The 120025-nt window shown below is 40.7% G+C and overlaps 1 protein-coding gene across 3 annotated transcripts; it reads left to right on the top strand.

The window, feature by feature from the left end:
• Positions 1 to 25365: 25365 nt before the first annotated feature.
• Positions 25366 to 107282, top strand: LOC113428880 (sodium- and chloride-dependent betaine transporter-like). Of its 3 annotated transcripts, none has more exons than XM_087968574.1 (15): positions 25366 to 25460; positions 52254 to 52465; positions 59432 to 59566; positions 63928 to 64068; positions 70325 to 70403; positions 72610 to 72742; positions 79271 to 79405; positions 83806 to 83909; positions 85077 to 85201; positions 85692 to 85804; positions 86683 to 86820; positions 88974 to 89076; positions 95264 to 95364; positions 99758 to 99928; positions 105946 to 107282. In XM_087968574.1, the coding sequence occupies exons 1-15, from the start codon at positions 25420 to 25422 to the stop codon at positions 106093 to 106095; spliced, it is 1881 nt and encodes a 626-aa protein (XP_087824700.1). In that variant the 5' UTR covers positions 25366 to 25419; the 3' UTR covers positions 106096 to 107282. The 3 variants fall into 3 exon arrangements, with proteins under 3 accessions (XP_087824700.1, XP_087824701.1, XP_087824702.1); XM_087968575.1 differs by lacking the exon at positions 25366 to 25460 and adding an exon at positions 41831 to 41951; XM_087968576.1 differs by lacking the exon at positions 25366 to 25460 and adding an exon at positions 50153 to 50282.
• The last annotated feature ends 12743 nt before the right edge of the window (positions 107283 to 120025 follow it).

Here is a 120025-nt window from a genome sequence, read left to right as displayed (position 1 = left end):
TGTCAAACTCAAGGCCTGAGGGCCAGATTTGGCCTGTGGGGTCCTTAGATCTGGCCTGTAGGGCGGCCCTAGAAAGAGCAAAGGACCGGCCCGCGGTGCCTTTGCCAGCAAAAACGGAGCTTGGGAGGGTCGCATGTGGCCCTCCCAGGCTCCATTTACAGCTGCGACAGCCTCCTGCTGCCTCTACCAATGAAAATGGAGCTCGGGAGTGGGGCTGCATGAGCTTTGTTTTCACTGGCAGAGGGTGGCAGGAAGCCATCGCAGTTGGAAATGAAGCTCTGGAACCCGTTTTCACTGGCAGAGCACTTGGGCCACCACAGACGCCCCCAACACGAATGACGTAAAGCTGGCCATGCCCACCCACCCCTCAAGGTCAAACACAACCCTGATACAGCCCTCAATGAAATCGAGTTTGGCACCCCTGGGCTAATTCATTCCTATCCTTGGTTTCCTCCTATAACAGTCGCATTCATCTTCCGCAAATGCAGCAGGCAGCAGGATTAGCCTGGGCACTGAGCCTCACAAATCATGGCACATGCCTTGAAACGGGGCCTCTCATTGGCTGCTTCCCCCCCCCCTTGTACTGAATTCAAATGAAGGAATTTGCAGTCTCAGCTTACTCAGGGTTTCATCCCTTTGAATGAGCAACCTGAGACCGTTTAAGGAATACCAAATTAATTAAGAATGGCAGACCCAATGCAGAGTGGAGCAATTCCCTAAAATCACAAAGGAAAGGAGATAAGAGGCAACTACATAGTCAGCCTGAACTATTTGGCTGCTTCAAAGCAAGTTGTCCCCTTGGAGAACTGTTGTGTCCTCTAGAACCTGCCTCCTTCATCCCAAAAGAGTAGTGGGGAAGCAGATGCTTTCTGAGATTCAGCCCAGATGTTTGTAACTGATTATCAGACAGAATCAGAACACAGCATTTGCACTGCCAGAGTCCACGGTGGTTGGGTGAGTTATCACAAATCTGAATAAATAACAATACCCAATGGTGGGATTCAAATTGTTTTACCACCGGTTCAGTGGGCGTGGCTTGGTGGGCACGCTTTGCGTGCGCATGGGCGCTTTGCACGCATGAAGAAGGTTTTCTACTGACCTTCTCCTGCAAATCTGCACTCTCCCTGTGTGTTTAACAGCTGATGTGCGGCAATCGGCTGTGCCGCATGAAACAGCTGAGCTTCAAAATCAGGAAATAAAGGTCAGTATAGAGCCAGGGCAGGTGGGAGGGCCCTGCAGCTGATCGCTGGAGCAAACCAGTTTGCTCACACATGATCCTCAGAGCTACAGGTTCAGCTGAACCGGGCCAACCGGTACAATACCAAACAAACATTAATCTATGTTTATGAAGTGCCCACATTTCTCAGGAGCCAGAAAAGAGCTTAGAAGAGAAAGTGTCTTAGAATGACATCAGAAAATGAGTAATTGGTTTGTATTTGAAGAGGAAAAGTTAATTCTCTCCACCACAAGATGTCCCTAGTACATTAGTTTCTCCTAGTGATCAATAGGCAAAAACAATTTAGATGAACTTGGAGTGAAGTTATTGTGTATGCAGAGTCTTCAGCAGCAGCAGGATTTATGTTCTGGAGTCCAAAATAGCCTCTGAATAGCAAACATAATTCTTATGACCCTTACCTCAAAGCATCATTTTAACATAATAAGAATTCATTTGGAGTCCTTCATATCGAGTCAATCAACTCAGCGGATTGAAGGATGGTACGTAGGGTAATACAGCTTCGTTGTGACAAAAATCATGAATTCTTCTATTTTCTTGGCTATATTTCACCTTTACAGCGAAGAAATTATGAGGGCTGCGCAACGCAATTGAGAGAGATGCTTTACAAAGATTTCTAGCTCATGGAGCCCACTTTCTACAAAGTACTGACAGTTGCATTAATTGGAATGCATCTGTCTCTCTGTGTGTGTGTGTGTGTGTGTATGTGCATCCTTCATCCTGCTGGTGTTCCAAGTGGAGGTATCACTATGCATACCCACAGAATAGAATATAATTCTTTATTGACCAAGTGTGATTGGACACACAAGGAATTTGTCTTGATACTCTCAGTGTACATAAATACTCTCAGTGTACATAAAACAAAAGATACATTCATCAAGAGTCAAGAATCATAAGGTACAACACTTAATGATAGTGTACAATAAACAGCACTTAATGATCATAGGGTACAATAAGAAGTCAAATCATACTAGGAAACAGCAAATATAAATCGTAAGGATACAAGCAACAAAGTTACAGCCATACAGTCACAAGTGGGAGGGGATGGGTGACAAAGAATGATGAGAAGATTGGCAGTAATAGTAGTGCAGACTTTGTAATAGTTGAACAGTGTTGAGGGAATTATTTGTTTAGCAGAGTGATGGCTTTCAGGCAGCTATGCATCTGCTGTAATGATTTAAGGAGAAGCATTCGGTTATACTAACACATATTGTGAAGCACCTTTTTCAAATGCATTATATACAGTGCTAGTATCCATACTTGTACAAATGGAAGCTAGCAACAAATTTTGTGGAGCAGTATAACTCCCAACAGTAGTCGCTTTTTCAGTGTTCTGGTCAGCCTGCATGGCTTCTCCAAAATCTATAGTATATGTTGAGATCAAGTGAATTAATTCCATTACTTAATCCTATCTTTTACAGAATCTTACATCCCATAGAATATATCCTATATCCCACAGTTATAGGATTCGATCCCATTCTATATGTTCTATCAGTTTGGTCACCACGTTATAAAAAGATGTTGAGACTCTAGAACAGGGGTGTCCAACTTTGGCAACTTTAAGACTTGTGGACTTCAACTCCCAGAATTCCTCAGCCATCTTTGCTGTCTGAGGAATTCTGGGAGTTGAAGTCCACAAGTCTTAAAGTTGCCAAGGTTGGACACCCCTGCTCTAGAACAACCAAGATGATTAGGGGACTGGAGGCAGGAACTGGGCATGGCTAGTCTAGTGAAGAGAAGGAATAGGGGAGACATGATAGCAGTGTTCCAATATTTGAGGGGCTGCCACAGAGAGGAAGGGGTCAAGCTGTTTTCCAAAGCACCTGAAGGCCAGACTAGGAATAATGGATGGAAATTGATCAAAGAGAGATTCAACGTGGAAAGAAGAAGAAATTTTCTGACAATGAGAGCAATCAACCAAGGGAAAAGAAGTTGCCTTCAGAAGTTGTGGGAGCTTCATCCCTGGAAGCTTTCAAGAAGAGGCTGGACTGCCATCTGTCAGAAATGATGTATGGTCTGCTTGGTCAGGGCATTGGACTAGATGACCTAAAAGTCTCTTCCAACTCTGTTCATCTGTACCTGTATCTATCTCCTTTTTCTCTTTTTTCAGCTGAATACGTCCGGTTTTGAGCACTCTTTCTCTCCTGCTTCCCCAAATTCTTAAAAACTTTTCTACTGCAGAATAGAAAATGACTAAGAATAAATCATCTATTCTTATCTTCTTGAAATATAGCAACAGGGAATTAATACTCTACCTACCCAAATGGCCTTTGCAGTGAGGGAACATACTACCTGGAAAGGCTATAATCTCCAAGGGATTGGTTTTTACTTCAAATAAAGAGTTTCTCTCCAGTAAAAACCTGCAGGAAAATTCTAGGGCTTGTAGGCATTGAAGGAGGAGATCTGTGCTAGTCTAATATGGATAAAAATCTGATAATACTTTTTCCCACCAGCAGACACTTTTGTGCTCCGCAGCCCACTTTATTAAATGCATCAAGTTGATAAACTGAGGTAAGCTTTAAATTGGGGTGAGGTGAGTAAAAGAGAGTGTGGATATTTGTGAGGCAGATTACAAATACCTTAATAATGTATTTTTAAAACCACTGCATTTGTTGAGATCTTTTGAGATAATCCAAAACCTTTTGATGTATGTCATATTTCTCAACCTTAGGAACTTGAAGATGTATGGACTTCAACTCCCAGAATTCCCCAGGCAGCTGGTTGGGGAATTCTGGAAGTTGAAGTCCATACATCTTCAAGTTCCTAAGGTTGAGAACAGTGATGTATGTGATCTCAATTGTGCTGTTAAAGTCTGTCATGGAGTGTTCCAGGGAGATTGTACTGCTCCAAAGTTATTTTGTCCTTTTTTGGGGGGAATCCTGATTGTTGTAATGACGAGGTAGTCGAGTTGTTTAATCATGAACAACTGAATTATTGGAGTATAGTCTTGCATTTATATACATTTTTAGTTATCCTCCATCATTGGTTAACTTTGGTTACTGCTTAACTTTCGTTACTGTTTAGTACAGTAATCCATACAATTAATTATCTCTAGTTAAAGTCTAACATATGTCTACTTCCCCTCTCTAATCCTCCTTTATCCATAGATTAGTGACTTCGTTTGCCTGAGTTGTATTTGCTTGGAAACATTCTTTATCTGAGGTTTACCATCCGAGATTGGAACATTCCTGCAATTACAACTCTATACCTGATGTCAAACTTGCATCCATTAATTCTTTTGTGCAAAATTTGTCTTGTTCATCTTATGTCAGATTAGCCTCTGCATCTGATGAAATGAGTTGCAGCTGACAAAAGCTTGTGCGTTTTAATAAAATTAGTTGTTTGAAAAGGTGCTACCAAACTCTCTGATTTTTAGGGCTGTAGGGCATACTGGGAAACTGAATTTTTAAAAAGTAAGCATTAGCCCACAACTTCCAGACTGTTGCCAAAAAAATGACATGGATGTGTTTGATGAGGTAATTCCCCGTTAGGAGAATGAGCGCATACAGGGAGACATATTTGAGAGAAGTGTTTGAATAACACACACACAGAACACAGATACACTGTACAGTAAATGTAGGTTTTTACTTCCAGAAACGTTAAGCAAAGTCCAAACAAGCAATCCAAAGTCATTCACAGGTAAATCAGTCAGTTTTCAATCCAGGGATAATCCAATAACAAAGTCCAGTGTCAAAAACAGTTCAGTATCAGACTTACATCAAATCCAGTAATATCAGTCAATTAGAAAAAATGGAGGAATAGCAATACTTTCCAACAGAAGGAAACAGAGATACACTCAAACTCTCTTCTGAGACTAAGACTAAGACAAACCAGGTTTTTGGCTCCATCTTATGGCCGTTTGAGAAACCACACCTAATTACAGTTTTGCATTTTCTTAAAGATACAGTTTTAAAATGTTTATCCTGGTTTATATATTTCTAACCCAAATACCTGTTAGGTGACTTATATTCCTAACAGTGTTCATCAAGTTGACAGGAGTTGACCTTGATTTACCCACTTTAAAATCAATTCAGAATGCCACGAGTAAGATACAAGCTGTAATTTGGCAGCTGTGTGCTGACCCCCAAATCAAAATGTAGAAACGAATGCAGGAAGTATAGCATCTTAATTCGGTTAATTAAAAAGTGGCAGTTCTTCTTTCTGAGGTTCTAACCTTTATAAGAAGCTACTCTACCTATGCTGTAGATAAAGTCCATCGGTGTTACACACATTGGGCAAGAAATGGTATTGTCACTTGCGCCAGCCCTGCAAATTTGTCCCTACCATTGCGTTACATGATGGGGGCACTCAACAATTATTTTCTATCCAATCTCCTGGTGTGTGTGTCCATAGACACATATACAGGTGCATGAAATGATGTTCACTGTAGTAGCAATACAATTTATTAAGGATCAGAGAGTTTTAATGTATGCATGTACAGTGCTAAACAATGCTGCATGATTTGCATGCAGTAGATCCCCAGCTAGTCTAGGCACAGTTAAAAAGAAGTGAAGGCATGCAGACTTGCTGATAGTTAATGTGGACAATAATGAACTAGGGAGAAGTATAGCACATCTTCCAATGCTTCAGTTTTCAGACCAAGCCCTCTTTCTGACAAATCATGCAAAGCAATAGCAATAGCACTTAGACTTATATACCTCTTCAAAGTACTTTACAGCCCTCTCTAAATGGTTTACAGAGTTAGCATATTGCCCTCCAACAATCTGGGTCCTCATTTTACTGACCTCAGAAGAATGGAAGACTGAGTCAACCTTGATCTGGTGAGACTTGAACTCTTAGCAGTGAGCTGAATTAGCCTGAAATTCTCCATTCTAACCACTGCGCCACCACGGCTCCTCAAATCTTAATATAATAGCAATAGCTCTCAGACTTATATACCGCTTCACAGTGCTTTACAGCCCACTCTAAGTGGTTTACAGAGTCAGCCTATTGCCTCCCCAACAATCTGGGTTCTCATTTTACCGAGTCAACCTTGAGTTGGTGAGGATCGAACTCCTGGCAGTGGGCTGAATTATTCTGCAATTCTGCATTCTAACCACCGTGCCAATGGTGGGTTTCCAAATTTTTTCCTACCAGTTTGGAGAGAGCGCTTCGCTTTGCGCGCATAAGCAAATCGCTACAGTTGTTAAGTGAATTGTGTGGTTGCTAAGCAAATTTGCCTTCCTCCATTGACTTTGCTTGTTGCAGGGAGGGGAGGATAAGGGAGAGACATGGTCTACTTGGGAGGAGAGGGCCTTGATCCTCTTCATGGGCTGCAGCTGTGACAACTGGATAAGAGGACGGACATGCATACGGGAGACTGCTGGAAACCAATAGTAGAAATATCTCTTTATTGTTCCTCTCTGGGTTTGGCGTCCTTCCCAGTGAGTGTTCTGATATCTGTGGATGTCTTCAAGCCCTTATCTTGCTTGGTTTGTGTTGTTTTTTACTCTTTATAATTTAAATGGCATTTCCTCCTTCTTGTAACTGCTTGTGTGGGAGACTTTTGTCTCCAGTCAAGGATATTTGGAGCTTGGAAGCAAAGTGAAGGAATAAAAAGGGCTTTACCTGTTTTTTTTCTGTGTTTATTTTGTATCCCACCCTGGGGTCATCACAGGTGCTGTAGGCATGGCTTGGTGGGCATGGTGTGGCTTGGTGGGTATGGTTTGGTGGGCGTGGCAGGGGAAAGATACTGTAAAATCTCCATTCCCTCCCCACTCCTGGGGGAAGGTTACTGCAAAATCCCATTACCTCCCCAGTGCACTAACCTGCTTTCCAGCTCCTTTCTCCCATGCAGGGCAACAAAAGAAGACCCAGCCGATCAGCTGAGACTCAGGAGGCAGAGAATAGATGGGGGTGGGGCCAGTCAGAAGTGGCATTTGCCGGTTCTCCGAACTATTCAAAATTTCCACTTCCGGTTCTCCAGGACTGATCAGAACCTGCTGAATACCACCTCTGCTGCATCCAGCCCACGGGCTGGAAGTTTGACACCCCTGGTCTATAGTTATTGCACCTGACTGTGCATTTTTGTCTCAACTTAGTAACTCTTCCTTAGTTTGTTCCTCTTCCTTCCACCAAACGGCTTCATTTCAAGCTGATCATTACAAGGACACAATACAGTATATTTCATGTGTTCCTTTGAATGTGCTTGCATTTTTATTTTCCTATTCATTTTTTTCCAAATATAACCAGGAATCTGTGGGGGCTTTTTCCTTTGTTATTGCACTTTCATAAGTCCTGGGGGTTCTTTTGTCTAAAGGGCAAGGTAAGAATATTACACAAAATAAAAATAAATAGCACAAGAGGCTTGAAGGCAGTCAGAACCCTTTTCTTCTCCCAGCCTTTCAACAGCAAATAATTCAGCATACACAATTTAATTTGGGAAAAGTGAATGTTTTAACAATCTCCCTTTGCAGAGGGATAGCATTATTCTTTTCTCCACCTCCTTTTTAGAAAGGGGTTTCTTATTGAACAAATGAAAAGCAGAGAAAATTGTGATAAGTCTATTCTAAGCCTTAGCAAATGGGTTTGTGGAGAATTGATGCTTTGATTTTTTGTTTGTACTTAGTAGTAAATGAAGCTGCTTCTTGAAGGGTGTGTCAAATTACTGTCAACTTATAGGAATTTGGATTCTCTTGCAATGTTTCTTAGAAATTGTTATGGAAAAAAAAAAACCTTGCTTGTGCTTGTCTCCCCACTTATAAAGTCATCAAACGGGAGCATCCAAGATGTAGAAAGGGTGTGTAATGATGATGACCCCTTTATGATAGCAAAGCCTTTCCTTTTTCATATGCATTGCAGGGAAAGAGCTGTTATCATTTGATGGTGGTCACCATCTTTATTTTTTGACCCATTGTGGTCATCCCTATGAATACATTTATTGATAGTTGGATCAAAAGTTGTACTGGTGGGATTCAAATTTTTTTACTACCAGTTCTGTGGGCATGGCTTAGTGGGCGTGGCTTGGTGGGCATGGCTTGGCTTGGTGGGCGTGGCTTGGTGGGCATGGCTTGGCTTGGCTTGGTGGGCATGGCTTGGTGGGTGTGGCAGAGGAAGGATACTGTAAAATCTCCATTCCCACCCCACCCCAGGGGAAGAATACTGCAAACTCCCCATTCTCTCCCCACCCCACTAACCTGCTTTCCAGCTCTGTTCTCCTGTGCAGGGCAACAAAAGAAGACCCAGTCAATCAGCCTGGACTTGGGAAGCAGAGAATAGTTGGGTGCGGGGCCAGTAAGAGGTGGTATTCCGAACTACTCAAAATTTCTGCTACCGGTTCTCCGAACTACTCAAAATTTCTGCTACTGGTTCTCCAGAACTGGTCAGAACCTGCTGAATACAATCTCTGACTGTAAGTATCTCTCAGGATCTGCATTTTTCAAAATTTCTCATGCAAGTTAAAAAAAAAAACAGATGTAAACATTGAAAACATGTACATTGTGGAAAATCATAAACAAAACCATGCATGTTAATTAAACCAACGTACCAGAAAATGTTATCTTAGAAATGTCTTATAAAATAACAGGAAGAAGGCTACCAAATTATCACAAAGGTGTTTTTTTTTTCAAAAGGCAATTGGAGTTTGTTTTTCCTTGATGACATTTTACTTCTCATTCAAGAAGCTTCTTTAGGGTCTGACCAAATGCTGGAGAATGGAAGGATTTAAGGAAGCAAAATGTCTTCAAGGAAAAACAAAGAAACTCCAGTTGCCTTTTGAAACATGATTGACTGAAACATTACCTGGATGACTGAGAATCTCCACAGACAAGGCTACAAAATGTGTTATTTGGAGAAACAGACTGTGTTTTATGTGAACTCTAAAAAATGGCTAGCTAGTGGATGCTTAGAATTAAATAATGGAGAACAAAAGGGGCATCAACCTAAAAAACTAATCTAGGTTTCCTAATAATTTCCACAGTAGCTGGGCATTAAGAAGAGACCCAGCTAGCTCCTCCTTGATTCACAGGGACATAAAAAGAAGAGGATGAAAACCACAATCTGATCTGCAGCTTGAAGCCAAATTCTTTTCCACAGCTTGTATCAATAAACCATCAATAAACCAATCATCCTGCTGAGTTGATCTCCAGATGTGCTCCACCTTGCAGACTGATGTTTGGGAAAGCTCACCCATTTGTACTCTTAAATTTTCAAGAAATTGTGTCATATCTTTTTCTCCATTTGCAACGGGCTAAGAAGGAAGGTAAGAACATGGAACCATTGTCCTGTAGGTCATCATATTAGGTTATTCGTCTTGTCAAGGGAACTGAAAGTTGGGTCAGATAAATGTTGAGCATCTGAGCTCTTCTTATATTGTGAGGTAAAAGGGAGAGAGAAAACTGGTGCAAGAATAAATAAATTTTGTCTAACAGGAATACAACTTATAATCAGGGGTGGGATTCAAATTTCTTAACAACTGGTCCTGTGGGCATGGCCTAATTTGTGGGTGTGGTCATGTGACTGGCTGGGCATGGCTTGTATGTACATATTGTAAATATATATGTAAAGTTTGATTTTTTTTATTTTTTTTTTCAGCATTAAATGCCTATTAATGTCAAAGTGGTTTTTTTTTTTCCAATTCCTTGCTTAGGTCTCTTAGCTGTCAGTATAGGAAGAGGAGGAAAAAAACCCAAATCCTTTCCCTTTTCTCTCTCTTTCGCTGCTTAGAAATCTTCTTTGGGAACAGTGTTATTATTTTTTTTAATAGTTTAAATTCCAGGGTACCTTATTTGTTGCTTTTGCTGTTTGACCCGGTCAACCAAAACTTTCTCTTTTTATCTTCCTCTTGCACATTCTTTTCCAGTCAAGTTCTTCTTTGTGGTGGCCATTTCTGACCACTGCTGCAACCACCTTCGGAAAAGAGAGTAATGGCCAGCTGAGGAGGAGAGATGTGGCTCTCCTCAACCCTGCAGGCAGTCTCCCCCTTCTTCACCACCTCTATGGGGTGGCTTAGCCCCAAAACCAGCCGGCTCAGGGTGCTCCAGCGGCAAGCACGGATCGAAACCACGCAGAGTCGCTGTTTCGGTCTGTCGCTGAAGAAGCTCAAACCGGAAGTCCCGGATAATAAAATGAATATTAAAGTTCAAAGACAGTACGTGTTTAGGTCAATTCATCATCTTTGCATGAATCCCAATGTGGTCTGTAAAACATCTTCTCCACTGGACAGCCCTGACTATAAACCTAACAGGTCTACTGTCTACATATGTATTTATGCCCTGAAAAAAAAATAAGATAATCTTTTGTTAGAGTCTCAGGATATGGTTTGTACAATGTCAGGATAAGTAGTGTCTTTAAGTACCAAGTCCTAGCTGAGGCACATAATTGGCAATTGAATAGAACATGTACAATGTCTTCTATTTCTGATGCTCCACATTCTCCCAAATGAGAATTCAAAAGCTATATCTGGAATTAGGACAATACTTTGTTAGACTTATTCTCCCGCACTATAAATTACTTGACAAAATCTTTATCAGTTGAAGATAGCTGAATAGATAACATTAAAGCTGGAAGCTCCAATATGGCCTTTTGCCTTTGCTCTAGGAAAAGAAGGAAGTTACCTGGATAATCTTTTTAAAGGACTTTCAGAAAGAGACATAATACCACAAAATCAGGTGGGAAGGATAATAAACTGGACTAAGCTGTTTTGAGAAGAAAGAGATAGAAGGGGAGTATTGCCAATTGGCACAAAGTGAATAGAAGTAGAAAGGTGGAATCAACAAAATTGCTAAGCTAGCAGTTTATTGTTCAAATGTTTGAATTACCATTTATTGACAAAGAAAAAGAGTCTGAGAATATGTAACATAGAAAAATCCCATTTACTGAGATTAATCTTACAAACATGCCTGATATAAGTAGCCAAGGACAGAAATGAAATTGGAGACATTTCACATAGTTTACAGAGGCACTGACATGCCCCTGATGGAGACTGACTCTGAGGGGGAGGAGGAACAGCCCAAGGAGTGGAAGTGTGGCTCTGGAGGTTGTGGAGGAGGCTGGGGAAGGGCAGAGGCCGGCTGAGCAGTCAGAGGAAGACCCAGACCCATCCCCTCTCCATCCTAGGGCATGCAGGGAGGAGAGGATAAGAGAGAGATGTGGTCTACTCGGGAGGAGAGGGCCTTGATCCTCTTCATGGGCTGCAGGTGTGAGAACTGCATAAGAGTTTGGACCTGCGTACTGGCAAACGCTGGAAACAAAGCATGTTTTATTTTGGTCTGAAGTTATTTTGGTTGGCGTCCTTCCAACAGACTGTGCCTTGTTATATTCTTGAATTTGTTAAATACTTCTCCTGTTCTGTTGTGGAAATTTTTTCATTGTAATTTGTTTGATTTTTTATTTCACCTCTATCTGCTCATTAAATTTGGACTGTATTGCTTTCTTTTGAAGACTATTTTTGAGTACGTTTTATCTCCAACTGAGTATTATTGAACAATGGGGCCAAATTGGAGGCATTAAAGGACATTTATTTACATTTAGGATTTTGTTATGTTTGTGGTACACTCTGGGTCATCACAGGCACTTAGGTGAGATCGGTGGTGTAGAAATATAATAATGCATACACAATAAATTTCATGCAAATGAGAAATTTTGGGAGTGGAAGTCCATACAAGTTGCCAAGTTGAAAAACACTGCTATATGGTAGCAGAATATTAAATATCTGAGGCATGCCTCATTTTGTGGTATGCATCTAATACATAACTACATACTTAATATATCAAATGTGAATATAATTTGTGGCTATTTTAAAAGAAACAGAATTGAATCATCAGACTTTCATTTATGTGCTGCCAGTGTACAATTAATGTGTTTACCAGAAATGTGATCTGAGTTAATAGGAATATAAGCAAGCTTATGAAGTCACCCCATTCAATCCATTCAATGCATTATTATTCATGCAGTCTCTATCAACCTGGTGCCTTCTGGAAGTGTACAGATTACAAATATGGGATTTTCAGCTAGCAACACCCTGAAGAATTGTGGGAAATGAAGTCCTAAGGTATTTCAGAGGGACCACAAAATCTACCTTGACTGACAGAAAATCTCCAGGATTTCAGACATTACATTTTCCACCTTTCCCTAGGAGCGTCCAAATTAAATCTGAGATGTTCTGTGTGCAACGTACATATTCTATTACTGTTGTTCCGTCTTCTCAGATTCTTCCTTTTCACTCATGCACATTTGTAATATTTCTTATTTTGAAAAACTGGGTCCATCCATTAGTTGAGTGCTTGCAATTCTCTTTTTTAAAAAAAAATATTAGTTGTGAATTATTTTAGTAAATCATACATTTTGACCAATTCTTTGGTTTAAATATGAGTGCATATACAATATCCAGGAACTGATTAATGAGAGGAACTTGCTTCCAGACATAATTGTCCTCACTGTTGGGAAGAAGAAACTTCCTAACAGTGAGGACAAAAAGCCAGTGGAACCACTTGCCATCAGAAGTTGTGGGTGTTTCGTCACTGGAGGTTTTTAAGAAGAGACCGGACAGTCACTTGTTTGAAATGGTATAGGATCTTCTGTTTTAACAATGGTTGGACTAGAAGACCTCCAAGGTCTCTTTCAGCTCTATTCTGATTGATTGGTTAGTTGATCGTAAAATTGGGTTCAATTTTTCCAAGGATGACTCCTGATACATGCAACATTTGATTTTGGACTGTGTAAGATCCTGCTATATATAACCAGGGGTGGGATTCAAATTTTTAACAACCAGTTCTGTGGGCGTGGCTTAGTTTATGGTCGTGGCTTGGTGGTCATGTTATTGGCTGGGCATGGCCAACTCAATATCACTCACATCGAGGCACGCATCTCCTCGCCTGGCCTCTCATGACTGTGGGGATGCTGCAACAGTCGTAAGTGTGAAAAAGGGCCATAAGTCACTTTTTCAGTGCCATTGTAACTTTGAATGGTCACTCCACACAAGCAAAGTACCAGCAAAGGAGGGGAAAAAACTCCAGAGACGTTCCTGAGACAGGAAATCTAGAATGTAATAAGGGTTAATGGAGAGGCAGTTTCTGTAAGCAACACCAGAATGTTTCCTTCCTGCCTTCCTTACAGGATTAGGCCAGTAATTTCTTCTAACAACCAGTTCTCCGAACTGCTTAGAATGTTAACAACCGGTTCTAGCGAATAGGTGCAAACTGATAGAATCCCACCCCTGGCTATAACCCATCAGGCCAGAGGTGGCATTCAGCAGGTTCTGACCAGTTCTGGAGAACCAGTAGCAGAAATTTTGAGTAGTTCAGAGAACTGGTAAATACCACTTCTGACTTGCCCTGCCCCCATCTATTCTCTGCCTCCCAAGTCCCAGCTGATTGGCTGGGTCTTCTTTTGTTGCCCTGCACAGGAGAACGGAGCTGGAAAGCAGGTTAATGGGTTGGGGAGGGAATGGGATTTTGCAGTATTCTTCCCCTGCCATGCCCACAAAACAGGTAGTAAAATTTTTTTGAATCCCATCACTGCATCAGGCTCTGTCCTTGAGGAGTGAGGTTCCCTCTCTACACAATGCGTCCCTTTCCTATTTTTGTCTGGCAAGCTTGGAGAGCTCTGAACCGATAGAAATGTCTCAGAAGGAGAATCCTTGCAAGAGAATTCATGAAGCACTAACATTATTTAATTATGGACTGAAAATGTTTGCATCCTGCCTCTCAAGAAATTCTTTCTCTTGCTAAGTTCCAGGCATGTCTCTGCATCAGATCCTTTCATCACCACTATTTTATACACAAAGCAAGGGAATGCTCTGTAAATGAAATCATTAAAAGTGTTTGTGCAATAACGACTGTTTTGGAAACACAACTACCTTTGAAAAGCAGACTTCTACCTTCCATTCAAAGCAAAGATCTCTTTCTAGCAGAAGTGATTTCAAGTATTTTTGTTTCTCTCACCTTGTATTTCCTCTTTCCACTTCTCCTTCAGGAAAGTTAGACTCATTTCAGGATTTGAAGTGGAGGGATACCAAGGTTGAAGCATGAAATGGGTCATAAGAAAAGGCAATGGAGAGAGTGGGAAAAAGGAAGCATAAGTCAGGTTAACTTCTTACAAACTGAAAATCATAATTTTTAAAAAATTAAAAATGGTCCTAATCTCCTTCCCCAACCTAATGCCTTCTGGATGTGTTGTTGTTTTGATTGATACTTTGTCTTTGTCTGCTGGTGAGCACTCAGTGCACCTTGTTGTTGTTAGTTGCGAAGTCATGTTTGACTCATCACGACCCCATGGTATGTTCCTCCAGGCGTTCCTGTCCTCTACCATTCCCTGGAATCCATTTAAGCTCAGCCAACTGCTTCAGTGACTCAATCCAGCCACCTCATTCTCTGTTGTCCCCTTCTTCTATTACCCTCAATCTTTCCCAGCAATAGCTCTTCTCCAGTGAGTCCTTTCTTCTCATTAGGTGGGCCAAACATTTAAAATATAAAAAAGTCAAATGCGGTGTATGATAAAAATAAATATTTAAATGTATCTTTATGGATTCCCTAAAGACCAAGAGTGGGCAAGGAATGGTCTTCATATCATGGGAGCTATGCAGCAGAAGAATCTTTTCTGATGGCCAGAAAGATGAAGGGCCCAGTGACAGGATCTTCTTCCAGAAGCTCTTGCAATGGGAATGCTATCCCATCTGAGTACTTCTGTTGGCAATCCAGTTCCAATGGCATTGACTCTTCAGCATCTCTTGGACTGAAAGAAGGAAGTGGTAGGGTATTGATACAGACTTGTGGATTGTCACTATGCCTGGTTATCAGCAGAAAAAACAATTACTATGAACCTGCCTTCAATTGAGGACCTGTATACTGCACAAATCAAAAAGAGGGCTGTGAAAATATCTGCAGACCCTTCACATCCCGGACATAAACTGTTTCAACTCCTACCCTCAAAATGATGCTATAGAGCACTGCACACCAGAACATCTAGACATAAGAACAGTTTTTCCCCGAATGTCATCACTCTACTAAACAAATATTTCCCTCAACACTGTCCAACTATTTACAAAGTCTGCACTACTATTACTACTAACCTTCTCATCACTCCTTATCACCCATCCCTCCCACTTATGACTGTATGACTGTAACTTCGTCGCTTGTATCCTTACGATTTATATGGACTGTTTCCTAGTATGATTTGATTGCTTATTGTACCCTATGACTATTAGTAAGTGTTGTACCATGATTCTTGACTCTTGATGAATGTATCTTTTGTTTTATGTATACTGAGAGTATTTGCACCAAGACAAATTCCTTGTGTGTCCAATCACACTTGGCCAATAAAGAATTCTATTCTATTCTATTCTATTCTATTCTATTCTATTCTATTCTATTCTATTCTATTCTATTCTATTCTATTCTATTCCATTCCATTCCATTCCATTCCATTCCATTCTATTCTATTCTATTCTATTCTATTCTATTCTATTCTATTCTATTCTATGAGATTGCTACACTTAGATTAGTTTCTTCTGCCTTTTTCCCCAGGCACATAGCTGAAAAATAGTTGAAATTGAACAGGTTAAAATATTTCTAAATAGAAACAGATAAAGTCTTGACATGTAACACACCAGATGTAGCTATGGTTGAACACATGAAAATGGTTTATAATTGTTGTGGCAATAGCAAGGGATAGTAGAATAAAAGACAAAGAATTGAAGATTACAAAGTATAAAAATCTGAAAAACAAAGTTGAAATATTATGGCTTAAACTGGCTGTGATGGTTATCAGCATACTGAGTGCCATACCAAAAAGCCTTGGAAAGCCTAGAAAAATCTGCATACTTACAAAATTTCCATTTGTCAGTTGCAAAAGGTTACACTGTTTTGATCCAAACATATAACCCCCCCCCCAATACATTATGACATCCTAAGTTCTTGGAAAGAACTCAGTGGGAATGAAGGCCAACAGGCAGCTGGGATTTCACATTGTTGTCTATAATAAGAGATTTTAAAAAATATTATTGATAGAATTATATTATTTACATAATAATTTATTGAGCTTATATGTTGCCCAACTCCCCATAATTCTGGGAAGCCCAAAATAATCAAACAAGGCAATTAACAGTAAAATCAATGAAATTTGAAAGATAAAAGATAGCAATGGGACAAACCAGATGGAATGAAGCGAGGAGTCTTTCTCTCTCTTGCCAAAGGCTCTTAACTGGTCTTCTAAATGACGGCAGAATAAAGTTATCTGGATCTGCTACATGCACTGAACTTGTGATTCTTCTTCTGATAGGATGTTGTTAGCTAGGAGCTGGGCTTTATCCTTTGAGGCCTTTGAACTCTGGTGCTGGAGAAGACTCCTGCGAGTCCCTTGGACTGCAAGGCGATCCAACCGGTCAGTCCTAGAGGAGATCAACCCTGACTGCTCTTTAGAAGGCCAGATCCTGAAGATGAAACTCAAATACTTTGACCACCTAATGAGAAGGAAGGACTCACCGGAGAAGAGCCTAATGCTGGGGAAGATTGAAGGCAAAAGAAGAAGAAGGGGATGACAGAGAATGAGGTGGCTGAAGAGAGTCACTGAAGCTGTAGGCATGAGCTTAAATGGACTCCGGAGGATGGTAGGGGACAGGAAGGTCTGGAGGACCGTTGTCCATGGGGCTGCAATGGGTCGGACATGACTTTATGATTAACAACAACAAGGCTTTATTTATTTCTATAATGCTGTGATTCTCAACCTTGCCAACTTTAAAATATGTGGACTTCAACTCCCAGAATTCCTCAGCCAGCATGCTTGAAGTCCACACATTTGAAAATTGCCAAGATTGAGAAACATTTCTCAATAAGTAATAAGTAATAAGTAATAAGTAATAAGTTTCTTCCAAATAAAACTCCTTAGCAGTAAAATCTACTTCCCTAATAATTATACAAACAATGTTTCAATCTCCAATAATCTGGGGGCAAAGCTACTTAGAGTATTAAGAATCAATGCTAACAAATTGAATTGTGTTGGCAAATAATTGGCAACCAGTGCAAATATTTTAGTATCATATTTATGTTTTCTTTGTATTATATATCTATTGGTAGCCTAGCTGCTGAACTTTTGACCAACTGCAATTTCTCAAATCTTTATAAGGGTACCCCAAGATAGAATATGTTACATTAATCAAGGTGATATGCAACCAGGCAATAAACATAGGTAAGGTAAAGGTTCCCCTCGCACACACAGTACATGCTAGTCATTACCAGCTCTAGGGGGCAGTGCTCATCTCCATTACAAAGCCAAAGAGCCAGAGGTGTCCAAAGATGTCTCCATGGTCATGTGGCTGGCATGACTAAACACAGAAGGTGCAGGGAACGCTGTTACCTTCCCACCAAAGTGGTCCCTATTTTTCTACTTGCATTTTTACATGCTTTCAAACTGCTAGATTGGCAGAAGCTGAGACAAGTAACGGGAGCTCACTCTGTTATGCGGTGCTAGGGATTCAAACCGCCGAACTGCCAACCTTTCTGATTGACAAGCTCAGCATCTTAGCCACTGAGCTACTGCATCCCTTAGGACAGTGGTCCCCAACCTTTTTGTACCAGGGACCAGTTTCACGCAGAAACACTTTTTCAAGGACCGGGAGGAGTCCGAGTTTGGTGGTTTGCTTGCAGACGTTTCATTACCTGACTAGGTAACATCTGATGTTGTTACCTAGTCGGGTAATAAAACATCTGCCAGCAAACCACCAAGTTCAGGAGCACCAATGCCTCCTCATTGCAACCTGAGTGACAGATATTCTCTTCTATTGGACATTTAAAATGGAGGGTTTCAGCTGCAGATTCAGGAACTGCGCTGGGCTGAGGAGCGCCTTCAAAACTGAGCGCTGGGCGGCGGCGGCCCACGGCTGTCTCCGCAGCTCAGGACAAGTCCCTGCAGGACGGCTGAGAAGCCCCGCCTCTCGCCCCTGCCTCCTCAGCCTCATCCCTCAGGTGTCTGCCTCCCTCCCTCAGCCTCATCCCTCAGGTGTCTGCCTCGCCTCTCTCAGTCGCTCTCTCGCTCCTCCACTAGCCCAGGAAGAAACTGCTTCAAAGAAGCCGGCAGGGTGGCTTTTCCTGTCAGCACAGCTCCTCCGAAGTGCCCGTTCACCCCCACCCAGCCTCCCATGATTCAATCCAGTGCTCCGTTCTGCCTGCCTGCCTGCCTGCCTTCGTTTCTGGTTGTTTCAGAGCAGCTTCAGCTGAGAAAAAGAGGCAAATAATTAGTATTCTCAGCTGAAGCTGCTCCGAAACAACCAGAAATGAAGGCAGGCAGGCAAGCAGGCAGAACGGAGCACTGGATTGAACCTGGATTGATTGGCGGCGGGGTGGGGGTGAACGGGCGCTTCTGGGGAGCTGCGCCAACAGGAAAAGCCACCCTGCCGGCTTCTTTGAAGCAGTTTCTTCCTGGGCTAGTGGAGGAGCGAGAGAGCGACTGAGAGAGGAATGAGGCGGGAGGAAACCGAAGCTACTGAGCCGGAGAGCAGGACAGGCTTTGGTTGCTTCCTCCCTCCCCTTCTTTCATTTGTGTCCTTGATCCCTGATCCCAGCAGCATTCACCGAAGGCGAAGAAAGCCGCCATTTTTATTTTATTTTTTATTTTTATTTTCTTTGCGGCCCGGTGCAAAGTGATCCACGGCCCGGTACCGGTCCGCGGCCCGGTGGTTGGGGACCCCTGCCTTAGGACAAACATACAACTGCCAAATCCAGACAGCTTAGGAAGGAACTTATCTGGTCTACTAGAATCAATTGTATAAAAGTGTTCCTTGATACAATTGCCGTCCGTGATCCCAGCAACATCTCAGGGACCCAGGTTTTGAAGCTGCTGTTTTTGTTGTAGTGCAAACACCATCCAAAACAAAGTGAACCTCAACTTTTGAGTGCACTTTCCTATTTATATAACCACTTCTCACTTGCCTAGATTTAATTTCAGATTGTTCTCTCTCATTCAAACTGTTGTAGGGAACATTCCAGGTTATTGATTACTTTCTACAAATTGGATACTAAGGAGCAATAGAGCCAGGTATCATCAGCATACTGATGACACTCTGCTCTAAGACTCTGTCAGTGGTTTCAGTACAGAAGTTTCATTTCAGGAAGGACAAAATGGAATCCTGTAGGCAAGACCTAAGCGGATAATGGACAAAGCAAGCTGAGCAGCAGGAGAGGGCACATAGACTAATGTGTTCAGGGATAGCTTTCCTCAGAAAGAGTTACTCCTCCAGCCAACTGGGCATCTTCAACATCCTGTTGGTGCTTCCTTGTGCTAAGTATGCTGTCTGCCACACTGCAAATTACCGTAGGCCAAGCTGAGAGGTGTGCTGTCCTAGAAAAGAAATTAACACCTGGTTCTGATCAGATCAACTAGATAACGTCTGTTAGATGGAGCAACCAAGAAGCCCTTTCAACAGACTACTTTCAAGCACAAGGCAAATATTTATTTATTAATGACTCAGTAGGAGGTGTTTACAATTGGATAATAGCATGAAAAACAAAAACTGGAAACAAAACACAAGAAACAAATTTAGCAACAAATTCAAAACCCAATTCATTCTGACTTATTTATTTATGTAACTGTCCTTCTCGTGACACTGATCCTGGGTGGTGCACAAATTATTAAAAACAAAGAACTTGATACAACTTGAAAAAACTTGTTTGATTGACTTAGGGTGGAGATGTATAGTTGGATACCCCTGGCATATTGGCAATCTCTGGTCTTTCCCAATAAATGGCAACACCCAGTGGTTTCATAGCAATATTAAATAAGAGCAGGAAGAGAATAGGATTCTGATTATTGGTTTTGGCCTAGAGCTCTTCCAGGATCAGCTGGAAATGTCCCTGGAGGAAAAAGGAGATCCAATGCAGCACAATGCCTCCCACTTGTAAACACTGAAACCGGTCCAGAAGGATATCATAAATCAATATTACCAGAAGCCATTGAAAGTTTAAGGAAGCCCTGGCGATGCAGTGATTAGAATGCAGTATTGCAGACGAACTCACTCCTGATGGGCTCAAGGTTAACTCAGCCTTCCATCTTTCCAAGATCAGTAAAATGAGGACCCAGATTGTTGGAGGCAATATGCTGACAGTGTATATTGCCCAGAAAGTCCTGTAAAACTATGGGGTGATATATCGCGAAGCACGTGATCACCAAACCGATTGTTAAACTGGCAGCATCCCACTACTGGTTGTATCATTATTCCTGCCTATGGGGATGATCAGTATATTAACCCAGTCATCAGTGGAAAGAAGTCTAGGTAATCCATTCATTTTTAGGACCCTCAACAATCTTCCTTAAAAAGACTGTTACAGATTGGACAAAAATTGTCTAGTATCATTGGATCCAAGAAGGCTTCTTGAGGAGGGGATGATCTATGACATCTTTAAAAATTAGAAGGAATGTGTCCTCCCACAAAAAATACATTTGCCATTGCCTGAATCCAGTCATATGTTCATTCCCAGGAGGTGTTAATCAACTAGAAAAGGCATGGATCTAATATACAAGAGGTTGCACTCACACCACCAAGAATCTTGTCTACTTCCTCAGCATCAACAAGTTCAATCTCTTCCCATAGAAATGGACTATACTAGGCCTCTTGTCACTTCCAAGAGACCTGCATAACCAGAATGAACCTGTGTGATTATATCCAATAGATGCCTGAAGGAGTTTTCACATTCTCTCTGTAGAGCAGGGCTGTCAAACTCCTGGCCCAAGGGCCGGATGCATTATGTGCTGGCCATGTCCATGCCCAGTTTAGTGAAGGGGAAAAAAAGTCCCAATACATCACATAATGCCACCATGATGATATGAGTTTGACACACCTGCTGTAGAAATTCCTTCTGTTCATTCTTCCCCATGAAAGATGACAACATTTCTCCTACGCAAGGGTCAATATGAGCAGTTACGTTGTACTGGCAAAAAATTCTTCAGTGTGAAATTGAGTTAGACTCTTGTCAGTGTCAGGCAGCATCTGGAGGTTCTAATCAACCAATTAAGATCACAGAGCAAAGCTTGTTAATATGCAGATAGCATTTTTTAGGGAACGCACTATGCCCCTCTCCACTCTGTAAGAAATAGGGAAAAAGGAAAAAAAATAGGTCAGGCACAGGACATGAACAGTGATGATGTATAAGTCAACGGCAAACACATGGCTCAGAAAGATGCTACAATGTCTGTAAATGAGGGCATTGTTCTCAAAGTTACTTTAGATCACAAAGTTACTTTTTTGTCACTGTTGTAACTGTAAAATGGTCGCTGTCCAAGGCAGTTGCTAATCAAGGACTACCTGTATCTCCCCCATTCCAGATCATGCTGCCACTCTTCCAGAGGGAATAGAAGCAAGTCTAATGTTTGATCACTGCTATCAGATCCAGGGTTGTCATGGTGGGTATGAACTCCCAAGCCCCTTGGTAATCTACAGTAAAGGAAGGCAGGTGTCATGCCCCTGGTGGAAACTGACTCTGAGGGAAAGGAGGATCAGCCAACAGAGTGGAAGTGTGGCTCTGGAGGTTGTGGAGGAGGCTGGGGAAGGGCAGAGGCTGGCTGGGCAGTCAGAGGAAGACCCAGACCCATCCCCTCTCCATCCTAGGGCATGCAGGGAGGAGAGGATAAGGGAGAGATGTGGTCTACTCGGGAGGAGAAGGCCTTGATCTTCATCATAGGCTGCAGCTGTGACATCTCAATAAAAGGACGGACATGCATACGGGTGAGCGCTGGAAACAAAGTGTAGAAATATCTCTAATTTATGGTTCCTCTCTGAGTTTGGTGTCCTTCCCAGTGTGTGTTCTGTTATCTGTGGACGTCCTTCAACCCTTATCTTGCCTAGTTTGTGTTGTTTTTTCCCCCCTTCTTGTAACTGCTTGTGTGGGAGTTTTTTTGTCTTCCATCAAGGCTATTTGGAGCTTTGAAGCAAAGCGAAGGAATAAAAGAGGCTTCACTGGGTTTTTGTGACTGTGTTTATTTTTATCCCCACCCTGGGTCATCACAGCAGGTTGAAGTTCTTCCAGCACTAGAATTCACTGCCAATCCATCCATGGCTTCATGTAGCATTCAAGCATTGGATCTGAAGTCATGTTGATGATATTTCCCTGCATGTGGCTCCAGTGATGCAGGATTAAGTTGAAATTGCTTGTCAGAAACACCAACTCTCAATCTGATATAATCAATGTAGAGTTAATTTTGTCTCCCCATCTACACACAGGAAGGACCTTTGGGTTTGAATGAAGAGTTCATGTTGTTATTAGTTACATTCTTGATCCTTTTCCAAATACTTATTGTCACTTTAAATGTACATCAATTGTGTACATTTAAATGTACACTAATTAAAATGAAATTTCATTGCATACAGCTCTCAGAGGATTACCACCTCCAGTATACATTACATAAGCATGACAAAAATATAAATAAATAAATACAAAATTATGCATATACCCACATATATTATATGGCACAGAGAAACAACAGTCTAGCTCAGAGAAGAACGAGTCTTGTGAGCTTACCAGACGGATGGCATAGGGAACAAAAGTGTTACAGAAGCTGGTAGTCCTGCTAGAAATACTCTGAAACCTCCTCCCACAGGGGAGCAACAGAAACAGACCGTAAAGTGTGTGTGTGTGTGTGTGTGTGTGTGTGTGTGTGTGTGTGCTCTCTATCAATTCTTTGAGCTTTAAGCACATAGTGCTTATGGCGCTTATGTGGGTGGAATTTCCCTTTTTGCAAAACAGTCACTGCCAGCATGGAATTTCCCTTTTGCAATACAGATGGTAAAGAAAAATAAGTATTTTCATCATTATTCCAGAACACTACCTACATATTTGAAAAGTTAGACACCTCCCCAATTCAGTGTCTATTATTTTATACTCTCTTAGACTGAACAGTAGTTGGCACTGAATAGCAATGCATGCAGGTTACAGATTCAGGGCGGGGAGGGCTTTGGGATAACTTGATATTGCCCACTCCTGATTACAAACTGTTATTTATTTATTTTATTTGTCAAGCAAGTATTAGATAACAGGTATAAGTATAAACATGGTTATGAATACATGAAATGGATATGAATAAAAAAGAAACAATAGGACAGGGACGGTAGGCACATTGGTGCGCTTATGCACACCCCCCTACAGACCTCTTAGGAAAGGGGTGAGGTCAATAGTAGACAGTCTAAGGTTAAAGTTTTTGGGGTTTGGGGAAAAAATCACAGAGTCAGGTAGAGTATTCCAGACATTGACCACTCTGTTGCTGAAGTCGTATTTCCTGCAATCAAGTTTGGTTTACCTTGAGTTTGTATTTATTGTGTGCTCTTATATTGTTGTGGTTGAAGCTGAATGTTGTGGTGAAGCTGTTATTGTTCATCCCTAATAAAAGCACCAATACAGATTTCCCAAGGGGTCCCTTCTTTTTGCATCTGTCTGCTGTGAGAGCTGAACATTTATTCCTGTTCTCTGCTTTCTATTAACTCGATATTGATCCATAGGTGAACCTTTTTTCTATCATATGACTGCTAAATTTACTCAAGCTTTAGGGAAGGGAATTGATGCCTGATGGGCATAGCAATAGCCATTTCCCACTAAGACTCACGTGGTCTTCGTAGTATAACCCAGCCGTTGTTGAGGTGATGCAAAGCCTGTCCTCATTATTTTTATTTTGGCATGATAATAATTGGATAACTCTAGACTATGTTGTAAGTCGCTAGAGAGAAAATGATCAAAGTATTAAGGCAAGCATCTTGAAATTGAAGCTGAGTCTTCATGAGCCATTTGCCAGCTAGCTAGGCCAGCAAAGGCAACCTCTCAATGAAGGTCTTGTATCCATTCAACTCTCTCATTGTTCTTTTGAGTTGTCTTATCAGCAGTGTAGCGGACTATGCATATAAATATTGGTCAAATCCAAAACTTGCTGCTTCAGTGTTTCATGTATTCTGAGGTACTACAGATAACTGCTTGAGACACCATGGTATTCCTAGTCTTTTTCTGAGTTTTACTTTTTAATATGCAAGGCTATCTTTTCAGCTGCATCCTTCGGTCTTCATCAGTGGTGGGATTCAAATAATTTAACAATGGGTTCATCAAGGTCAGGTTCGCTGTTGTGGGAGGCGTGGCCCAACCCTATCCTCCCCACCCCACTAACCTGCTTTTCAGCTCCGTTCTCCTCTGCAGGGCAACAAAAGAAGACCCAGCCAATCAGCTGGGACTCTGGAGGCAGAGAAGAGATGGGGGTGGAGCCAGTCAGAGGTGGTATTTGCTGGCTCTTTGAACTGCTCAAAATTTCCGCTACCGGTTCTCCAGAACTGGTCAGAACCTGCTGAATATCACCTCTGAGTTTATCCCGTAAACTCCACTGAAGATGTTGCCTAATCTGGTAATGAAACATTCGGAAACCAAACCTTCACCCTCACTATTCCTATTGCTAGCACTATTTCCTAATGTATAATGGCTAGAATAGATTGAGGTTGGCATCCAAGCAATACCTGTCCCACCCTACCTAGACATAGTGAGGCAACAGCAGGTGCTAAAAGGCAGCCACCAGTATTGTTCTGTCTGTTCCTACTGAACTCTTCCTTTGACGGATAGAACTGAATGTACTGATGACTTGCTTTAGCCTTTAAACTGATGTGCTGTCCCCACACATAGTAGAGAGTGCCAGCCTCCAAGAGTCAATTAGCAGTTGGATCATGTCTATATCTAGAATGGAAATAGGGGATTTAATTTGTTCTCTCCCTCGGGGACTGTAACATCCTGTTCTCCTCTGAATCTTGAAGAGGCAGAAGTGATCTTGCCTTGCTCTATTGCCACCAGTGACCATTAGAGAAGGACTGACAGCTTAAATTTATATTGCAGAGGTATTTCTTTGGGAGCTCTGATTTCCAAGAAAGCTTGCTAGTGGCAGGATGAACATATGAAATCCTGTGTATTTTTGATACACGCAGAAACTTACATAGCAAGGTTACATTAGGTGACTCTGGTACATTTAAAATATCAGAATCTAAATCTAACGCAGATCTCACATGTCTTGGATTGCCTACTCTATCCCAGAAATTCCCAGAGGCAATGTTACATTGTTTGATTGCCAAAATGTAATCTCATGCCTGTGCCCCTTCGATAGGGAGTACGTCACATGGTTTTACTAGAGTTCAAATGCAGAAATTAACAACGGGAGTTGGGCTTTGCAAGCCTGGATTATGGCATAAGGACAGTCAGGAGAAAACCAAGCCAAATCTCATCATTTCTGAATAGACCGTAAGTATGCTGTGTTTGCAAAGCTTCAAAGAAGGATTGGGGGGTTGGTGAGATACCTTATTATACCAAATGCTAGATGGGTACACGAGGAAGAGTTGCATTATTTATATGTGATCTTTATCACAGGTCAGAGAAATGTGGAGTCACATTCTCAGGTATCATTGAAGTGTAATACTTGGTATTCTTAGCCAGTAGTTTTGCTGCTGGGATCCATTATTCAACCTCTGAAAGGACACACAATGTTTTATTGGCCATTTTTTTTTTATGGAACTCTGAATTTGTGCATTGAGTAAAGGACAACCTGGCTGTGTCTGGGAGCAGTAGAAAGGATCTCTAGTTGACTGCTGGAAATCTTGTTTTTTTTTCTCTCCCTAGAATAATAGGATGATTTCAAATTAAAACAGAATTTGATACAGGCTATAGCCCTTGGGATCTTTGTTATTCAGATAATGGTGTGGAAAATGGCCATTGTAGTCAATCTCTTGTAAATGAAGGATGTAAAAATCACATTTGTAATGGTCTAGAGCTGCAAAACAGTTGTCTCAGTGGGCCACTTAAATCTTTGTTGCAGTTTATACGTATATTGCAGTCTTCTTCAACAAGGCACACTCCATATATTTCGGTCATAATCCGTTACTGCTTTTATTCTTTTAAGTAGATTGTTTTTTCATCGTTTAGATCAGGGGTGTCAAACCCAATTTCATTGAGGGCCACATCAAGGTTGTGTTTGACTTTGGCGGGCATGTGTGAGCATGGCCTGTGTGGGCGTGGCCTGTGTGGGTGGCCAGCTTGATGTCACTTGTGTTGAGGGCACCTACGGTGGCCAAGTGCTTAGACAGGACTTCCCTCAGACCTTCCCTCACTCTCATTATAATCTCCTTCCTTCCTTCCTTCCTTCCTTCCTTCCTTCCTTCCTTCCTTCCTTCCTTCCTTCCTTCCTTCCTTCCTCCTTCCTTCCTCCCTCCCTCTCTCCCTCCCTCCCTCCTCCTTCCTTCCTTCCTTCCTTCCTTCCTTCCTTCCTTTTCTTTATTTTTCCTTCCCTCTTCATTCTTCTTTCTCCTTCATTCTCCTCGTTCCTTATTTTTCCTTCCTTGCTCTCTTCCTATCTTTCCTTCTTTTTCTTCGGCTTTTCTCTTTCCCTTTCTCTTTTCCTGTCCCTTCTTGTATGCTCAGATGGAAAAGGGGAAACATTTATCCTTTTGTTTTGTTTTTAGTTTGTTTTGCTAGCCCTCTGTGCCCCTGCGCCCAGCTCCATTTTAGCTGGCAGAGGACTGCAGGAGGCCATCTTGGCTGAAAACGGGGGCCAGGAGGACTGTACGTGGCCATCCCGAGCTCTGTTTTTGCTGGCAGAGGCACCGCGGGCCAGTCCTTTGCTATTTGCAGAGCGGCCCTGCGGGCCAGATCTAAGCATCCCACAGGCCAGATCCATCTTGTGGACCTTGAGTTTGACACCCCTGGTTTGGATGGCATGAACTCTCATGTCTCTTACAAGCTGCCTCTCAATTAAATTTTAATCAATATATAAATTATTGATACCAAGTAGTCTTAATAAGCTATATGTGGCTTTTGTTGTATATGAGTTAGCTATGTTTGGTATTTACATCCAGTGTAAATGGCCATATACATATTTAAATTTAAATTCCATGTTGTCCACTTTGATATTTTTAAGACCAGTACAGTAGTACCTTGGTACTCAATGCCCTGAAACTCATTGAATTTAGTACTTAACAGCATTTTGATGTGAAAATTTTGTCCCGGTACTCATTGTTTGTTTGGTACTCAACACACAAGCTGGAACTTGTTGGTGTTGGCTGCCTTGTAGCTCACTACATTATTCCTTATGAGAAAATCATTTTTACTACTTATCGTGCCTGCTGGAACCAATTAACGATGAGTGCTGAGGTATATGTTTGTATTTCCCGTTATTAAATACTGCATAATATATGAGAATATATAAGAGTATATAACTCAGCTTTCATGCATGATGGCTTCTAAGTTTCCAATGGAACTTCTGATGCAGTTTGGTTATTGCTGGAACATGCATGAACTTCCTTGATGCTATTATAATATTATTATTATAACTTTCTTCTTTAAAAATCTGCACATGCTATATTAAGGATACAAACAGAAATTATATCATGTTGACTGGATGAAAAACTGTAGCTAATTTTTCTTTATTTTCTCATGAACAATTTTCCTTAGAATATCACCAACACAATCAATTTGCATTTGTATTTCACATTAGAGCATTTTCTGTTGAATATGCTTTGTATCTTTTTCGTATCCCTGACTTAGCATTTTTATTGTAAATGGATATACTTTGAATATTGTGTTCCATAAAGGCTCATTAGAATTTCTCTCCAGCAATATCACAGCTTTACAATGTAGCAAGGCGGAATGAGACTGGCACTATTATGGCCCCTTTTTAATCGAGGGGTCATAATAAGGGGGACAGCGTCATCACACTTGTCATGATGATGTAATTTTAATTATTTGTGTGATGATGTCATGGTGCAGCGTACATCACAGTACTTGGTAACAGATACTTGTGTGGCTTGGTGTGCATGGCATGGGAAGGATACTGCAAAATTTCCCTCCCCATCCCACTAACCTGCTTTCTAGCTCCGTTCTCCTATGCAGGGGAACCAAAGAAGACCCAGCCAATCAGCTGGGACTTGGGAGGCAGAGAATAGATGGGGGAGGGGTCAGTCAGAGGTGGGATTTGCCGGTTCTCCAAACCACTCAAAATTTCCGCTACCGGCTCTCCAGAATTGGTCAGAACCTGCTGAATACCACCTCTGCCACACACATATCAATGGCAGCACTCTATGGTAGGAGTCCCGACTCAATCTGTACTGCAGCAGTGCTAAGCAACCTTCCCTGCTATAGTTAAATTGAGGCAGTGACTTGTGAGCCTAACGTTTGTTGGTGATTGATGACTAAGTTAGTACTATTTAAACTCAATTTTGTGACTGCCCAACTGCCTGGGTGGGTTTCATGAGTCCAGAGGAGAAATATGACATTAGAAGCATTTTCTTCATCTCTTTGAATTTGCTTCTTTCTAAAACCAGAAAGTTTCCTCCAAAAAAGAAAAAGATATGGTGAAATTTACAAGCTCCATCTCCCCAGTATGGATCCAAACGGAAGTGTGATTTTGTATCAGTCCTGTAATTTATGTAGATTTACCCAGATCAGCAGTTTCAATAGAAGAGCATTTTTCAACAGAAAATAAGTGGGCAGGAAAGAGAAAGAGGTCAGCTAATGCTGTTGCAGGTCTCTGAAATATTCAGGGGGATGACCTATTATTATCTGATATCATCATCATCATCATCATCATCATCATCATCATCATCATCATCTCCCCCATAATGACCCCATAATCCCTTGCGGGATGGAATTTGGGCAACTGAATGGAACTAAATGTTTGCTGGCTAGATGCCCTTCCTGTCACCAGTATGCAGTTATATTTAGCAGATATATTCTCATCGTACCCAGAGAGAAAAATACCTGCTGCTACCTAGGATCGAACTCATAGCTTTCTGATTGTGAGGTGAGAGCTCCTCCTCTAGGTCACTGCACCCACTCATATTATTATTTGGTAGTTGGACAGAAATTGTGTATTTTGTTTAAAAGAGGACATATGACTCAGTGGTGGGATTCAACATTTTTTACTACCGGTTCTGTGGGTGTGGCTTGATGGGCGTGGCATGGCTTGGTGGGTGTGGCAGGGAAGGATACTGTAAAATCTCCATTCCCTCCCCACCCCACTAACCTGCTTTCCAGCTCCATTCTCCTGTGCAGGGCAACAAAAGAAGCCCCAGCCAATCAGCTGGGACTTGGGAAGCAGAGAAGAGATGGGGGCGGGGCAAGTCAGAGGTGGTATTTGCAGGTTCTCCAGAACTGGTCAGAACCTGCTGAATACCACCTCTGATATGCCTTAAGCCTGCTATTTTTTTGGTAAGGAAAGAAAATTCCTGAAGATGGGGTTGTCTTAAGGAGGTCTGAAATTCTATTTTGCCACACTGTCAGTCTGTTTTATTAGCTATAATAGAACAATTATTACAGGATTAAAGTTATATAACTTAAGGATTAGTGATAGTTGGAAGACACAGAAGAACAGTTAAAAGGAAATCAAAGTATCGGCCAGACCATTAATTCATTATGGAGCGTTATCTCCTCTCCACTTAAGGACTGATGAGATGCCATACATGTCAATCTGTTCAGATAAGACGTTTAGATAGGACTCAGGAATTCATTTCCTGTGCTTTATAGTAGGCTTACTGGAGGGAGTAAATAAAGCTTTGAATCTTCATGGTAAATAAAATGTCTGTTTGGATTCCAGACTGCCTACTCTCTCTGGGCAGGAGTTAAAAGATCCAGAGACATTTGCAGGAAACCTTGCTGTGTCTGGTTAAGGGGACTTCCTGAAATGGATTTCTAACTTTCCATGGAACAGCCAGCTTTGTCCTCATTATATTTTCATTAGGGTTTGATTTTGAAGGGCCAACTTCCATTGACAAGCCAGAAAAAAGGGGCTGGAAGTCAGATTATGGAACCTTGGATGGCTATCTACAAATGGCATAGCACATCACTTTTGATCACGTGGCTGGTATCATGTGCTTCTTCGAAGCTGATTAAGCAAAAAAAAACCAAAACCAATTTAAAAAGTGAATAACCTTTCTAGGTTAGCAATTCTTGCAATAGTATTGACACACAGGGCTTCACAATGCTTCAATAAAAGTTTAATATTTAAAAGCAGGATGGGAAAAAAAAAATCTCTAGGATATATCCAAGGAAAGAACCATAGTTCATTGGTCCAGTCTCTGATGCCTTTTGGTTTGTTGGTACATTTTATTATGCCCTTGTATAATATACAGTCACAAAATAGATCTATATATCAGAAGGTAAATTCGGTGAGAGGCTATTCCCCCGCTTCTCTTCTTCCTTCTAGGATATTGTCTGCCATTCTACTCTCTCATTATGGAGAGAGAGTAGGGCACATTTCTAAGGAAAGCAGTGGGCTTCAAAAATTTTAGCAAAGGGTTCTCTGTCTGGTTGCTGGGTGTGTGTGGCTATGGTGTGCGTGGCCTAGTCAGCCTCCTGCACCACGGGGGGAGGTGTTTTTACCCTCCCGGGGCTCTGGAGGCTTTCCCCAAGGGCAAAAACGACCTCCCCAGCAGTGGTGGTATTTTATTGGTTCAGCCTGGTTCTGCTGAGCTGGTAGCACCGCTGAGCAGCGGAGACTGAACTGGTTCTCTCCAACACTCTGCTGTTGGGGCCACCCACCTGCCTGGGCTTCCATACTCATCTTTATCCTCTGAATTTGAAGCGCAGCTGCTTTGCATGGCACAGATGAATGCTGTGTGGCAACTGCTGAAGCGACCAGGAGAGTGCAGGCTTGCAGGTAGTGAGTCGAAACGCCTCTGTGCCTGCGCAAACTGCATGTTTGGCATGCGTGCACATGCAAAGTATGTGCGCATGTGCAAAGCGCGCCCATTAAGCCATGCCCACTGAATTGGTGATAAATTTTTTTGAAATGCACCACTGCTCCTGGGCGCCAGAGGCTCTCTGGAAATAAAAAACGGGCCCATTTCTGGCCTTCCTGAACTTCTGGGAGGCTGGTTTTTCACCCTCCTCGAGCCTCCTGCACCCTGCACTTACTTGCATGCATGGGGACTCCTGGGTGTGTGGGGCCAGCCAGGGATGGGATTTGGAGGTTCTCCGAACTGCATAGAATCTTAGCTAGGGGCTCTCCTGAACCCCTGCAAACCCCCAGCAGCCCACCTCTGGTTACATCTATTTGCCAATGTTATTTTCTTAGAAGGTCTATGTTGCCCTACATAGAATAGGATAGGATAGGATAGGATAGGATAGGATAGGATAGGATAGGATAGGACAGAACAGAACAGAACAGAACAGAACAGAATTATTTATTAGCCAAGTGTGATTGGACACACAAGGAATTTGTCTTGGTGCAAATACTCTCAGTGTACATAAAAGAAAAGATACATTTGTCAAGAGTCAAGAATCGTAGGTACAACACTTAATGATAGTCATAGGGTACAATAAGCAATCAACTCATACTAGGAAACAGTCAATATAAATCGTAAGGATACAAGCAACAAGGTTACAGTCATACAGTCATAAGTGGGAGGGGATGGGTGATAAGGAGTGATGAGAAGATTAACAGTACTAGTAGTTCAGATTTTGTAAATAGTTGGACAGTGTTGAGGGAATTATTTGTTTAGCAGAGTGATGGCTTTCAGGAAAAAACTGTTCTTGTGTCTAGTTGTTCTGGTGTGCAGAGCTCTATAGGGTTGTTCTGAGGGAAGGAGTTGAAACAGTTTATGTCCGGGATGTGAGGGGTCTGTAAATATTTTCACAGCCCTCTTTTTGACTCGTGCAGTATACAGGTCCTCAATTGAAGGCAGGTGGGTAGTAATTGTTTTTTCTGGAATCCTAATTATCCTCTGAAGTCTGTGTCTGTCCTGTTGGGTTGCAGAACCAAACCAGACAGTTATAGAGGTGCAGATGATAGACTCAATAATTCCTCTGTAGAACTGTATCAGCAGCTCCTTGGGCAGTTTTAGCTTTCTGAGTTGACACAGAAAGAACATTCTTTGTTGTGCTTTTTTGATGACATTTTTGATGTTAGGTGTCCATTTTAGGTCATGTGATATAGTAGAACCTAGAAATTTGAAGGTCTCTACTGTTGATACTGTGTTGTCTAGTATTGTAAGAGGTGGTAGTAAGGGAGAGTTTCTTCCAAAGTCTACTACCATTTCTATGGTTTTGAGTGTGTTCAGTTCCAGATTGTTCTGTTACACCACGAGGCAAGTTGTGCAACCTCCTGTCTGTATGTGGATTCGTCGTTGTCTCAAATGAGACCAATCACTGTTGTGTCATCAGCAAACTTCAGTATTTTAACAGATGGATCGTTTGAGATGCAGTCATTGGTATATAGGAAGAAGTGGAGAAAGCACACAGCCTTGGGGCCCCCCTGTACTAATTGTACAGGTATCAGATGTGATTCTGCCTAGCTTCACCTGCTGCTTCCTGTCTGTTAGGAAGCTAATGATCCACTTACAAGTGTGTTTAGGTACCTCTAGTTGGTTTAATTTACTTAGAAGAATGTCTGGAGTGATGGTATTGAATGCTGAACTGAAGTCTACAAAGAGGACCCTTGCGTAGGTATTTGGAGATTCAAGGTATTGTAGGATGTAATGCAGAGCCATATTAACAGCATCATCTGTCGATCTATTTGCTCGGTATGCAAACTGCATGGGATCTAACAGTGGATCTGTGATGGTTTTCAGGTGGGACAGCACATTGGACCAAGAGGCATTATTATAAAACCTCAGAGTGCTAGCGATTGGTGTTTTGCTTTGGGGCAGGCTTGCTTCCCGTTAACTTTTTAAAAAAACATTCAAATGTTTATTTTTAATTAGAGTCAGAGCAGATAACAAACTGATAGATGCCAATGAAGTTGTCCTCCACCATCTTGGTGCTTATGAATCCCAAAGTGCTCACCTTTCTTGAACTGCAGATTTCAAAGGGATTTCTTGCAGAATATAATAGATATTGTCCTAGAAATTTATCTGAGCATGGAGAACATGCTATGTGGCTTTTCTGGTCCTAGCCAATGGAAATGAAAATGGTGGCATTCATAATACAGCAGCTGGTTTTTGTTACTCTATTTTTGTCTTTCCGGTCACATGGATAGCTACCCAATCCCGTTTATCCTTGTTTTTATTTTTATTTTAAAAACTTTAACTTTCGATGACATTGCAAAGGTTTTCCAATACTGGAAGCTACGACTGCAAGAAATTGCTTGGCAAACCATATGGGTGGGGTGTAAAATGTACACAATAAATAATAGGATTATTGTGCATGCTGATGACAGTACCTTTAGATTGCCAGATTTTTTTTTTAGAAAATCTGTTTACTGAGCTTAAACAACTTTGGATTGTTGCCTATAAGTGATGGGCTGGGACATTTAAATTTTGATTCTAATTTTGGTATGGCATGGTGGCTAGACTCTTGTCTTTGGGTCATTGAGAAAATTTCAAATATATGCACTGCAAATATATGTCCTGATTTCCTTGAAGGAATCTTATACTGTATATATAGAGGTCCATATTTAATGTATTTCTTGCAATCTATCTCAGTAGACTGGTAACTATAAGAGCAAAAGCAAGATTTTAAATGAAGATTAATTAATTAAATAAAAAGTCACTATGAGATATTTATTTTTCCATTGAGATTAATAGGATTTAGAAAGTTTGGTTGAGTATGTGCTTTGTTTTCATTATAAACCAGAACACTTTTTCATTGTCTATGGTATATTATTAAAATCAGTCTTGGCCAGAAAATTAGTTATATTTATTCCCTTCTGAGGTCTGTTTTTTAATTAAGAATGTTTGCCCAATAATCTGTTAACATATTGATTAAACATATTACATTTGTGCACTTTGGAATAAAAATTATCTAAAATGTGTACATAATTTGATATAATGCATATATTTGTACTGTCTCAGAAATCATTTATACAAACTGCTTGAATTAGTCAATACATATTGAAGGTTTACCCTAATGCCAGGTTCATTAAAAGGTTTTCTTCTTATAGATTACAACTCTAGTTATAATCTAACTATAAATGCATGAAAATAATGCATTGATTGATTAAACCTCAGGCCATAGATAGATACTAAACAATAATAGATACTGTAGAATAATGTTTCATAAATATGCAATCACCTAACAACTTCATCATAAATTGATAAATTGAAATGGTCGAGAAGGTGCAACAAATTAATATGAACTGAATGCTTAACTGCCCATAATATTGATTTGAGTTGATACATTTTTCTTCTTAGGAAAATGCTATAGTTACATCTTTAGTAGTTGCATTTTTGTATTTAAAAAAGTTTAAAGCAGTTTCCTCCCACTGTGCACCATGCAGAGAAATAAGATGACAATTCTAAGAGGTCCCAGCTCCAAATGCTCAGAGTTATAATCCCAACCAAATGGGAAAGCATGAGATTAACAAGATTACCTTGATTGATTGATTGATTGATTGACTGTATGCCCTCAAGTCATGGTTGACTCTTAGTGATTGCATAGATCAGGGGTATCAAATTCAATTTCATTATGGGCTGCATCAAGGTTGTGTTTGACCTTGGAGGCGGGGTGGGTGTGGCCAGGATGGGCGTGGCCAGCTCAACATCATTCATGTCGGGGCCACCCCTCCCAGGCTCTGTTTTCGGCTGTGATGGCATCCTGTAGCGCTCTGCCAGCAAAAACGGAGCACGGGAGGGGTGCCTTCAACATGAGTGATGTCAAGCTGGCGAAGGCACTGTAGACCAGTCATTTGCTGTTTCCAGGGTGGGTCTTCAACAATTCTAATACCTTCCCCCGACCCCATCACCACTGTAATTGTAACCACTATAACTTTCCTGCTGGTTGTTCTCTTCTTGTCTTTTCTTCCACCTTTCCCAACATTCCAGCCTTCTCCAGAAAGCTGGGTCTTTGCATAATTGTCCAAAGTAGGATAATTTGAGCCTGGTCATTTGTGCATTAAGTGAAAACTTTTGGTCTGATTTATTTGATTTAATCATTTGTTTGTTTTCCTGGTTATCCATGGCACTGTCCATCAATCAACCTGCTGTCTTGCTTCTTCAAAGTCTAACTTAGGCTTCAATCGGGAATACCATGGCTTATACCATAATGCTTGTTAATATCTAGTTTTATATAGCATTTGTGGTATAGATAGAAGAGAAGCCACTAGTATATAAAATGAGACCCACCCCATTCCCTACTAGCACTGATGATGTTACCTATTTTGGTAATGAAACATCTGCAAGAAAACAAACAAACTCAGAGAATGCCAAGGATCCCAGATTTGTAGCATAGTCTCATACATGCTTCTTTGAAAATAAAAATACTGCTGAACCTACTGGGAAGTGTGTTTGGAGTATATATTTTGGTTGATGTGGTTCTTTCACTAGGGTAAAAACTGACTCAGGTGTATCTATAGAATTGAAAATGCTTTTATGGCTCCAAGTGACCTTGGTTCAAATCCATAGCATTCTATAGCTAGCATATTTGATGGTATAAAGATAAAAAGCAAAACAGCAAAGATTTCCTTGGCCTCTTTTCAGAAAACCCTCCCTTCCTATAACCCCTGACCAATATTAGTAGGCAGGGCTTGGGTGGAATGGATTGTTTGCCATGACAATTTATGCCCACTTCCCAACTTAGATTGCTCTATCAATCCTTTAATATATCCCATGAGATAAAGAAATACAACCTTTGGGGAGTTTGACCTTTTGATACAAAAATCTTTTAAATATCTTGTGCAATTTCTCAGCTGTCATTATCTGTCTTGCTCTGATGCGCTTGACTCAGGATAAAGCTGATATGATTTCTTCATTTTTCTGTCATCTCCCAGGCATCCTTGAGGGGTGGGGGAAGGATAGGTGGTACTGTTTCGCCCCTAAGAGAGAATCCTTCTATTGAGTCCCCGTTGGAGAATTTTCCCCCTCCCCTGGAGAAATGTAATGAAACTATCCATTCATTTTTTGTTTGTTTGTTGAATTCATACTCTGATTGTGTGTTTTATGAACACCCAAGCCAGCTTGCGCTAAATAACTATAAAAAATAGGTTTAGCAACGGAGACATCTTCAAAGGGGTCCCACCTACTCCTCTAAATAACCGGAGAGTTTCAAAAATAACTCTACAATTTAATTTGTGCTGGTAGGCAAATGGAAGCCAGCGTAGATCTTTCAAGATAAATGTGTTGTAATCCATGTATTTTGCAATGATTAACATCCTGCTTATTTTACACCAATTTTTTTTCTGGACAGTTTTGAAAAGTAGCTTCCTTTAAAGCACTTTGCAGAAGTCAAGACATATGAAATCTTGTTACATGTCATACGAAGTTGAGGCTGGTATAATAGATGTAGTAGTTGTGCACAGATGCTTCTTGCTGCTTGAATTGTTGAAGATTGAAGAGCACTTTCAAATCATGAACATGATTTTTCGTCAGAAATGGAACCTCATCAACAGGCAACTTTTCAGTCCTTAAGGCCCGCTACCTCCCTGCCCACACATTCAAAGGAGAATTTCAGAAGGCAATTCATCACCAGCTTTTATTTTAATTATTTTAAACAACGCTAAAATGTTACAAAAGCTACATCTAATGAACATTCATCTTTGTCCTAACTACTGAACCTTCAGAAGTCTTTGATACTTCATTAAATAATTTTTAACTTTAAAAAAATGTTATGCCACCTCTCAGATAAACTTTTCAGGCATGTAACAAAGAAATTAAACACACAGTGATAAGATACCTCAATGTATTATAGTGTGATTTTACCAGCGAGTGGATAGGTGATCCAAAAACCTTTCCTCTCTGGCTTTGAAGGGGAAAAACTTTCAACACACACACACACCTGTCTGGGTCCCATGAGACATCCTTCCACAGTTCACAAACTTGCAGGACAAAATAGATTTATATTTAAAAACTTGGGAAAATTAAAACCCTCGGTGGTCTCCAGGGAAAAAAATTGTACAAATGGAGAGCTACACTAAGAAGCTTCTCTCTCTCTAACTACTTCTTATCACAGATTAGTATTAATTTAGATATCTGGGATTGATGAGTTCTCTACTTCCTATCTTAATTTTTTTTTAAAGGAAGAAGAAATGGTAGTAAAGATATTTCTGAAACTTAGTTTGAGGTATTGTCTTATTCACAACTAGCTCGATACCCGTGCTTTGCTACGAAACTATGTGGTTGGGCTTAGTTTTTGGGGAGGAAAATAAGGGGAAAAAAATACTGCCTCTGCCTACCAGCATCCATCTGTATTCATCTGGCTAGCATCCTGTCAGTGTGTGAGAGAGTTGATAGCTGTTTGGAAACTGAAACAGTATTTGATGTCTGAGCAAGGAGACAGCAAGGAGTCTGGACATGGCTTAGCTCAACTGTTCTGCTCTCAAGCTGGTTGCTGCTGTGAAACTAAAACTGAAACTCCTCTCCACTGCTTGTGTTTTGCATTTGGAACAGTTTTCTTTTCAGGTGGGGAGGGGGAGTAGAACTCCTTAGCATCAGAGCGTGTTAATAATAATATATGAAATACTAAAGCTCTGATGGTCATTTCGAAAAATCCTTTCTTAGTGAGCACCTAGAAGCCAAGAGGAACGTATTTGCCAAATTTCAAGTTTGGAGGCTTTACAGTATATACACTGCTCAAAAAAATAAAGGGAACACAAAAATAAGACATCCTAGATCTGAATGAATGAAATATTCTTATTAAACACATTGTTCATTACATAGTTGAATGTGCTGACAACAAAATCACACAAAAATTATCAATGGAAATCAAATTTAGCAACCCATGGAAGTCTGGATTTGGGGTTACACTAAAAATTAAAGTGGAAAAAAACACTACAGGCTGATCCAACTTTGATGTAATGTCCTTAAAACAAGTCAAAATGAGGCTCAGTAGTGTGTGTGTGGCCTCCATGTGCCTGTATGATCTCCCTATAATGCCTGGGCATGCTCCTGATGAGGTGGTGGATGGTCTCCTGAGGGATCTCCTCCCACACCTGGACTAAAGCATCCCCCAACTCCTGGACAGTCTGTGGTGCAACGTGGTGTTGGTGGATGGAGTGAGACATGATGTCCCAGATGTGCTCAATTGGATTCAGGTCTGGGGAACAAGTGGGCCAGTCCATAGCATCAATGCCTTCATCTTGCAGGAACTGCTGACACACTCCAGCCACATGAAGTCTAGCATTGTCTTGCATTAGGAGAGACCCAGGGCCAACCGCACCAGCATATGGTCTCACAAGGGGTCTGAGGATCTCATCTCTGTACCTAATGGCAGTCAGGCTACCTCTGGTGAGCACATGGAGGGCTGTGTGGCCCCCTAAAGATGTGCCACCCCACATCATTACTGATCCACTGCCAAACTGGTCATGCTGGAGTATGTTGCAGGCAGAAGAACGTTCTCCACGGCGTCTCCAGACCCTGTCATGTCTGTCACATGTGCTCACTGTGAACCTGCTTTCATCTGTGAAGAGCACAGGGCGCCAGTGGCGAATTTGCCAATCTTGGTGTTCTCTGGCAAATGCCAAACGTCCTGCACGGTGTTGGGCTGTAAGCACAACCCCCACCTGTGGACGTTGGGCCCTCATACCACCCTCATGGAGTCTGTTTCTGACCGTTTGAGCAGCCACATTCACATTTGTGGCCCATTGGAGGTCATTTTGCAGGGCTCTGGCAGTGCTCCTCCTGTCCCTCCTTGCACAAAGGCGGAGATAGGGGTCCTGATGCTGGGTTGTTGCCCTCCTATGGCCTCCTCCACATCTCCTGATGTACTGGCCTGTCTCCTGGTAGCGCCTCCATGCTCTGGACACTACGCTGACAGACACAGCAAACCTTCTTGCCACAGCTCGCATTGATGTGCCATCCTGGATGAGCTGTACTACCTGAGCCACTTGTGTGGGTTGTAGACTCCATCTCATGCTACCACTAGAGTGAAAGCACCACCAGCATTCAAAAGTGACCAAACCATCAGCCAGAAAGCATAGGAACTGAGAAGCGGTCTGTGGTCACCACCTGCAGAACCACTCCTTTATTGGGGATGTCTTGCTAACTGCCTATGCTTTCCACCTCTTGTCTATTCCATTTGCACAACAGCATGTGAAATTGATTGTCAATCAGTGTTGCTACCTAAGTGGACAGTTTGATTTCACAGAAGTGAGATTGACTTGGAGTTACATTGTGTTGTTTAAGTGTTCCCTTCATTTTTTTGAGCAGTGTATATAAGATTTCCTGTTTAGTTTTCAGTTAACAATATGTAGATATCTGCTAGAAAATTATTCACTTTAGTGATATGTTTGACATAGAGGTGAAGGACCTTTATTGGAGAAAGTTTTTTGGACAACTTTGGACCTTTATTGGACAACTTTTCTCCTTGCGTGCTTCAAGGAAGCTGAGGTATTTCCTGGTATATCTCATGAAAACTGGATATCATTATTGACTATCTTCCACACCTCTTGGACTTGTCTCTTCCACCAACACCAGCTAACTGTGTGATCTTCTGTGCATGGGCAAAATAACCACCATTGTAGAGAGAACTGGCTTTGAGAAGACAGTACTGAGGTGGGCTACATTATACAGCAGGGCTGTCAAACTCCTGGCCCATGGGCCAGCCATCCATGCCCAATTTAGCAAAGGGGAAAAAAAAAGAACCCCCAGCAGTCACGTGACACCCCTGTTACAAAGCATTGTGTAAAGAGGCTCCTTATCTGTGACCTTGTGGGATTTAGTCTTTCTGCATTATATAAACATATGAACAATGGTTGCAGGAATTGGGTATGTCTAGTTTAATGAAAAGAAGGACTAGGGGTGATATGTCTTCCAATATCTAGTCTTCCAATATCTAAGGAGCAGGGGTGGGCTTCAAAAATTTTAGCAAAAGGTTCTCTGCCCAGTTGCTGGGTGGGCATGGCCATGGTAGGCGTGGCCTAGTTGGCTCCTGCACCATGGTGTGTGTGTGTGTGGGGGGCGTTTTTGTGAGCTTTTGCATTCCTTGTGACTCTGGGAGGGTGAAAATTGCCTCCCTGGGTTCTGGAGGCTCTCTGGAAGCCGGAAACGGGCCCATTTCTGGCCTTCCCATTTTTCACCCTCCCTGAGCCTCCACGTGCGTCCAAAACAGGCCAGATGGGGACTCCTGGGAGGAGCGGGGCAGGTAGGGCCAGCAGGATTGGGATTTGGGGGTTCTCTGAACTGCACAGAATCTTAGCTAGGGGCTCTCCCGAACCCCTGTGAACCCCCAGCAGCCCACCCCTGCTAAGGGGCTGCCATGAAGAAGGCGGGGGGGGTGTCAACCTATTCTTCAAAGAACAAGAAGGAAACTAAACAAGGAGAGGCCTGAGCTAGAAATAAGAAGAAATTTCCTGACAGTTAGAACAATTAATCAGTGGAACAACTTGTCTCCAGAAATTGTGGATGCTTCATCACTGGAGGTTTTTAAGTAGAGATTGGATAACCGCTTGTCTGAAATGGTACAGGTTTCCTGCTTGAGCAGGTATTCTGATCCCAAACTGGTTCCAAGAGAGCAAACACAAGACAAAGGCAGCAGCACAACCTTTTAATGTTTCATCTATGAATCCTGTTTCTTCACAGATAAAAGGTTGCTTCCAACTAATTAGCTCCGACAAGAAAGAGCCTTGCCAAGTTTTTGCAAGGCTGCCAAAAAACAACAGATAAGAAATAGTTTACAACACAAGAGACTTCAAATACCAACTGTAATGTCCACGAGGCTGAGCTTCAAAACGTCTTTGCTTCCTGCAAAGAACGTTCGCTTCACAGCTGCCTTTTATCTTCTTGAAGGGGGGGCCATTACCTTGCAGCCTTACTCCCAAGTCGGCCCTACTGTTGTAGCTGCTCTTTCCTGCAAGCAATCCTGCATGCACATGCACTTGGCACAGGCTCCTTGGGAACCTCCTCATCGCTGCTGCCAGTCCCCATAATCTCTGAAGGCAGCAGTCCACTCCCTAATGGTCCTGGCCCCTCATCTGTGTCCTCGCTCTCCTCAGCCATCTGCACCTGCTGCCGGCTAACCACAAGAGCAGAGGTTTGGCCTAGAAGACCTCCAAGGGTCCCTTCCAACTCTGTTATTCTGTTAAATATTAGAACCCACCTGGTGCTTCAGAATAACTCTGTTATTCTGTTAAATATTAGAACCCACCTGGTGCTTCTTGCCATTCTCTGAACATTGCCCGGGCAGGAGAAAACAACAACAGAAGACAGCTAGGTTGTTCAATGCGAGAAACTCTCTTCAGCTGTCCTGTCAATGAGGACCGTCTGCCAATAGCCCTGGGCTGTGCTTCCTTCAAAGGGCTATTGTAGGGCTAATATCCACGCCTGAAATTCTTGAAGGGAACAAGGCAGGGAATACAAATGAAATCCATAACGCAATGTTCCAGATGCAGGAGAAAAAGAAAAAAAAAGTGGGGGGCAAGCAGACACACACACTCACACACAAACAGACACATTTATTATCACAGGGCTGTATTTGTGGTCTTGAACCCCAGCCTCGTCTCCTTCCACCCCGTTCCCAATACCTTAAAGAAGTTAATTCTTTTGTGTTTTGTCTGCCAGCCAACCTGCCTCTTAGCAGGTCCCGTCTCCACCCACCCTCTTGCATAACTTCATAAAGGGGAGAAATATGATGAGATTGGAGCTGTGGGTGACTCCTCTTCCTCGCCCCTCCCTCCCTTTGCAACAAAACGTCCAAACAAGCGCACACATGCTTTTCTCCAGACCTCCACCCACCCCAGATCTCTCTGGGGATCATTTGTTTGAAATCACTTGTAGTGTAGGGGAGGGAAAGGAGGAGGGGAGAGGGAGGAGCGGACTCCCTGTTTGCTCAAACAACGCTTTTTCTGCACATGGCTCTGAACCTCCCCTGTTAATTTCTCATTCTAGTCCACAGCTGATTTCTAGGGGAACAAGTTAAGAGCAGAGGTGAGTGACTTTTCAGTTTGCCTTTTCCATGTTTGCTAACCTGACGGAACTTAAACATCTGGGCGTGCGAGGGAACGCGAGCTGTAGTGTAAAGCCACCTTTAATTCCCCACCAATCATTAGTTTACTCAGTGGGGAAAAGCCAGGTCTTCCCGGGGGATTTACTCTCGGGTTTGTTTCGTTAGCGGCTTCAGCTGAAGAAAAGGAGTTGATTTAAAGGGTAGCTAAGCTTCCAAGAAACTTTTTTTTCCCCTTCTGATTGTATCTTTCCACCTAGAAAGTGAGAGGAGCCAAAGAGACAAGACAAGATCCTGGAGACATGGGAATTGGGATGTGTGTGTGTGGGGGGGAAGAGACTAATGGGTGTTTTGCAGCTCTGCACAGAGCAGCATTGTAGGAGAGGCTGAGCTGTCAGCAGTGGCAAGGATTCAGGAGAAAGAGGCAGGAAGAAGCTGGCTCCTTCTGGAAAGGAGAGCTAGGCTGGGATGTGGGCAAGCAATGCTCAAGAAAGTCCAGGTGGACAAATAAAGCAACAGAGACCACACGGATAAGTGGGATTGGAGTTCCCAAAAACTTTAACCTTAGACTGTCTACTATTGACCTCACCCCTTTCCTAAGAGGTCTGTAGGGGCGTGCATAAGTGCACCAACGTGTCTACCATCCCTGTCCTATTGTTTATTTTTATTTCTCTTATATGTATCCATTTCATGCATTCACAACTATGTTTATACTTATACCTATTATCTTGTAAGCGATTGACAAATTAAATAAACAAACAAACAAACAAACAAACAAACAAATAAATAAACAAACAAATCAAATAAATAAATAAATCTGGGCTGGGAACTGGTTTGTCTTAGATTGAGAAATCATGTTGTCTTTCTCTGTGCCCTGCCACACTTGACAGATGTGTTTGGTTTCTTCCCAAAACCCCTAAAACTTTAACTTTAGACTGTCTACTGTTGACCTCACCTCATTCCTAAGAGGTCTTTAAGGGGCGTGCATAAGCGCACCAACGTGACTACCATCCCTGTCCTAATGTTCCTTTTTATTCGTATCCATTTCATGTATTAATAATCATGTTTACACTTATATCTGTTAACTAATACAAGCTCGACAAAATGAAATAAAAATAAATACAAATAAAGCAGGTTTTAAACTCGATGACCATATTCCAAACTCAACAGAGCTAGGAGGAAGCAAGGAATGCTTCCACTCCATGCATCAAAGTCTGTGGGATGCCCACTTGACTTTCTAGCGTTGGCCAAGGGAGATGATCTTCCATCCGGCATAACTTAAGAGAAGCTGCTCAGCGTAGATGATGTCCCTCAGGAGAAAGACTGACTGAGCCACCAATGAGTTATAACCAGGGAGCTGTTAATGCTGTTCCTGAGGCAGCTGCTTCTTTTGGCTAATGGTTGGGCTAGCTCTAGTTGGCTCTGACTGGCCTCATGTCCAAAAGGACCTATTTAGGATGGAAAGATTGAATCAGATGTTTGATACCAGTGTCAACAACTTTTAACAGCTGTATTGTTCTGGTGTGATGGGAAATACTGTTATTATTGCACATGTTTCAAGGATACAAGAAGAATTTCTTACATTTAAGATCTAGGAGAGGACAAGTGAAGATAGATTACTTCTGGTCTAGTGGATTACTTCTGATTTTTTTTCTCTTGAATGTAGGATTCTTTTAAATAACAGAGATGAATTATCATTCCATATATTTGTGTGTGTATTTAGGTGTGTATTCCCCAACCCCAAAGTAGTATTTTTAAAAATTATTGAGATGGTAGCACATGTAGCTCAATTTTACTGCAAAACATACTTTGAAAAACATTTTTGTAATTTTCTTGGGAGAGGGAGGTGACGCAGAACTGCATCGCAAAAGTTAGCAAAATACCAACTTTTAAATCTGTGCATAAGTATCCTGAATCTACATAGTGTCTTCCAGATGTATTTGATTATAATTGCCACATTTCCCAGTAAACACAACCAACATCTGGAAGACTCTAGGGACAGAGGAGATTTTTTTGAGAAGGCATGGATCAAATGAGTTTTCAGTTCATACAGACAACTGTTTATGAATAACATATGGCTGGAGTACATGGGGGGGAACATAACAGCCTTGGAAATGTTGGGGAATTGTCCCTTCCCATTGGTTCTGCTTTCAAGGGAATGCAAGTTGACACCTCAAATTCTGGACTGTATGATCCAAAGCTAAGAATAACTGAATATACCCTTGGAACTGAACTCTTTGTATGCTGCTGGAGCAATTTTATCCTGCAACAAGTTAGCTTATATGCTTTGGATCCACCAGGATTTGTCATTTAGAAACCGAAATCTGCTTATTTGCTAGATTCAATGGGAACTGGTAGTGAGAATACAGAGAAATATGTTATAAATCTTTCAGCGCTTAGGCTAATCACACTATTACAAATTCCAGCCTTTGACTTATCTTTAAAAAGGTGTGTTACGCAGGATATTTGTTTTTTTCTGGAATAATTTGAACGCTGAATATATGCTTGTCAGAATAACCTAGTCTTACTCAACCTCAGCCACTTTAAGATCTTCCCCATCCTGGCTAGGGAATTCTGGGAGTTGAAGTCTACATAAAGTTGCTGGGGTTGAGAAACACTGAACCAACCCATTAGAGAATTATGGCACTAGGTTCTTAAATATGTAGTCCTATACATGCCCATTCAGAAGTAATTCAATGGAACGGTCTGTGACTATGGTTCAACTGAAGATTTCATCTGGCGAAGTATCTTTTTCCATAAGTGTCTCATCTCCGTGCATTTCTATGCAGATGTCTGCTTAATAAGCTTCCATATACTTTATTGCTGCAGATTTATATATTTACTGGACTGCCTATGTCAAGGGTCTTCAAACTTGGCAAGTTTAAGACTTGTGGACTTCGACTCCCAGAATTCCTGAGCTAACATGACTGGTGGAGGAATTCTGGGAGTTGAAGTCCACAAGTCTTAAAGTTGTCAAGTTTGAAGACCCCCGGCCTATGTCCTAGGACTGTAGATAGCTCACAACACTCCATAAAAACATGGTTAAAAACAAAAGTCCCTTTCCCAATGCTTTAGCCTCCAGAAGGCTAAAAGGTAGGGATTCCTGGATTTCATATAGGAAGATGCTCCAAAGTCCGGGCAGTGGGGCAGCCACCAAGAAGGCAAGCTTCTGAGATCCCATCAGCAACATTTAAGGGAGGGGACCTGGAGCACATCCATTCTAAACTAAAAGGATGGACAGATACCCTCAAGGACAAGCAGTCCCACACATAATCTGGCTCTGTGCCATGTAGGTAGGGCTGTAAAGTTGGTAACCAGATCTTTGAACCGCATCCAGAAAGCAACTGGGAGCTGATGCGTCTCATTCAGCAGTGGTGTTCCTTGGATGAACACCAGAGCATTCAAAACTGCCTTTTGGAACAGTTGCAACATCTGGATGTCCAAGGACAAACCATCTAGAGTGCATTGTACAAAGGCAAACAGAAGGTGACAAAAGCATGAATGGCTATGGACAAGATGTGCTAGTAAATTTGCAAGAGATACTTTAAATAATTTTGTGACTACTTTAAACAATAAACCACTCCCTACATGGCCTGGGTCCAGGGTATCTGAGCAGCTCTCTCTCCAGTGGTGGGATTCAAAAATGTTTACTACCAGTTCTGTGGGCGTGGCAGGGGAAGATTTCTGCAAAATCTCCATTCCCTCCCCACCCTACTAACCTGCTTTCCAGCTCTACTCTCCTGTGCAGGGCAAGAAAAGAAGACCCAGACAATCAGCTGGAAATTGGGAGGCAGAGAATAGGTGGGGGCAGGGCCAGTCAGAGGCGGTATTTGCTGGCTTTCCGAACTACTCAAAATTTCCGCTACCGGTTCTCCAGAACTGGTCAGAACCTGCTGAATAGTACCTCTGCATCTCTCCCTTGATGGGACAGCCTCCCCTACTTGTGCCAGTGGAACCTTTTGGATCTCCCACCAAACTAATAATTTTAAATCCCGCGAACCACTAATGTGAATTTTGATTGACAGTGGCTTGCTGACGTTGGTGAGAAAGTTGGTCCCAAATTCCAGAGCTGCAGTAGTCACAAGACGGGCCTTTGGTCATCCTGGAGTTCTGCAGAAAAAGCAGAAGCAGCAGAGACCCTGGGAAAATCCCCCCAAAAGACTGCAGGAAAATTGCTCACCCCATTTCCTACTGATCGATCATTCTTTATTTGGGATCGCAGGATACTATTTCCAGATCTGTTCTCAGGGAGAGAGAGAGGGAGGGAGGGAGAGGGAGAGAGAGAGAGAGAGAGAGAGAGAGAGAGAGAGAGAGAGAGAGAGACTTTTGACTTCATGCAAGGAAAGCAGCAGAAGCAGCAGAAAGTCTGTCTTTGTCTCCCCCAAACACTGCCAGAAATGAGTCTTTATGGGACTTGTCACACCGGCACAGCCTCTTGGAGCAGGATGCCTTACAGGGTCCCAAAGACTCAGTTGTGGCAGAGTTTGGGGGAGAGAAAGAAAGACTTTTGCTGCTTTCCTTGCATGCAACCAAAAGCAGAAGAAGAAAGAAGCGGAAAGAAGCAGCCCGGTGGCCAGGTTCCCCCCTCCGTCCTTTCCCCCCTCCCCTCATTACCTTGTGTTGGTCGCAATGCAAGTGACACAAGACTTGTGTTTCCATGGGCCATGTGAGTAGCGCTGCCTTGTGTTCCCACGCAGCCTGGATTAATTGCTTTTGAGGGGTGCTTTGGGAGTGACATTTCTCTGTGGACCACCAGTGGTCCCCGGCCCACTGGTTGGTGACCAATGACCTAGAGTCACCTTATAGGGGAGATGGACGGCATAAAAATTTATAAATAAATAAATGGAAAATCACTTTAATCTATGTAAGTTCTTACAGACACTTTGTAAATGAAAAGCAAAGTTGCTACAATCCTCCAGCTTTCTGCTGTATGTTCCTCAGACTTGGACTTTACTACTGGAGTTGTGCCAGAGCCAGGACTGGCAGTCCTGATCTAAACATTGCCTCTCTGGCTTCCAGAGAAATCCAAGTGGGTATTAGCTTGGCTGGGTGTCATTTGTGATAAGCTATAAAAGGATTGATGCCTTATCATGTTGATTCTCTTATCTGTCCGTGTATCATTAACTAATGACAACTGTTCCGGTTTTCTTGAATGGACCATCTATGGAAATTCTGCGTAGTCATTTGTGCCCATCATTGAGCACATTGGCCTCACTTTCCTTGCTGCTAAATCAAAATTTCAAGGATCTCTACCAGCTTATTTTTAAGCAAAATTAAAAGGAACAAAGACCCCCACCACCACCAACCATCCCCATCTTGTCTGTATGTCTACACTGTAGACCAGGGGTGCCAAACACAAGACCTGTGGGCCAGATCCAGCTCACAGGGTGAAATATGCCGCAGGTTATGAAACACAGGACCAGCCCATGGATCCTCTGTGTTAGCTTGCTTTGCCCCGCAAGCTCCATTTTGCTGGAAGACGCTTTCTTCTAGCCATTGCAGTACAACTGCCTTTCTCTCCCCTTGGGATGGGTTGGCCATGCCCATGACTGCACCAGGCCCATGGGGTCAAATGTAGCCCTTATGTGACCCTCAATCACCAAATTGATAGACGAATGTCAGTGGAAGATTTTGCAAGTCTCATGCCCTGGGAATGGAGTTGTTGATTTTAATTTGACTTTCATTGCCAAGGGACTGAGGGCAAAAGTGGATGAAGCCTTTTCCAAGTAATTAATTCAAATCATACACACATATCAGTGGTGGGATTCAGTTTTTTTTTACTACCGGTTTTGTGGGTGTGGCTTGGTGGGCATGGCAGGGGAAGGTTACTGCAAAATCCACATTTCCTCCCCACCCCACTAACCTGCTTTTCAGCTCCGTTCTCCTGTGCAGCAACAAAGAAGACCCAGCCAATCAGCTGGGACTCGGGAGGCAGAGAATAGGTGGGGCGGGGCCAGTCAGAGCGGTATTTGCTGGTTCTCCGAACTACTCAAAATTTCTGCTACTGGTTCTCCAGAACCTGTCTGAACTGGCTGAATACCACCTCTGATAGGAATGCTGCAGAGATCATAACTGAAAAAATGGTCATGTCTACTTTTTTTCAGTGCTGCAAGTTTGAACAGTCACTAAATGAACTGTTGCAAAGAGGATTACCTGTACTAACTCAAAGTCTAGTGAAATACAGTATAAATGCATTTTATGGAATCAAATTTCAGTCTAGGCTCCTGGAAAACAGAATATGTCAATTTTCTATGTCTAGAAATATAAGGCCTGGATTTTCATTAGGTTCCCCCCCTGTAATTTGGAAAATAGGGTAGTTGGGAAATATCCAGTTATGAAGCCTGGTACCTACCATCCTTTCTTGCTTCCTAGTCCACAAGACACTTTCTTCTACCTTTGCTCAATTTTTTTCCTACTGGATGGGTTCATTTCCCGGACAGGCATGTGGGGGTTGTGCCTTTTTATCATTTTCTCACCAAATTGATGAGGCTGGATTTTGGAAGACGTGATTTATGTTGATTTTAATTTGTTTTAATTAGACCAGATGATATGACTAAAGTCTACAGTGATATGACGAAGAGTTTCAGCTTTGGACATGACTTAGATGTTGGATTTTGGCTCCTCCTGAGAGCTTAGTCAGCTTTTTCTGGTTCTGGGCCAAATGATTTGAAAGAAGGTCCTTTATTTTGCAGAACTGGAGCTTGTGGATGATCTGTTTTCCTGTTTTGGGGAAATATAAACCATGCAACATTGTTCAGGAACTTTGCAGTCCCTGACTGCTTGGTATTCATTCTTATGTTTGTGAAATCTCTTTTCCATTATCCTCATTTAGAATACAGAATAACAGAGTTGGAAGGGACCTTGGAGGTCTTCTAGTCCAACCCCCTGCTCAAGCAGGAGACCCTATACCATTCTGGACCAATGGATGTCCGATATCTTCTCAAAAACCTCCAGTGATGGAGCACTGATTAATTCCAGTGATTAATTCTTCTCATTGTCAGGAAATTTCTCCTTAGTTCTAGGTTGGATTTCTCTTTGATAGGTTTCCATTCATTACTTCTTGTCCTGCCCAGTAGTGAGATTCCAATTTTTTTTTTTTAGTACTGCTTCTGTGGGCGTGGCTTGGTGGGCATGGCAGGGGAGGATAATGTAAAATCTCCAGTCAGAGGTGGTATTTGCCGGTTCTCCGAACTATTCAAAATTTCCACTACCCGTTCTCCAGAACTGCTGAATACCACCTCTGGTCCTGCCCTCAGGTGCTTTGGAGACCCCTCTTCTCTGTGATAGCACCTCAATTATTGGAAGATTGTTATCATGTCACCCCAGTCCTTCTCTTCGCTAGACTAGACATACCTGGTTCCTGCAAACGTTCGTAATATGCTTTAGCCTCCAGCCCACTAATCATATTTGTTGCTCTTCTCTACACTCTTTCTAGAGTGTAACCATCTTTTATCTATTGACCAAAACTAGATGCAGTATTCCAAATGTGACCTTCTTAAAACAGTATAAAGAGGTACGAATGTGACCTTGATACTATCTCTCTGTTGATGCAGCCTAGGACGGCATTTGCTTTTTTTGCCAATTTGATTATTTCCCTTTCATTCCCTCTATTTAACATCATTTATGAAGATTTTGAAGAGTACTGGGCCTAAGACAGAACTTTGGAGTACCCCTCTATATGCTTCCCCCCATGTAGATGTAGTTCCATTGAGGACTACATCAATGAGTTATCAATCCATCTGGTGGTGATGCTGCCTATTGCATATCTTCCAATCTTACTAAGAAGTAGGTTGTCGTCTACTTTATCAAATGCCTTACTGAAGCCCAAGTATACTACGTCCATGGCATTTCGCTGGCCCACTAATTTAATCATTTTGTCAAAATACGGTTTGTCTGGCATTTCACCATGGAAAGTTGGGGAAAAGTCATAAGTCAAAATGCTCTTCTCACTACAAGAAGCCAAACTAATGTATTCCCAGAAGATGCGGAATGGACTCTTATCTGAGCACCTCCAGTGAAAAAAATTCTTTCAAGTGAAAAATTTCACTTCTCTGCAGAATTGCGAAATTATTAGCACTGTTAGGAATTTCTTCCAGTAGAATCTGCCCCTCTGCATTTGTGGCTCTGCATCTCGGATTTCAGTTTCTGCAATAGGGCCAAGAAATCTATGCCAGCATGGTAAAGGGAAGGCAGTCTTCAGCTCTGTCACTTTATAGCACATCAAACTTCCCAAGTGGATAATCTAGGGTGATTTGGAGATAAACCTGGAGATCATAAAGTTAGGGACAGCAATCTATTGACTTCCAGTTGGTCGGGTGAGTCTGCTACTTGAGCGTTTAATGAGAAAGATCATGTTACCATCGTCTCAAAATAAATAATAATTAAAACAGTAATAGTGTTACAGTAATGTACTGTAGATTTGCTTTGTTTCATCCTTAATATGCCGATGAACTGATGCTAATCTCAATAATTTCAGTGTGGGGAGGAAAATAACTCCATTGTGCTGAATGATTTGCATTTGTAGTAACAATTTGGAGTGACAGCTGCTCCACTGAGGTTCTTTTAGAAAACAATGTTTTTCAATCTGTTGAGCACTGAAGTAATAAGCTGGAGGAGGAATCTGCTCTGAATGAATCTTCAGCCTAGCTGGTTGGTCAGATGCCATGTCTCAAAGAAAGATCTCTAAAGTTCTTGACAAAAGGAGCAGGGTGAGATGACTGAGGAACAAGAAGGCTGATTTGCACAGCAAGTGCAAATTTGTTGACGGAAAAAGTAAATGTGCAAAAGAGTTGGTGGTAGATCAAAACTATTTCAGCCATATTGAAAGTGGTTTCCACTGATCAGTGGAAGATGCAAATTAGGAAAGAGAATTTGTCTTGGAAAGCTGAAATTGGAATGGAAGGGGAAATGAGTGAGCTAAAAAGAAAGAAATGGAAAAAGGTGGCGTGTTGAGAGAGAGAGTTAAAATAACTCTCTTGAACCTGTTATCCTTCGGTATATAATTTTATAGGATGATGAAATGCAAAGAGGGTCAGGGGGCCAAACATACCTCTGGTAGGGACTGTATTCCAGAGAACGAGCGCTCATGTTGCAAAAGATATCCGGGTTATCCCCCATGAGAATGAGATTGTCTAGAGACTTTCTCTGGATGTTTGGGTTGGATGAGGAAAGTAACATTTGTCAAGACTGTTTCTGACATATGCTACATTATATGCTTATATGTGATAAATAATGTTTTCAACTGACCATGGAAACCCGTTGCTAATGCAATAAGTTCAGAATAGGTATTAATCACCATAGTAAGTTCTGGACCTGCCCTAGCCCCACAGTCATTTCACAAAGACAATTTCTACTCTCAGATTCTCTAGCTAGAAAGCCAGGCTGGCTGGGGGATTATGGAAACTGAATTGCAACGCAGAACCGAGCCAAAGAAAATTGCACGACCAATTAAGCAGAAGGAATCCGACGCTTTAAGCAATCGTGGTTTTTGGCTGATATATAAAGCCAGTTGTCTAATTTGTTAGCGTTATATTTTTACGCTCAGAAAGAGGAGTTTGGGGGATTTTTAGTAAAGGAATTAAAGGATCCACCTGGGTGTGTGTCTCAATGAAATAATCTGAAGGGCCTGGAGACCAGAATCTTGATTGAAGGAAAGGGAGGTACCCAGGGGTGGGCTTAAATTTTTTTAGCAAAGAGTTCTCTGCCTGGTTGCTGGGTGGGTGTGGCCAAGGTGGGTGTGGCCTAGTCGGCCTCCTGCACCACAGTGGGGGGGGGGCAGACGTTTTGCCCTCCTCGAGCTCTGAAGGCTTCCCTTGAGCCCCCAGGAGGGCGAAAACGGCTTCCCTGGACTCTGGAGGCTCTCTGGAAAGTGGAAACAGGCCCATTTCTGCCCTTCCCAAACTTCCGGGAGGCCCGCTTTTCAGCTTCCCCGAGCCTCTGCACGCACCTTGCACTTACCTGCATCCAAAACGGGCTGAATGGGGATTCCTGGGGGGGGGTAGAGTGGGATGGGGCCAGCCAGGTGAATCTTAGCTAGGGGCTCTCCCGAACCCCTGTGAACCCCCAGCAGCCCACCCCTGGAGGTACCATTTGCTAGTCTAAGACATGCAGCGAAGTGCTTTGTACCATTTCTGTTCATTTTCAAGTAACAAATTCATGGGTTTTCTTTTTGGTTACTTTCAGGTATCCAGGATACATGTTCAGGATGTTAAACAAGCACCTTATGATGCCACCATCTTGTATCACGTTGTGATCTTCTTTTCTCTCAATCTTTCCTAAACTTTCAGGGCCATGGGGAACAAAAAGAGTTGGGATGTGGAGCTCAATGGGACTGTGATTGTGCCAGAGACAAAGGCAAAACCACGGAAGGGGGAGGATGAGCTAGAAGAAAGAGGCCAGTGGACCAACAAAGTAGAATATGTGCTTTCTGTGGCTGGAGAGATCATCGGTCTGGGAAACGTTTGGCGATTTCCTTATCTCTGCTACAAGAATGGAGGTGGTAAGTATCCAATATCCCTAATTCGTCAGTGTCATGTAATTGCTTGTGACCATTGCTTATTAGGCAACAGCTTTGAAACAAACGTGAAGTTGCAAATTAGCACACCATGTGCAATATAGAGATTAAAACATAAAACTGGCTATAAACATTTACAATGTAAAATGAACAACTCATAATAAAATCATTGGGTGATGGAGCAACCTGTGAATCGTCAGATAACATCTCATCATCATATTTGATGTGACAGATTGTTTGCACATTGTTTGTGCTGGCAATGCAAAATGTTACGAGCCGCATATTTGTCCCTATCAGTAGGAAAATCACAAATCTGTACAGCCTCCCATATGTTAGACTTTCTGCTTTAAAATCGTGCCAAAATCCTTGGTCTAGGGAAGAAATAGAACGGACATGGAATGGGAATGGAAAATGACCATGTCTATTGAATGGTCATAAATATTCCTATTTATATTTATGACTATTAGATAGTAGCAGCTGTTGTCTGGAGTTTTACGTGTCTACTATACTTGGCAAGAGTCTATAATGAGCAGCATTAGTGTAGCATTTAAGGAAATGAAAAGAAACAGGGAGATGCAAGCCATGAAATTTCAATGAGTAAGGGTGAACTTACCCCTAGCCCATTGCTCCTGGTCCAATCTAACTTGTGGAAGAATTTGGAGGAGGAAGTGCTAGGTATGGTTCTTGAACTTCTGGAGGAACAATCTTCTTCTTTCTTTATTATATATATAAAAACAAACTTGTATGTGTGTGTGTGTGTGTGTTTGTGTGTGTGTGTTCCAGCATAAGTCTGGAATGTCTCAAGCAATTTCAACCAAACTTGGTACACAGATTATTTACCCTCTGGAAACAAATACTGTGGGTATAAGACACCCCTAAAATCCCTCGGTGTGTGTGTGTGTATGTGTGTGTGGGGGGCCTTAAAATGGCTTCTACTGTACAGCACAGTGGACTTGCCATGGTAATGGCTTCACAGTACTCCACAAGAGGGCTACCTCTCAGCCCTCCAAGGAAATGTCAGGCGATTGGCCAAGTGCAATCAAACGCTACAAAAATGAAACACCAGCATTGACAAGAAACTCCCGAGGAGAGGAATAGAAGACTTGCGACACTGCACGAGAGACAGTATAACAGCATGAGTCCCGACTACAAGATTTTCCTGTCTAATACAGGATTGGGATAAATAAATACCCAGGCTACGCTTGGTTATTGGCTAATAGGATATGTAAGTCTAACAAACATAAACAGCCTTTGTGGCTGTTATGGCACATTTTCACAGTACAAGGACTTCCCTTTATACAGGTAGTCCTTGACTTATGACTACAATTGAGCCCAACATTTCTGTTGTTCAGTGAGGCATTTGTTTAGTGAATTTTGCCCCATTTTATGACCTTCCTTCCTTCAGTTGTTAAGAGGCAGATGATAAGTTAGTAATCCGGTTGTTAAGAGAAGCCGGATTCCCCATTGACTTGTCAGAAGGTCGCAAAAGGGGATCACGTGACTTTGGGATACATCAATGGTCATAAATCTGAACCAGTTGCCAAGCATCTGAATTTTGATCAGGTGATCATGGGGATGCTGGAAAGGTCATAACGGTGGGAAAACAGTCATAAGTCACTTTTTTCAATGCCATTGTAACTTTGAATGATCACTAAATGAATTGTTGTAAGTCAAGGGCTATCTGTATATGTGTATCTCACATTATAGTGCATATAGAAAAAGGGTGGGGCTTGCATTACAATATTGTGTTCCTTCATCTTTTGATCCCCTTAGTTCCACTGCAGATACCAAAGTGAATGAATATGATAAATGAGCATACCACCCCGTAAGAATTAATTTAAAATATTGATATGCATGGAGAATCTACAGAGAGTGGTAGAGTCATCACGATTTTTAACAGCTCAACATATCTTGTTTAATAGGGATTCCTCACATTTCTATAGCTACATTCAGAGGTGGTATTCAGCAGGTTCTGACCAATTCTGGAGAACCGATATTGGAAATTTTGAGTAATTTGGAGAACTGGCAAATACTGCCTCTGAATGGCCCCGCCCCCATCTATTCTCTGCCTCTCGAGTCCCAGCTGATTGGCCGGGTCTTCTTTTGTTGCCCTGCACAGGAGAACGGAGCTGGAAAGCAGGTTAGTGGGGTGGGGAGGGAATGGAGATTTTGCAGTATCCTTCCGCTGCCATGCCCACCAAGCCACACTCACCAAGCTACACCATGGCCACCAAGCCACGCCCACAGAACTGGTAGTAAAAATTTTTGAATCCCACCACTGGCTATATTTTACTTGTAATCCCAGTGTAGACTGTTGACTAAATAATGGGACAGGAAATCACATTTTCCCAGTGATAACATATTGTGCTTGAGAAACTGGGAACAGGCTATCCGTCAGCAGAAGCTCTTGATGAAGTTCTGGTAACCAAAGGCTAATATTGCACACTTGATGTACTAGAAACTGATGTTTTGGAATGACCCATATTTTTATAACATACAGTGGATGATGCATTATTCCATGTATCTCATTGGGTTCAGTGTGGTTGCAAAATAAGGTACTGTCCTTTTATTTTTGGTCTCAAGTTCCAGTTATCCGGATTTAAATTGGTGCTGAGAAAATAGTTGAGGATGTCAGAGATCTAATGTTTTTAACATGACTAGCATTCAGGCCAGAGAGAAATGCTCCTTGCTGAGGCCTTGTAGTTAATTGTCCATCTTGGGAATGCATCTCACTCAGAGTTATTGTTGTCAGGACTAGACAAACAACCATAGAAAATAAAATCAGGCTTTTTTTTTCTAGGAAACAGAATGTGAGTATTGCAAACAGATGGACTATTGCAACAGTCCAGAAAACACGGGTCAGTGTGGAGTACAAAGCATATTTCCTTTTCCTTTTTTTTCTTTTTTCTTTTCAAAAAATGGATGGAGTTTATAACCTTATGGGTTGGCCACCGAGACAATTCCTTTGAGCAAATTAGAACAGATAGCTTGCAAGACACAAAGTGTGAGGGAGAAAATTCTTGCATTCCAAAACTCCAAGCTCCACAAATACTCTTGGAAAAGTCTGAGGATTCAAAGTTCCTGTTCATTTAAAGGCCCCCAAACTTTGAGTCTCAGATATTCATAAATTAAGTACTATTGTGGTGTTGCGTATTCCCTCTAACTCTTTTATTCATTTACCATGTCCACAAATTCTTAAGAGTATCTTATGTTCAGAACAGAAACTGGACTTTAGCTTCTTATTAGTGCCTTCCTTGCTAATTCAGTTCTGATATTCATGTAGGCCCTGATACACAATCAGAGCTTAAACCAGGTGTTTTCCAGATTTCCTATATCAAGTGAGTGATTTAATAATAGGGAAAAGTACCAAATTAAAGTATGAAAGAAGGCCCATTTTTTTTCTTTATATCTGAGTGGATTTGCACATTGTCTATGGAAAGATTAGAATCATGAAACACCCTGAAAATAAATTTGCTGATTTTGATTCACAGATCTCTGCCTTGGCCAAAAACCCAGGATCAAGTTGCGAAATATCTCTCTCTCTTTTTTAAAAAAAAACAGCACTTTAATGGTTGCTGCTTTTGTATTTCAATTAAGGAAGAGAGTGGGGAATTCTTAAATCAATGAATGACTACACTACTAAAAATCCATTGCTGATGAGCCCTCTTTGTCTTATATGATCCTACTTTCAATCAACTTTTATGGGCTTGGGAAGCAATTTGCACAGAGGTTGTACTGATAAGATAACAAATGAAAAAAGTAAGTTTGGCATAGACAAAAAGGGTTGTTTCAGCATTCTCAAGTCCAAAGATCCATTGAGTTCATTTGCATTCTACATACCTCACATGGTACACCTAGTCCTCGACTTATAACAATTCATGCAGTAACCATTCAAAGTTACAACAGCCCCGTAAAAGTGATTTATGACAGTTTTCACACTGTTCCGACCTAGGCTTCCCCAACAGCACGGAGCCAAGTCGTCATCCCGATAAACCTCTTTTATTTAATTTACAATGAATTTCTTCTCCAACAAAGTCCCGGCCAACAGTCTTTCAATAGTTCTCAATTACAGACCTTTATCAGGCTTGGAGAGTGGCTAGGCCGATATCTTTCAGATGCCGCAATACTTGGCAAGCATGCTGGAATGAACTGATAGTTTCGCCAAGCCCCACTCCCCTTTTACTCCTCTTTTATACTCTAGGGGAGGGGCCATTCACTGTCCACCTCTGCCTTTACTCCTGTTCTGACCCAACCTGGTTCCAAAAGAGCAAACACAAGACAAAGGCAGAAGCCCCCACCTTTTAAGGTTTAATCCACGAATTCTGTTTCTTCACAGATAAAAGGCTGCTTCCAACTAATTAGCTCCGACAGGAAAGAGCCTTGCCAAGTTGTTTGTCAAGGCTGCCAAAAACCCAGAGATAAGAACTATTTTCCAAGAGTTTTCAAATACTAACTATGATGTCCACGAGGCTGAATCTCAGAACTTCTTTGCTGTCTGCAAAGAACGCTTTTCCAAACCTGACTTTTATCCTCTTGAAGGAGGGGCCATTATCTTACTCCCGAGTCACCTGTGCTGCTGTAATTGTTCTTTCCTCCGAGTAATCCTTCATGCATGTGCACTTGGTAGAGGCTCCTCAGAAACCTCCTCATCACTGTTGCCAGCCCCCACAATCTCTGAAGGCAACAGTCCACTCCCTAATGGTCCTGGCCCCTCATCTGAGTCCTCGCTCTCCTCAGCTGTCCTGTACCTGCTGCCGGCTAACCACAACAACTCCCAAGTCGGCCCTTGTTCCTCAGCTGTTCCCTTCTTCTGGCAACATGCGCACACTGGGAACAGGCTCCAGCTGTTCTTCTGCCTCACTGGTGTCTGACTCTGAAGGCAGCTGATAACTGTCAGGCGGCCCTGGCCCCATCTCTGCCTCCGATGCAGAGCACTCACCAGAACCTTCCCCAGACTCCAGGACTGGCCCATGTTCTTCCCCAACCTCCTCACTGTCAGAGCTCCCCTGGCCGCTGTCGGGGCCTCAACACACATTTACAGCCATTACAGCATCCCCATGGTCAGGGGATCAAAATTTGGACATTTGGCCAGTGACTCATAGTTATGATGGCTGCAGTGTCTCAGGGTCATGTGATACCTTTTGCTTTTGTGACCTTCTGACAAGCAAAGTCAATGGGGAAGCCAGATGCACTTAACAATCATGTTAGTGACATAGCCTCTGCAGTGATTCACTTAACAACTGTGGCAAAGAAATGTCCTAAAATGGAGCAAGGTTCACTGAACAAATGTCTCACATAACAACAGAAATTTTGGGATCAGTCGTCGTCGTAAGTTGAGGGTTACCTGGACTCAAATTAGATGTTTTAATGTTTTTTGTATTTGAAAGGTTTTTATTCTTTTTATTCTTTTGAAATGTTTTTAAGATTTTAATTGTAATACATGTTTTTGAATTGTGAGCTGCCCAAAGTCGCTTGCTCAGATCGGTGGGTATAGGGAGAAAAAAACAAATAAACAAGCAAACAAACAAATAAATAAATCTCTGATCATCTCAAAAAATCTGCCAGGATATTAATGAGGCTGATTTTTTTTTACTTTTGTTTAGCTTGTGGTTTATAACTAAATAAACCATGTATTACAAAGACATTGCTAAGAGTCATCTGGCCTGGTTCCCAGGGAATCACACTTTGGCTAAAATGCTTGCAGCTTTGGAATTTCCTCTATCTATACAACTCTTAATATTAGGACCACCATTTCTGCACTGCTAAATTCCAGATGCCACTGAACAGTAGCAAAGAGATCGAGAAAGCATTGACTTTTTCAAGGCCACATATGTTAGTCATACACAATAACCATTCAACGTCTTCTCGATTCTATAACAGAGCCTTCCTTAGCTGGTTGGATTACAATCTTTAACTTTTCTTACAGTTTCTATGTTCTCACCATTGTCTTCTTTCTCAAGCGGTTTTCATTAGGATCTGATTTAATGATAAACAGCAAGTGATTCTTCAGAAGTTGGTGAACGATAACTACCAATATTCCTAGGAGGTATGACCTGCTTGGAAAGAACAATATTGCAAGTCAGCAAAAGCTGGAATGCCTTGGGTTGTTGCTTACTCTTGGCCTCACACAAGAATTTGTGTCACAGTTTTGCCACCTAGAGTTACCTCAAATAGTGACAATGGGCAGTGTATAGATTTAATTAATAAACAAGGGTGTGCAGTGCTTCAGATGCAATTCCCAAAAAGGGATTTGGAAAGAATCTTGCAGAACATGTCCTAGTTGCACAACTCTGGGAAAAAAGCAGGGTGCTTCAAAAAGCTGCAAAGAAGTGCTACATGTCTATGGAGATTCTCAATCATCCAAGTCATGGTTGTCCCAAAGGTGCTTTTCAAAAGGCAACTGCCTTTTGAAACTTACCTTTTCAAAAGCACCTTTGGGACATTTGTAGTCCACCTGCTCTTAAATACCTTTTGGGAAAGAAATTCACAGTGCTGCAAAACTTTAGTGGATAATATGCATAATTACCCTAATGTGAAATGCTCTTTTTAAAAAATATATGGAGATGGTTATTCCAAAGGTGCTTTTTCCCCCACAAGAGGCAACTGGACTTTCTGGTTTTTGTTTGAAGACATTTGCTTCTCATCCAAGAAGCTTCTTCAGCTCTGACTGGATGGGGTGGGGGAATGGAAGGGTTTATACTCCTTTGCAGACAGCTGATCATTTGCATTCTCTTAGCAAGTAGTTGAGGCCACTTGGAGGTTTATATGTCTCATCAGAGTCACCTGAGTGGTGCAAATAGGTGTGGACCCTTCTTGGAACTGTTGAAAGGACTGTGTTGTAGATTGGAGATAGATGGTGTGGTTCTTTTTTTTTTTCTCTTTTCTTCTTGATAGCACATTTAACAATCACATTTGTTCCACCAACATTTCCTCCCTTTCTGTTACCAACAGGGGCCTTCTTAATTCCATATGCCATCTTTCTCTTTATCTGCGGCATTCCAGTCTTCCTCTTGGAGACAGCCTTGGGACAATATACCAGTCAAGGAGGAATCACTGCCTGGAGAAAGATCTGTCCTATCTTTGAAGGTACGTTGGTGGTACATCAGAAATCCTGGTAACTTTCCATCAAGAACTCGGTGTACCTTGATCTGATTCCCTCTGAGTTTCCTAGCCACAGGGCATGGCCGAGGGCCAAATGCTGACAGGGCACCTGTTTCATCCTATCCTTAAAGATAAAAGGGTGAGTCATTCTGAGATTCTCTGTTGGAAGTAGAATTACTATTGTGCAACCAAAGAGAGAGCTAAAGAAATGACCATACTGGGGGGGACTGGGACAAGGCATGCCGTAGAGTTGGAACCCATCCAGGATGCTGGAGAAAACAAAGGGCATATACTTGGAAAAGGAGTCTGGAATCAAAACAAAAAGATATGCCAGTGGTTAGTTTTAAACATGTCCAGTGATGGGATTTAGATGAAAGTAGCAGCAAAGCAAATTATGGACTGGGTTGGGTAAATTTATGAAGGAATCTCTTTCAAGAAGCAGCTGGAAATTGAAAACTTTGAATAGAGGTTAATTCTCTGTTGCAAGAGTTAGACTTTATTTATGTTAATTATGCACTCAGATCTTTTCTTTCTGGCCAGCCAGCAAATCAGTGTCTTCCCCCTGGCCAGTAGAGAAAACTCTTGGCTCCGTTCAGATCATGGACTAGCTTAACACGTTTTAGCATAGTGGGTTGCACCACCCCAAAGTATATAGTTAGTTTTCAAATCAATGTCTCAGTCAGCCTCAGTCAATTGTGTTGGTGGGTTGTTCAGAAACAGCCAACCTACATAATTTCAATCTGCAGATGGGAAGTGTCAATTATAGTCATTTATCATGAACCTAAGTTTCCTGCATGGGGCTTTGCAGATGTGTTTCCAACAAGGAAACAGCTTGGAAGATGGGCTGAAGAAAATAGGAATAACATTGAATGCACTAGAGCAGAGGTCTCCAAATATGGCAACTTTAAAAACTTGTGGACTTCAACTCCCAGAATTCCATAGCCGCAAGTTCTTTGTCTTCATCTCTAATATAGGAGGACATTTTGAACCATGTTATAAATAGATGTTTGGAGATCAAGGGCCATTTTAATTTTACTCTTGTGTACAGAGAAGTGGAAGAAAGATGGATTGCACAGTTAGAGATGTCCCTTCATTTTGATGAGTAATGTGTAGTAACTGATGGTATACCACACATCATACAGCCAGCCATTTGTACTGCTAGGACACAGAACTGAGTACTGGGCTCCTCCTACACTTTGTCCACCAACTTACTCTTCCTGGATCAGGTAGAGCAGGGGTGTCAAACTTGCGTTGTCACAGCGATGTCACATGACGTATCGGGACTTTTCCCCCCTTCGCTAAACCAGGAGTGGGCATGGCCAACACATGATGCATCTGGCCCATGGGTCAGGAGTTTGACGGCCCTGAAGTAGAGCTTTTCAGCTGTTCCTTCTCCATTGTCCTATTTATGCTACTCAACCAATTCAGCATTCCTTAAGCTTTCTGCTGTTTTTCCAGATGTGACGAAGGACTACAACCAGTGCTGAATATGATTCAAAGGCCAATCCCAATTGGCTGCTGGAAACGGAATGGGAAGGTGCCAGAGGTGGTATTCAACAGGTTCCAACCAGTTCTGGAGAACTGGTAGTAGAAATTTTAAGTAGTTCGGAGAACCGGCAAATACCACCTCTGACTGGAGATTTTACAGTATCCTTCTCCTGTCATGCCCATCAAGCCATGCCCACAGAACAGGTAGTAAAAAAATTTGAATCCCACCACTGGAAGGTGCTCATTGGGTTTAATCTCATGCAGCAAAATGAGAAGGGTTGGCAGAAGTACAACAGAGGTCATCCGCGTTAGAATGTATCTAATGAGAGCAACCGTAAGGAAGTCAGCCAACAGAATATGACAAAGTTTATAAATTGTACATTGGCTTATATGCTTTGCTCTCCAAACAACTTTAGAAAAGAAATCTGAAAAGCAAGGATTTTTTTTTTCCAAATGCATATTGATAGTTTTTAAAATCTTTTATTTATATGAAAGCATAAATTCTGACAGTTATCTCACACACACACACAAATTTATAGTGCCAAACTGAAAGTGGTACTTCTGACTATGGTCATTGAAAAATGCCCTGATGGAAACCTTGTTGCCACATTGCAGATATTTTTTAACCAAGCTGGGCCAGCCTAAACATTTGGAGTGGTGTCGAAAGAAGAATCAATAAGGCAGCTTATAAATTAGGGTGGGGCAAGGAATAAGCATACAAGGTCCCTAACCCCTGCACCCTAAACTGCAGACCTAAAGTTAAGGTGGGTTAAGTTGATCGTACAATGAAACAGTGTGAAAGTCCAATCCATCCATCCATCCATCCATCAGAATCGAGCTGGAAGGGACCTTAGAAGTCTTCTAGTCCAGCCCCTTGCTAAAGCATGAGGTCCTAACAGATAACAGATAATCAGAGTTGGAAGGGACCTTGTAGGTCATCTAGTCCAACCCCCCACCCAAGTGGGAGACGCTACACCATTTCTGACAGATGGGAGTCCAATCTCTTCTTGAAAGTCTCAGGTGATGACCCTCCCACAACTTCCGAGGGCAGCTTCTGTTCCATTGGTTGATTGTTCTCACTGTCAGAAAGTTTCTCCTTATTTCCAGGTTAAACCTCTAAAGCAGTGATCCCCAACCTTTTTGACGCTGCGGCCTGGTACCGGCATCAGCTGGGCGCCGCGGCCCGGTACCGGCATCAGCTGGGTGCCGCCATCTTTTTTTGACGAAAAAGTGCTTCCGCTGACCTCACCGGAAGCACGTTTTCATCAAAAAAGATGGTGGTAGCGCCGCCATCTTTTTTGATGAAAACGCGCTTCCGGTGAGCTTTCTACCGGAAAAGCTCACCGGAAGCACTTTTTCATGAAAAAAAGATGGCGGCGCCCAGCAAGCCAGCGGCCTGGTAGGAGTTGTTCTGCGGACCGGTACCAGTCCGCGGACCGGTGGTTGGGGACCCCTGCTCTAAAGTACAGTACTTAATGCTATAGTTTACACTGCATAGATCCAATCTACTATTTTTCTCCAAAGTTTTCCATTTTGCCTCATATATATTGTTAGCATCCAGAAACAACCAGCAAAGAAGTTAAATCATCCCACAGGCTTTCCATTGTGCATATTCCAAACAAGGGCTATGTTTGGGCTATGATGCATGACCAATCTAAAAGCCAAATTGCATGTGATGATAAATACATATTTCATCAACAATTCTCAATCTAACAATTTCATTTGAGATGTAGATCAAGGGCACTGTACCGTTTTTAAAATAAAACTCTGTGCTGAGTTTTGCTTCCAAAAATGTATAGCAAGGAAGCTGTCAAAACCAATATTGGATTTCTCCTCCTCTTCCTCCTCCTTCAACTCCTATGCCTGACTTTGGAGGGGAGGTTGGAAGAATCCTATTGTCTCGTGCAGGGAAGGGATTCAATTTTTTTAACAACCGGTTCTGTGGTCGTGGCTTAGGTGGTGGGCGTGGCTTGGTGGTCATGTGACTGGTGGACATGGCTTGACCATGTTATTGGCTGGGCGCGGCCAACTCAATAGCACACACATCGAGGCACGCATCTCCTCGCCTGGCCTCTCATGACTGTGGGGATGCTGCAACAGTCGTAAGTGTGAAAAAGGGTCATAAGTCACTTTTTTCACTGCCATTGTAACTTTGAATGGTCACTCCACACAAGCAAAGTACCAGCAAAGGAGGGGGAAAAAACTCCAGAGATGTTCCTGAGACAGGAAGTCTAGTCCTGCCAAGAATGTAATAAGGGTTAACGGAGAGGCAGTTTCTGTAAGCAACACCAGAATGTTTCCTTCCTGCCTTCCTTACAGGATTAGGCCAGTAATTTCTTCTAACAACCGGTTCTCCGAACTGCTTAGAATGTTAACAACTGGTTCTAGCGAATAGGTGCGAACTGGTAGAATCCCACCCCTGGTCTCTTGGATGTTGTCCAAAGGATATCAATTTTAGCTGGCATATTATTGCAAAACTAGCTAGAATTGCTAATAGTTCAGGCCTATCAAACTGGCGGCCCACGGGCCAGATATGCCCTGGCAGGCCACGCCCAACCCAGCTCTGCAAAGGCAAAAAACATCGCGATACGTCATGATACGGCCCACAATTTGATCAGTTTGACACCCCTTTAATAGTTGGTTCACTGTGAACATGTGAACCAAAAAAGTGTTAATTGAACAAGCCACACTTTGATTACCCATGGATTGGTATTTTATGTAAACAGCTTCTGTACTGTTCTGTCATTAAGAGTGATGGAGACTCCATCTGCACTCTAACCAATACTCATTGAATCAAAGTCAATTGCCCAATTCCCATTTCCTGATTTAACGCTTACCTGTCTTTTATCTTCTTTCAGGAATTGGATATGCTTCACAAGTGATTGAATCTTATCTGAATATTTATTACATTGTCATTCTGTCTTGGGCCCTATTTTACCTCTTTAACTCCTTCTCAGCTGTATTACCCTGGTCCAATTGCAATAATTACTGGAACTCAGGTAGGTGCATAAATACCCATGCCTGCAATTGTCTGCTGCAAATAACAACACTAATAATAGTACATCTACTGGCTTTGAGTGACAAAACAGCATGGACTTATGATATGTGCAGCGGTGTTTTTAGGTCAGTGATTCTCAACTTTGGCAACTTTAAGCTGTGTGGACTTCATCTCTCAGAATTCCCCAGTCAGCAAGGCCAGCTGGGAAATTCTGAGAGCTGATGTCCACACTTTTTAAAATTGTTAAGTTTAGGAATCACTGCTTTAGGTGGATGGCATGTCATGTTTTCTTTCTCTGACTCAGTAAATGCGTTACATATGTGGTGGGATGTGAACTTCTTGAAATTGAACAACCTTGGCATTGCTTTCACTTAGAAAACAAATTCCTTATGTAAAAAAGACCATTTAAAATGGTAAAACTTCTTGTTTTGGTTGGTGGGGGTGCTGATGCAGCTCCTCATTGAGGGAAGGTTGCAAGATTATAAGTGGATTGCAACCCCCAGATTTGTGTTTGTGTTGTTTGGATAGGAAGCAGAGAGAGGCTACATCTCCATCTCTTCTTTCCCACTTAGCCAGCCATGTTGTAGATGAGTATTCCCTAACTTTTCACACCTCCAATGAATTGGAATAAAAATCCCATCCCATTAAAAATAATGCAGTCCAACCAGGAGTATCTTTGGGTAGACTGAGGCTCAAGAGGGAGCAGATGATGAAAGGATCATCATGCCAACATCATGTAAGCTCTACTTCTTTGTACGTGCATTGTGATATACGAAAGTGATGAAACTTACGTCACAATGGTATGGGCATGCTTCTATCGGTGGTGGTATTCTACCGGTTCCGCCCGGTTCTCCTGAGCCGGTAGTGCCGATGAGCAACAGTGACCAAAGCAGTTCCCTCCGCCGCTCTGCTGTTGGGCCCACCCGCCCGCCTGGGCTCCCATACTCACCTTTATTCCCTGCTTTTGAAGCGCAGCTGCTTTGCGTGGCACAAGCAGAGTGCTGCGTGGCAGCTGCTGAAGCGACAGGGAGAGTGCAGGATTGCAGGAGATGAGTTGGAATGCCTCTGCACCTATGCAAATGCCTCTGCGCTTGCGCAAAGTGCACCTCTGCGCCTGCGCAAAGTACGCATTTGGCACATGTGCACGCAAATTGCATGCACGCACACAAAGCGCACCCACCAAGCCACATCCACCAAACCAGTGGTAAAAATCTTTGAATCCCATCACTGGCTTCTATCATTTTCACACTTCTGATCTCAGCATATCTGGACGGTAGGTTAGTGGGGTTGGTTTCTGCACTTGAGTCAGAAGTACTGAAGTGCTTCCTGGTTAACAAGTTTAGCCAGGGACTTCATTTGCTTTGGGAATGCCCAGTTGGGAGCCCCTTTCATGTTCCTGGCAGGAGCTGGAGTGAAGGACAAGAGCTCAATCCCACCCAATGGCAGCTCTCGGGTCTCGAACGTGGGCTTGCTAACCTCCTGCTCATCATTCCAACCACTTGAGCTACCATGCTTCTTTAGTGGAGATGGCTGAAAACTGTTTTCCCATCAATAATTTCAAGCTCTTCTCTACAATCTTAGCATACCTCTCTGGTTCCTTGGGTTGCAGACCATTTTTTAAAAAGTTGGTCTCAACCTTTGGCCTCAAGAATGAGGGCATAAACTGAGTCTTCCCCATAGTATTAGATGCAGCAAAATTCCTTGCCTACCTCTTACATGCTATCCATATCTTTAATTAGGCAGAATTCTATTTGTTTTATTTTGGGGAAATGGATAAAGCAAGACAGCTCAATATCAGCTGTCCATCTCATGATTCAGGTTGACCTCTGAATGTTTTTTCATGTTCTGATATACTCTGCTTTGCATATTCACTTTACCTCCTTTTTCTGGGGGACGGGGAATGTAGAATATGAGTATTATTCTCCATCTTCTGTCAGTCAATCCTTGAAGGTACATCAGACGAAATAAATGTCATTAGGTCTGCAATATTTTTAATGTTAATCTACATTAACAGAATCCTAGAAGATTGAATGCATTCCCACCACCTCATCTTAGGTCTGAGACATTTACTCACATTACATTCTTACCCTGAACTCAGACCTCTTTTGTTTGACCATTATCTTTGCCTCCTGTCTCTCAAGGCCATTCCCTTACCCTCTATAACTTCCTATAACCAGACGTTTATGTCCCACTGAAGACACAGCCTTCTACTTCTGTTTTGTAGGCAGCCTTTTCTGTACACATACCTAGGAGACAGCAATGCAACTAGATAATTTTAAACCCTGGAATTAGTGTTGCATCAGAGGATTGTCTTTCCAGAGAGGAATGGGACAACTTGCTGCGGCCAATTCGTCATGCCCAATTCACCATGCCCAATTCACCATGCCCAATTCACCATGCCCAATTCACCATGCCCAATTCACCACAAGACAATTCACCACAGCCAACTTGCTGTGGGACAATTTAACAATTCTATTTTTTTTAAAATAAATAAAAACTTACTTTAACTTTTACCATTCACATTTAATTCTGTTCCTCCTTTTGCATCCTTCCTGTAATGATTCTGTTCCACCATTTCTTTGATATTACTGTATTTCTTGTCCTGCAGCAAGTTGGCCGCAGTAAGTTGGCCATAATGAGTTGGCCATGATGAGTTGGCCACATCAAGTTACCCATGGCGAGTTGGCTACAGCGAATTCTCATAGACCCTCCCAGAGATGGTAACAATGGACACTACTTCCTTTGAAACATAATTATGCAATCTTGCTGTATTTGGGGATCCTTTAGCTGATTTTACCAAAGGGAAACTAAAACTTCTAAGTCCTCCACTGATGGGACTACTAGAAATTAAGCTGAGTCCTAGCAAAGAAAGAAATTTACAGGATGGTGTGCAACATTATGTATTCCCCTATGTTTCTGTTGGGTCCCCTAGGCAGTAATAAACCTCACATAATGTTTATCAGGTGCAACTTCCTCACAATGTAGTACTTTGACATCCAAACCTCCTTTTTGGCTACTCCTGTCTTCCTGCTGTCTTACTCTCCCAAGTTTCTTAAAGGCAGAGGGTACATTTCTCTTCCTTATAATATCGCATGACCCACTCAGCTTTTACATAACACAGTGTTTTGTCCAAATTGGGAGATGTCTTGTTTGGACTGGCCATCTTTCAGCATCAACTTCTCACTGTTTTTGTTCAACTTTACCTCCTGTGAAGCTTTTCTGATTTGACTGGTCAACCTGGGGTTCATACAGCACTGTCAAAGGTTGCCCATCCTTCCTGCTTAACTAAATAATAAAGATTAAATAATAAATAAGGAGATGTAATCAAGATAGCAGCCATGATTGTGCACTTCGAGGCCTGTTCCTTTCTTCTTTGTGGACATCCCTATCTCTTAGGAAAGTGGGAAGCATTCTACCCCTCATCCATCAAACAGTTTGTAAATATGAAACTCATTTATTTTAAAACATTTATAAAGGGATATAAATCTACTACTGTATCTCTTTTATCTCTAGTACCTATATTTTAAAATCTTTCACACATCAAACACATTTACATTTCTAACCCTTAGCACCACTACCCTAGCCCGCATACTTTAAACATTCCTCTCATGTCTTTTTCACTCTTTTCCATTCATCTGCTCTCCTAAGATAGCATCTGGCTTTGATCTTCTGAGCCAGCCACATTCTTCTGGTCTCTTTTCCATGTATTGGCATCCTGTGTGTGTGTGTGTGTGTGTGTGTGTGTGTGTGTGTGTGTGTGTGTGTTGTTTGTTTGTTGTTGTTGTTGTTGATGATGATGTAAGGAAGGCTTGCATCATGACCATTTCACCATCTTATCTTCGCGATACCAGAGCTTCCGTGCAACACTTTTATGTGTTATTCAATGGTGTATAATTGCTAATGTTCCATAATCAAGTTTTCCTAACTTTTTCCTTATAATTTTGCTGTAAGTAGTCTATCTTTCAGATTCTGTTGAATCTCTCAAACATGTTTGCTTGATAATAATAAATTGACACTCTCTTCTGTAATTTTATTCTTTGCTAAACATTTTCATAAGTAAATTGCCTCCCATTATTAGAGAAGAACTCCTTCCCTGCTAAAAACAACAGAACAATATTCAGTCATTCCTGCTGAAAGCATGTAAAAATGTGATACCAAAGCTACTTCTGGCCACTTAATCAATCAACATTATAGCACAATGGTAACCCACTGGAATCCTATCAAAGAGTCCTATTATGTCAATAACTACATTCTTTGAAGATGGACCTGGAAGTCGCTTAGATGAAATGGTGTAACCCATCCATTCAATTTCCTCAGGTGTCATGCAGCAAACCTCTCCTACCCATGACAGTAGAAACTGCTGCTGAACTACATAACCAAAAGTTACCTTTACAGGTAAACATACCTGAATTTTACTTTTTCAAGGCATTGAGTTTAAAAAGAGCCAGTATGATCTAGTGATTAAGGCACCAGGCCCAGCAGACTGTGAGTTCTACTGCTAGTCATGAAAGCTGTTTCCCTCAGCCCAACACACCTCCTAGTTTTGCAATAGTGGTGAATATCTGTAGCTCAGATGTAGGATGTGGGTGAAGGTTTGTTTTCTGAGCTTGTGGGTTGGTTTCGGAATGTTTCATTACCAGGCTAGGTAACATCTTCCGTGGACTTTAGTTTCTCCTAAACTCCACTGAAGATGTTACAAGACTGGTAACGAAACGTTCAGAAATCAATTCACAAACTCAGAGAACAAACCTTCACCCTCATACCTCATATTGTGGCCGTTGTGAGATAAATAGGAGGAGGAAGGAGTATTGTGTATATTCATTGCCTTAAGTTACTTGTTAAGTAATAAAGGTTGGATGAAAATATAATAAACAAAATAAAAAACTAAATGCCAAACTGTCAACATGTTGAACACAGGCAGACTCCAGCAACATACAAACTGCTGATCCGATGTCAGTTCCCTCTCTTTTATGTGGTGCATCATTTTCTATCCAAGAGAAATAAAACCAGTATTATTCTTTCATAAAAATAGTAACATTTGGTTCTGTAAGAACATGCATTTGCCTGACTAAATCAATTACTACAACTTGTTTATTAGAAGCAACTTCCTTGCAACACAGCATATTGACACCCAAACTAAACCTTTCCCCTTTTGGCTACTCAGTCCTTCCTCCCAGTTTACACTTCCAAGCCCCTTAAAGGCAAGCCACCTATTCTGTGCATCATGACCTTTCTCCTGCTTTTTCTTCGCTACATTAGTCACACTTTTTCCACAATATCCTCTCATCCTCTTATTTATCTAACGCTCCTAGATGCTTTGGTGGTGCTCTCTGTCTCTAAATGTTTTTACAAACTGCTCTCTGGGGCAGCTGCATACATGAAAAGGGGTGTGGGGGACAGAATGTACACAGAGAGGCAAATGTGAAGAGGAAGGAAGGGGTTTGGGTCTGCAATCCTAAATTACAACAGTCAGCATGACTTGATAACAATCTGCATTCCAGAGACATCTGGGTTTCATATATGTTTGTTTGGGAGCCCCAGACAGGAGGAATCCAATAAAAGGAAGGATGGATGTTTTAATAAAGCCTCAGGGTCTTTCTCAGGGTCAGTTTTCTTGGAGCAGAAACATTTACGTTGCTAAAAGCAACTCAGAAAAGTTGAATTGAATTGAGAACTTTATTTGGCCAAGTGTGATTAGACACACAAGGAATTTATCTCCGGTACAAAAACACTTAGTGTGTATGCAAAGCAACAGAATAATAATAATACGGCCAATAAAAAGGGGAGTAAAGAAGATAATAAGGCTATTACAGTCACGGTATATGGGTTAATAGACATTAGGCGGCACTGAGAGAATTAGGTGTTCAGTTGAGTGATGGCACGAGGGGAAAAAACTGTCTCTGTGTTTGGTTGTTTTGTCTTGCAATCCCCTACGATGCCATCCTGAAGGAAGGAGTTGAAACAGTTTATGTCCAGGATGCGAGGGGTCTGCAGATACCTTATCAGCTCTCCTTCTGGCCCAGGCAACATACAGGTCTTCTATGGAAAATAGGCTGGTTGCAATTGTTTCCCCCCCCCCTGCAGTCTTAACTATCTGTTGGAGTCTGTACCTGTCCTATTTAGTTGCTGTACCACACCAGACAGTTTGGATCCTGAATAGATGTTCTAAGCACATGGAGATTTGTACCGATTATGGAGTTGGAGCAGCTGATCTTCAGTATCCCTTCTTACTCTTAAACATCTCTTTCTTCTGGCAGAATACTGTGTGGATGTTCTGAATGTCTCCGATTCTGGGAATAACACTAATGCCACCTCTCCAGTTATCGAGTTTTGGGAGTACGTATTTCAATTGTTCGGGTTATTTATTTCCTTTCCTTAAATGTCTTCCCTGAGATTTAGAGGGGATAGCTGTAGATCTGGCCTTGCTGAAGTTCAAAGGGAATTATATACTGCATATAGGTGGTATTCAGCAGGTTCTGACCAGTTCTGGAGAACCGGTAGCGGAAATTTTGAGTAGTTCAGAGAACTGGCAAAAACACCTCTGACTGGAGATTTTATAGTATCCTTCCCCTGCTATGCCCACCAAGCCAAACCCACAGAACCAGTAGCAAAAAAAATTGAATCCTACCACTGGTATATGCCTGGATATACATGCATAGTATATCCAGGGACGCGGTGGATCAGTGGCTAAGATGCTGAGCTTGTCGATCAGAAAGGTCGGCAGTTTGGCAGTTTGAATCCCTAGCACCGCGTAACGGAGTGAGCTTCCGTTACTTATCTCAGCTTCTGCCAACCTAGCAGTTCGAAAGCATGTAAAAATGCAAGTAGAAAAATAGGGACCACTTTGGTGGGAAGGTAACAGCGTTCCATGCGCCTTCAGTGTTTAGTCATGCCGGCCACATGACCAAGGAGACATCTTTGGACAGCGCTGGCTCTTCAGCTTTGTAATGGAGATCACCACTGCCCTCTAGAGCCAGGAACGACTAGCATGTATGTGCGAGGGGAAGCTTTACCTTTACTTATAGTATATCCACCATCCCAGGGGTGTCTGTGAGAGATGGTTAAAAAATATCAATATGGCAGCACTGCATTCTACATCATCTGCAATTGACAGTTGCTTTTTCCCACTTCCTAACCAGTTTTTTTTTACTGTCCTAAACATCTGGACAGCATCTTCCCAGAAATAAAGCTTCTAAAATAATGTGAGGCATGTAAATTGTTAGTAGACTTTAATGTATTTATTTGTCACCTTTTTATCTTATGTTTCCTCCTGAGTTCAGATATCACTGCAGTTCCAGTATGATGGCTGGACAAGGAGGCTGTTTTGAGAATAGCAGAGAGAAAAATCCAAATATCTAGATTAATAAGAGAAGGTAAATAAATAGCAGGAAAGCAACCCGATGGTGACCTGATAATAGTGGCAGCCTCTAAATGAAATAGTTCATAGGATTAGGGCTTTCTGCACTTGCAGTTTTTATTGCAAAAAGTATCTACAGTATATTATAAACATTGACCAGTTTTTTCTGTTGAATCGTAGTGCCAAATTATGTTGTATAAATATTAAGCTGTTTTTCCCCACCCCCCACTGTCTCTTTGAGGAAGAACGTACATGTGATCAACTCAAACCTAATTAAGTTATTGATTAATTTCTGGGGAAAGTGCCTAATCTTATGAAGGCAAGTGAGAAATACATGCCGTTGTCTATCCATAAGCTTATCAGTATCGTCAACATATTTTCTCTCTCCCTCAACACTCTGTCACCAATAAAGGCAGTACAGTTTGTAGCCTTTAGTCTGGATAGCAAGGACAACCAGTAGTATCATTTTTCCGGTAAGACAGAGTAATGGTCTGTGAGAATGACCTTGGAGACAGGAGGAAGAGCCACAGCTTTGTCAATAATCATGCATAAGGTATCTCAGCCCACACAAGAACAGTTGGCATGGAAACATCTTGGAAGGAACCCTTTTCTGGAAAGTCAAAGAGCGAGAAGTGCTTTCAAACTTGCAAGATTCTGTTACTATAGCTTAAAATAAGAGTAGTGTTAATAATGGTTTTGGGCTTGAGGACTTTGAAGGGCTAACACAGGGGTATCAGACTCAAGGCCCGGAGGCTGGATCTGGCCCAGGGGATGCTTAAACCTGGTCCATGGAGCCATCCTAGAAACAGTAAAGGGCTGGCCCGCAGTGCCTCTACCAGTGAAAACAGAGTTCGGGAGGGCTGCCTTCCTGAGTTCTGTTTTTGTTGGCAGAGGGTTGTAGGCAGCTGTCGCAGCTGAAAATGCAGCTTGGGAGCCCATTTTTGCTGGCAGAGCACTTGGGCCACCACAGGCCTGACACAAGTGACATCGAACTTCCCCCCAAACTCAATGAAATCGAGTTTGACACCCCTGGGTTAACAGATACTGTTGGGTCTATCCTGCAATGGCCAAGTTAAACTAAAGACCGTTAGTGAGGAAAAGCTGTCAAGGAAGCAGGTATGAAGGGTTAATAGGAGCTGGCAGAAAGATGGCTCACCTCCTCCATCTTTTCATCTGTCCTCTTAGGAGACGAACGCTGAAAATAACAGAAGGTCTTCACAACCTGGGCACTGTGCGCTGGGAGTTGGCCCTCTGCCTCTTGCTGGCCTGGATCATCTGCTATTTCTGCATCTGGAAAGGAGTCAAGTCCACTGGCAAAGTAGGAGTTACCCTGTGCTTGGTTAACGCTTAAATTGCTTTGCTCTATCCTGTCAGTCTTTTTGCATCGGAGAGTAGCAGGATAAAAGTATACATGTCTATGTGGAGTGGGAATATTAGAAATAATTTGGTCCATTTTAGTGGGCCTTTAAGACCTGAGAAAAAGGTCAAATTAGAGCCCCAGCTGTAATTCTTTAGAAATAACTTTCCAAAAAGAAATCATCACAACCAACCTATTTCAATTTTGTACCTTCAGATGTTTCAGATTACAAATTCCATCACAGCCAATAGTGTAGTACAGGAACAATAGTGTGATAGGTACTGTAATCCTACATATGTGAAAGACTCCAAGTTGGAAAAATTGATCTAGTCTAGTCCATAGTTGGCTTACATTGCCCGATCAAAATCTGTAGCTAAGACCTACATTAATTTCAAAAGTTGCATTCACTTGTGAGAATTTTTACAATAGGAAGTGACAATGGATACTACGTAGGAAAATTTATGGAGGGTAGGTATACCAGCATTTGAAGTATCAATAATTTTGTTCAGTTTTTGTAAACTTCCTGTAGAACCATCTTATTCTAGGTTTCACTAGTTGTTGGAAATTAGAGGCAGAAGAGTTCTCCTGCTTCTGGATTTCCCAGAACCATTGAAGTAGCCAATATTAGAAACTATTGTTGATGATACGTCTAGTCCATTTGTGAGACTGGGTTTGAGGAACATTGTTAACAATAATTTCTTTCTTTCCTGTTGGGACCCTTTTTAGAGGGAAAATAGTTTAAGAAGGGAAAATAGTTCTTGTTGGGAAACTATTGTTTAATCTTTAGACTATCAACCTTGGTGTTCTATGGAACATCAGAGGTTAATTCATACTTTTGAATGTTGCCTAAGTTAATAATGGGCTAGATGAGGAAAACAAGCTGACATTACCTCTGGATAAGAGAGAGGTGTTATACATAAATAGGAAACTGGATCTGAACTTGTTGGCTTTGGCAATATTTGTTCATGCTTTGACTGCATGGGGATCAAATGGGTCTATCCTTGAAAAGTATGTGGAAGTTGCAGTTGCTGTAAAATGCAAAGCTACACTGCTAACCAATCCCTAATGGCATTGGTTGCCAAATCCTAGGCATAATTAAAATTGTTGGTATTAATTTTTAAAGCTATGAACGGTTAGGAGCACATTTGCAGTTAGGAAAGTATCTGATTATTAAAAGACTCTCCTTTTTGACAGTACTCCCATCATTGCTAGAGGCCTATCATTTTGGCAAGCAGGAGATACAGTAGTGGTGTAGGGTTTCCTGCGTAGGCAGGGGGTTGGACTAGAAGATCTCCAAGGTCCCTTCCAAGTTCCAACTCTGTTATTCTATTCTATTCTATTCTATTCTATTCTATTCTATTCTATTCTATTCTATTCTATTCTATTCTATTCTATTCTATTCTTCTCTTGCATTTGCCCCCCTGATTATGACACACATTTCTTGGAAGTTGCATTGGGTCTCCACTTTCCCAGTTTAAAAACAGCCCCTGTAAAGACACATCTCTTTCCCAACTGTTAATTATTACATTATTATTCATATTCATCTGTGTTTTTAAATTTTTAATATTTGATTTCATTTAACATTTTTTGTTAGACACATTGGTATTTGCCAGGATAGAAATGAGAAATATAAATCAGACAAAGCAAATTCAAGAGCTTAACTGATATTCCTTAACTGAAAGCCAAAACACATAAGTATATTCCCACTTGGCTACTTACATTATAGGATCCAGTGGTAATAAAAAGTGTCTGTTTGATTAAATTAGCATTGCATTAAAGTTACACTGAATTAAGAAAATGCAAATGAATACTATTCAGGGAAAAGAACACACTTTTATTGATTCCAGGAGAACACAGAGATCAGTATTTGGATTTCAAAATGTACTTGTATCATGTACTGCTGTTACAACATTGAACATTTCACCATTCTGTCAGTTCCATCCTGCTCTTGTTGTAGGCCGGGAAACCCAAGCTGCTACACAACCATAATTTAAAGTAGGTTGTGCTATTTCTTTTGGAAAGACAAAGAGAGATCTTCACATGGCAACATTCATTCATTCATTCATTCATTCATTCATTCATTTGTTTATTATTTGAAATGTGCCATATTTACAAATTTACCTGATGGTAAAGACTGCAACGACGACACCATTAAAGCCAACATCTTTAACACATTCTTCGGCTCAGTATTTGTAAACAGCAATGGATCATGCCCAGTATTTCCTAGCCGTACCACAGATAACAATAATGATCTAATACATATCGATTTCACAGAAGACAATGTTGAAAAATCACTACGCAATCTAAAACCATCTCTATCTATTGGACCGGATGGAATATGTGCCTACTTCTTAAGAAAGCTATCCACTGCCATAGCCAAACCTCTAAGCATAATCTTTGAAAAATATTTCAGGACCAGCTCCTTGCCTAACCTATGGTCACAAGCCACAGTCATCCCCATCTTCAAAAAGGGAGACCCAAGCCTAGTTGAAAATTACAGGCCAATCTCCTTATGCTGCGTCACCTGTAAAGTCATGGAATCTATTATTAACCAATCCATCATCCTCCACTTAGAGACAAATAACCTACTCTCCAATAAACAATTTGGTTTCAGAAAAAAACTATCCTGTAATCTACAACTCTTACACTGCAAAAACATATGGACGACACAACTCGACCAGGGCAAAGCAATAGACGCAATCTACATAGACTTCTGTAAAGCCTTTGATTCAGTGGTACACGACAAACTACTCCTAAAAATAAAATCCTATGGTATCTCTGGACAACTGAATAACTGGATAGAAGCATTCCTGTCAAACAGACAACAAATGGTCAAAATCGGGAGCGTCCTATCAAATCCAGTACCTGTCAATAGTGGTGTCCCCCAAGGCAGTGTTCTAGGACCAACTCTCTTCATACTCTACATAAACGACCTCTGTGATCATATCAAGAGCAATTGCGTTCTCTTCGCTGATGATGTAAAGCTGTTCAATACCACAGACAATACTGCTACCCTACAAAAAGATCTTGACTATGTATCAGAATGGTCAAACAAATGGCAACTTCAAATCTCAACAAATAAATGCTCTGTCTTACATATTGGCAAAAAAAATCAGAAAATAAAATACAAGCTGAATAGTCAAGAACTTGTTGATGACCCAAGCTCTGTAAAGGACCTTGGAATACTCACCTCTAATGATCTAAGTGCTAGAGCCCACTGCAACTACATAGCCAAAAAGGCATTAAGAGTTGTTAACCTAATCCTACGTAGCTTTTTCTCTGGTAATATCACACTACTAACCAGAGCATACAAAACATTTGCTAGACCAATACTCGAATACAGTTCATCAGTCTGAAACCCACATTACGTATCTGATATTAGCACAATTGAGAAAGTCCAGAAATATTTCACAAGAAGAGTTCTCCACTCCTCTACTTGTTGTAGAATACCTTATGCCACCAGACTTGAAATTCTAGAACTAGAAAACCTTGAATTACGCCGTCTTCGGTCTGACTTAAGCATGGTATATAAAATCATACATTGCAATGTCCTACCTGTCAGTGAATACTTCAGCTTCAACCATAACAACACAAGAGCACACAATAGATACAAACTCAAAGTAAACCGCACCAAACTTGATTGCAGGAAATACGACTTCAGCAATAGAGTGGTCAATGTCTGGAATACTCTACCCGACTCTGTAGTTTCTTCCCCAAACCCCAAAAACTTTAACCTTAGACTGTCTACTATTGACCTCACCCCTTTCCTAAGAGGTCTGTAGGGGGCGTGCTATAAGCGCACCAACGTGCCTACCGTCCCTGTCCTATTGTTTCTCTTATTCTTTTATTTTTCTTATATGTACCCATTTCATGTATTCACAACTATGTATACACTTATACTTATTATCTTGTAAACAATTGGCAAATCAAATAAATAAATAAATAAATATGCACTGAAGTACTGCTATTAATTCCTTTTATTCCTTCCTTCTTCTTATGCAAATCTGCAAATGCCCTTTGAGCAGAGACCAGAGTCAAAGTGGGTGGAGAGGAAAGGGCTGATGAAGCACATTGCTTGACAAGTGTCTGAATTCTTTTTCTTTTTTCTTTTAACATCCCTTTAATCCCTTTATGGATTAAAAGTGGAGTTGGGGTGACTGAATGGAGCTAAGAGTTTACTGGCCGGATGTTCTTCCTGACTCCTATGCAGAGTTCACAGCAGATATTTTTTCTTTGCGCCTTAATAGAGAAACATTTTCCACTGCCTAAGTTTGAACTCTGAACCTCACCTCTGAGGCAAGTGTCTTCATCTCTTGCCCACACAAGCTGCCACCAACTTGCCAAGAGACAACTATGCATGGCTAACTCACCATGGGATTACTTGCTGCAAGACAAGAGTTATACTAATATCAAAGAAATGGGGGGCTAGTATCATTAAAGAAAGGATGCAAAAGGAGGAACTGAATTGTTCAATTGTCCCATGGGAAGTTGTCCTGCAATGGATTGGCCATGGTGAGTTGTCTTGCAGCAAGTTGACAGTGGTGAGTTGGCTGTGGTGAGTTGGCCACGACAAGTTGGCCACGGCGCATTGGCCTCAGCAAGTTGTCCCATTCTGCTCATAGAAACATGGCAAGCAATAGAAGAAGGAATAATAAATGTTCTAAAAAGCTATGCCAACAAATTTGGAAGATGACATATTGGCTAACAGATTGAAAGAGGTCAATCTACATTCCAATATCAAAAAAGGGAGACTTAACAGAGTGTTAATAATATTCTTAATATCACATATTAGAAAATAATAGGATAATCCAAAACAGATTCAAGCCTTACATGGAAAAAGAGATGACAGATGTTGAAAGTGGCTTTAGAAAAGACAGAATAATGTGGCTTGTTATTTCTAATGCAACTGGATAACTGAGAAAGCCAAAGAATACAAAAAAAAAAGCCATTGTGTGCTTCACTGATTATAAAAAGGCCATTAATTGTGTGGATCACATTCAGTTGTGTGTAAAAAAAAAACCAGAACCATTGTCCTCATGAGAAACCTATACACAAGTCAGGAAGACACAGTATGAACAGAATATGGTAAGATGGACTGATTCCAAGTTACTAAAGGTGTGAGGCAAGTCTGCATATTCTCCCTTTAATTATTCAACCTATATTCTGAATATTTATGAAAGGAAGTGGACTTGGGAAAAAATGAGCATGGTTTTAAAATTGCGGGAAGAAATATCAATAATCTGGCCTACTCTATGCTGATGACATTGCTTTAATAGCCAAAAATGCAGATGCCCTGCACCCTCTAGTAATAAAGTAAAGCAGCACAATGAGAAAAGGGAGTAAAATTAAATACACAAAGGAGACCAAACTATTGACAACAGATAGAATAACCAGCCTGAAAACTGACAATGAAGATATTAAAGTGGTGTCAAGTTCGAAGCGCACTTATGCTGTTGCAACCATTATTGCTTCTCAACTTGCCAAAGAACCAGGGGGGAGGCAAGGGTGAGATGGATGCAGGCTCCAGACTTCAAGAAGACAAGCTATGAGAGCCAAGGGCACTTTGGCAGGTGTTTGCCAAGACCAGAGACTTTTTCTCATAACAATAAAATGACACTCAATTAGACAATGTGACCTGCACTAATAGGGGGGAGGGAGAAATCTATACTGTCATTATGTGGGTTTGCATGGGAATTAGATAGATCTGGTTTTCCCTTCATCAGTGCCAAAATGATGTACTCAATAAAGTTTTGCATTCAGAGATTGGAAGGTCTCGACTGTGCTTGCTTTGGTTGGGTTCGTCAGTTGGAACGTTGACAAGTGGTGAATAATATCTGCCTTTTAGGATCAACCTGCTAAGGGTAATGTGATATTGCAGAGTAACTGAATCCAAATCATATGCATGACATGGGGTGAGGCAGTGGTGGGATTCAACCAGTGTAACAACCAGTTCGGTAAGCGTGCGATTTGCGTGAAGCGTTTGAAAACCGCCCATTTTCAGCTCTAAAACTCACCTTCTACCGCAGCCCCGGTGAATACAACAGCTGATTTTTGCGGCAATCCACCGTGCCACGCAAATCCGCTGAGCTGCAAAACATGGGAATATAGGACAGACTAGGGAAGGGGCGGGTGGGAGAAGCCAACTGATCACCGGAACTACCAGTAGCAGCCCACCCCTGGGGCTAGGATTTCTCCCCCCCCCCAATTCAAGGGATAAGAGTTTTCTTTTTTAATTGATGCTATCTGTATTTTAGGTCTTTCCCTACATTTTTTTTTGCATCCATCCAGCAGTGTGGGTGGTTGGCATTTTTTCTTCTGAAGTTGTGGTCAGGCCCCTTGAGCTGAAGCAATGGGTTGAAAGTCCTCATATAGATTTGGGGTCAGAGGTTGTCTGCCCTGGTCAGGGTCTGTTAATAGCTCTGAAGATCAGGGGTCTTGGTTATTCACTAGTTTTAATGATCTCTGAAGCTTCTTCTGTTCTATTCCCAGGTAGTCTACTTCACTGCCACTTTCCCTTACCTAATGTTGATCGTGCTGCTAATTCGAGGAGTCACACTCCCTGGGGCTTTAGATGGAATTATATTCTACTTAAACCCAGACATTTCCAGATTGGCTGATCCTCAGGTGAGTTGTAACTTCTATTGCATTTCAATAGGCAGATCGTGCACATTTCAAATGGACTTGGCAAATGTGCTTCCAACTTTTCATGGACACAGTGCTCCTGTACAATCCCAAAAGTGTTACTGCAGCTTTATTAAATCACATCATTAAAGCTAAGTGACTTTTAAAGTAGAGGCATTTTTCAGGCTTGTACAACGACCTGGAAAAATATGTGGTTGCTTTAAAGAAATGATGACCTTTTATTGGCCAGATCAAAATGATTTTTGTTGTCCTCAGAGCTCTATGAAATAAGAGCAGATGAATTTCAGAGGATCAGAGCTCCTATCTAACTAATATAAGGAGCATGGACTCATCTGCATTTAGTTATTGTCATTTATTTAGTGTTACTCCTTTCTCTCAAAGTTTTGCATCATCTACAAACTTATGCAAACATTCACACAGGATAATTTGTATTGATTTTTTTTGTCTGACGTGTGTATTTTGTGCCTATCCTGTATACATATTTTCCTAAGATACATCGGTTTTGCATACAATTTTTCCAAGTATTCATTTTTAAAATTTGATGTTTAAACAGAAGAATCTTTCAAGAGAATTCTAGCAGACCCCTGTGGATGATTGCATGCTCATTCCTGTTACAACAAATTATTTTCTGGATGATTGCACCATTTGCTTGAAAAGAAATCTTTGAAGGATTTATTTGACATGCTTATTCTTAACTGCTTACCTGAGGGATTGTCAGTAATATAACATCTTAAGCATGACCTAATAAATCCAGTCAAACAAAATGCACATAAAAGCATAAAATACCATCTATCACTTTCCCTTTTGGGTTGGTCCTCTAAGGTGCACTGGCTTAAACACCTGTTGTCCCTAGCCATTGTTGTGCTGGTAGCTGGAGATGATGAGCATTATGGTCTGATGCATCTGGAAATTGCTACGTTGGAGAAAATTGCAACACATACATTAAGAACTCTCCCATGGTAGCACGCTGAATAACTTGGAAACATTCAACCTGGGCACTAGCAATTCTTCAATATATGTTTTGTAATCTTCGAAGCCATCCAACAGTCACAGTGTACCATGGAAGTCTAATGAAAAAAATCCAAACAAATAAATGAGGTTACTAGGCACATCATCACAGAAAAGGTATTTCAAAGCCACCACCATAGTTGCCCACCTAACAGCCCATATAAAACAGAAGAGAGCTGGCCTGGAGAATCCTTCAGAGACATTGTGCAATAAGGAGAGAGGGATGGAAGTAGGAATCTCTGAACAGGGCTTGTTACTAGAGGCAGAGAACTTGCGGTCCTGGAGGTATGGCTGAATTCCAATTTCTAGCAAACCCAGCTAGCATGAACAGTGTTTCCACGTGCTGTATTTTAGAGCACCTCTCCAACCTGGATGTACATATCCTGTTGGACTACTGTGCTTGTTATTGCTCATCTGTGCTGTGTGTTGCTAGACCTTAGACAAAAGCAGTTTTAGTTACTTAGGGCAGGGGCATCAAACTGGCAGCCCACGGGCCTGATGCATCACATGCAGGCCACGCCCATCCCAGCTCCAGAAAGGGGAAAACTGTTGCGAAACATCAATTGACGGCAACATGATGCAGTGAGTTGAACACCTGTGACTTAGGGAAAACCTAATTTTTGAAAGACAAAGTCCAAGCTGTCAGCGTTCCAATGAAACTCTCCAACTCATTCAGCACTCAGAAACAAAGTTTACCCAAGTAAGAATTTATTAGAGAAGTCATATTGGCACATCTGGGAAAACCGAATCTGAGAGTTCCGGGTTTTCCCTTCATAATTGAAAATCAAAACCCATCCCCTGCACCCACCAGTTCATCACATGGTCCAATCACACATTGTCCCAACTGGAGACATTCCTCTAACCACTCCTTTCCAGGTGCAGGATAACTTGTCCTTGACTTTAGAAGAAGAATGTTGTTATGTCTAAACTTCCACCTCTCTGAAATCCCCCCTCCCAAATTCCCAGGGACCAAGATGTGGCAGCGTGGAAGCTTCTAAGTAAAATATGGCTTCCAAAGCTGACACAAGCATACCATTGTAAAGGCAAAGGACCTTTCCTAAAAAGCAGTTCCAGCTTTACTGAAGGATGCACACAGGTATGGACATACTTGTCACTGCCAGTTAAGGCACAGCGCTGCTGTTTCTTCTATTAAATATTCAACATCTGACAGATGGTTTTGCCATGTCCTAATTGAAACTGATTAGGCAAGAGAAAGATAATGTTTCTTCCAATTTACTGGGAACTGGTTCAAGTTTCTCATGTCAAATATCAAAATTTCCCCCAAGGGACTGGTGTTCCTAGCAAGAGAAACCCAGCAAAAGATTTCTTAGGGTGCAGACAGAACTCTATGTCTTTAAATTTACTTTGCTACAATTTACTTTAAATTGGATGCAATTTGTGTTTCACTGCTCATTTTGAATTGAGGAAGGTTCAGCTGATCATGTTTTTATCCCTTATTATCAAGAAAACTTTTACTTTCTTTTTGAGTCACATAATGAGTTTGGGGTGACTTTTTGACTCATGCCAAAAGATAATTAACCACAAGCAGAAGATGCCTCCCATCTCCCTAGAGTTAACCTATTGGAGAGTTGGGCAGCATATACATTTATTAAATTTATAAATATTAAAACAAATAAAATAATAAAATACTTATAAATCTAGATCAAGCTAAAAGTTAAAAAAAAAAGTCTACCAACCAACCAACCAAAACCAGTACACACATTCAAATGAAGTAGTCCTCAAATATATAAATGGTTGCTTGTTATTATTATATATACAACAGTGTGAAACCATTGCTGCCAGTTCTTTAGCTGGTATTGCTTTCATATGTATCAAGTTCTTTCCAAGAACCTAGGATGTTGTGATGTATTGGTGTAGAATATATGTGGATCCAAGCAATGTGGCCTTTTGCAATTGACAGATGGAAATTTTGTCAATGCATAGATTTTCTAAGTGCCATCCAAGACTTTTTGGTAGGGCATCAGTCTGCCAAATATTATTATTACCCGTTAAATTTATATTTAATTCTTAGAGATATCATAAGGCAGTTTACAAAAATAATATTTGTAATATCAATACAAATTAATATTTGTAAATGTTAAAACAATAACAAAAGTGTTAGTTTTGCTGGTTTTATTTTTGTTATTGTTGGGTATTTTATCATCTCACACATTCACTTGCTGGACTTCTGACACTGGAATGACACAGCTAAACCTAGAAAATATAATATTGATTGAGTACAAAGGAAAGTTTACATTAGAGAGGCAGCCTTTTGGATATTCTAGTTTCAGACTATTCAGAGCCTCTGTTGGATATTTCAAGAATGTGTGTGTTCATGAGAATGCAGTTATTTATTTCTTCTGCAATTCAATATTTTCCATGTGATGTGTTGGACTTCAGCTCCCATATTTTCTGGACAATGTGAAAAATGGCTACTTCAATTATGGAAGTCCTGTAGCTTTTCAACCCACCAGTTTGGAAAAGGTTGTTGCCTTTGTGTTGTCTCCTGCACCATCCTTAGACTTTGCACTACTACAAGGAGTACAAAGGCTAAAAACTTATTGTATTAAAGATAAAAAAATCTGAGTGAGAGAAATTTATTCAGGATCTTTTGTGGAGACTTCCAAAGTAAGTTATTTTCACATTGATATAAAAGGCTTTAGATTTTGATTTATACATGTACAACATTTGTGAATTTTTCAGTGATACACCCTTTGATTTGATCAGTCGTTCCATCACTTCCAACTCTTCATGGTCCAATATAACTGCTTCTCTGAGTTCTTGTAAGTTCCTGCTTGTGTCATCAGTGATAGGAGCAATCTTCTGTTGACTTCTTTTCTCCATTGACTTTTCCATTGAATTTTTCTAAGTCTTGGGATCTTCACTACAGTAGTTACTCTTGCCTTTGCATTGCATATGCACAATTTTTAAGCTTTAGCTTCATTATTAATGATTCTAGTGAGCAGTCTGGTTTTATTTCATCTAATATTGAATTATTTGTTCTCTTCAAAGACAGTCCAAAGTATTCTCAACAGATTTTCCAGCACCAGGATTCAAAGGCATCAATTTTCATACATTAAGTCTTTCTTATGGTTCCACTTTCACATCCATATGGTACTTCTAGAAAAGCACATGAATTCAGCAATATGTATTTTTTTCAGTGTGATGCATCTATATTTTAATATGTAATGTAGGACATTCTTCTCTATTTTGTGGATACAGCTACAATATGTGTGAATTTTTCAACCAAGGACCTCTGTTACCACTTCAACTTTTTCTCCAACTATTTTCTTGGGGTTGGCATTGCCTGTTAACATGTTCCTCTTGATGATCTACTTCCCGACTGTAAAATCATTGTCCTTTTCTTGTTTCAGGTATGGATGGATGCAGGCACTCAGATCTTCTTTTCATATGCCATATGCCAAGGATGCTTGACAGCTCTTGGCAGCTACAACAAATATAACAACAATTGTTACAGGTAAAACACCACTTTTAATTTCTGCAGACTTTTAGAGTTTTGTAGTATCAGTCATTGTGAGTTGACCACCTGTGTTTGTAAGCCATTGGATTCTTTAATATATATTTCCCTGTAGTCTGATAATTCTTCTGGAATGCAGGATCTTCCAGGGATGGTTCAAATCATTGCAGTTCATCTTCTGTACTGCTGCCTGCTTCATATAACAACTCACTTCTGTAAATATAGATATATAGACACATAAACATGCGCGCACGCACACACACAAAGAGAGAGAGATATCTATATTTATCTCTAATCTATGTGTGTAATATCCTTTAATATATTTTATATGTTCTGTAAAGATATTCTAACAACAAGACATGATTTTATGTTTGCATTCCTTGCATGGATTTCTTCTAGTTCAATTATCAATATTTCTAAGAAAATATACGTTAAGGACACATATGTGTGTGTGTGTCTATGGACTTTCCCTGACTCTCATATGCTTACATACAAATGCACACACATGGAACTTCCTTATATTGAATCATATTTTTCCATTTAGCTTAAAATATCTACTTTAATCTAATTGGAAGCTCAAGTTTTTTTTTGTGTGGAGATATTGTGGACTAAATTGGAGTCTTCATTGTTACAATACTTTACAATGAAGACCAGCAAGTTATCTGACATGTAGACTTTTTGTTCAAATAATGGTATAACAACTTACTCAAATAATACTTTCCAAAAACAATAAAGGGGAGTAAAGCCAAAAAAAATAACAATAATTAAGAATGAACAAATAAACATGTAAATAGAGGTAAAACAACTGTGACAAAAGAAAGCAAAGGTAGTACCAATAGTCATAGGTGCTTTGGGAGTAATCCCAAAACAACTGGAACAACTCTTGAACATGATCAGCTACCACTTGAGACTTTCAAGAAGAGATTGGACTGCCATTTGTCAGAAATGGTGTAAGGTCTCCTGCTTGGGTGGGGGGTTGGATTAGATGACTTACAAGGTCCCTTCCAACTCTGATTATCTGTTATCTGTTAAAAAGCATTGACAAATTCACCATCAGTCAATTGTGAAAGGTAGCTTTACTTGGAACAGCTTGCATACTCTGTCAATATCTTTAACACCATCCAATGACAACAATTTCTGTCTCTCTCTCTCTGGAATGTTCCACAGAGATTCCTTCATGCTTTGTTTCCTGAACAGTGCCACAAGCTTTGTGGCGGGCTTTGCCATCTTCTCTGTCTTGGGCTTCATGGCACAGGAACAAGGTATCCCCATTTCAAAAGTGGCTGAATCAGGTAAGGAGCTGATGGCTGCATAAGGAGATAGCTAAATATAAATTATGGTCTGCATTTTAGGAATAGGGAGCCATAGGAATTGGGAGCTGGCTGGGGAATTCTGGGAGTTGAAATCCTCCAGGCTTAAAGTTGCCAAGGTTGGAGACCCTTGCTCTACAAGATGGATAGAGAAACTCACATGTGTCTGATTTTGTTGATGTTCTCCATGCTTATCTGGTTTTGTCTCCCATACCCAGAAGGGACTAGATTAGAAAACACAGGTAGCCGCTGATAACTGTGTATTTGTCTATCTTAATCCAGTAAGCATGTTTGATGATGCAGAAGCTGAAAACTGGCGTTCTTTGCATGAATTCCCAATTCAACTCCAATCATCATGTCCAGTGGGATAAAGTTTTAACAGGAACTGTGATCTGATAACTGTTGAAGGGATACTGGTGCCTTACCTTAAGCTAATAGAACATTGCTTTGCTTCTTTTTGTTTGATTGATAGGTCCTGGCCTAGCATTTATTGCTTATCCCAAAGCAGTAACCATGATGCCTGTATCCCAGCTGTGGGCCTGTTTGTTCTTCCTTATGTTGATCTTCTTGGGGCTGGACAGTCAAGTACGATTATTTTTTTTAAAAACAGTGACACTCTAATGTATTCTTAACTCCATTTAATTTGTAGAATGTAGAATATTTGTTTACCTTTGTATGTAATGTATCTTGCAGAAGAAATACAGTTTCATTTTTTGGAAAGAAAGGAGCCCCATGAATAAATGATGCCCAGCATTAATTGATTATACAACTTGGGAGAGCAGGATCTGATACAACTAATCTGATGCATTTGATCTGATGCAACTAAGATGCACAGATTGTTTGTAATACAAATGCAGATGTAAGCTCTCTTGTCATGGATTCTTTCACCTTTTCTTCTGCAAAATCAAATGTTTTTTCTCAAGTCACTTTTAAGAAAGAAGTAAGAAGTTAGCAATGGATTTACTCATATATCCATGTATAATACACATGGCCACCAGGTGCATAATGATACCAGTGGATGGTTTTGTGTTGACCATTGATCCTTTTAGCTAAATGTTGTTCTTGAGGCTCTTGGATTGTCCAGCAGAGTTCTTTATACAGACTCTGAATTTTAACAGATTTTTTATAGAAAAATCCTAAGTATTAGAAGCCCTCCATAGGCAAAACTTACAGTTTCTGCTACCATAGAGTTCATACGAACTGTTCAGGGATCATGTGCATGTAGGAAGAATTCTTAAAACTCATCTGGGTATGAGTGTGTTGTGAATGATGGGAAAATCTCTGACATGTAGCAATAAATCACAAGCCTAATGCAGGATGTGTTGAGAAATGCCCATGTGCTAAAATTGCTACAGGAAGCTGAGAGCTAGCAAAGAAAGAAAAGGAAAGAGAAGGAGAAAGTTAAACAGATTGAGAGCCAGCAGCTTTCTGACAACTGTCTTCTGACATACTTTCTTCTCTAGTTTGTCTGTGTTGAGAGCTTAGTGACTGCCATTGTTGACTTGTTCCCGGAAGTCTTCCGTAAGAAAGGACGTAGGGAGCTGCTGATCCTGGGCATTGCTGTGATCTGCTATCTCATTGGCTTGCTGCTGGTCACAGAGGTGAGAAGTGGAGGTCAGTGGGGAGGAAAATGGACAACTGCAAACAACATGCTATTACTGTGATACTAGCAACTATCCTGCAACACTTCAGCCCATATGATTAAGCTACTCAAATCATCATGAGGTCACAAAATGCATTCTATTTACATATGTTCTCTTCTCTTCCCTTCCCCCAGCATTCTTCCCTGTTTTCAGGCAACTATTCCAAGAAATTACTATCCCATGTTGTGCTTTCTTTTAAAAGTGATGCTACTTCAGATGTTCTTGGGTTGTAATTGCCCAAGGCAACATAGCCAGTATTTAGGAATACTGACTCTTGCAATCCAACATCTAGAAGGTCACACATAATATGCCGTCTTTCTTTTATCACCTTTCCTCCAAGTTCTAAAAATGAAAATTTTAGAAAGGTGAGGAGGAAAGGTGATAAAAGAAAGATGGTATAAAAGAAAGTCCATTCTGTCCATCTATGAAGGATATGAACTGTTTCAAAACTTGATTGATAAGAAAGGAAGAAAGAAAGAAAGAGAGAGAAAGAAAGAAGGAAGAGAAAGAAAGAAAGAAAGAAAGAAAGAAAGAAAGAAAGAAAGAAAGAAAGAAAGAAAGAAAGAAAGAGGAAGGAGGGAGGGAGGGAGGAAAGATATACTCTTGCTAATAGATATGCATACAATGTATGGAAGCATCACATGTGCACAGTTACAGTTTGAACTTGTTCAACACATGAACAGGATTTTTTTAAAAAAATATGGCATTCTTGTCTCCCCAGTTAATCCCCCCAATTAATCAAACTGAATGGTTAATTCCTTTCTGATTGCTACTCAAGTAACAAGTGTGCTACTTTGCTTCCTTCTTAGGTACTTACTGAAGATAGTACAGTGGGTTTAAGTTGCAGAATGTCTATATCAGTATATTGTGGTATTGTAATTATCAGTATTATTGTGGTATTATTTTTAATTGAAACTTGGAAATGGAACTTTAATGATCAATTGTTCATAACCAAATAGAGAAGATCCTTGTGCAGGTAATGAGATTCATTATCCTGGACATGAAGGAATGTTTTAATGAAGGAGTAATAGTGGGTATGGAGACAGCTACAAAGATATGAGATCTATTATCCTGATTTCTTACTCTTATGCTAGGTTATATAGGAGAAAGAGCTAAAGGGGATGCCATGAAGCCATGATAACAGGAGAAGAAGAGAAAAAGAGAAGTGGAGAGGAGAGGAAAGCTGCCCCATAAGTTTTAAGTGTGTAAATGGATGCTAATAGCATCTGTTATAAAATCAACAGAAACATGACATTAATCCTAAGGAAGCAATCATTAATAATTCAATAGGCTAAATAATTATCCTCAGCTCTCTATCACACAGCTGCACCAACCAATTAAGCTTCAAAAATACCAAGAATGCTTACTGAATTTGTGTGAGACCAAGGAGGGGCATCACTTATCCACAGGAGAAAGCGAAGTGGCATAGAGAAGAAAGCAAGAAGATTGAGATAGCTTTTCAACCCTGGACAGCTCCAAAAGGCCTTTGTCTACTCGCTGTCATTGGTTACAATTCAACCCTCTGACCTGAGAGTAGGACCTGAAGTCCATCAGAATCTTGAAAGGGGTGGGAATGACAGGTTTTCAAACACTGCATTTGAAAAATAATCTTGAACCAGTACAGCTTTCTAATGGGATTATGTCTCCTTCAATCAAAAGTTATAACACCCACTATTTTTTTTCCTGGACTGTTAATTCATCATTTCCTCAGAGATATTTGCTCAGTCAACACCAGCTCTGAGTTCTGGAAGGGTTTTGGCAGCTGGTTTTCCTCAGTATGCTGTAGGCCAATTGCACTTCCAGCCAGAATGCTTTGTTTCCTTGTTGCTGGTGTCTCAGCTCAAATTCCAACTCAGAACTATAGACCTGGAGACAATCAGAATGGCAACCACAAAGCTTTGCCATTTGTGTCCTCCAAATCTGGCTAACGTTTCCTAAATGTTAATTTGGGCTGGAGAGGACAGAAATTTGTATCCACGGGGATACTGCAATGGTTCTAAGTGTGATAAATGTTTTTCCCCAGTGCTGCCATAACTTAAAGTAGTCGTTAAATGAATGGTTTAATGTTTGTTGCTTTGGGTTCTGACCCTTTTGCTTTGTGGTTCTTGTAGGGCGGGATGTACATATTCCAGCTGTTTGATTATTATGCAGCCAGTGGAACGTGCCTTCTCTTTCTTGCCATCTTTGAAGTCATCTGCATTGCGTGGGTTTACGGTATGTAAGGCCTCCAATTACATGCAGGCAATGTTTCATGCCCAGGGCTCCTTTTGAGAATGAAGACATGTTTGACACAGTAGAACTAGATGTGTCAAGACTGCATGGCTCAATTGCATGCCTGGGAATTCTGAGAATTGTAATCCAACATACCCAAAAGGCAGCAGGTCCAAGCAGACGTTATTTCTTTCTCTTTTGGTCAGTCTTTTTGCATCTCACCTTTTACCTCTCATTTAACAATGCCTATTCCAATTCTTTTAGTGGGATAAATCTTCTGGTGCATACATTTTTCAGTTCATACATTAGACAAACACAACTCCTGCCTGCTTCTGATGCATAATTTTTTCATCACACTTTAAACAACAACAAGGGTTAAGGCAGACATTTGGACAAAACTGTTCCAAATCCTAAACTATTATCTCCCCGCTCCCCCAAACAAGAAAGAAAAATAAAAAATAAAATAAAAAGAGGGAAGAGTCAAATTTTTGCTTCAATCTACTCGAGAGTCCCAACATAGAGTCCGATGGGCTACTTTTTTATTATTATTATTTATTTATATCTCCCCTTTATTATTTTTACAAATAACTCAAAGTGAACATACATACTACCCCTTCCTTCTCCTTTTTTCCCAAGGCAACAACTTGTGAGCTGGACTGGGCTGAGAGAGAGTGACTGGCCTAAAAATTACCCAGCCAGCTTTCATGCTTAAGGTGGTACTACAATTCACAGTCTCCCAGTTTCTAACCTGATGTCTTAACCACTAGATTAAACTGGGTATATATGCAGTTCAAGAATGCATGTTTTAATCTGAATTAAGTACTGCAGTTATTTTCCTCTTTTAAATACAGCCACCACAACATGACTTATCACTGGAAGTTTTTAAGAAGATATTGGATAACTATTTATCTGAAATGGTATAGGGTTTCCTGCCTAAGCAGGGGGTTGGACTAGAAGACCTCCAAGGTTCCTTCCAACTCTGTTATTCTATTCTATTCTATTCTATTCTATTCTATTCTATTCTATTCTATTCTATTCTATTCTATTCTATTCTATTCTATTCTTCATATAATTACATAATATCAAGGAAAGCAATGCAAATATTGAATATTGAAAGTATTGAAGCTAAAACTTAGACATATCTCCTTTTAGAGGAGGAAAAACAACAGACAAGCAAGCACACACATTTCTCCCATTTGTTGCTGGCTCAAGCTGCCAGGATTTCTGGTCTTGATGATTTTGCATTTCTAAAGCATTAGAGGGAACTGATGTTGGATCTCAGTTGCTAAGGAAGAAAGCAAGAGGAATTACTGAATCCAACTGAGGGTTTCCCTTTAGCATCTGGTAGCTATTGTGGGAATCAAACACTGAATCTGACAGGGCTTTGATTTGATCCAGGGCACTTCTTATATAATGTTTTTTAAGTATCTTAAATAGAAGCTATCCTCAGGCTCTTAAATGCTTCATAATACTTAGACTAGGATGAAAACCTCATTTCCTATTTTTATTTTTTTCTAAATGAGTGAGCTGCACTTATTTTGTTGTGTTTCTAGATTTGAATTTGAAGGGTTTCTTTTTCCACCAGTGAGATGATAGTACTTTTCAAGGTCAGAACAGACCTCATTATTTACCGGTAGTTATTTTCTGTAGGACATTCTTGCAGTTGGGCTGAAATGTCTCTCCGTTATAACCTAATTTTAATGGATCCAAATTGTCCACTTCCTATAGCATGTTCAGTCCAGTTAGCTACTAATACAATCCATTTTTACCTGTGCCTCTAGTAATGTAAAATCATGCTACCCACCATCATTTCTGGAAAGTGCCTCGGGAGATTATTTTTCATTGTATCACTAGTGTCTTTGGTCTAGTGGTTAAGGCACCAGGCAAGTAAGCAAGAAATGATAAATTCAAATCCCGCCTTAGCCATGAAATGACCTTGGGCCAGTTACTCTCTCCTTTAGAGGGTTGGGAAAAACCCACAGGGCTGGGAAAAATAAGATGAAGAAGGAGTGTTGGATATGTCCGTCACTATTTGTAAAGTTATTGTAAACATTTGTAAAAATAAAGGTGGGATAATCAAATGGAATAAAAATCCTTCCCATTAGCAGAGAGACTGGGCTGTCTTAGTCAATCATGTTTGAGAGATGCGTTCTGGGTTGTTAAATAAGTTTGTAACTGAGGAAATTTTTTCAGTTTTTCTCACCCAGTCTTTTACTTAGAGGAAGAGGAGGAGGCTAGAGACAATTTATTGGGTTTAGATTTTCTTACAACATAACTGAAGGGGAAGAGCTATGCATGACTGAGTAAAAGAACTTTCTCCTCATTTACTCAGAATGAGTAAACGATGGCTGTTTTAGATTATTGCAAGGCAAAACATTCATGCCTATTTTTGTATCAAAATACGGCATCTGGAAATGATCAAGAATTCCCTCATTTCTTTATCTTGAACTCTTTCAGTTCTCCCTCATCCCCCCATCAAGGAAACCCTCACCCAGTTTTGGTATGAAAAAACCATGCTCTCATTTGGCAGTTCAGATCCTCTGTGTTTATACCACGAAGCGTAATAGCAAATGTTGTGAATAAAGACACATGTTTCTAGGCTTATCTGTTGCCAGCCTCGAAATACTGCCCACACCTTGGCAGGATTCCCCCTGCCTGTCAAACAGATGGTTGTTGCTAAAAATTGAGGATTTACTGCATTCTGATTTGTTCCTTTGAACGAACTTCTAGTTTCCAGCTAACTTCTTGTTGCTGTTGTTGCAATGGCCAAAGGGAACAGCCTGTGAGGATTAAAAAAGGGTGGAAGGAATCCTGGTTTTTTTTCTCTACAAAATCTAACACACTTTGGGAGTTGTTGTAAACTGGAAGCCAGGATCTAAAACTGCATCACTTCACTGTCACTTATTATTGGGAATGGAAATTAAGGAAGGAAACCAGTCTGTATTGTTTACTGTGTCTACCTCCAGTTTTGCAGATACATTTTACTGCTAGTGCAGAGACGATTGTATAACTTCCAGGATGGGCCTACAGCCTTGGAACCCAGTTGCTTAGCAACCAGGGAATATTCATTCTCAACAGTAGCATTGTTTTGAAAGCTAAGCAAGCGTCCTCATGTTGCCTTAACAACTGGGCACAACACATTCCCTTCTGGAACTTATCAGCAAAGTGAAGGCTCATGCTATCTTCTTTTGCTGATTAGGTTATAGAAGAGCAAGAGAACAGATATATATCTCTCTCTCTCTTTATGCTGAAAAGATCAGGGGTAGATCAGATCCGTTGAGATTATTGCAGAAGACTTAGACAGCACAGGCGATAGTGATGGATGTGGGAAGCTACAATGCAGGAACCTCTGGAGCAGTGTTTTTCAACCTTAGCAACTTTAAGTTGCCTGGACTTCAATTCCCAGAATTCCCCAGCTGGCGTTGCCGGCTGGGGAATTCTGGGAGTTGAAGTTCACGCATCTTAAATTTACTAAAATTGAGAAACATAGTTCTGGAGGGTCAGAAGTATAAAATCTCAAGGAAGTGAACTTCTTTGCAGACTGGTGGGGAGAGAGTGTTACTTTTGTGTTACCTAAAGAAACGGCAAAGGCTGTTCTGACATGGCCAGAAATAATTCAGAACTGAAAGGCAAATCAGTTAGCACAATAAATAAGCAAGAGAGGAACTGTTCCCAAAAAAACAATTCAGATTATAGCAATATGTCAGAGATTTTTAATACATCATCTGTCAAACCCAGGGAAATCAGGAGATCCAGGCAGTTCAAATGGGTATAAAGATTTATTGTAAGCTTAAGCTCCCTACATCTGAATCTGTACTACTAACGGTCAAAACAATTTGGAAGTAAATAAGGAATTCATGATGGGCTGGACTTAGATCTCTTGTGGGCACAAAGGAACTCATGAGTGATGACATGTCGGGCTCAACCTCCCTCAGGCTCGTCTCCTACATTATCATTGTTACCTGATGAGGTGCTTGGAATTTACCTGACATATAACTGGCCCTGCATAACTGACCTGTCTTTCCAGTCCCTTCTCCCACCCCAATTTCAACTCTACATCAGTTTAGCTACTGTAGACATGTCGTGAGCTTCAGCTTATGACAGTTTATTGACTTTAAACACAATGTGTTCATCAGAGAAGGTCCTTACTCAGAGAAGATTCTTGGGGATTATTTTGCCATTGTAAACTAACATAGAATATAATGGAATAACTGAGTTGGAAGGACTTCTAGTTCATCCCTCTGCTTGGGTAAGAAACCCTACACCACTTCAGACAAATGGTTATCCAATCTCTTCTTAAAAACTTCCAGTTTGGAGCATCCACAACTTCTGGAGGCAAGTTTGCTCCATTGATTAATTGTTCTAACTGCCAGGAAATTTCTCCTTAGTTCTAGGTTCCTTCTCTCCTTGATTAGTTTCTACCTTGTCCTACCCTCAGGTGTTTTGGAGAATAGCTTGACTCCTTCTTCTTTGTGGCAGCCCCTGAGATATTGGAACACTGTTATCATGTCACCCCTGTTACTTCTTTTCATCAAACTAGACATACCCAGTTCCAGCAACCATTCTTTATGTGTTTTAGTCTCCAGTCCCCTAAAGGACATGACTGTCCTCTTATGGTATGTTGCTTAGAAAGACTCAGATGGAACAAGAAGGCCCTGTAAGCACTTTTCTTCTTTGAATTATCCAATTGTTTCCTTTGGCATCATTTGTCACATGATGCAATGGCCACTATTTTATTACTAAATCAGGCTCTTCCATATCTGCCTCTTGACAAATACAAATTAGAAATGTCCACTAGTGCAATGGGATTGCCCGCCTTTATGCTAAAGGATTATAAAAGTTAAAATCCAATTTATCTGGGTAATAGAACTAGAAAACCTTTTCTAGAACTAGAAAACCTTGAATTACGCCGTCTTCGGTCTGACTTAAGCATGGTATATAAAATCATACATTGCAATGTCCTACCTGTCAATGAATACTTCAGCTTCAACCATAACAACACAAGAGCACACAATAGATACAAACTCAAAGTAAACCGCACCAAACTTGATTGCAGGAAATACGACTTCAGCAATAGAGTGGTCAATGTCTGGAATACTCTACCCGACTCTGTAGTTTCTTCCCCAAACCCCAAAAACTTTAACCTTAGACTGTCTACTATTGACCTCACCCCTTTCCTAAGAGGCCTGTAGGGGTGTGCATAAGCGCACCAACGTGCCTACCGTCCCTGTCCTATTGTTTCTCTTATTCTTTTATTTTTCTTATATGTACCCATTTCATGTATTCACAACTATGTATACATTTATACTTATTATCTTGTAAACAATTGGCAAATCAAATAAATAAATAAATAAATAAAATAAAAATATAAGGGCTTTTTATGGCCAGAAGTCTCCCTGAATTTAGTAGGCATTTACTACCAAGTTGATTCCATTGTTATTAGTCTAATGTTTCAATAAAAACTCGAATGTTCGCCTTTCATTTCAGTTTTATAAATATGCATTTTAGTATGTCTGTCATCTTGAAAGGATTAGCTCTAAAAGTCTTCATACAGAAGTTGAGGTAAATAAATATGAAAGGTTTCTACAGATTTTCTATAAATTTGTCAGTACTAACTTTTTTCTATCATCATTTGACTATATCTAATGATTTGGATAATATCCCTTTTATTTGCTTCTTCATATGTGATCAATATTAATAATGACAGCATATTGTACAGAAGTCTGAGAGACCTGGTTTAAAACTCATGAATAATCCACTCATGAAGGTGATAAAATTGCTTCTTTATTCCTTGGACCAGCCTATCTCAGCCTGCTGATATGTTAGGCTACAGTTCCCATCATTCAGAGTATCTCACATTTGCCTAATGTCTAATAATACAAATGTCTCTTCCATTGCCCATGAAGGCTGGAGATTAAAGCAGCCATAATCCAATTTACCTGAAGGTAACAGGTAACATTCTAAAAAAAATGGTAAGAATTCTAATCCAGAATCGTGAGAAATATTGAATGATTGGAGGGTTAAAGAAAATTGGTTTAAGCTAGCAGATTCCTATGGAGAGTTTTAGATTGCTTTGAACTCCTAGGGAAGATGTACAATTGAATTTGAGGCCAGAGGGGTGGCTTTTTCTTTATCTGACTGGTTTCTGACAGCATGAGTTTATATGAAGTTCTCTTTTGCAATGGTCAAGGAGCTGATCGTTTTACTGACAATATTGAAGATATGATTGGCTACAAACCCTGGCCCCTGATTAAATACTGCTGGCTCTACTTCACACCTGGTCTTTGTCTGGTAAGTACATTGACTGTGTCTTTTACACATATATGGCAAGGGTGCAGTGGTGGGATTCAGATTTTTTTTACTATCGGTTCTGTGGGCGTGGCTTGGTGGGCATGTCAGGGGAAGGATACTGTAAAATTTCCATTCCCTCCCTCTCCAGGGGAAGGATACTGTAAAATCCACACTCTCTCTCCACCCCATTAACCTGCTTTCCAGCTCCGTTCTCCTGTGCAGGGCAACAAAAGAAGACCCAGCCAATCAGCTGGGACTCAGAGGGCAGAGAATAGAAGGGGGCGGGGCCAGTCAGAGATGGTATTCCGAACTGCTCAAAATTTCTGCTCCTGGTTCTACAGAACTGGTCAGAACCTGCTGAATACCACCTCCGCATTGGTGGTGATGGTGTAGAAAAAATCCTTTAATTTCCCTTGCCTGAAATTACAGAAATATTACTATTAATTATTGTATAATTCTTTCTATTAGCATAGTTCACTGTAGTAATTCTTGTTAGCTATTTTTAATTCAGTTTAAATATTTTTACATGTCATGAGCTATTCAGGTGGCTCACAATGAGATGCCAAAAATAGGAATCTACAGAAAAAGAGATATACAGATACAAATATACCTTGCAAATGCATCAAAGGGGTCCTTGGTGCTCTCTGAACTTGGTGGTTTTCTTGCAAACATTTTATTACCAAACTAGGTAATATCATCCATTTGGTAATGAAATGTTTGCAAGAAAACCACCAAGCTCAGACAGCACCAAGTAGCCCACAGTTAAACCTCAGCTACAATTATACTCTTCTATTGGTACTTACATCAATAGATGGCATAACACAAAATGAAGGAAGTTTACAGGTAAATAAAATGTCATCAAGACTATTTAAAGAAGATGGCTGTAGTTAGGGGAGTTCCAGGATAAAGGAAGTGCAATGCAATGCAAAAAATAAATAAATAATCTACAACATCATGACCTGGGAACCATAAATAATGACAGGGTGTTTAGGATGATCGCTTTGGATTATCTGAATGAATTACAGGTTCATCTTTGAGGAATGACCCTTCAAGTTTCCAGGAAGTAAATCACATAGGAGAAGCAGGGGTACATAGATGGACCCAAGACCAGGTTCTGTATGTTTCCAAAGAGAATATAAACAGAAAAGTGGAGAAAATTCTTATAAGCAATTAAAACCTGCCTTCTGACAGTTGATTGCTGGTTCAGCATCCTTTATGCCCAAGCATAAAGCCCAACATCTCTGTTAAATTGTGTGTCTATTAAATAGGTTGAATATTTTAGCAATCTTTTTAGTGCATGAAGTCCCTTTTTGGCAGGCTTCCAGATTCAACTATGGAAACTTACAAACTCATATCCCATCTAAACAACGGAAAAGCAGTGGAGGAGTTCTGATTCTTGCAGAATTTAGAAAAAAGCTAATGCAGAATGGCAGTCATCTGTGTTGGTCTTCCCCCTCACACATATTGAGTGCAGTTTCCAGGTGCCTAAACATTGGTATTATTGCAGTTCCAATCATTAAGAAAGGCAATAAATCTAATCCTGCTATCCATCTGATCAATCTCTGAAATGTTTTAATAAACCAGGTGCCAAACATCCATGTGAGAAACTCAGTGATTTTTTAGAAAAAGAGCAAGTTTTGACTGACTAAGAAATACATTTCAAGAGAGAACAAGCAACTATTGAATACCTTTATTTTTGTAAACCATCCAACAGAAAAAAAATGATATTCTTTTATCTGGAGGCTTCCTTGTTGCTGCCTTTATAGATTTGAAAGTTTGATCTCTAGGGAAGGATTGTGGTAGAAATTATTAAAGACATTTATGGATTTCTGTCTTACTAGATTAATTATGATGCTTTACAAGATATTTATATGTCGATTGTACAGTAAGCAGAGTTGTTTCAGTCCCAATTCTCACTATAAGAAGAAGAGCTGTGGTGGTGCAGTGGTTAGAGTGCAGTACTGCAGGCTACTTCTGCTGACTGCCGGCTGCTTACAATTTGGCAGTTCAAATCTCACCAGGCTCAAGGTTGACTCAGCCTTCCATCCCTCTGAGGTGGATAAAATGAGGACCCAGATTATTGGGGGCAATAGGTTGATTCTGTAAAATCACTTAGAGAGGGCTGTAAAGCACTATAAAGTGGTATATAAGTGTAAGTGCTATTGCTAACTAAGCAAGGTTGTATTCTGGCCCCCTTTTTAGTTAATCTTTATTTAATCCACTCCTTAACTCAGACCCTAAGGAAAACTGAATTCTATCCCCTAGTGCTAACAAAAGAGTTTTTGTTTACACCAATGATGTGATCAACTTCTTGAAGATCTTGAAGTTGGTATTCATAAGTTTACAAGCTTCAAATGCTTATTGTGGAGAACAAAAACTAGGAATTAATTGTAGTAAATTAAAAGTGATTATATGCACAAAGCAATGAATTAAAGTCATCCATGAATGGAAAACTACCTGCAATTTGATTGAGGAAATTAAGATCTTTAAACATCTTAACATTTAATGTCTTAGGAATTATGTTTCAATTTTCTAATACCTGGAAAGGGTAAGAAAAAAATATATTTCATCTCATGCAGAAAAAAAAATTCTGATGTAATAATTAGATTTGCCAGCCAGCAGGGAAATAATTATGTTTCCACTGCAGTCTCACTTTATACTGTAGAGAAAAACTGCTGAGCTAATACTCGATGGCATGGAAATTGTGTCTATAAAGATATCAAGAAATTTGAGGCAATTCAATCCAAGTCCTTAAGAGCGATGCGCCATGTCCCTTGCTGCATTTCAAGCACCAGCTTGAAGCTGGACCTAGGTTCAAATAGCTTTGCACCAGGATTTTCCAGCGGATATATTTCCTAAAATTAATTTGGGGGAAAAGCGGCCTATTGCATCGAGTTAATCCTTGTCAACAAGTATGATTCCTCATGGACATGTACCATAGCTTCAAACTTGACCTCTTGTAGATTCTGAGGTCAGTCTGAGAGAGCCTTGCAAGTGATCTAGAATCACAGAAGGAACAGAGGAGCAGGATTTTTTTTTTTTTTATCACTGCAACACTGACCTTTGTAACCTTTATCTCTTCTGAAATATTTATACAAAATTCTTCCTCTCCTTCACAATACAGCCTGAAGACTTGCCAGGTTTAATGACAGGCCATCAGGGGTTTTGAAGGGAAAATACAGCAACCTTCCCTTTCTCAATCAAATCCATCCCTGTATGGAAAGTGTTGTGAAGTCAAAATAATCATGTTGTCAGGATTCCAACACTTAACGCCATTTAAATCATGAGTCTAGCCAAACTCCAAAAGGATTTATTGGGAGTTAAAAGATGCGGGCATTGCCTGGGTGTATCTGACTCTGAGACACATAATTCATAGTCAACCTTGGCCCTGGTTTCCCTCCACCCCCTGGGTGTATCATAATTTATATTCTCCAATGGGACACATCCATAGCCAAGATTAATCAATCATGCTCTCCAGTTAGAATTTTGCACGGCAGAAACTTCGGTCACCTAGAAACTATCTTTGAAAACATTTATGGAATGCAAGCTACCAACTGCTTCCCCCTTCCTTTCTATTAGCAACTCTAAAAGACCACAGAAATATTTTATGAGTTGACACATGTTCTGCTGAGCTGCCTAAGAAATCATGCATGGCACTCTGGATTAATATAACCATTCCGGCTGTAACCATGGAAGAGTCCTATCGACTTACAGCCATTCCCTTAGTAACCACTTACAACAGCACTGAAAAAAAGTGACGTATGACCATTTTTCACACTTACAACCATTGCAGCATCCCCATGGTCATGTGACTCATGACCATGGCTGTGTCCCAAGGTCATGTGAACATATTTTGCGGCCATCTGACAGGCAAAGTCAATGGGGGTCTGTGCTCTCTGAGTTTGCTTGTTTTCTTGGAAATATTTTATTACCCAAACCAGGTAACTTCATCAATAGTAGTCAACGAGGAAGCCAGATTCACTTAACAACCATGTTACTAACTTATCAGCTGCGGTGATTCACTTAATCACTGTGGCAAGAAAGGTCATAAAACGGGGCACAACTCGCGTAGCAAATGTCTCACTTAACAACAGAAATGTTGAGCTTAGTTGTGGTCGTAAGTCAAGGACTTCCTATATTCGGGGGTGGGAAGCAAAAACAAAAATGGGGAGCTAAAACCCAAAGTCTGAGCAGAAGCCAGCAGCTACTTAGCAGATCTTAATAACCATCTCAATCGGAGTTGACTATAGACACTATTTGCTCAAGGCTGAAAAAGGGTCATGCTGAAAGACCTTGATTAAATGTACTTTTTCTTCTCCTTAATTATCTCTTACAGATGTTTTCTAATTTATTACTGCATACCTGTCACGCTGTTTGTTCTTGTCATCCTCAGGCTACCTTCCTGTTTTCACTCATTAGATACCAACCCCTCAAATACAACAACGTTTATGAATATCCTCCGTGGGGGATTGCAGTGGGTTGGGTGTTGGCGTTGGCTTCTATGATCTGCATACCATCTTATATTATATTCAGCTTCCTGAGAACCAAAGGATCTTTCAAAGAGGTAATAACGACAGAGCTTCTCTGAGGTCACAGAACCTTGTTTGGTTATTTTACATGATCATTCATAAGAGAGAGAATTGACAGGTTCTTTCAGGCCATTTGTGTTACTGAAAGAGATGTATTCTGTATCCTAGGACAATTGTTTTTCCAAGGTAACATAAGCCCTAAAGTAAAGCAACACCATAAAAGCTGGGTTGGTGCCTCTTCATAATGGAAGAAAGTCAGATGCCTTTTGATACATGAAAGAACTAACTAACAAAAGCAAATTTGGTTACCGTTAATTGTAGAAGACTAAACCCATAGTGTAGGGGTGTCAAGCTCGGGTCCAGGGCCCAGATGTGTCACACACTGGCCATGCCCATGCCCGGTTTAGCAAAGGGGAAAAAGTCACAATAGGTCACATGACACCACTGTGACAACACGAGTTTGACAGCCTTGCCTTAGTGCTTCGAAAACTTCTTCATAAAGGCTGTTTGTGTATTTTAATCTAGTTTGTCTGCCTCTTGTTCTGAATCATCACTGCCATTATATTGATCAAATCAAGTGGAAAATATGTGCAAATAATCAAAGATAGAATGGAAAAATAATTCCCAAATCCTTAAGAAATGTTTCACACCTCAATCCTTTTTCAAGCTGACAAAATGCACTTTTTATTTCTTCTAGCTATGCATTTTTTTGTCTTCTAACTTAGAAACTTAACACTGTGCAAATGATAACAAATCAAAACCCAGTCACTGCCAACCATAGATTATGTTGCCTAATTGACAATCATGGTTATAATTATTGCTCTACCTCAGAAGACTGAGGCACAGAGCAAATGGGATGCAAGTTAAGAAATACCTGTAAAATTCAAAACTTGCTTTGGGTTATAACTATGGTTAATATAATATGTTGCAATAACTATAGGTAATCATTGGTTGAATTCACAAATCACACTGATCCATAATGTGAATTGTTTGGTTTCAGCATTATAAATAATGCATTCGTGACAGTTTAATTTTACATGTTCAACTACTACGATTTATCTAACCACTGAAAAAGTCCTGGATTTCTGTTTCCACAAACCATGATTAAAATAAACCACAGCAGAAGCCAATGTGTAAACCCAGCCATTTCTTCTTGTTGATAGATGTTTCTTCACTGATACATGTAGATTATGGGATGACAATAGAGGAGAACAATAGAACTCAATACTTTCATGCAAATGAACATTTATCTCAGTGGAATAATTCGAAATGCAATTCAGTTCAAAACGCTGGGAAACTGTCATGCCCTTGTTAGAGTCAAACTCTGAGGGAGAGGAGGAACAGCCGACAGGGAGTGGAGGTGTGGCTCCAGAAGTTGTGGAGGAGGCTGGGGAAGGGCAGAGGCCAGTTGGGCAGTCAGAGAAGGAACCAGGGCCATCCCCTCTTCATCCTAGGACATGCAGGGAGGAATGGAGAAGGCAACAACTTGGCTTACGAGAGAGGAAGTGACCATGATCCTCCTCATTAGTTGTAGCTGGGAAGAATAGTATATAAGAGAGACGGTTAAAACACAGCGTTGCCAGAAGCAAAGCGTGTGTTATTCTGGGCTGAAGTTATCTTGGTTGGCGTCCTTCCAACAGACTGTGCCTTATTATCTCCTTGAAGTTGGTAATTACTTATCCTGGTCCATTGTGGAAATTCCTTCATTGTAGTTTGTTTTGGTTTTTTATTTCACCTCTATCTGCTCATTAAGTTCGGACTGTATTGCTTTCTTTTGAAGACTATTTTTGAATACGTTTTATCTCCAACTGAGAATTATTGAACTGTGGGGCGAAGTTGGAGGCATTAAAGGACATTTATTTATGTTTTGGAGTTTGTTATGTTTGTGTTACACTCTGGGTCATCACAGAAACTCCACACAAATCCTGAAATAAACCTTAGAGCAATGTCATCCCCAAGACTTTAGAAAGGTGATGCCATGTCCCCAGAATGTTATTTACTGATTAAGGATACCAATGTAATAACAAATGACATTATATGTCAGCCCTGGTTTAATATCCACCTAACGTGGATAACATGAGACAAAGACCCAGAGAGCAAAGGAAAGGAAGTGAAGCTTAAAGCAAAATATGATAAAGAGCCAAAGCAACCAAGACTAACAATTGTTGAAGAGGATGGAATTTGCAGAGGTGGCTAAATTGACTTCCTTGATCAGAGAAAAGAGAATGTCTATATATACTGCCGACTGGAAACCTCTTACAGGATTTCCTCTTTTAGTATATACTTTTTGCATCAAACAGAAACAGTTGATCTTATGATTTGTGGTTTTGAGGAAAAACCATAGATAGATTATATAGATTGTAGGAAAAAGTAAGGTGTTTTGTAATCATAAAGTAAGAGATAATTTTGTATTTGTAGTTATAACCACAGCAAAGGAAATCAGAAATGCTCTTTTTCTAGTTCTTTCATTCTTTCTTTTTATGCTTTTGACTTCTTTCCTGTTTTTTTCTTTTTTTCTTTTACTTTGTATTAGTTCTTGCTAGTTTTTAATCTCCTTTTTATAATTTTAATTAAAATATTAAAAACCCAATAATGATAAGCAGACAGCAAATGCCATCTTTGCAAAGAAGCTGAAGAAATAGTGGAACACCTAGTTAGCTGCTGCAAGAATTTGCACAAACTGAAATCCCATGAAATTAAATGGGATTTATGCTATGTATGTGTATGATTCCATCTTAAACCAAGAATTAGTTTCTTTGAGTTTGAAAGTTCTACCCGACATTTTCTCAGAAACTGAAGGTCAACCAGAATATATGCAGACACAATTCATGTATTTCTAGATTAAAAAATTTGTTCTGAAATGACAGCTCACATATCACTTATGGATATTTAAAATAATCTTCTTTTCAGCAGTTTGATTTATATAGGGCTACCCGGGTTGTTGCTTTTATTGTTAAATAATTGGAAAACAAGCTCTTGCCAATTTAACTCAAATCTTTCCCTCCAAGGGTTCCAACCTTGGCAGCTTTAAGACATGTGGACTTCAACTCTCAGAATTCTTCAGCGAGCCTTGCTGGTTGGGGAATTCTGGGACTTTACGTCTACAAGTCTTAAAGTTACTAAGGTTGGACACCCTGTTCTAAGGTCCATTTGTTCTCACGTCTGGCCACTTATTTGACACAAATAATTTGTCTGCATGTGTGTGTATGCCAGAGTTACTCCTTCCTACATTATGAACCTTAGTTTGTACCTTTCTATCATTTGGAGCCTAAGCTTGAAAGAAATAGTAGAGTTACCAAGATATAATTATTAGCCATTTCCTCTGAAATCACCTTCATTTGTTTGCTTACATGATACATAGATTGCAGATGTTCCTAGGAGTGTGCAGTGGCCTAGAGGTGGAGCTCTTGCCTCACAATCAGGAGGCTGTGAGTTTGATCCTAAGTGGAGGCTGATATTTCTCTCTCTGTGCACAATGAGAATTTATCTGCTAAACAAAACTCTGCATTGGTGATAGGAAGAGCATCCAGCCACTTTGCTAGCTTCATTCAGTTGCCCAGACAAGGGATTATGGGGTCATTAAAAGATGATGATAGATTGCAGATACTCCTCTGAGATAGCACCATAGTATTGGGAGTCATTTTCAAGTTACTTTTTAACTGCCAACCTGGCAATCCTTCAGCCATCATCTCTCAAAATCTCAGCAACTGTTACGTCGGGTCGTGAATTCAAATTTTTCAAATTCTTCATCTAGACAATATTCCAATTGAGGAAATCTAATCTAAAAAAGTCTTGTGCTCTTAGATCACATTTTTGTTTTTAAAAAATAGGATCAATCCAGCATGTGGAGTTTACCTTAGGTTCAGGGAGAGGCATTCTCCATCCCATTTTGCTCTGCAAATGTATATTATGGAATGGAATGGGGAAAACCACATAGCATTAAATCTAGGGTAGAATCCTTTCAATCTGAATATGGAACAGCGTAGGTTGAGTCTGAATTGAGCTTGATGTAATAGACTGTAACAAGACTAAATGATGAAGGTGAGGGGAAAACATAATTTATATTGGGGTTGCTTTTTGCAATTCAGTTTATTGTTATTGCCAGAGGCCAAAACAAACAGCACAGAATATAATTAACATAAACAGCTGGAACAAATGTTAAAACATCAGTTATTACACAATAATTAAAATAAAAAAATCCATTTGACCAAGAGTAAATTTTGTGCATCATTTAATAGAAAAGTAGAGATGCGGAACATCATAGTGAGAAAATCTGTTAATTAATATTAGCAGAAGTAGAAACTTTTAAAATTATTTCCACAGAGAAAAGCACAGCCAACCCCAGTTTTACTCTTCAAACCAACATTTGGTTTATGAACATTCTACAATCCAAGTACCTTAAAAACATATTAGCCACCACCAGTGAATTTGATTATAGGGCTCATGTTGGGTGCTATAAACAAATAATATAAGTACTATAACTACTAATATTTCCATTTGCGCAACCATTCTGGAGAACATAATCATTTTACAAAAATAATATTGAAATACTCTAGAGAGCAGCCATACTGTTCTTCAGTACATATAACTCCTGGAGTACAGCAATTTGCATCGGAGGTGGCCTAATCACATCCATCTGGCAACTTCTCACATGATAAAGCCTCCCTTTGAATGTAAAGAGAATCTCTTAGAAAACATCAGGAGCTGTGAAAACGAAGAGCTCTTATGTTAACTGTAGTAAGGAGAGGACAATATTTTGTTCTTCGACATAGAGCAAATTTGATCTCAAATGGGTAGAAATCTACATGAGCAAGCCAGAGTTGCACAAGGACCTCTGAATTTGAGTGGAGGCTTCTTGATTGTTGGGTAACGCAATGAAAAAATTGTTTCATTAATTTTATTTACTATTTATACCAGTTTCCATGATAGAAACAGTGTCTCCACTTCCATCTTCACGATGAACCTTCTGAGGAGATTCTATTCTTGTAGTACCACAGTTGTATTAGAGCCTTAAGAACAGATGGTTCTCAGAAACAAAACTGGTGACTTAATGCAACACTGTATGAGAATCTTCATTTCTCAAATGACTAGCATTGGGTGAAGGTGGTAGAGAAGCAAATAAAGGAAGTTCTGAAAAAGAGAGGCTAGCAGGGAATAAATCTATAGCATTTTTCAGGAGTCTTAGCTCATTTTTTGCACAGGGCTTTCGAAGTGAAGTTGAAGGCCCAGTGAAGTCATATGGCCTGTGTGGGTCTCCAGGTTGTGAAACTGTTTAGTTTATTCATGAGACCATTACAGAGAGAAAAGATGAAGTTGTTGATTATTACAAAGCTATTAGTGACAGAACTATTCACATAGGAGTCTGACTTATGAAACCTTTCCCCTCATGGGTATGGAAGAATAGCTAGCTTGCTGTGCATTTAAATGCACATTTATCGAATTTACACTTCTCAAACCAATATATGAACCAAAAACAACAATATTGCAAGTGTTATCATGTTGTTTTCTGATTAAAAATTGAATATAAAAATATCTAGTTAGCCATAATTGCACGAATGTGCATGTACTGGAGAAATGACAGTGACAATATGCATATTCTCATGAGAAGTAAAAACAAAGAAGCAAATTCTTATAGGAATGGGGCAAAACAAATTTAAGATTGGAAAATAAAAACCCAAATGCCTTAATGGAAACAAAATTCTCATCTCTAATTGCCACAATAGATGAGTGTGTTTTCCTTCCTAATCCCATACTTTTATAACTATGCAATCTATTAAAACATCCCTACTGTAAGCATTGCTGGGGATTCTATTGTGTGCTATCATGTGTCAACAAGCAGTGATTCTAAAAGCAAAATGGCACAAAGCATTAAGCCATTTCCCATCTGCTCTTTTAAATGTATATTCCAATAAACTTGCCTTATGAAAATTTCATGGATGGGCTTTTGGACTACCTTTGTCCACCCCAACTGAGGCAGATTAATTTGGGTGTCAATTTTCCTGATGTTTAATTAACAGAGATACTGCCTGCCATTCTCCTTGTCTCTCCACAGCGCATATGCCAGCTCACTGCTCCATCCGAAGACTTGCCCCAGCCAAAGAAGCATCTGATTGGCAGTTCTCAGTGGGAATGTTCTGAAGTGGGATCCCAGCGCCCAATCAAGGAAGTACTTGGAAAGACGGGGAAGGAAACCAACTTCTAGAGCTTTCTGACATTCTGGAAGAGCCTCTCCATGTTTCTGAAGACTTCTGCTTATATCCAGGCTGAGTTTCCTCTGAGGTCTTCCTTATTCTCTTCAGATGTCAGTAATTTTTAAGAACTGATCACGGGATGGAAAAGAACCAACCCTTGTTTTACCATGAGTAAAAGAGCAGCTGCAAAATCATCGCGGTGGGGATCATGGCTCAAGATCTCCATGAAACCCTTCTCGTTGACATTGTTGGAGAATGGAGCTATCACTTTGTGCATGCTGCATATACATCTATGATCTATCATCTTGAACTGTGTTGTATTCTGTTTGCAAGAATTAAATACGCAGCACGATCAGGTTACCTGAAAACCATCTGTTGAAGATGGTCAACCTGAGTCATCATTTCTTTAATCATTCTTCCACTGCTACCTCCACTCTTTGATGCAATGTTAACAATTCTGTGAAAAATCCCTAATCCAGGAACCTCTGAGATTAGCCAAATTTGTACTCATGTGACAGCAGGATGAATGCGTCTTGGACGAATTTGATGGATTACTTTTTTTTCTATTGTTCTCAATGGTTTACATAAATCTGCTACAGGTGAGGGCTTCTTTCAACAAACATCATACTAATCTATTTGGAGTTTCTAAATTAACATTGATTGGACAGTCTCTCCCACTGGTGACAGCCCAGAGGAGGGAAAAGTGGCAAATTGGAAGCAAAATAATTTTGTGAGATACTTCCTTCACATTCTCTTCCTTATCTTTTGGAGAAAAGATTGGCACTGAAAGGCTGACAGTCTTTCAGGATGAATATACCTCAACTGACAGTGCTCTGTGTGATGTTCTTGAGTTGTTGGAAAACTAGGGGGGAAAAGTGACTCGAGTGGGAACTGCTGCAAAAAGGAAATACCAAAATTGCCTTAGTGTTTGTGGGAAGCAGTAAGAAATAACCAACCTGAGAATGAGCCACTCCTGGACAAGTATCTTGCAACAGCGATGCAAAAACTTGCATATGATCAATAACACAAAAGTAACAAAATAAGACATGCAACTTACAATCAGCCAGAAGAACAAGAGTTGTGCAGAGCTAGCTGGTTTGCCTGCCTTTATTTCCTATGTAACTGCTCTTTTTTAAAAAAGACAATTTAATATGCTCTTATGCAGCATGAATGTCCTCAGAATTTCTCCCATAGCACTTAGTACTCCTACAAATTGACAGAATTCTTTGTTTCTTTGCATCTGTTTTCAGAAATGCCCTGTATCCCAAGCAATGCAGTTTTCAAGAAATTGTATATACAATTGAAGTCATTGTCCCTTGCTGTAATAGTGCTTGTGAATTTGACTTTTCAGCAGAAGCATTTCTGGAAAATATAAAAAGTTAAAACAGTAGCCATAATTGTATAATTAAAGCCTTGCACGCCCCCCCCCCCCATTTTTTTTGCAGGAGTTGCACCAGTGATGCATATAAAAAAGGGGTAGGGCTTGTAATCCCCATTTGGATTGCCACTAACAGCCCTGCTTCCAACCTACCTTTAAATAACATCGCCCAAAGCAGGAAAATTTCCATTGTTACTAGGTTGCATGATGCTATTTCAGACTGCAGTAGAAAATGTTTAAGGTTTATTTGAGATGAAGATTAAATGTTATATTCATTTATCTGAGAGTAAGTACATAGTACAGGTTAGGGGTGTCAAACTGGTGGCCCATGGGTCAGATGCATCAAGTGTAGGCCATGCCCTACGTCACAAAACGTTGGGCATGGCCTACATGCAAAACATCACATGACGCAGCGAGTTTGACACCCGTAGCACAGGTAGTCCTTGACTTACAACCACAATTGAGCCCAAAATTTCATGCCAAGTGAAACATTTGTTAAGTGAGTTTTGCCCCATTCTACATCTTTTATTGCCACCGTTGATCAGTGAATCACTGCCATTGTTAAGTTGGTAACACAGTTGTTAAATGGATCGGGCTTCCCCATTGTCTTTTGCTTATCAGAAGATTACAAAATGAGATCATGTGATCCCGGGACAGTGCAGCTGTCATAACTATGAGTCTGTGGTGAAGTGCCTGAGCGTTGATCACGTGACCATGGGAATGCTGCAATGGTTGTAAGTGTGGGAAACTGTCGTAAGTCACTTTTTTCAGTGCCGTTGCAACTTTGAATGGTCACTGAATGAACGCTTGTAAATTGAGGATTACCTTCCCTTGAAAGAAAGAAAGTCAAGGCATTTCACAATAGTTTGCTTGGTTTGATTTTTATGACACAATAGCTCACAACAAGTTTCTGAGGAATAATTAACTTTTCCCAGTCCACATTTGCCCTAAAGAGTTTCCAACCTGGCAAAATATCCCATATCTTTTCCACAATTCCTTCTTTCCAGTGTAGCTTCTCTTTGCCCCTAGCTTCCTCCTTCCATAACCAGAAGTGTTATCTCAATGTCTAGGGATGACAACTGCCAGAATGTTCAGCCAGTTTAATAGCTATTATAACTGGAAGTCAAGATTGACTAACAGGAGGAGCTGAGATAGACAGGGCTGAATAAGGTGGTCATAGCAATGGGATAAAAGAAACCTCATTTGCACATCTGGTGATTGTTTCCATTGAGCTCTACATGCTCAGTGAGATGAGGATAGAGCTAAGTCTACTTTAACATGTTAAGATTCATTAATGGATGTAGCATGGCTATGTTTGTAAACTTGAGCTATCAGTGAAGAGAAGGACCAGGGGAAACGTGATAGCAGAGTTCCAATATTTGAGGGGCTGCCACAGAGAGGAAGGGGTCAACCTATTTTTCAAATCACCTGAAGGCCAGACAAGGAATAATGGATGGAAACTGAACAAGGAGAGATTCCACCCAGAAATTAGAAATTTTCTGACAGTGAGAACAATTAACCAATGGAACAGAAGTTGCCTATGGAAGTTGTGTGAGCTTCATCACTGGAGGCTTTCGAGAAGAGATTGGACTGCCATTTGTCAGAAATGGTGTAGGGTCTTCTGCTTGGATGGTGGGATTGGACTAGATGACCTACAAGATCCCTTCCAACTCTGTTAATCTGTAAGCTTCATCAACCAAAAAGAGAAAATTTAAATGAGACCTATTCAGGCAACTGGGGTCTCTGAGAACTAGATGGATGAAGAAGCAAGACTATACTGAAGGCTGAATTCTAGGAATCTTCCAATATTTCAGGGCTGTCACAGAGAAGAGGAGGTTGTCCTGAGAGCAGGACAAGAAGCATTGGATGGAAGCTTACGAGAGAGGGAGGGAGGGAGAGAGATTTCCAACCTAGAATTAAGGAGAAATTTCCTGTCAAGTGAAAGCAGTTAATCGATGGAATGGCTTGCCTTCAGAAGTTGTGGGTGCTCCATCACTGGAGGTTTTTAAGAAGAGATTGGACAGCCATTTGTCCAGAATGGTATAAAGTCTCCTGCTTGAACAAATGATTGGACTAGAAGACCTCCATTATCTATAACCCTTAATCAATGTGCTTAATAAACTACGTGCTTAGTTTACTTGAAAGGAGGAAAGGCATTTTAAGGAGTATAGGTGCATGGTGATTTTATGACTGCCATTCATTCATTCATTCATTCATTCATTCATTCATTTATTCATTCATTCAATAGAAATTTTATGTTTGGAATGGGAACGCTTTCCCATCAGCATTCCCTTCATAGACATTTTCAGAGGATTCCTCTGATCAGACCAAGTTAATATGGTTTTTTCCAATTTTTAATTTTTCTGATATAATGCTATAATGTTTCTGATCCTTTGATTTAAAAAGAAAATCCATGAAAATGATACATCTTTTGTATTGTAATACATTTTGCAATTTTTTGTCTAATCACACATTTTATGAAAACAATGTTTATATTTGCCATGCTCTTTCACCAAGATATGCATTTTTGTATGCACTGTATCATGCTATGTGCATTTTCTATGCCTTTTTTTAGAAAAACAGAACTGCATTGTAGAATATGGAAAACTGTAAATGCCAATGGGTAGCTGTTTCATTCTGCATATCGACTGGAAAGATAAAACAGATTTGTCTGTATGAAAATATGAACTAAGGACATATCACATATGTTCTATATCTCTAACTTATACATTCCTAATTGTCCACTGTGAAGCAAAATCATAAGAAACACTCTTGTCTTCAGCGTCTTCATGCAAAAAAGATGGTCCGTGTAAAGTTACCAATTAACTATTTTTTTTTAAATTATCCCTACTTCTGGCCTTCCACAATATTCTGACTTGCAGTTATTTAGCATGTGAATGGCTTCTATTCCAGTTTGGAAGTCAACCAAATCAACCAAGCTTCCACTTCTAATTATTTTTCAATCCATTCCAATTGGTCAGTTCACTACATACAAAGAGAACCTCTGTATAATTTATGATGCTCACTTCAATGTGAATGCCTCATCTAATAATGCTGCCTTTGTATTTAAATAGGAGATGATGACAATTGAGACATTTCTTTGAAGTACCCCACATGGAAACAATGTTAGCTTCCTTCCTTCTAAGTATCTTGAGCTATATTTCATGAGTGCACATCTATATATATGATAATCCTTTGTACATAAGATACAGTCCCATTTCCTTAATTTATGAATGCAATGGTTGAAATTTCTTTCAGTTTTTTCAGAAACTGAGGTGATCTGTGCCTAAGAAAGAAATGCAGTAAATGTGGTAATTAATTAGTAGCTAATGGCACTTTTGAGCCATAAACTTGGATATTGAATGCGCCTCATTTTTACAACTTGAAAACCTCTGGCTCATACATCGATTACAGAAGGTTAGGTGAAAACTGTAGCTGATTTGTTGCCTTATCAAAATTGGTCACTTTGCTATGATTTGTTGGGGGCAGCTAAAATTATTGATAGAGTAGATCTATAATTGGCCTTCAACCTCTGCATAGATGCTGGTAGAACCGGAAATGGGCTAATAAATTTTAAAGTGAGGGCATTCTGCTTTCACTGGAAATAAACTAGAGGTACATGCTCCTCGGACATTATTATGTGCTACAGCTTAGATAAATAACACTGTGCCAACAAGATAGCCATGCTGATACTAAAGACATAAATGAAAGTTATGAGAAATATTTTAGTGCCTGTGATCTATTAAAAACTATGAAAGTCATGCTATCATAAAAATCTGAAACTTCATGTAATAAATGCGGGCCAAAATCTATATGTATGAAAATTCACACAACATGTATTTTTGTGGAAGGGATGGGGGAAAATGGATGAAAATGCTGTTCACTATCCAGCCTTTGTTCCAAACAGAAAACTAGGCTGTATATCTCAATCGTGTTTATTTTCAAAGAATGCTGATGTGGAGATCAGAAGCAATTGTGAAAATAAAGATAATTTCACAGAAAACTGTTTTGTTATGTTCCAGTTTCCCATTTATATTTTTTTAATGTTAGCATCATCTTTACAAAAACATTCAGAAAGGTGAGGCAGGGAAAGTGTGGTGGGCACCAAAGGAACCCCTGAATATTCCTAGTTTCTATTCTATCCCAGAAGCCCAGCATTGCAAAATGGGAGGAATTTGGCTAGCCAACTCTGAGGTAAATTAGAATTCACATTCTCCTTTCTGGGTGGCAAAGTATTGGATCAGAATGCAGATCACATTGCATTTTTGACCAGAATCCATCAAATTATGATAACCCACAGAAAGAGTTCTTTTTGTGTGTGTGTTATTGCCTTTCCCCATCTGCAATGAATGTTTATCTTGCTTTATGCTTCATTGGTCACCACAGCAATTATCAAAAAAGCAGGGACTCGGCCTGGGGAACCAGGGCACAACACAACTGAATCTTAAAAGCACTTTAAAGGAAAATAACATCAACTCCTCCTTACTGGGTTGGAGAACATAGGCATTGATCGGTATCTCCTATTGTCAATCCCTGCCTTCATAAAGGAGAGGTTTTATTTTTAGACTTGTAGGTTTTTTTCTAGCTCATCATATGTGGAAAGCTACATAAAGCAGTGCGTTAGGAACATAGAATTTTATTGGTAAAGTGAAGGGTTCACTTTTATGAAGTTGAGGGGTGGGCTTCAAAAAATTTAGCAACCGGTTCTCTGCCCGGTTGCTGGGTGGGCGTGGCCATGATGGGCATGGCCTAGTTGGCCTCCTGCACCACAGTAGGGGGGATGTTTTGCCCTCCCCAGGCTCTGGAGGCTTTCCTCGAGCCTTCGGAGGCTCTCTAGAAGCCGGAAACGGGCCCATTTCTGCCCTTCCCAAACTTCCAGGAGGCCCATTTTTTGCCCTCCCTGAGCCTCCATGCATGCCCTGCTGCTTGGGAACTCCTGGGAGAGGAGGGGAGGGCAGGGCCAGCCAGGAGTGGGATTTAAGGTTTCTTTGAACTGCACCGAATCTTAGCTAGGGGCTCTCCCAAACCCCTGCAACCCCCCAGTAGTCCACCTCTGGTTACAGTGTAAGCAAAGCTGGCTCTAATATTCCTGCAAAAAGCATGTATTTTTCCCATCTCCCTGGCCCTTCCCCTTTGACCAGTCCATCAGTATCCAACAGCATTTGTTTTGGATGTTTTGGGAATGGCTTTGAGGTTTGATGCCTCTTTGGTGGAGTTTTGCATTCATTCTTGATCAACCAATTCATTTTGGATTGACACCTCTGGTTCCTGTCAACCTGTCATTCCCCCTTTTCCTCCCCATGCCCTTTCTCTACTTTCTCAATCTCCTCCCCCCTGCATTTTATGGCAGGGTGCCAGCAAAGCAAGGTATGCTGAAGATGGCATGTGTCATGCCTCTGTCGGAATCTGATTCTGAGGGGGAGGCTGAGCAGCTGACAGGAACTGGGAGTGAGGCTCCTTTGGCTGTGGAAGAAACTGGGGAAGGGCAAAGTCCAGCTGGGCAGAGCAGGAGAAAGGTAGAGCAAGGGAGAAGGAATTCAGAGAAAGACCCAGGCCCACCCCCTCTTCATCCTAGGGCACGCAGGGAAGAACGGAGAAGGGAGCAACGTGAGTTGTGTGGCTTACGGGAGAGGAAAGGGCCCTGATTCCCTTCATTAGCTGCAGCTGGGAACACAGTGTTTAAAAAGGGAGGTTGAGCACAGCAAATGTTGAAATAAATCGTGACTTATCTGATATTGTTGAGGCTTATCTGGGGTCCTGGCGTCTTCCCAATTGTGTGTGTTTCGCTGGCCTTTCAAGTCTGCAATTCCTTCTCCTGCCCTGTCAAGTTAATTACTGCAGCGTGGTTTGTGTGGATTTTTATTTACAGTTTGTATGTACTTTGTTTTGGACTGAATTTCTTCCATTTAAAGACTGTTCTTGGGAGAGTTTTTTCTCCAGCCAAAGGTAACCTTGACATTGGGGGCAAAGTTGTATGCATTAAAGGGACTCTTCTTACTTATGTGACTGTGTTGCCTTTGTGTCACGCCCCAGGTCATCACAGCGTATCTGATATAGTGCTACATAAGGCACTGGGGCAGAAATCTGACATCAGGAGTCAACTGCTTTGTGAAGCTGAATTGATTTCTTTCTGGCTCTATGCTGCTTTATTTGAAATTGAAGCAAGGCTGTTCCCCAGTCTCTCCATACCTTTTGCAGTTCAACGGAAGTTGAAGATAAGATGCTTTCTTGCTGGTTGGAACTCTTTGTCATCATGCTTACTGTCGTCCCCCAGCATACAGCTTCAGTATCCATCTTCTCCAATGGTCAGTCACTGCAGCAGCATGCAGCTATTGCAGAAAGCACCGAGCTACAAAAGATATGCTATCATTTTTACCTTTCTAACTTATTATAGGCTTTTAAATCCAATAGAGGCATAGCAACTTTGCAGTAAGGAGGCTTTCCTTCATAGGGATGCATTTATATGAGCCGCAGTGGCGCAGTGGTTAGAGTGCAGTACTGCAGGCTATTTCTGCTCACTGCCAGCTGCCTGCAATTTGGCAGTTCAAATCTCACCAGGCTCAAGGTTGACTCAGCCTTCCATTCTTCCGAGGTGGGTAAAATGAGGACCCAGATTGTTGGGGGCAATACGCTGACTCTGTAAACTGCTTAGAGAGGGCTGTAAAAGCACTGTGAAGCAATATATCAGTCTAAGTATTATTATTATTGCTGTATTGCAAATGCAATCAACATAACCTGACAATGTCAAGGGAGCAGATGCTAGCAGCTTGTTTCATTTCCTTTTTATCGGAGTGGAGGGAAAGAGGTTTCTGATGTTACAGAACCTGTGGGGGCTCAAGGAGCAGGTCACTGATTAGAATTTGGTATGTGTGTGTTGTTTTCATATTAGTTAGCTGGAGAGTAATCCCCGAGTAGTGGCTTTTTTCCCTACTTTTGAGTCACTTTCTGACTCCTGATGACTGTCTAGACACGTCATCAGTATTCCTACTAAGATTTTGGGAAGTAGTTTGCCATTATCTGCTTTCTAGGTCTGGGAGAGCATGTGGCCTAAGTTCACCCAAGTCATGTGACACATCTAAAGTGTCACTAAAACTCCAGTTTCTAGCTGATGCCTAAACCACTATTCCAAACTAGTTCTTAGGAGCCACTAAATTAAGTATGGCACAGTGTTAAAAGCTTAAGGAAGACTGCTGGCTTATGAAAGTTTATCATGGGATGTTCCATGCTATCTAGGCAGGCTGATCTGGAGACAAGAAGAAATAGATTTTCCAGAAAGTATATCTATCTAGACAAGGAGTATAAAACTCAATTTCATTGAGGGCCGCATCAGGGTAGTGTTTGACCTTGGTGGGGGGGAACCAGGGGTGTGTGGCCAGCATGATATCACTCATGTCAGGGGGTGCTATGGTGGCCACAGCACTCTGCCAGCGAAAAGAAGCTCCCAAGCTCCATTTTAGGCTGGGACGGCCTCCTGCAACCCCTGTCAGCGAAAATGGAGCTCAGGAGGGCCCTCACAAGCTCTGTTTTCACTGGCAGAGACACCGCAGGCTGGTTCTTCACCGTTTCCAGGGCAGCCCTGCAGGCCAGATCTAAGCACCCTGTGGGCTGCATCTGGCCCTCAGGCCTTGAGTTTGACACCCCTGTTCTAGACTCTAGAGAAACAATTATTGCATGGTGTTAGGGATAACATTGGTTACCTAACTTAGTTTGGATAAAATAATATATAAACTATGTTAGTGAGTTTAAGTGTATGTATCACTTTAAACTGTAAACCAAGTTTTTGGGTGTGGTTGTAAAATCACCATAAGAGGGAGCAAGAGAGCTCACTGTTTGCCTCGGCTTATACTGGATTGCTGACATTGATGAATTGATGGTGATAAACTGCGTGTTTGCTGAAAGAAGAAAAGGGGTTTGATTTTTCTTCATATCTCTGACTGCAAAAGAGATATATCACTGGACTGATTGATTGTAAGTTTAATGACCTCTTTTTCGACACTGGACTTTGCAAACTGAATAACCCCCGGATGGACTGAACTTAGTGTATGATATATGGACTGTTTTGACTATGCTATAACTCTTGCTGGAATAAAAACTATTTAACTTGCACAGTGTATCTGTCTTACTGAGTGTAAGCTACTACAATGTTATTATCTCACATATCTGCCTGTCTGCTAGACTGCCGTTGCACGTTCTGCTAGGGTGTATATCCCTAACACATGGGACCTTATGGGCTACCTGCTTAAAAAAAATTAGATACCCATCTGACCATCTGCAGGGGAGATGAAAAAGAAACTTTTCCGTATCTCAGCAAAGAAGAGGTTGGTAAGGCTAGTTCTGAGAAACTGTCATAATGGGGTAGAGAATTATGCATTTTGCCAAGTTTTAAGATCTTATTTTTCATCCCATGGAGATATAAATGAGAGTTCACTCGACTAAAATGAAGATGTAGAATTAAACAACTGACTAGCAATTAATTACTTGGACAGTTAAATAAATAGCCTAACCTAAATAACTACATGGATGTAACCCAGTCATTCTAGCCAGCTAGTACTCACCTAAATCATGAATCTCTAATGTTGAGTCTATTGCTTGGATGAATTTTCTAGCAAAACCCATCTGTTCCAACAGTAATAACATGAATTGCCAATTCACATTGTCAAATGCCTTCTGTGCATCTAGAAATATCAGAGCCATTTGTTTTTCAGGATGTGCCTCATAGTATTCCAAGGTGTCCAAGATTACTCTCATATTGTCTTTAATTTGTCTCTTTGGCAGAAATCCATTTTGATCAGGATGGATAAAATTATTTAAATATTTTTTAAGTCTTTCTGCCAATATTGAAGCAAAGATTTTGTAATCTGCATTTAGTAAAGAAATGGGTCTATAGTTCTTAATTTGTAATGGGTCGGCCTCCTCTTTAGGAATAAGTGTAATATAGGCTTCTGACCATGATTTAGGTATCTTCTTCTTTAACATAACTTCATTCATAACTTCTAACAATGGAAGATTCAACAATTCTTGTAATGTTTATAAAATTCTGCCGGAAGTCCATCTGGGCTTGGTGCCTTTCCATTATTTTGCTTCTTGAGTGCTTCAGTTAACTACTCCATCATCGTTATGTTGCTTTCTAACATTTTTTCAGTCTCTTTAGGTATCTGAGGTAAATTAGCATTCTGTATTTACTGCTTGACTCTCTCTTCATCAATATTCTCTTGCATATATAATTTCCATAGAAGTCTCGAATGATTTCCTTCTTCTCTTTGCTACCATGGCAAACTTGGCCTTGGTCATCTATTGCAATATTTTCCTTGATTCTTTCTCCTTTCTCAATTTATATGCTAACCATCTACCTGGTTTATTTGCGTCTTCAAAGTAGTTCTGTTTAGCACCTCTAATTTTCTGTGCTAATTCTTCTTTTTCTATTTGACCCATTTTGTGTTTAATTATATCCATTTTTAACTTGATGTCCTTTTTCTGTGGCATTTTCTGTAGCTCTTTTTCAAGTCTTTTATGCTCATCCTCTAGGGCCTTAGAGGCTAGCCTTTTCATAGTATTCCTTTTCCTTGTATAGTCTATTATCAAGCCTCTAGCATATACCTTCATTGTGTCCCATACATTCTGAATTGATGTATCTTCTTTTTTATTTTCTCTAAAGAAAAAGGCCAATTCTTTCTCCATCCACCGTGTAAAGTCTTTTTCCTTTAAAATAGTATTATTTAACATCCATCTAGATCTTCTTTTTTGTCCTTTCCATTTAATTGTCATTGGATTGTGGTCTGCCCAAGTACTTGTTTCAATATTTATTTCTTGAATGTTAGGTATTAATTCTGTTGACATCCATATCATATCTATTCTGGACCATGATAAGTGTCTATTTGAATAGAAAATATATTGTTTAGTTTTAGCATTTCTTTCTCTCCGTGTATCTTTTAAGTTTATTTCATCTACCATTTAAAAAAAAAGATTTAGGGAGATGGCTTGATGTTTTTATGTTTTGTTTGTTTATGTTTGTTTTTAAAAACCAATAAAAACTTAAATAAAAAAAAAACATCTGCTCACACAGTGCCAAGGATTACAAAATCCAGAATTCTTCCTACCCATTTTTCTGGCAGTAGGGATGCAGGAATATTTTCAGTTGTTTTCACTAAAATATTGATTTATGACCCAGATCAGGATATTGCTTTCTATATGCAGTTTATTTGTTCTGCTCTTCAGCACTCAGATAGAAGCATTGTAAGAAAGCAGATGCCTCTGCATTTTCACTTTCTTAATTACTCCACTCTCATGGACATGTTAGGACAGGATTCAGTTGATTGAAATATATCACTGTTGGCATTACAAGCATGTGTGACTGGTCTGGCGCTATAAATAGAGATTACTTAGCAATGGGAATAAAATGTTTAAAAGTCTCCCTCCGATTTTGGAAGAAATAAGAATAGAACAGAAAGGAAGGAGGGGGGAGCAAGGGTGCTGTTACTCCAGGCAGAGGTATCAGATGCACCTACAGGTCCTTTGAGCAGCCGTCCTGCCAAAGGATTGACGCATGGCTCATAAAGTGACAGCAAAGTGATGTCCAAGTGTCCAATTCCATTGGCAGCAATAACTCCCGAGGGAGATGAAATCATGATTCTAGAAATGAATGCTCATTTCCTGCCAGCTGGCCCATGAGCTGTTTTCAGCTGCAACGTTTTCTATCATGTGTTACACTGCTCTGTTTTTTTTAAAAACACTCTTCCCAATAGGGTCAAGTTCCTAGCCCTTGTTCCTTCATTACTTCTGCAGTTCTTTCCTTCTTCTTTCTCCTTTCCTTCATTTTGCTGCAGTCTATTCATTAAGGCCAACCTGATGTTTGCTTAAAGCTTTTCATATGCCGGTGGAACTATAATGTAAATGTAACACATGCTTTAAACGGTACAAGCATTACATAGTGGAAGCATCTGTGGAGACTATCAGTCACCCAGGTCATGATCATAAAGGTGCTTTTTCAAGAGGCAAATGGACTTTCTTTCTTTTTTTAAATATTTATTGATTAGGCTATAGGCCCGTGATGGTGAATCTCTTGTACGCATGCCAGAGAGCCCCCTCTGTGGGCCCGTAAGCCATCGCCCCAGCTCAGTTCTGCTGTGCATACGCGCATGTGCCTCCCACTGGCCAGCTGGTCTTTGGGTCTCTGCCGCGCATGCATGGGGGCAGGGCACAATGGGGTGGCGGGGCACATTGAAGTGGCCCACGTGCACACATGCATGAGGGGTGGGATGCATGCGCTGGGGGAGGGGCGCATGTTTGGGGGACATGCACGCATTGCATTGTGGGGATGCACACCTTGCGCACTTTGGGCACTCGGTGCCAAAAAAGCCATCACTGCTATAGGCCACATCAACATACAGGTTCCAACACATATTCCCAATAAAATTCCAAACAAACAATTTAAAATGAAAATAAGGTAAAATACAATAGCTATAGGATAAAATACAATAATTTAATACATGAATATGTAAAATAGAATAAAATGACATAAAATTATATTTCTGTATCACCCCTGCAATCTACTCAAATCAGGCCCATATATGCTGATCTCATTCAGACTAATTTAGTCAGAAATTGTGCAGTATTAAATGTCATTTTCAGATTCTGGCCACCTATGAGGTATGTTGTTTTAATATGGGCCTCGCACTGGGCCATATGTTTAATATGTGGGTCAAGATACTTATCTCTCACCCCTTTGTACAAACAACAATCGAATGATATATGAGTCAGATTTTCTACCTCTTCAGCTCCACAGATACATGTATGTTCATTGTATGGGATGGAATGGAATTGCCCAAATCTAATTATTGTATCAAGCTGTTCAAATCTTGCTCAGATAAATGTCTCCCTGATTGGCAGTTGTGATTTTAAATAGTCCATTTGGAAGGTGCATTTATATTTGCTCAGACATTTCAGGCTATCAGCCTTACTAAGGACTGTGGACTTTCTTGTTTTCCTTTGAAGACGTTTTGCTTCTCATCCAGGAAGTTTCTTCAACTCTGACTGGATTCCATTCCTCACCATTCAGTCATCCAGTCAGAACTGAAGGAGTTTCTTGGATGAGAAGCGAAACATCTTCCCCCCACCCAAAAAACCCCAAGAAAGTCCAATTGCCTCTTGAAAAAGGACCTTTGGGACTGTATAGTGGAAGCTGTAATTGTTCACAAAGCCACATAGAATATACAATTCTTTCCTTCTCTTCCCACTATGTTTATCTTCTCTGCTTTCTGATGTTGTTTTAATGCCTTGTAGAATCCCAAGTTAACTTAAATGCTTGGGAAATGTAGCACATCTATTTGGAGTGAGGTATTATTATGACAACAATGATCACCAGCTATGCATCAACATCCACCAGTCTATACCAGATACTGACCTGATGTCTCAAGGAAGGAAGGGTCTGGATAGATCAAAGCAAGGCCAGTTCAGATGTTACATGTTGGATCTTCAGTTTGTTAGGGAAATAATGGCTTTAAGTTGACTTTAGCTGCAGGTGGAGGTTGCAACTAAGAGACCCGAGGGGCACATGACACGGATTT

Source organism: Notechis scutatus, chromosome 6 (assembly GCF_049901735.1).
Source record: "Notechis scutatus isolate UNSWTSFEM ecotype Mainland chromosome 6, rNotScu1.2, whole genome shotgun sequence".
In the NCBI taxonomy this organism is placed as follows: domain Eukaryota; kingdom Metazoa; phylum Chordata; class Lepidosauria; order Squamata; family Elapidae; genus Notechis; species Notechis scutatus.
The sequence above is the reverse complement of the archived record's forward strand: the minus strand, read 5'-3'. Positions and strand labels throughout refer to the sequence as shown.

Excerpts from the sequence above, each read along its gene's own strand:
- LOC113428880 (XM_087968574.1), top strand. The coding sequence starts at position 25,420 with ATGCTGTGTTTGCAAAGCTTCAAAGAAGGATTGGGGGGTTG. Across the intron at positions 86,821-88,973 it reads GCTTGCTGCTGGTCACAGAG|GGCGGGATGTACATATTCCA; the intron begins GTGAGAAGTGGA and ends TGGTTCTTGTAG. Across the intron at positions 89,077-95,263 it reads CTGCATTGCGTGGGTTTACG|GAGCTGATCGTTTTACTGAC; the intron begins GTATGTAAGGCC and ends GCAATGGTCAAG.